This window comes from Dreissena polymorpha, chromosome 12, assembly GCF_020536995.1.
Source record: "Dreissena polymorpha isolate Duluth1 chromosome 12, UMN_Dpol_1.0, whole genome shotgun sequence".
Classification (NCBI taxonomy): Eukaryota; Metazoa; Mollusca; class Bivalvia; order Myida; family Dreissenidae; genus Dreissena; species Dreissena polymorpha.
The window spans coordinates 47,090,422-47,214,658 of record NC_068366.1 but is presented as its reverse complement, the minus strand read 5'-3'; the positions used below and the strand labels follow the sequence as shown (position 1 = coordinate 47,214,658).

At 37.0% G+C, this 124,237-nt stretch overlaps 6 protein-coding genes across 8 annotated transcripts; 2 read left to right on the top strand and 4 right to left on the bottom strand.

The window, feature by feature from the left end:
- Positions 1-34,868: 34,868 nt before the first annotated feature.
- On the bottom strand, positions 34,869-37,184 carry LOC127852568 (zinc finger MYM-type protein 1-like). The gene is made up of 2 exons (XM_052386522.1): positions 37,076-37,184; positions 34,869-36,869 (listed from the first exon to the last, which is right to left on the bottom strand). Exon 2 carries the CDS (start codon positions 36,837-36,839, stop codon positions 34,869-34,871), a length of 1,971 nt encoding a protein of 656 aa, XP_052242482.1. The 5' UTR covers positions 36,840-36,869; positions 37,076-37,184.
- A 1,261-nt stretch (positions 37,185-38,445) lies between these two features.
- On the top strand, positions 38,446-56,412 carry LOC127852567 (probable serine/threonine-protein kinase clkA). Its single transcript, XM_052386521.1, has 11 exons — positions 38,446-38,544; positions 40,705-40,758; positions 41,865-42,036; positions 42,421-42,596; positions 43,119-43,232; positions 44,655-44,783; positions 46,011-46,037; positions 48,908-49,913; positions 50,315-50,365; positions 51,019-51,103; positions 54,881-56,412. The coding sequence occupies exons 3-8, from the start codon at positions 41,873-41,875 to the stop codon at positions 49,801-49,803; spliced, it is 1,506 nt and encodes a 501-aa protein (XP_052242481.1). The 5' UTR covers positions 38,446-38,544; positions 40,705-40,758; positions 41,865-41,872; the 3' UTR covers positions 49,804-49,913; positions 50,315-50,365; positions 51,019-51,103; positions 54,881-56,412.
- Positions 56,413-62,217: 5,805 nt separating this feature from the next.
- Positions 62,218-74,196, bottom strand: LOC127852320 (uncharacterized). Its single transcript, XM_052386252.1, has 6 exons — positions 74,151-74,196; positions 71,751-72,784; positions 70,539-70,688; positions 69,399-69,634; positions 67,940-68,083; positions 62,218-67,168 (listed from the first exon to the last, which is right to left on the bottom strand). The coding sequence occupies exons 2-6, from the start codon at positions 72,754-72,756 to the stop codon at positions 65,768-65,770; spliced, it is 2,937 nt and encodes a 978-aa protein (XP_052242212.1). The 5' UTR covers positions 72,757-72,784; positions 74,151-74,196; the 3' UTR covers positions 62,218-65,767.
- Positions 74,197-74,203: 7 nt separating this feature from the next.
- LOC127852322 (V-type proton ATPase subunit E-like) lies at positions 74,204-105,562 on the top strand. The gene is made up of 8 exons (XM_052386254.1): positions 74,204-74,356; positions 80,362-80,427; positions 81,103-81,212; positions 97,177-97,243; positions 98,980-99,069; positions 102,349-102,417; positions 102,956-103,056; positions 103,389-105,562. Exons 1-8 carry the CDS (start codon positions 74,324-74,326, stop codon positions 103,537-103,539), a joined length of 687 nt encoding a protein of 228 aa, XP_052242214.1. The 5' UTR covers positions 74,204-74,323; the 3' UTR covers positions 103,540-105,562.
- LOC127852321 (uncharacterized) lies at positions 90,009-95,163 on the bottom strand. The gene is made up of 5 exons (XM_052386253.1): positions 94,942-95,163; positions 94,432-94,469; positions 94,089-94,178; positions 93,837-93,944; positions 90,009-93,441 (listed from the first exon to the last, which is right to left on the bottom strand). The coding sequence occupies exons 1-5, from the start codon at positions 94,973-94,975 to the stop codon at positions 92,956-92,958; spliced, it is 756 nt and encodes a 251-aa protein (XP_052242213.1). The 5' UTR covers positions 94,976-95,163; the 3' UTR covers positions 90,009-92,955.
- Positions 105,563-107,596: 2,034 nt separating the features above from the next.
- On the bottom strand, positions 107,597-111,713 carry LOC127852323 (adenosine 5'-monophosphoramidase HINT1-like). Of its 3 annotated transcripts, none has more exons than XM_052386256.1 (6): positions 111,604-111,713; positions 110,175-110,307; positions 109,640-109,768; positions 109,191-109,295; positions 108,858-108,930; positions 107,597-108,507 (listed from the first exon to the last, which is right to left on the bottom strand). In XM_052386256.1, exons 2-6 carry the CDS (start codon positions 110,286-110,288, stop codon positions 108,416-108,418), a joined length of 513 nt encoding a protein of 170 aa, XP_052242216.1. In that variant the 5' UTR covers positions 110,289-110,307; positions 111,604-111,713; the 3' UTR covers positions 107,597-108,415. The 3 variants fall into 3 exon arrangements, with proteins under 3 accessions (XP_052242216.1, XP_052242217.1, XP_052242218.1); XM_052386257.1 differs by lacking the exon at positions 111,604-111,713 and adding an exon at positions 111,503-111,594; XM_052386258.1 differs by lacking the exon at positions 111,604-111,713 and adding an exon at positions 111,503-111,586 and having other exon boundaries at positions 110,175-110,343.
- Positions 111,714-124,237: the final 12,524 nt, after the last annotated feature.

Genomic DNA, 124,237 nt, shown 5'->3' with positions numbered 1-124,237 from the left:
AAACGAAAAACTTTAAAATGTATTCATATGTATCTCAATCGTGGGGCGTTGGTTTATTTTCTATTATGGTAATAACGACTATTTCAGTTATATCATTTTCTAACACTAACAGATAACGAAAACTGTGTGGATTACTTAAACTTTTACCATCTGGATAAGTTGATATTGCAATATCATCCCGCAATTATGCCCTTTGTTCGCTGTTAAATGGTAAATCAAACCATTTTCGATTTGGCTATATGCAAAGAAAACATCGTAAATAACACATACAATTTTGTAATACATGTAGTTCCTATTTAATACTTAATTATTAAGTAATGGTTATTTTTTATTTAAACCCAGAAAGAATGTGCATAGTTTGGTATCCGACTCTTATGATTCGCATCGGTATTGAAATCAAAACATTGAATTAATGCAATAAAGCCTATAAAACGGCGAAAAATAACTTTTTCGAATCGGCCGCGATATTATGACTTTCTTTTCATAACCACATGATTACCCACTCTGCATTGTCGGACCGTATTTGGTACAAAAACGAATATGTACAAGTTTGTACCATATTCGGCCGAATATGGTACAACTGTCTAATTGTACCATATACGTATCTGCAGTTTTGGGGTAAAATGCCTGACCGAATATGGTACAAACTTGTACCATATTCGGATGAAAAATGTACCACATTCGTTCCGAATATGATACACACTCATCATCGTAATCATCATCATCATCATCATCGTTATCTCATCATCATCATCATCATCATCATCATCATCGTTATCTCATCATCATCATCATCATCATCATCATCATCATCATCATCATCACATCAATTATCAACACCCCAATGATCATCATCGTTGTTATCTTTACCAACACCACCATCATCATCACCATCAAAACCAACATCATCATATCCATTATCATGATCGTAATGGTGATCACAAAAGTTTTTTTTGTGATGATAATGACAGCGATGTTTTCGGTCGATAATGAGGATGTTGTGATGATGATGACGACGATGAGAATATCATCATCATCATCGGCCAATAAACATCGCCATCATCATCATCACAAATATTTTGTTATCATCATCATCATTATCATCATCGTCGGCCGATAAACATCGCCGTCATCATCATCTAAAAACTTATCATCATCATTATAACCATCATCATCGTCCGATAAACATCGCTGTCATCATCATCCCAAAACGTTTGTTATCATCATCATCATCATCATCATTATCATCATCATCATCATCATCATCACCACAATCATCAAACCCCAATCATCATAACCACTGTCATCATCATCACCACCACCATCATCATCACCATTTTTTTACCATCATCATCATCACAAATGTTTTGTCATCATCATCATCACATATTCATTTTACATTTTGTATTTTATAATTTGTTTCATTCAAGAGATTCAACAAACTTGTACTTTTTTCATTTATTGGTATACTGACAGGATTTTTCAAAGTAATATTGAAGAACATAGAACAGCATTTAAATTTTAATCCAACTGTAGCATTTTGACAAGACATAATATACATATATACATTCATTTTAGTAGCAGCCAAAATATCCCAAATGTGCTTCGTAAAAAGTTACCAGTAAATGAGCAAATGACAACAAATTTCCGGTAGAAGAACATAATCATCAATCACAAAAATAACATAACAGGTTTCCAAACACCGATATACATGTATATTTCACCTGTAATGTCTGTACATGACATCTATGATATCATACCAACCGATTCCACTAACACGCAAACGCAGCCATGCGTTTGCCCATTTTGGCCCCTTGATGATTTCTTTTATTGCCGAAATAAGACCGCTGTTTCTGCCCGCTCTTGTTAATAGGAAACGAACGCTAACAGGATTTCTGTTACTAGTATCTAGTCCAATATCCGGCCGAATGTAAATTCTAGGTGTTTGCAAACTCATTGACCTTATTAAATCTCTAAAGGGTTTGCCGACCTTCGCCAACACAAACTGGATTGACGGGTTTGATTGTATGCAGAACTTAAAAATTTCAACTTGAATGTGAAGTGGTAACATCAGAATTGGAAAAGTCGTTCGCTTCTGTGCCCTCCTATTGTTTATCATATCTTGAAGCTCTTTCAGGGCTGAACACACAGAGACGTCACCGTTGTCGCCAGAGTCACCGTTGTCGCCGGAGTCACCGTTGTCGCCAGACGCAGCGTTGTCGCCGGAGTCACCGTTGTCGCCGGAGTCACCGTTGTCGCTGGAGTCACCGTTGTCGCCGGAGTCACCGTTGTCGCAAGAGTCACCGTTGTCGCCAGACGCAGCGTTGTCGCCAGATGCAGTGTTGTCGCCAGACGCAGCGTTGTCGCCGGAGTCACCGTTGTCGCCAGACGCAGCGTTGTCGCCGGAGTCACCGTTGTCGCCGGAGTCACCGTTGTCGCTGGAGTCACCGTTGTCGCCGGAGTCACCGTTGTCGCAAGAGTCACCGTTGTCGCCAGACGCAGCGTTGTCGCCAGATGCAGTGTTGTCGCCAGACGCAGCGGTGTCGCCGGAGTCACCGTTGTCGCCAGAGTCACCGTTGTCGCCAGACGAAGCGTTGTCGCCTGACGCAGCGTTGTCGCCAGACGCAGCGCTGTCGCCAGAGTCACCGTTCTGTTCTAAGCGTGATATTATGTCCTTGTACACGCGTTGAGTGATACGGATACTAACGTAATGCATGCCAAATCCTTCTGGGAAATACCCCAATGCAATTGTTCCAACATCACCATCGAACTTTCCATCTGCTGACACAATTGATGAGTGTTCTAGTCCTCGGGTAGAAACTACCAGGCACTGCAAATTATATTCTCTCATAAGTGCAATGAGCGTGAGGTTGTCGCCGTATGTCCCATTCTTATACATATTCTTAACGTATTCATCAAATGTTTCATCATAGACAAAAGTTTCATAGAAATATCTGTTTTCTACAATGTGATGGACTGCTTCCTTACGTAAAGCATCTACGTCTTTGTATATACCAATTTTACCAAGTTGATGCGATATAGCAGCAAATTGACAATTTCCATCCGGATTTGGGTCCATGGCAATATTCACCCCATCCAACAACTGCAGATTTTCATGGTGTGTTAAAACATGATAGTACTTAGTTCTGTGATTTTGTTTCTCTGAGCGGTTCTGTTTTAATGAATGTTTTTTAATTTTTCGTTGTTTCTCTAACGCAACAGTTAGGCTAGTCATGTTTTCGACCCCAACCGATTTGCTTACGAATCCAAGTTCGGGTTTGTTCGGTACTTAAAATGACACGATATAAACACCATTTCGTTTTACTTTTTCTACCTTGCCTTCGATAACATATCTTTTGGTTGGCACCCTGGATTTTCGAAAGGGATAGCGAATTAATACTGTCTCTCCTACTTTGTACTTGCTTGGGGAAGTTGCGTTTTTCAACAGCGACCTGTAAGCCTTTTTATTTGCTCGCCGTATGGTTTTCTTTATTTCACGAGAACTATGACGTTCTTTGGTAAAAACATGACTTCTTCCGTAGTAGGCTTCAAAGGGCGTGAGACCCCCAAGAACTCGTTTGAAACTTGTGTTTATGGCATAGGCTAAATCTTGAAGCCCTTCGACCCAGTTAAATCCACGTTTACTTTTTGTTGCAAATAGAATCTTGGCCTTTATAACACTGTTTGACCTTTCACACTTGCCCTGTGATTGAGGATGATACGGCCTACTATTGATCATTTTGATGTTGTACTTGTTCAACAAAAGTTTCATACTAGGGCCTTTAAATTCCAGTCCGTTGTCACATTGGATGATGTCAGGGGCAAGGTTAACCATCAACACGTCCTCTAATGCCTTTGCAACTTCACGCGAACTCTTCGTTTTCAGGGGTTTTGGCATAACGTACCTAGAATAAACGTCCACGACTTGTAGAATATAACTGTATGTGGACCCCTTGTAGCTAACACTTTGATTTTTCATGTTAATTATGTCAATCTGCCATCTTTTGCCTGGTTCCTCTTCTGTAATTGTCTTTGGCTTGGCTTGTTTGTAAATCTCGGATACTTCTCATGGTAATACTTGCTATTGTACAGTATTTCAAGGATAGCTTGTTCCGAGAACCCCGTGTAATTTACTTTCAGTTTGTTGTAAATAACCCTTGCTCCACATCCTTTGTTTTCCATGAACATCTTCTCAACAAATCTAGGAAGATCTTCTTTCACAAGGACTTGCTTTCCGCCACACAATAAAGAACCCCGGTCACCAAGCTCGAAGTCCTTACGTTTTCTAATCATGGCCAAACAATTATTCTCTTCAGGTGTCCGTTTCTTCACAGGGACATCGAACGATCCGTTTAAACATCTGACAATAATGTCGTACTTCGACCTGGGCAAGCACCCTAATTGCTTCCTTTTTCTCCTAATTGCTTCCTTCATCTGAAATAATATAATAAGTTATTATACATTTATACTTCATTAGTTAATAGAGCTTGTATTGAACACCGCGTGTCGAAAACGAATGTCTCACGACATGAGCTGAGCTAAAATCACTCGTCTGATAGCTCCGCTAAAATTTACAATCCGAACTTCCGGGCAATATGCGCAATGAAAGTAGCAAGTACTTCATGTAAAGTTTCATTGAAATCCAACCGAATTCAAATTCAGGGGAAAAATAGCGGGCAAACTTATGGCGGTCAACGGACAAACGGTCTGTAGAAACCAATGCTACGTGGATGGAAGGGATATAAAGAAGGGGCCCTGGGGGCCTAGGTCGCTCACCAGAAGTCACGACTAGGCAGGGTTCGAAGGTCAAAGACCTATAAACTCCATAAAATTTAAAATGTTCAAATCTACAGATTACAGGAGCTCGATCTGATTTTGGTGGAAAATACACTTTCGAAAAAATGACTGTAGCTTAAATATTTTAGCAGTTTAGGAGTTACGCACCCGGAAGGAATGCCACGGACAATTGGATAGACGGACGGACAACTGCAAATGCACTCTGAGGGGGGGGGGGGGGGGGGGCATAAAACATAAAAATCAATGCATGTTAAAACATCAATGCATATTAAGACAACTGAAAATTAAAATTATGTACAGTACTTACTGTCAAGAATTCTTTTGAAGTTTGAAGAAAGTTTGGATTTCAATTCTTTCTAGTCGAAAATCACAACTTTTCTTGCCGACCGCCAAGTCAAATATGGTTACTGACTTCTGAGTAAGACTCGTGTGCAAAATTCCCGCCTTTTTAAAGCGGCACGTTATCAAAGAAAAATCGGAAACTTCAAAGCTTTGTCGGCTTCTCAGCAATATGACGTCGGAACGACAAATCAACTTTACAAAGTAATGTTTAGGAATACAGTCACACCTGTCTAAAGCAGCCAGTCAAACATCCTTATTTTTGGAGAGATATATTCATTTAAAAGAGCTCAAAATCTCTTAAATCGGATTTTGGTGAAAATACACTTTCGAAAAAAAAAGTTTTAAAAATTTGAAAATTGCTATTAATGATCTCCACGAAAGTATCTGGCCCGCCCGGGAATCGAACCCAGGCCGCCTGCGTGCCAATCTGACGCGCAACCGACTGAGCTAGCCGGCGAAACAGTTACACAACCAGCAAAATCCATGTGAAGTGTGGTTAGGTTAGCTGTTTCTGTTACTGCTAGTTACGACGACGACGACGACGACGACGACGACGACGACGACGATGATGATGATGATGATGATGATGATGATGATGATGATGATGATGATGATACTTTTGTCACTTCCAATATTAGGTTAATACAATGTATTTGAGTTTGAAAAAAAGTTTACACATCGGCAGACTATTTCATTTATTAAGAAATACATAATTTATGTACCATATACGTAGGCCATTTTCATTTTTATGAGTTTTTTTGGTATGTACCAAATACGTTTTGGCGAGCATAGAAAAACTTATTCCAACCGAATATGGTACAATGTTTGTACCATATTCGGTCGAAAATTGTACCATCTTCGGTCCGAGTATGGTACATTTGTACCATATTCGGCCGAATATGGTACAAATGTACCATATTCGTTTTTGTACCAAATACGGTCCGACACTGCATCATCGTTTACTTAAGCAATATACCCACTGTTAGGAATGCGGTGAACGGCGTTTTCCCATAGTAAACTAAGTGGAGTTTGCAGAACCATTCAAGTTGATATACAATGAATGAAATGGAGCCTGGTTTGAAGGAAGTGAATCATCATGCGGATGTACATTATACATGATTGTCGTGTAACACTATATACTGTTTCGGCCTTGTTGCGCGTTATTTTCACGGGTATTAAATGTTTTCAAAACGACGGAAAAGAAAGGTTTTATCGGATACTAAACGATTTTAAAACGACGCCGATTGTTTGATAATACAATAAAAACGCAAATGAAGCATGCGCTCTAAGTTGGGCGAGTGTATTAATGTGCACCTGTGCATCAAAATGACAAGCTAAATATATTGGTCAATGCAATTCACGTATGGAATATCTTTAATGCGTAAACATGAAGGGGTTTTCCACATAAACTTCTCCGTAATATATGCTTGTAGTAGCATACGTTTGTTAAAATACTGGTTTGATCATTCTACTATCGTGCTATTGCCTACCGTTATTGTGCATTAATTTAAAAAAAATCCGACACGTCTGCAGAATAATGTTGTACAAAATATAAGCACACAATACATATTTTAATTGATTACCTCAGTTTTAACTATATTTATTTGTAGATGCTATAATTGTCAAAGCGTTTATTGCCGCTGTCGTTGTTTGTATTGGCCAGTATTGTTTCAAATGTGTGCTTGATATTTAAGGTGCCTTTTCAATTATTGATTACATTATTTTTTCTCTTGTATACAAAACATTGTATTACGAAAATAATTCAAATAAACAAAAATTCAGCATCTACAGACAGTGCGTTTCCTAAACGGTTCGATTTTGGTTTATTTTATGACCGAATCATGGTGAAACTTTGTCAGAATGTTTATCTTGACATTTTCTAGACTGTGTTAATATCTTGAGCAAGTGCGTGCAAAAACTAGGCCACAATGTCAAAACTTATGGAAAAAAACAACAACATTGTTGTCAATCTAGAGGCTACACGAGGATTTTGTTATGGGTGAGGCAACTGTTATGGATATCAAATGAAGGAAAATTCGCGAGTAACTTCCCTTCGACTGCAATGTTATTGATGGTTGTTCAATTCTGTATAGTTCGTGTGTTTATGTTATTCGATGTTAAACTTTGGTTCCTAATCGAGAAGTATATGTATTTGCAGTGAGCACATTATTGGGAATAACTATTTGTAAAAATCCACTTTGGTCCCATTTTTGCATCATGTATTATTCGTTTGAAAACGGATACCCGTTGCCAGAGAGGCAACAATTAGGCCACGATTGATTGTAATACTTTCTGATATATACATAATGCACAGATGCTTGTCAATAACATTAATATATAATAATATCTTTGGAACAATCAAATACATTTAAGATAAATCATAAACAGTAAACAAGAGGGACGTCCATATTGTGAAAAAAAGAAAATAACAACAGAGTGGAACCCGTGACTTTCTGTCTTTGACTCCTATTCTGATGCATACATTCACAGCGCGAGGTTTCGGGCATGCTTTGGTTATCTTTATCGCCTACACTGAAGCAAATGTTTGCATTCACGTCCTCGTTTTTGTTCTTTTTTCTTACAGACAATGCCGAACGCCGGGTGAAATTTAATTTGGGAAAGTTTAACTGAGTAAATAAATTAATAGAAGAATATTTGTGAATAAATAAATTATAAATGAAACTTATGTTTAAATACTTTTCTGCACTGCACCTAAAAAGCATCAATTAATGTTAGAATTCGACGTCGATATTCTTGTATAATATGTCTTCAATATTATAAAACTAGACGTTGGGAATCATTAGAGACAGCTGGATAAATTTACTCGGGAAGATTTTGGTAAAGCATAATAAAATTATAACTGACTGACACGAGCGTATGAAAAAAATACACATGACAAAAACGTAAAATATGTATGTTTCATGTCTTAAAATACCACCCTTTGTCTTGTTCAGAAAAACTTCGTAGGTATGACTACAATAAAATACCGCAAATAAAAAGTAAAGTGTCGGGTCATATGGTATATAATTCCTATCTTACTAGAAGTTTATTGTGTTTTCCCAAAAATTTTGATACCTAAGCAAACCATCAAAGGCTCCATAGTGTTGCAATTTTCAGGGATAAAGTTCATAACATCATACCAAAGTACTCTACATTTTATTTGCAAACTCAGATAATAAATATATACACCAACTAAATGTATGAATAACTCTTTCAAACTTCTATATCATTTCATTTCTACGATCAATTCCACTCTCTCCTGATACTCTATGTTCCTCGCTGTTATTAACATCTGTCTACCCCCCCCCCCCTTCCCCCCCCCCCCTCCCGACCCCCGATCATATTTGGATGTTGATTTATGATATGAAACGATGAAAACATGGTATCCTGTTTTTCGATACTAAAATGAAATAGATGTTTTCATTAAATTACGTTGTATCTATCTGCATGGTTCGAAGTATGAGGAATCGGAATGCCAAAATAATGAACGCGTCGTTCGAATATTGACCTCGTCCTCACCGTGAAGTATTGTTCGCGGTTGTGCTGATATACATTGTGTATCTCATGGTATGAAATAGTATGATACTAAATAGTTAGGGTAACGAAAACCCGGGCCATATTCAAATCGCAAATTAGCTGGTTACCTGATACGCCTCTTTGACACCTGTAACGTGACCCGTGTCATGGAGAGCAACTTGGGGGTGATAGGCGCCAGCGTGTTACTGATGAGACACCAGTCAAGCGGGCAGGCAATTTTAGTAATAGCATTTGTTGGAAGGCTCTTGCGTGATAAATATTCTTAAAACGCTTGTCTTGCTTTATGTCATCGAGTCTGGGTGGCTATTTTATGTCTATTTTGAAGCGGTCAACATACTTCTATTGTATGTATTTCTTTTGACCTTGCAGTCAATGATAACCCATGAAAGTGCAAGCACTTATTTCCAATGGGGTCCTTAGGTTTTTGCTGAAGAGACAGCATGCAGAAGAGACAGTATGGAGATACAAGGAATCCGGGTGCGATACCCTAACTCTTTGCGAATAGATTCCTTGGTTCTTTTACGTGCTCAGTGTATAGCACCGATACACGCGAGAATTACCTGGTTTTCATACCAGTACATCTTTAGTTGGGTGGGAAACACTTGAAGCATTTCTGAAATTTCCAGTGCCCCGGCCAGGGATTGAACCGGAGACCTCTGGAAGGTAGACCATAGTGTTTCCACTCGACTACCGCACCACCTGTTTGCATTCAATGACAACTTTTTAAGATTGAGAATACACTGTATTTCTGGTGCTTTCTTACAAATGGATTAAATGCTTCGTATGCAAATAAAATTATCTTGGTGACACTCGAAGAATGTATTTTAAATTTATTTTAATTTATGTCAAAGCATACGTAAATATGCATTACAACCTAAGTACCCTTAACTTATCGACCACTTAGTAAAAGCAAAGCTTATGCACAGTTAATGTTAAACATATAGCTTACATAATTACATTCATTCTCTAATTTTCCATTCGTTCAATCATCATCAATATCTTCATCATTTTCTTCGTCGTCTTGATCAACATTCTTATAATTACCGTCAGTATCATAAGATACCTTATCGTAATCTCCTCGCCATGTTCGTCTTCATTGTCAGTATGAAGATCAAGGTCATCAACATTATCATCAGACACAAATAGAAGAATTTCAAACATTATCATTACTCGTTATAACATATTGTTAATGCAGGCATGGTTTCTTCATGTTTGATTTTCTTTAAGACACTGATCTAAACTGTTGACGATTTAAGTTTTAAACAAGCAACTTACTGTGAGTTATAATTCTTAGAACGGGTCTGCATTGCCATAATAAATGTGATTTAAATTACGGTCTTTTATTTTAAAATACTTGAAACGAGAATAATGTGGTCCATGGCAGAACAAACTGTATTAAATTTAAAAATACGAGTATACCTTTTTATATATATGTACAAATGCATACCTGAACGTTGGTACAAGTATATAGAGATATATAACTATAGAGGATGTAATTAAATTATTTGAGAACACATGTATGTTAATTATAGCGCAAGCAATTTATACAAATCTGCCTGAATAGACATCGCATTCCATCATTATCATTTTAGTACATGTATTTATATTATTGTACATGGATCTAAAAAAGTGTACATTCGCGCACATTTTAGAACACCTAGTTACATGATGTTGAAAAAAAAGTTGTTCTTGTTAATGTTTTCAAGAGCACTTTGTATTGTGTTTACGCAGCACATTTCATTGTAATGTTCATAAACATATTTATTGGTATTCTACGTGACTAAGTATGTACGATACATATTTATATGATGTGACCCTATTACAATACCGAGGTCTTTTGTTTAGAGTCACTTCGCGCAAGCGTAAAGCAGACGCTCTTATTACTAGTATTGCGTCTGCCCGTTAACTGTTCGATTGTGTGGTTATTACCGTTATCCGATCAAATGATCGTTGCTTTCCAGACATCATTCAATGGATGGTTATAAAATTCGTTTACTTTCTTAATATCGCCAATACACCGACCCCGTTTGAAGTACGTTCTGAAAAATGTGACTAAACGGGCTCGAACTGTGTGAGAACGGAGTGATCGTAGTAGCAACGTGTTACGAACTGTCTTCGAACTTTGTGGACGCCCTGGAACGGGGTTGAACAGGAGAGGTGTTTCAGAACTTTGAGCCTACTCAAAATTTTCTTCCGATCATCCCGTTCTACAATTAAACGTAGTAACAACGTAGTTGGAAACGGAATGGACGTACTAAGAACGGATAGGTCGTATTAAGGTCGAGTTAGGAACGTGCCAGAACGTAGTGCGATCGAACCGAAATTACCTGTACGATGCCACACAGATCGAGTCCGTTTCTGTCCTTCCAATCCGTTCTCAGACCGACCCCGTTCGCACTACGTCTCAAGTACGATCTTGTTTCGTGAAAATAAATAAAAACTAAAAGATAAGTTCTTACAACGTTTGCAACACGTTCTACGAGTTCTCAGTACGTTTGTAGTACGTTGTACTCGTTTTAAGGAGTTCACAGTAGGTTCCAAGTACGTTGTACTCGTTTAATGCAGTTGTTACAACGTTCAAAACGTAAATACGTCCAAACAATGTGCATATACATAGAGGTCGCTGTCTCAAAATTCATCATTTGTGATACTTAGTTGAAACATGGACAATCTTGGAGCTCTTAATTTTGTAAATGTTGGCTTCGTGCAATTTATGCTAGAAGCAGAGCAGCAATATACTGTTTTGTTGGGCCGAGAAAGAAGGCGGAGACGACACAGAACTTGTTGGGTGAGAAATTTGGGTGGAATTATTTCTTGGAGGCATTACAAATGTACGTCTGGTCGGCTCAAAGCGTGAAACATAAATGACAACTGGCAGGAACGTAGTCGGTTTTATAATCTCCGTGCAGAAAATGGCTGCAACTACGTCCTAAACGTACTAAGAACGTAGTAGGACGGAGTGAGAACTGCCTTTGAACGAGTTACCACTGCACAACAAATAAAGAAGAACTGCGTACGAACGTTATCGAACTGGCTGAGGACGGGCTCGGTCTGACTGGAAACGGTATACCAACGGGGAAAATGGGGAAATTGACCCGATTTGAACTGGATAAAGACGGAGTGGAAACGGGATAGGACGGGATAGGAACGAGCTGCACGTAGCGCGAACTGTGCATGAACGTTATTTAGTCATATTGCAGATTTTTTTTTTTCTGACCAAAACAAGTTCACATCCCGTTCTGCATTTTCTTCAAAACGTGGTCGAACTGTCTTAGAACGCGCTTGGTGTATGGGGCCCTTTAGCTTATTCTTGAACTCGTTCAGGAACGTTTGCTCCCTTAGTGTATCAGTTAAACTTAATGTACACGTTAAATATTTAAAAAAAAATGTTTGAATAAATTACATATTGCTTGAGATCATAAAGTAAGGTAAAATTTAAAAATCTAAAAAAAAATCTGTTCCCATGTCGTTTTTTTTCTAAATTTACAAATGCAAATGTATACGATCGTCAGGGGTTAGATAAACAGTTTGGCTGGATTTTCATTATTACGGCTTGATACCTAGTACTGTACCTAGTTTAAGTAATTGCAAACAAATTACAATACGCGAATGGTGGTATTATAAAGAATCGGGCACTTGAACATAATGTATTTGTGCTTTATTCATTAATGGATAATACATGTATGTAACAATCGCGTGTATCGCACGATGTATGTTGTTCTTCGCGTTAAACAATAAAACAGGGATGGTATACTAGTAATAAAAACAAGCGAACCATTTTACAAACACCACACAGGTGTATGATTTCGAACAAACCCCATTAAAATACCATAAACGATTGTAACAGAGTAATAAATATTTGGTATTCTTGTCATATTCGGGTTTCAATTTGCATATACATAGAATATCGGACATGAACAACTTGTGAATGAATTTTCTTGTAACGCCCCATATTCACATTTCCATTTAATGGCTGACAATGTCCAGGTTAAACTTAAGTCAATCTACACAATCCCAATGTTGTTGGTAGTTGTGAAATCACAAATCAAGAAAATTGCATCCATCTGAAAGCGATTCGTGTAAATGAAACATTGACAATAAATGTAAGCTATTGTAATTTTCTATGACGTTTGTGCTCTTAAGAACACCTGTTTTATTTAATCTGAATAGAAATATGCTTACGACGATACACTGAAATAAATGCAGACAAAGAAAAGAAGTTGGAACCAATACAACATGCCGCACGGTTGTTCGGGCGCTCGTGCCATGCACGTAATCTGAATGTTCCCACGTATCGGCGCCAGATGATAAGAAACATTCTCCTAGAGCATCAGTCTAGATAAAATACAATATCAAGCAATCAAGCATTTTGTGATAAACACGTATCCAATGATGTTAAACCTCGCGTTTCGTGGAATTCATTTTCTACAAAAAAGCGGTATTTTGTACACACTGGTACAGTCGAAAGCTTATCATTAGGTTGAACAGCATTTGGCCTCCCAATCAAAAACAAACATTTGTGACAGCAGATTAAAACTGTAAAAAGCTTTTAGATGTACTATACTTATTTCAAATGGCCGATTTCCATCATCTCAGCACATTACATAGCTACACACACATATGAATCCAAAGGGGGCGCCAATGAGGAAATTATCATAATATTAATAACCAAAATCAGTGTCACATATTTATGATCTACGTTTGTTTATATTTTGCCCATTTTAGGGACATAATCTGTTTTTCTCTCATTAAAAGGACTTGATAAACAAAGCAGCATTATCCATTATGTATGCATCATGTTAGACAAACACAAAAATAATGACTAAGACACATATTCAAAATATTGTTTCGGTGATTGATAATCGTTGATCAAACTCGATAAAAACATGCTTAACTTTTTTAATCAAAAGGCGGGACTTAACTTGCATTATGATCTTAAGCCTGAATGGCAAAGTGGTAGCGCTTTTCATTTTTTCGTCATTGTCCCTTGATCTAGTAATGCTGATCGTCAAAAATTGGTATTGAACTTTCCTCATGATTTACAAATTATTACATAGTGTTCCAATTAATGCAGCTTTGGTGTGTATTCCAAACATCATGTTATAACATTTGAACAATTATTTTCTGTGAATAAGTCCCTGTAAGGATAATCGCTATGTACGGTTAGATATCTCAATATTTAAGCAATCATATACATCTGTTAAATCGATCTGTACGCATGGCTTTGTAGATTGGAATACAGAATATTTACATAATGCCCTTTTGCATAAATGCGATGAGCAACGCTCAAGAATTGTATTGACAATCACAGCATTAACACACGTTGAAAGAGAAAGTAAAAAAACAACTGAATACTACGTGTGGAATATATTTTAAGGCGTTACAACTTCATTTGGTTGCACGTGTGAAATTTATCTTGCGTTCTCGTCGATAATACTTGTATGACAATCGATCGCGCATTTGTTAACCCATGAATGCCTAGTGGACTCTCCCATCCTTCTTAATTGGATCAATTTATTTCCAAAATTAGGGATGTGTAGTATATTTTTCTATATTTAGAATATTTCTTACAGAAATTCCTTTAAGCTATTGTGAAAATACTGAGCTCAGGCCGGGAATTGAACCCACGACCCCCAGAGTGGTAGTCAGACACTTTAACCACGTCGCTAAAGAGCTAGCCCAACAGCAAGGCTGTTGGAAGTGACCTTATTTCACTACACTCCTCCCCCTTTTAATGTTTCAAGGCCCAGACACGCCCGCTACTGCATGTCTTGCATCCGCATGGCCCTCCCAGAAACTATTAAACAGCTCAGACCCATTCCCGCATTAACAGTTCTTTTTTGCCTCGTCTCCGTTAATGTGAAAATACTGAGCTCAGGCCCGGGATTGAACCCACGACCTCCAGAGTGGTAGTCAGACACTTTAACCACGTCGCTAAAGAGCTAGCCCAACAGCAAGGCTGTTGGAAGTGACCTTACTTTTACTACACTCCTCCCCCTTTTAATGTTTCAAGGCCCAGACACGCCCGCTACAGCATGTCTTATGACACTTTTTGCTATATTAAAGTGTCGACCGCTTCACAAGCGGCTCCTTGAAGCCATTAGAAATGTTTCAAGGCCAGACATGCCTGCTACAGCATGTCATATGACACTTTTTGCTATATTATAGTGTCGACCGCTTCACAGGCGGCTCCTTGAAGCCATTAGAAAGCTCACACCCACGTTCTGAATCACAGTTCGTTTTTGCCTCGTCGCCATTATTGTAAAAATACGGAGCTTCAATGGGGGATCGAGGGCCTGAGCTTTTAATTCCGGGCCTTGCATAAAACTTCTGTGTATTGATTGCATCTTACACAGTTCGGATCACTGCAGAAGTTTAATACCTAAATAGTCCAAACGATGTATTTAAACCAAATTATGTTGAATAATATTGTTAACCAATGTTCACTTAATTAATTGCAACAATAGCCCACCATACCAACCAAACTGGTCAGAAGTATACGAACAGCCAAGTTCCACTCCCTCCGTCTTTACAACTGCAGCATAGTATCTGTTTGCAAACTGCAAAAAAAACACCCTGTGTGCCCCCGAAAACTGCAAATGCGAGAAGTCCCTGTGCGCAAACTGCGACGTACCCCTGTGCGCCTCCGCAAACTGCGAAAACGGCTAGTACATGTTCACCTGTGTGCTCATAAACTCGTGACGTCACAGCAACAATTTTCTTTTCAAGAGAAACACTTATTAAACAAATTAATACTGCCAAACTGGCTCAAATTTGTTTAAAAATACTCTGTGCTGGTCGATCTGCACCGACGAACGTACTCTAGACGATCTCCGTTGTGAAATACGATGTTTCAATAGCACGTGGTTGCCAAACTGGCAAATGCAAAAAGTTCTTAATTACCCGGAATCCCGCTGTTCTTTAAGTATTTGCCTCGTCGCCAATAATGTATCTTTACTATTATCCAGGTAAAACTTAACACAGCCCTTGTATGCACTGACCGGCAGGAACCTGTTCAAATGGGGTGAAGATCAGCAAAAGACATTTGAGATGTTACGGGGTGCCATGATCAAGGCGCCTGTATTAGGTCTTCCGAATCACCAAGACCCATATATCCTTGATACTGACGCGTCCAACACAGCCATTGGTGGCGTACTCAGTCAAGTTCAAGGCGGTGTGGAAAAAGTGATTGCCTACAGTAGTTTCTCACTGACATCTGAACAGAGAAGATATTGCACCACCAGAAAAGAGCTTCTTAGCATTGTACGGTTTACTAGGCAGTTCAGATATTACCTGTTAGGTAAAGTCTTTACTGTCCGAAGTGATCATTCAAGTCTTACATGGCTATTGCGCTTCAAAGAGCCACAAGGACAGTTGGCCCGTTGGATGGAAGAATTGGCACAGTACCACATGATCGTGCAACACCGACCTGGAAAAAATCATGGAAATGCTGACGCGTTATCACGTCTTCCAGACACATTGAGTCCATGTCCTTCGTATCTTGCAGGAATAATACCTGCCGACTTGCCTTGTGGTGGTTGTCACTACTGTGCCCGTGCACATGATCAGTGGGCTGCATTCACAGAAGACGTCGACGACGCCATTGGCCTAGTAGAGCAGGGCAGTTTCCAAACGAGGGTTGACCAAACAATGTCAGAACATGAACAATCAGTTCGCATCGAAGGAGCAGTTTGCTCAAGTACACCGTCGGATGGCACGGAAGTGGAGAACGTTCAGCCAGTTTATGACGTTTCCAATAGACAAGAGACAGCTGGTCAGCTAGGATCATATCCCTGGGATCCTGGGGGGCGAGACGATCACTCATTCATGCCAGGTGGTGGCAACAAGAATCCAGCAGAAGCCTGTAACCAGGGCAATGTAGTTTCGAACCATGACTTTCCCAAATGTCAGTTTGACAATTCTAGAACTATGGAAATAGGGCAAAGTAACGCGGCTTTCCAGATTTGTGCTTTCACACCCGAAGTGATTTTCTGTGCAAGTGTAAGTGTAAGATCACCTGAAGAGTCACAGGGCGATAATGCATGTTGTTGGGGTTTCACATTCAAAGAATTGGAGGAAAAACAAGCGGAAGACAACAAATTGGCCATGTTACTAGCCTTTCTGAGGGACAAAACCGAACCAGATGAGGGTAAACTGTTTCTTTCCAGTCCGGATGCAAAATACTACTGGATTAACAGAGATATGTTCAAATTGGTGCAGGGTGTTATTTTTCGCATGAAACCTAACTCGAAGGACTTGGAATTGGTGGTACCCACTGACTTACAGACCCAAGCTATTGAATGGCATCATGATTTACCTTCGGCTGGGCACCAGGGTGTGGCCAGGACCAAGGCGAAGATCCAGGAAAAGTTCTTCTGGCGACATATTTCCAAAGATGTAGAGCGATACGTGTTGACCTGCGATGTGTGCAATCGCAATAAGAAAAGTAAATGCTATGGGAAAGCTCCATTGACAGAGTACCAGGCAGGGGCTCCGATGGAGAGGGTTCACATAGATTTCTTAGGACCGTTGCCACGTACATCTAATGGGAATGAGCATTGTTTAATGATGGTGGATCAATTTACCAAATGGGTCGAGTGTGTGCCATTGCCATCCCAAAAAGCAGAGGTTGCAGCAAAAGCAGCTATAGACACCTTCTTTACTCGGTTCGGGTATCCTTTTCAGTTGTTTTCTGACCAAGGACGGAATTTTCAAAGTAAGGTCTTTGAAGCAGTTTGCAAGGCTTTACAAATTCACAAAGCAAGGACCACACCTTATAGACCATCTTCCAACGGACAAGTTGAGAGGTTCAATCGAACATTAATGGATGCGGTTCGGTGCTTCATTGGAAAAACACATAATAAATGGGATGAGAAAGTGCAGCAAATAGCTGGGGCTATAAGGGCCTCTGTAAACCGCAGCACTGGGTATACGCCCAACAAATTGATGTTAGGGCGCGAAGTTAACACTCCAGCTCAACTGATGTTCCCAATGGCGACAGATAAACATGAAGATGTGGACGAATTTGTCTGCGACCTTCTGGGGACCATAAGCTTAGCCCATGAAACAGCAAGGGCCAATCTCAGGACAGCATCAAAACGTATGAAGCGAGATTACGACGTAAGGGTGTTGCTGCGTCCCTACCAGGAGGGTGATGTGGTTTATCTCATGGACACCGCAGTACTGAAGGGAAAGTGCAGGAAACTCTGCTCACCATGGAAGGGTCCAGGTGTTATATCAAAGAAACTCTCTGCATACCTGTACCAGGTGAAATTGCGGAACTCTGTTTTTGTGGTGAATCACGACAGAATGATGCCATGCCGGGATAGGAAGTTGCCTGCATGGATTGTGCAACATCGCAGTCAAGATCAGGTTGATCCGGACAATCTTGAAGATGAGGAACTGCACTGCGTCTGTGAAAAACCGTGGCAGGGACGCTTCATGATCCAATGTGACTTTTGTGACAAATGGTACCATGGGTCTCGTGTTAACATTTCTTTTTTGCCTGTATGAACACTTACGGAGCAGTTTGCCCCATTGTTTTGTTTGTATGTTTCAGATTCAATGTCATCTTTCATTAAGGAAGTCGAGGCGCTGCTAAGCCAGGGGATCCTCTACAAAAGCCCTGACAAGTTTGCTCTGGGGATTGGACTGGCCATGGCTCAGGACAGGGAGGGTGCCCTTCGCCTCCTAGAGGGGATGGTCAGTTTGGCCAAGACCCAGAAAACGAAGACCAAGGGAAAGGAGGACTGGCTTAAGAATTTATCAAGATCGCTAGATACCTATCAGATAGTGGACAGGGAATGGATCCACGAAAATGTATTCCCACTTCCCCAGCGGCCAAAGAAAAGGGAACAGGAGTATAATCCCGGGGCAGGGCAGCGAGATATTCGTTTGGGTCAGGCTGGGTTTAGTTTAGATCAGGCTTGTTACCTGGGAGATGAACTGCTCAACGTAGAAAAGCTTCTCGGAAAACCTGGCACTCCCAGCCACAATGAAGACCTTGGTCCGGATCCTGATATCCTGTTGGGAACGCCGAGTCCCAGAAAGTGTCTGGACAAGTCATCGACGGCAGTTTGCCCGATGGAGGTCAGTTTCCCTGGCGAGGACAAGGTAGAAGCTACAGGAGGTCACACAGACTCGGGCGCTGCTGGTTTACCCTTGGGAGAGGTCGAGGGTGACCCGTCCGAGGATGCAAGTCGCACGTCCACAGGAAGAGATGAGCGGGTTCTCTATTCTCGTGAAAACCAAGTCAGGAGCTCCGAGAGTCACCGGGAGGACAGAAGCAGGCTTTCAGGGGAGAGGGTAGAAGACCGGAAGTGGAGTCAGGCGAAGAAAAGAGATACCAGGTCAGAACCTGCACGGAAAGTACGCCAGATGCCAGATACAAGTTCCGGGGGCAATCTCCGAGTGTCAGTCGAAATACCGAAGAAGATTAGGCTGACCAGGGACAGTTTGCCCCAGGTCCAGAAGAGGTTAGAATGCCAGCGCCGGGTCGAGAGGCTAAGGAGGAACCATACCTGCTGTGTCCCTGGTTGTGACAGCGTTGGAGTTGAATTCGAAAAGGTCCATGCGATGACCAGGCATGTGCCAACAGTTTTTGATGGACGGTTGGCTGATCCAAGTGACATAGTTCAGGGAATGCGGGTCCGAGCATTGTTGCAGGTTGCAACGTGGCTACTTGGCAGACCAGGGACGCTCCACGACCTGCTGGATCTGGTGAACGCCCAACACTTCCTAGAGTCCCGTGAGACGACTCACCCAAGATCATCCTCTTGGTCTACCTTGGAAGGGTTTTGTAGGTATTTACGGGAACCAGTTCCAGCGGAATTCACCCTTGCAACCGTCAACAGTGTCACAGGACTTCTTCACTGGAGAGTTCTGTACCTGTTGGCAGCCTTGCTGCAGCCCAGGGATCGCCTTTATTGGATGGAGCAGTTTGCTTATCCCCCAATCGTGGTTGAATCTCTCCCAGAAGCATTTCCACCCTGATCGACTCAGACGTGCCGCCAATATTCACGGCACCATAGAGGACGTCCTGGCTTTAGGAGTAGAGCAGCAGGTGGTAAGACTCAAGCTTAAACACGTGGTGGCAAGTTTCTGCGACCCAGAGACGTACCCATCGTCAAGAGATGTTGATACTTTTCCACCGGAAGTCATCGTGGCGGTTGGGATTCACCCTAAACATGCAGTAAACCCGAAGAGGATCCTCACAGACGCTTTGGAGAGGTTGAGCAGTTTGCTCACTAATCCGCGGGTTGTGGCGATTGGTGAAGTAGGGTTGGATCACTCGGTGGACCCGGCAGACTGGTGGTACCAGATGAAGCTGCTGCAGAAACTCCTGCCCATCATCCGAGAAAACAAGGTTCTGGTGCTCCACTGTCGGGGAATTACCGGCGACAATGGTATGGAGGCTCATCTGTTGTTGCTTCACCTTTTAAAGCCCCTTTCCAGACAACAGAGGATTCAGCTCCATGCCTTTAATGGGAACCAACTGGTGGTCGGGTGGTGGCTGGAAGTTTTCCCTAACACCCACTTCAGTTTTAACAGGAGTGTTGAAAACTTCACCCCGGAGCAAGTGGCCGCTGTACTCAGCATGCCTGAGGATCTTCTCCTTATTGAAACAGACGCCCCTTACTTTACGAGGCCCCATATGAGGTTTTCGGCGCCAGCGGAAGTTGGGGATGTGGCGGCGATGTTGGCGGGACTTCGAGGGGTGACGACGCAGCATATCCTGGAGATCACTACAAGAAACGCCGTCAACCTGTTTGGTGAGATCCCCACAGGGCAGGTTGCCCTGTAGATCAACCCTAGTAATTGATGGTCCTCAATGTATGCCAGTTTGGCGATCCAGGATGGGCACGAACAACAACACCCAGCAGATGGCTGACTATTACCTGCGGCGGAGGTACCGGGTTCCGGGAAGCGGCTCCAACAATAAAGACGGGGGGAGTGTTGTGGCTGACCTGCTGGACTGTTGTGTGTGACCTGGCGGAAGCGCGTTGGGAGCATGCGCAGTGAGACGAGGCGCCGAGCAAATAAAGACGATCTGTGAAATTACCTGTTATATTTAAATCATTAAAGTGTTGTTATATCCTTATCAGTCTGTGTTGTCAGTACGCGGAAAGTGAAATAAGAGTATTTACATCATTAGCGACGTGGTTAAAGTGTCTGACTACCACTCTGGAGGTCGTGGGTTCAATCCCCGGCCTGAGCTCAGTATTTTCACATTAATGGCGACGAGGTAAAAAGGTACTGTGAATGAGGGAGTCGGTCTGAGCTGTTTAATGGTTTCTGGTAGGGCCATGCGGTAGCAAGACATGCTGTAGCGGGCGTGTCTGGGCCTTGAAACATTATGCATCATGCATCGTCTCATCTGGGTCTACGCTGTTTGCCAAGGCCTTTTTTCTAGACGCTAGGCATAAATGGGTTAAATATCGAAATAAAGAAAGCATGTTCGGTTTACTAGTATGATTCACAGAGGAAAGTTACGTCCCGTTCTGTTAAATATACGAGAAAGAAAAGTTACAATAATTCGTCATTAACTAAACTGTATGACGGGCGGTGTGTAACCCACGCCAATCGCCCCCAACCCCACTCCACCCTCACATACAGACACGCACACACAGACACACACTATTCATTTAATGCCGAATATACAGAGTGTAAGCATCTCAAAGTCATTATAAATTAACAAGATTGCCATCTTACGCAAGGATGCCCTACAACACAAATATGTTTGTTTTAATACATAATTTAATTAAATGGGAAGCGTTACAAAAATATATTCTCATATAGTTTGCAGCTATTCTTGTTTTAACTTTACACGATTTCCTAAACATTGCCACTTAACGCGCTACGCAACTGCTCGCGCGTTGTTAATAATAGAAATAATGTAAATTGATGAGGGTCTGTTTTATTGTCATTATGTAAACGATAATGATCTAAAAGTAAACTCTCGAATAGGCTATTAAAGTAGGTTTGATACATCCGCAAAGCGATCTTCGTTAATGTATTGTCTCTAATTACACAGCGTCGACACTATATCCAACTTAACATTTGCAACTTACTACTCACAAATTTTTGTGTTTGTGTCTAACCTCAAGTTTTTCTGTTAATAATGATGATGGCTATGATGATTATAAAATACTGCAGCTGAATTTGCTGTTGAATGTGCTGATGCTGATGTTGATAGTGCTGCTGATGATATTGCTGATCATAATAATAATGGTAACGATGATAATAAAATGCTGCTGTAGAGCCCGCTGCTGATGATGCTGATTTATTGCGTTATTTAGTCCACTGCTACTTTTTCTAATATTGATTGTGATTATGAATAAGATAAATATGAATTTGAATATGAATTTGAATATGAATTTGAATATGAATTTGATTATTATTATGATGATGATGATGAGGAGGAGGAGGAGGAGGAAGAGGAGGAGGAAGAGGAGGAGGAGGAGGATGAGGAGGATGAGGATGATGAGGATGATGATGATGATGATGATGATGATGATGATGATGATGATGATGATGATGATGATGATGATGATGATGATGATGATGATGATGATGATGATGATGATGATGAGGATGATGATGAGGAGGAGGAGGAGGAGGATGATGAGGAGGCTGCGGTGCGCCTGCGGCTGCTTACGGATGCGACTAGCTGCTGATGCTGCTGCTGATGCTTGCTGATGATGATGCTGCTTCTGATGATGATGATTGATGATGATGATGATGATGATGATGATGATGATGATGATCTTATTAGGGTCCATGCAAAAGCGTCGGTACACTAATCGCTGTCTGGGGCAAGTAACTAGATTTAAGCGCAGTTTACTTGCAACACGCCCATTATCTTCCCCAACTACAACTCCACAACGTTCAGTGCATAACTGAAATTCTAGCGAAATTCGAAACGGACCATTTCGTGGAGAAACTTTAAAATGTTTATAAAAATCATGGACTCGTATTGTAGAAAGTAGAAAATGTCAAGAAATTTTGAGCGTGACTGACAAGTATGAAACATAGGATGTTTTAATGTATTTTGTGTCAAGACAGTTTTATTAGTGTTATTTAAGATTGTCTTGAACCGGTGAGGATATTTAGTGTGATTTTTTGTATTTCGTGAAGGATTGTTTTTTTTATTCGAATTTAATTGTAGAAAGAAATGGTGACACGCCTGCAAATAGCCTGTCTCTGCGCAGTGTATCTCGTTAAAGGTAAGCGAATGTTTTGTCTACATTCTTTATATAACAATAGCTTACTTACTGTACATAAAGTACATTATGCAATTATGCAAATCATTTCTAATAAATGGTTATTAATATGCAAATATTTTGTCTGTATGGATAAAACGTTTTTAAATGATGCTCGAGCGATATTTTAATACGAAAGAATTTTATTCAAATGAAATTCGAAAAAGAATCGCTAGAACTTACTTTTTGAATAATAAATGTATTCATGTTTTAAGTAGAATTCAGTGCCTCTGATTGTTTTCTTTAATGTACCTGTTCCCTACGGGCACAAATATGTAAAATATCTGAGTGTCGCGCGTGTGTGTTGTAATTATATAAAGACTCAAAGTAGTTGGAGTTTTCTCAACATTAATCCGCTATCTGACAAATATGGGCTTAATGCATAGGAGTAAGTGCATCCCATATAAGCTTGTGCAGTCCACATGTCATAATCAGGGACACTTTACGCATGCACTGAATTTTGTTTAGAATATACCTCCTTTACGGGAAAAAAATCCATAAAAGCGGACATTGACGACCCTGATGAGCCTATGATATATTCGGAAGTTAGTGATACGAGTCTATGTCATAATATCGAATTAGTGATATGAGCGTATATACTTGTCTAGAGTTAGTGATACGAGTCTATATCATACTATTGAATTAGTGATATTAGCGCATATAATTGTCAAGAGTAAGTGGTTGTCATACTTTTAGTTAATTATAGCAAAAATTGAAGTTAGTGGTATGAGTGAATTTAAACATCTGGAGTAATTGATACGATTAATACTCTGACGATAGTAATATGAGAGTACCGGTAAGTAATACTCAAAAAGTGATTCGAGTTTGTGTTTGTTTAGCATTCTTGGAAAAAGTGATTAAAGTGAAGTTGTACTTTTAAGTTAGAGCTATCGGACTGTGTCATTTTATGGAGTTAGTGATACGAGTCTTTATCATACTCTTGAGTTAGAGTTACGAGTATTTGTCATACACTTGAGCTATAGTTACGAATCTTTGTCATATAATTGAGTGATAGTTATGATTCTTTGTCATATTATTGAGTTATAGTTACGAGCCTTTGTCACAATATTGAGTTATAGTTACGGGTCTTTGTCATATTATTGAGTTATAGTTACGAGTCTTTTTCGTACTCTTGAGTTATAGTTACGAGTCTTTGTCATATTATTGAGTTATAGTAACGGGTCTTTGTCATATTATTGAGTTATAGTTACGAGTTTTTTTCGTTCTCTTGAGTTATAGTTACGAGTCTTTGTCATATTATTGAGTTATAGTTGCGGGTCTTTGTCATATTATTGAGTTATAGTTACGGGTCTTTATCGTACTCTTGAGTTATTGTTACGGGTCTTTGTCGTATTATTGAGTTATAGTTACGGGTCTTTGTCATGCTCTTGAGTTATAGTTACGAGTCTTTGTCATACTCTTGAGTTATTGTTACGGGTCTTTGTCATATTATTGAGTTATAGTTACGGGTCTTTGTCATATTTTTTAGTTATAGTTACGGGTCTTTGTCATATTATTGAGTTATAGTTACGAGTCTTTGTCATATTATTGAGTTATAGTTACGAGTCTTTGTCATATTATTGAGTTATAGTTACGGGTCTTTGTCATATTATTGAGTTATAGTTACGGGTCTTTGTCATATTCTTGAGTTATAGTTACGGGTCTTTGTCATATTATTGAGTTATAGATGCGGGTCTTTGTCATATTCTTGAGTTATAGTTACGGGTCTTTGTCATATTATTGAGTTATAGATGCGGGTCTTTGTCATATTATTGAGTTATAGTTACGGGTCTTTGTCATATTATTGAGTTAAAGTTACGAGTCTTTTACATAATATTGAGTTATAGTTACGGGTCTTTGTCATATTATTGAGTTAAAGTTACGGGTCTTTGTCATATTATTGAGTTAAAGTTACGGGTCTTTGTCATATTATTGAGTTATAGTTACGGGTCTTTGTCATATTATTGAGTTATAGTTACGGGTCTTTGTCATATTATTGAGTTATAGTTACGGGTCTTTGTCATATTATTGAGTTATAGTTACGGGTCTTTGTCATATTCTTGAGTTATAGATACGGGTCTTTGTCATATTATTGAGTTATAGTTACGGGTCTTTGTCATAATATTGAGTTATAGTTACGGGTCTTTGTCATATTATTGAGTTATAGTTACGGGTCTTTGTCATATTATTGAGTTATAGTTACGGGTCTTTGTAATATTATTGAGTTATAGTTACGGGTCTTTGTCATATTATTGAGTTATAGTTACGGGTCTTTGTCATATTTTTGAGTTATAGTTACGGGTCTTTGTCATATTATTGAGTTATACTTACGGGTCTTTGTCATATTATTGAGTTATAGTTACGGGTCTTTGTCATACTCTTGAGTTAAAGGCACGAGCCTTTGTCATATTCTTGAGTTATAGTTATGTGCCATTGTCATTCTATATTATTTCATTAATGTTGTAGAAGTGTTTTGTGAAAGGCGTTATTTCAGGCCCGTAGTTATCGCAGACTGTGTGAAACATTGCAGTTAGAGGTTTGAGTTGATGTGACCAGATATGATAGGACTGTTAATTTATTAAGATTGCATATAACAATCAAAAACCTGTAGCACTTGCTATTTTCTTCCGTGAGGTAAATAAGTCAGTATTTTTTATTATTTCGTGAACAAAACAACTCGACAGGGAAATATAAAAGTCTTTTTGACAAGGTTTCTTTCATCGCAGCTTCCATTAGGAAGAAAAAGAACTTAAAATATGAATTTTCTTATGTATTGTATCCAGTCTCAGCGAGTTTGTTTTATTCAAATAATAACTTCCTGTTGTTGTTTTTTTTTCGCCAATCATAAATGCATTGAATTGTGACACATAATGACAGAAGCATGTACCGGGTAATTACAGCTGATAATACGACGATCACAATTGACGAAACGCGAGTGTAAGAGTAGCTCCACCATGGCCTGGGTGGTAATATAATGATATCACGTGAGCCGCGCTCTGTGAAAACCGGGCTTAATGCATGTCCGTAAAGTGTAGGCCCATATGTGCAGTCTGTACAGGCTGATCAGGGACGACACTTCCCGCTTTCATGGAACTTTTCGTTTAAAGGAAGTCATAATATAATCTTAACGACAATCCAGTAAGCCGAAAAGTGTTCATGATTAGCCGGACTGAATTGGTTAACCTAAGACAACATTTAATGAATATGCATTCAGAAAAACTTAGATATTTGTATTGATAATAATCAATCATAATCGGAAAAAAATAAAAGAGAGCTTGTTGCGCCTTTCGTCATTTTTGGACAAATCGGTCATAACCGACAATGCGTTTAAATTACCGTAAAATCAAGAGCCTGTGTTATGCAGTGATAGCGTCCCGGGTCCGCCCCCTGTGAAGACACATCATGTTTTTCTATATTTTGTCTTTGTTCTTATATTCATTTGAAACTTGTCCAAATATAACAGTTTTCTTAGTAACATCATCTAATGAATTAAAAATGAATACAAAAATGTATTTACAACTCCATTTGAAATGATACAATTATTAAGGTAATCGTAACAAAATAATAAGTTCGAGTGTTTTGTTCGACTGGCTGAAATTCGTTAACACGAGCATCATCAACACAAAACATATTACAAATATTTAGATGACCGAGCAGTGAGCGCGGTAACCAGAGGTCTGAAATGTGAACACCGACTGGAACAAAGTTCTACCTTGTCTATTTTCGCTCTTTCGAAAAAGTACGTGATTTGATATACGCAATATATTCACCCTTTTGCGAACCTGCCATTAAGCGAACGGGTTCTTATAATTCTGTTCCTTTTTATTTGAAATGTTTTCAAGATGTTTAATCTTAGGCCACTCCAAACTGATTTGTTGGTCTACGGATTTTTTTGAAAAAAAGTTGAAGAGGCGGGCGAAAAAAATTACATTTTTTGAAAACAGGAAAATTTTTGAGCGCGCGAAGAGCGAAGAATAAAAAAAATCACATTTCGATAGAAAAATATTGCATTAACAAGAGATACACGTTTAAACAGCTATAGTTTACATTCAAATCAATTCTTATACAAAGAAAATAATCTTTGTACAAACAAGCAATAATATATCTATGAGACTTGAGTTACATACTTTTCAAATAAAAATGCACTAAAATTAGGTTCCAGCACTTAAACTTTAAAATGTAGAACACAAGTCTAAAGCTAGTGTTTTCATATTAGGAATAGCATTACTTGTAAGTTTTAATTAAACATTTTCTAATACAACTTGTAAAATAATGTTTATATTTTTATATTGAATAACTCTTCCATGAAGATTATGCGCTGTTATATGAATTTGCAGCCGTTAAAGCTTCCGATATGATTTCCTGTCGGAACGATGCTACAGCAAATTGACGTTCAACGATATGAGGTCGATGTATATCGACCTCATATTTATAGGAGTAAGTTGCATATGACCTTTGACCACGAAATATAACCATATCATTGAAGTGAGGGACACATGTCTACCTACTGCTGCTTATATTTGTTCGAAGTTTTCAATAGTGACAGCTGTGAAAAGGTATACCATGTTGCAAGCTGTGAAAAGGTATACTATGTTGCAATAGCGTTTGAAGAGCGTTAGACTGAAGTTGTGGTATGTGACAGCAGTGGTATTGCCCCTGAAACATGATGGACTCTTGTATAACGACACAATGTCTAAGGCTGCAATCTTGAATGAGCAGTTTACAAGTGTGTTCACAGAAAAGGACCCAAGTAACATCCCAAAGATAAGCGGTACTCCATACCCTCCAATGGCAACCTTCAACATCGGAAATGAGAGTGTACACAAACTCTTGCGGAACCTGAACCCACACAAGGCAACAGGACCTGATGCCATCCCTACAAGGTTCCTTCAAGAATTTGCAAGTGAACTCTCACCTATGTTGACCCTCATCTTTCAGGCTTCTCTGTCACAAGCCTGTGTGCCTGATGACGGGAAGCAAGCATTGGTGGCTCCAATATTCAAGAAGGGCGACAAAAGCACACCTGCCAACTACAGGCATATCTCCCTAACCTCCATCTGCTGCAAAATCATGGAGCACATCATGCACAGCCAGATAATGCAGCATATGGAAGACCTGAACATTCTGTCAGACGCACAGCATGGGCTCAGGAAGCGCCGGTCATGTGAGACGCAACTACTCCTGACCCTACAGGACCTCTCGTCAGCTCTTGACTACGGTGAGCAGATAGACGCCATCTTACTTGACTTCAGTAAGGCGTTCGACAATGTTCCGTATGAACACCTTGCTGTGAAACTGAAGCACTACGGCATCAGTGGAACCATTCTCACCTGGATCACAAGCTTCCTTTCAAACCGAAGTCAACAGGTACAGGTCGAGGGTGTACAGACAGACCCAGCACCAGTGACATCAGGTGTCCCTCAAGGCTCGGTGTTAGGACCTTTGCTCTTCCTGGTGTACATCAACGACATGCCCTCCAAAGTTCAATCCACAACAAGGCTATTCGCGGATGAAAGACTTCTGTACAGAAAGATTAAGTTTCCAGAGGATGCACAGATACTGCAGAATGACCTCAATGCCCTCCAGGAGTGGGAAACAACTTGGAAGCTGTCCTTCAACCCAGACAAATGTGAGGTACTGAGGATTACAAGAAAGCGAACCCCGACACATGCAGACTACAGCATCCACGGGCACCAGCTGGCCTTAGTCAAGACAGGAAAGTACTTAGGCGTGACACTTGCCAGTGATCTTTCCTGGAATCACACGTGGACAGCCGCACTAAGTCTGCCAATAACTCTCTCGCCTTCCTCCGCAGAAACCTCTCAAGCTGCCCAAAAGACATAAAGTTGCAGTGCTACAAGTCACTAGTCAGACCTGTCCTCGACTACGCATCAGCAGCTTGGGACCCTCACACACAGGCATGTATTCAAGAGTTAGAGGCTGTACAGCGAATAGCAGCGCGATTCATCACAAGCAACTACAGGACTACAAGCAGCACTAGCCAGATGATCGCTGACCTTGGGCTACCTACCCTAGAACTCCGCCGTCAGCACTCTGAACTTCTGATGATGTATCGGATCACATATGGTCTTCTCGACATTCCAGCCACCGATCCTCTCCGGCGATCCATCACATCTACAAGAGGACGTGGTCTCGAAGACATGGATGGTGCAGTGGTCCGTTACTGGATACCTTACTGCAGAACAGACACCTACGCCACTCCTTCTTCATCTCCGGAGCTCGATTGTGGAACCAGCTATCAAAGCACCTCACAGTTCTACAGACCCCAGAGTCATTCAGGGAAGGACTGGCCGGCCTCCAATTCAAACATTGAGCTTTCCTGACTGTACATATTATAAATATTAAATGTTTTTATTGTTTTAACTGCACTCTCACGATCACCTTGTATATAATAAATGTACGAGTATGCTCCAGAGTGAGATAAGTACATAACATGGAAGAAGAAGAAGAAGAGGGACAATCATCAAAATGATAATGACAGACAGTCGGACAAAGGCCATGCAAATAATCCATTGTCGATACCTTATTTTAAAGGGGCATATCGATGGCTAGTACGGTATTATATTTTTCTGAAATAAATGTATACATTACAAAAAACTGTTTTAATGTTTCTAAAATACACGGACCTAGCTCTAAGCTGTAAAGCATGTTCCGTCAACCATGTATTTTAATACTTCTAAAACATTGTCCCTGTGACTCTTTTAGAACCAGCCTTTAATGATTGTATGTTTATTTTTTGTTCCCTTAATATTGTGTTATAGGACAAATTTGCCTATATACATATAGGGAAATACCGTCCATATGCCCATTTAATGAACAAAATGCATACAAAATATAAGTCATGTTTCCCTATGTTGTTAAATTGAGCATGATTCAACGGTATCTGCTGATAGTTGCATGTTCGAACGTGAACAAGCACATTCAAATAAGTCACAGAACGAAGCAGATATGTTTATATTTATAAGGGTTCGCTGCAGCAACTTTTCACTACAATTTGTTAAAACGGTCACGCAGGAAGCCATTTTTCTGGTCGTCTCGATCGAATTTTCGAGCGACTACAGTTATCGATTAAAAAGGTTACGAAACACTATATTTGGCATTCATATTCAGCGTCAAAAACGTTTCTGCGAGATTGCTTTTTTTTCACAAATTAAAAAAAAAACACATGCGCTACGGTTACAGAAGGACACAAAAATGAGTTCGAGCGGTAAAAAAATATTATTTTTTTTCCATTTTGAAAAAATAGGTGCGGCAAATCCGACGACCAACACATCAATTTGGAGTGGCCTAATATCGCGGAATGTTTACTGTATCTCAAATCTTAACAAGATCTGCAGTTCGGTAATCAAGTTACATGTCCCAGTTTTTGCCCGCGTGTTTCTTTGACAAATTGCATTGCAATGAAATTTCGGCATTTCTATGAAATCATTCGACCTCGTGATGCTCGTAAATATGGAAAACGCCCGTTATATAAACATCTTACAAGTAAACAGGACCTGAAACATGTACATGTAGTTTGATTTGATTTCGATACCCTCTACGGGAGCGTTCTTAGGACCTTACCAAACATACAAAGAAATGGTTGTGTCCAGGAAACTGACAAAAAGCCAAAAGTCTTCGATTTATTCTAGCTCAAAATGTATAGGTTTAAGCTAGATATTATAATGACGTGTTAAAATTCGGCATTGATTATGTAGCTTTAATTTCAAAGGTTGGATTTTTAAACTTCCCGTTCTCTTTGAGCGAGTGCTGTTTTCTCAGTGATTTAAAAACTGTGCATATATATGTTTGCTGAATAATAGCGTTGATTATTATGTACATACATGTACATTTAAATACCCCTCCATTCAAAGCGCGAGACAGTTTCGTGCGTGCATCTAAATGCAAATAAATATTGTGTATGATCTTATTGGCCAGCCATGGCAAACCCGACATTATGTGTCATAGGGCTAGGTATCTGGGCATTGTGCACACTCTGGTGACAATAACGTAGTGACGTCAACATCTATGTATAGAATGGGTATCTGGAACGTTGTCGGAGTTAATCAGATTTTAATTATCGGTTACAATGCAATAACATTTTAACCTTGCTGTCAGAATCTAGCTCCGTTGTTTCTATGGCTTTGTTTGAGGTAAATAAAGGTGAAAATTGCTTTGAGGACTAGACAAAGATCGCTTTTATTAAAATAAATACCATATAGAGATTGTTCATAGTGAATATTAAATGTACTATAAAACAGCAAAAGCAGTAAGCATTTATCGATTGTATTTGAAATACTTCTTATTGACGTAAAACAAAGGATGTGGCATTACACGCTACATGGATTCTAGTAGACGTGCATGTTTTCCTCGTTAATTAGGTACTCATAGCATGGAGAATGCCTTGACAACGGCGTGTGCATAACTTATCCTTACTAAAGAAGCGTGTCCATGTAACTTTCTCATACGATTTATGAAATAATTATATAGCATTGTGCGCTTTTTCTGTAATTGTCTAATTTGAATATTAGTTTTTGTTCAGTCTGTTCGGCTTTCATACCACTAGACTCACATTGACACGATCATGGTTTCGTTTTTTAAGAAGCCCACGTGAGGTGCGCGTGGACCGGACTCACCACCGGCAAGCTCAGAGATAAACTATTAAAGCTATGAATACGTGCTTTGACGTTAAGAGACCAGTCGTGGTGATGCTTTTCTCGAGTTGGCACAATAGTCGATTGCGGTTTTCTGTGTTAACTTAAGCAATTTCCTCATTCAACAGTTGTTTGCAGCTTCTTTTCCAGTCAAGTGCAGTATAGATTTAAATTTTGACCTATTATTGATTATAAACACGATTTAAATCAAATTCTGATGCAAGTTTCGTCAGTGCTTGTATGCTGGATGAGTTGTTTCTCTAATTGCTGCAATAGTGTGTGTCTGATCGTGCACGCAACACTACTTCGTGACGTATACGTATTAGTTGGGCAATTTGTGCCTGGATATTTGAATACATGTATCTGCTTATACTTATATGTTCTATCTAAAATATATGTCATATAATGTTACAAGTGTCACTCTTCCATCTGTTTATCATGGATATAGTTACATGTAAATTCAAATATTATTCATGTAAGCGAATAAAGCAATTCTAATATAGAGAAACCAGTGTCGTTTCGTCAAGAAATGACATAAATCGATAGTTTTAATAAATATATATCATGTAATTTCGTTGTTTTCCGTTTCGAGATAATGCAACAATAGACTACCGATTAGTAAACGTTGTTAAGTGCTGAACCTTTTTTTAACTAGTTTAAAAGCATGACTTTACTAAAAATGCACAGAGCATAGTGTGACCAAAGTTAATTTCAGATGACCTATATACGCTGTTATAAATCCGTATGATTTTTTATAAAGTGCATTAACAAAACAAAATATCGTCAGTTTTTTACTAAGAAAATATAATATACACAAAGTCTAAAACTTCAGTTTCAAAGCGGGAAAGACACCTTCGAACAAGCAGTAAGTTATCACCAATCGATGTGATTATAAGCATGAAAAGTATATTGCTAATTAATAACATGTCGAGGTTTAAAACGTGATTGTTCAACAACAACAACAGAACTGAAAAATCATAATTACAACCGATTTAATTACAAGATAAATGAACATGTTATGATACAATACACTTAAGAGGCCACGGTAAACGTATCGAGACGATGTTTATTTACTGCACAAAATGCTTCGGGCCAACCATTACTGAGACATTTTAAACGCAGTTAACCCAATATAACCCAATATAACCAATTAAAGAACGATATAATATTTAAATGATTATACATTCATTCCCGAGGGATTAGTCAAAATTATCTACGTTTATTAAGCACCAGTACAGACATAGTCCATTTACAGATTTCAGATTTCATTCAAAACAATAACATATATCACCTCTTTTTGAATACGATTTAAAGCTCATACTTTGCGAGTTTCATTTGTACTTTGCACGTTGAATTAATGGCAATTATACAAATTTCATTGAGTTCATGAAATACACCCTCTTGAAAACGTTACGTATAATGAATGCCAATTACGACAGGCGGGTGGTTAGCGGAAAAAAACAACAGATTATATGCATGAGCATATGTTCAAACTACGTCAATTCAAATTAATTGCAGAAATAGTAAGCATGTTAAGACAGCATGTATGCACGTTGTAAAAAGGTCCCAATGCAAAAGGTCAATGTCACTTTTCAAGGCCAGTGGTCACAATAACGATAAACCAAATGAATGGAGTATATACCTTCTTCAAACATGGATGGATGTTTAACTTGGCACTTGACAGTATACCGGTAATCATAATGTCGCATACGAAAACCATGTAACGTCGTCCGGCATTGATATTCTTTCAATTAGCTTCACAGAAGACATTAGGATAAGATGAATATTAAAAAAACAATGTGAATGCTCACGTGGTCAGCCTGGTGGCAACAACAATTTTGTTGTTGTGTGTTTTCGGCGGGGTGGTACAAATCTGATGTTCCACATGAGCGACAATTGTCGCTTTATCTTTTAGATCAACAATTTTGCTTTTAATGAAACACACATGGAGCAACACTTTTGACTATTTTTTAGGGCAACGATGTTAACTTCTCTTTTTATGCTTTTGTCTTCTTTGGTTTATAGTTTAAGTTATTCTTGATTTCAAATATATGCGTCGAACTACAAAAAAATATGCTGATGAAAACAGGGTTCACATTTCGGGTTTTCTTATTTGTTTGACTAGTTTCATCTGATAATGAAATGTTTACTCTACCTGATATATTGTGCAGATTCGCAGTTTAATGAACTTCCATTCCAAACATGTGAGGAATTATTTCTAAGAAAGCATTTACAGTCCTTGTTTTGATTAAGAATAAAAGAACCAAAACCGCTCACATATAAACAGAAACATAAATAAAATAAACAAAGACGTGAATGCCTAGTGTCAAAATACGACATTGATTCGATATATTAAAATTCAGGAGTATGCCGGCGACCATTTGTGAACGATGTTCCTAATGATCAAGAGTTGCTTCTTATCAGTTTATGTGGTGTTGAGATGTATTGAGCCCACATACACAAATGAAAGTGAGTTTCAATGCAAGTATCTTGCATACATGAACAATAAATATAAAAACACTCATGAACGCCTAATGACATGATTTTAGATGCCGACGCACCCATAAACCCGACATTAAATGTCTGACTGGGTAAATTACTAGGGTCATAGTGTGATTTAATGTGGTTTTAAGTATTGGTTATATACAGCAATGAACTTCAAACATAGCCCAAATGAGCTCTGTTGTTTCTATGGGTACGTTTGAATTGTATTGGTAAGGACTGCACAGGGGCGTAGATAACCTCCCAACATTGGGGGGGCGGTCCAGTTTCTGTACTGGGAACATAAAGAGGTTCGTTTGAGAGGGTTGTCCTCTCTCGTGGTTCCGAAAAAAATTACAATTACAATTAAAATGGTGCGTTTTTGGGGAACTTTCATGTTGATATAAATGTTATTGTTTTCTTTCCAAAAACTCTAATTACAACATAAAATTAAGTAAATGTTTATGTATTTTAATGACGGAGTTTTACAAGTGATATGAAAAATAAAAACATTAACATTACATTCACAACGGATATATTTTATTACTGATGGACATATTTAACACCTGAAAATGGGAGAGTGTTATAAATAACCACATGAAAATACACAACAACCAATACAATATGACATGATTAGTAAAGAATGTATCCACATTTCGAGCACTATTAAAATACTGAACCAGGATGAATAAATATTATTAAATTAAGTTAAATAAACAAAAATTACGGATAATTCATTTTTAAGCCACAATTTATCATGCACTGTTCGCGTAATGTTAATGCCAAGTGTCACATTCTATGAAAACTTCCCGAAGATAGTTAACCGTGATTCATTCACACTGACGAACTCATTGGCAACATCTAACAAGTCCATTGCGTCGGTAGCACACCTGTGCACGTGGAGCGTCATGAGGTGGGTGAGTCTCTCCTGTGTCATAGACGTCCGGAGGTACGTCTTCAGGCGTCTCAGGCCGGAGAAGGACCTCTCGCTGGTGGCGTTGGTGGCGGGCATTACCAGGACGTGGCGGAGGACGCGCATCACCTCCGAGAAAAAGAGGCGAGACTCAGGAGACAAGTCGCGGAAGAACGTGACAATGTCCGTGATGGTCTTGACCTTCTTGTCCCGTACGGCGACCTGGTACGTCTCCAGCTGAGTGGTGAGCGCCTGCTCGTTGAAGTCGTCCCTGTAGAAGTCCATCACGCTCCGCAGATGAGTGGCGTAGTCACCACCACAGGCGCAGCACACCAGAAGGTCTTGGAGGGATCTGTAGGTTTTGTAGCCTGGCTGATCGAATCTGTCCTTGATACACGCGATCACCAAATCGAATGCTTCAAAGTAGACCTGGCGGTACCGATCACGTGCTGTGGCTGGATACTCGTGGGCCCCGGTTCCAACGTCATAGCGTTTCGGCATCTTGCGTCGCCTGGGAACCACTGGCTCTCCTACGTCGACGTCATCGAGCTGGCTGTTGACGTCAACCCAAAACTTGTCGAAGGCATCGTCGGAGCGCTTGCTGGTCAATGTTTCCACCGTCATTGAAGCAACTGCCTGACCCTCTGATGCGGACATGTCCTTCTGTTGTAGGGTGCGGCTCAAGTTGTCTGTATGTCGCAGGATGATGTAACCCAGATGGACACCAAAGAAGAGGTCGAAGCTCTCCATCTGGGACCGCACGCCTACTATCCTGGAACGGATCTCCGAGTCTTTGGTCTGCTCGTAGCAGGTGTCCCACAAGGTCTGTAACACAGTGTAGTTGTCTAAGACACTACACAGGCTTGCTGCACGCACTGTCCATCTCGTGGGGCACAGTACACGGAAACCAGGGGTATCGGGGCTCATCTCCTCCTTCAGGGTCTGTAAGGTACTGTCCCTCTTTGGTGAATACTTAATCAGTTTGGAGACTTCATGCACTGTATCCATGGTGTCGCGCAAGAGCTTGCACTGACGTACACAGTCCCCAACGGCCAGATTGAGTGCATGTCCGTAGCAGTGCGTGAACACAGCTCGCTCCTCCTTTGCTAAGATGTTGGTCGCCACACCACGCTTCGCTCCGGTCATGTTGCTGGCCCCGTCATAACACTGCCCTCTGCACTGGCTCAAGGATAGGTTCATTCTTTTCAGAGTGTCTTCTATGACCGACGTCAGTGTAGTGGCGTCAATGGAATTTACTTGGTGAAACCCAACAAAGTCCTCGTGCACATTTAAGTCCTCGTCCACGTGTCTGAAGACTACCACCACTTGTTCTCGGTTGGACTTGTCTGTTGTCTCGTCAGCCATGATTGTGTAGAACTCGTTTGTCTTGATGTCGCTGGCCACTTTACGGAGGATGCGCAGTGCCATGAGCTGGAGTATTTCATTCTGGATATCAGGGGCGACGAACTTGTCCCGCTTCCGTTCCAGCCACGCGAGAATAGAGCTGTCCGTCTCCCCGTGGTGTTGTAGCAGCTGCATGAAGTTCCCCTCATCGTCGTCGTGCCCACGTAGCGCGATGCCCTGGCGTGCGAGGAACCGTATGCTGCGTAGGATTTGCAGCAGCTGCTTCCGGTTGTCGGCCTTCTCCTTAGCGTGCCCCGCTGACAGCATCTCCCCCACGTCACGCGTCGTGGCGGGAAGCGTCACCAGTCGCTCGACCGCCTCCTTGTGGCACTCGCTTTTTTCGTGCTTCCGGAACTTCTCGGTACCCGCTTTCCATTTGGAGAAGCCATCACTGATGAAGCTGCCGTCCACCTTCGTGTTGCCGATCTTGCCCAACTTCTTGGCCGCCATGCAGAGGTGGCAGAACGCAAGGTCCCGGCTCTGAAAAGAATAACATTGTAATAAATTTTGTGTTAAATATTAATGATAATAATAAGAAACATTATTAAGCAACATTTTTTTTTACAATACGAGTATTTTTTGTATGTTGTGCCTTTTTTTCTAAATTTCGTTTGTATTTAGATCAACGTTAGGTTCAGAAAAGATAAGAACGATCGCAAATTAAAATTTAATACTAATATACATACCTCATCGTAGTGGAGCCATGTGAAGGAATCAAACCAACAAGATTGGAATGAACGCTGTTCTGGCTTTTTCTTCCCGAATGTACGCTTAGGAAACGCAAAATTTCGAGGCTGATTAGGAATACTCATTTTGAACATTAGACAATCACATATATGATATTGTTTCAATGATTTCTAATCAAATAATAACTGATGTACTTAGAGAACAAAAATATTTTCAAACTAATGAATGTTTTTCACGCGTATTTGATTGCAGAGACTGTTGACATGATACTAATGGTCATCACTGTCTAATTCCTGGAATGTTCTGCAGTCTGAGATAAACAGTGAAGACATTAGCACTGACAGTGTGTTTATGATTCAAGCAGTTTCGAAGAAGGGTTGTTTTGCCAGGCAAGTTAAATAAACGGCCGCCCCCCCCTGCCCCCCCCCCCCATTATCTACGCCCCTGCTGCACAGTCATCTCTGTTGTCACAATTATAGAAATAAGAATACAATATGCATTTGATGAGTTTCAAACAGTCGTCGTCTTTAACCCCTTTATGCCTAGCGTTTAGAATAAAAGGCTTTTGCAAACAGCGTAGACCCAGATGAGACGCCGCGTGATGCGGCGTCTCATCAGGGTCTGCGCTGTTTGCTTAAAGGAATTTATGTAAGAAATATTATAAATATACAAATAAATATACTAGACATCCCTAATTTTGGAAATAAATTGATCCAATTTAGAAAGATGGGAGAGTCCACTAGGCATAAATGGGTTAATATGGATTTATCTACGATATGTTATGCGTAGTTTACGTTGATTGGTTGAAATGGCTTTAAACTGTCATTGAATTAAAATCGTGTGTTTCCTTGCCTTGCTTTTAATCTATATTGTTGATGTTGTTTAGACCAGCAGAAGTAGTATTCATTGTTGTGTTATCCGTTATTTTCTTCAAGTAACACAGTACTTACAATTATTGATGATTTTTTTATTTATATAGGCAATCCTCGTAGTTTCACAAAGGATAACGACAACAACAGAACTCTCCAAATTATTAAATCGTTTCGCGTTGCAGCGCTTTTTAATTTTCAAGTTTTTAAATCGTCAAAAGATGCATATAATGGCTATTTTTTAGCATGGTAAATGTTCAGTATTACTGTTTCCTCACAAATATCATAACAAAAACGAAAATTTGCGAATCTGAAACAACTTTTTTAATTTTGTAAATTTACCGAAACGTGAAAATGCCCCTTTAAGTAATAAATTCCTTTCTATTCTATACAAACGCGAGTTCGCGAATACCCGAGATAAAGGCATTCCATCACAACTCCAGATTTCTTGAGAATCAATCATTTTATCTTCTCATTAAATTTTTCTGAAACACGAGCGGATTGAATGATCTGTGCATGCCAAACTTATCAGAAGTTACATATTACGCATCTGAATAAAGATCCTTATCAGTGCACGACTCAAACAGTGACATGAAAAGGTAATCGTTTTACTATACATTGACTATACATATACTCAACCCAAAAAGTCGAAATACATTACATGGAATAATCAGGCTTAAGCATGCTGTTGGTGTTTAAATTAGTAATTTACACATCATTGGTGAGCTAGATTGGTACTTTAACTTTTCTTGGACCTGATATTAACTGGCATTCCATTAGTAATAATATTAATGCATGTACGCTACTCATACGTTCAACCAAAGTGTGATTTATTAATTCACCCTCGGCGTAATAAGGGCGTATTATCAAAACATTCACTCATCGTGCAGTCCATCTGATACATACATTCTAACGCTCAAGGAGTATGCTTAAAATAAAACATAAAGGTCAATATAGACTTTCTCATTTGCCAGATTGATACATAAACATATTTAAATATACATGAAAATATAACATCCATTATAAGGTCAATTGTTTGTTCATACTCGGTATTGTCTGAAACGCGGAAGTGCGATCAATTGTTGAGTAAACATTAGTTATCTGGATTTTCAAAGACTATCTGACGAAAGTCTTTGACTTTGTCATTCAGATTGTTCAATCAAAAGAAATGTTTAAAATATTCTTAGATCAGTTCAGTCGTATGAATAGATATCGTTGCGGGAAATTAAAATGGAATTAAACATGCAAAACAATAAATTTAATAAAAACGAGCATTTTGTATCTACAAACCTCTTTTTTACCAGACACATCTGGCGTTGTACGAAATGTTTGTTGATTTTGAGGAGTAATGGGGCTTTAAAAAAATAACTGATATTAGTATTAAATAGTACGGCTAAAATTGAGATTTAAACGTGAATAGAAGCAGTGTTATTCACACAATGCTTCGGTTAATACGTCATCTGGCCTTTATAACACATGGGACCAATTTTATAATTATTAACTATTAACATGAGTATACATTTATATTTGAAACAAATAATGAATTTCCTACGTTCACCCAGCAGGGTTACACATTTACAGAGGTCACGTTTCAGTCGATACCCGTTCGCATACGACAATGTAATCTCCTATTTCAAGAGTCTTCCGTGTATAAGCTATCAACCCAGGTATGCCTAGTGGACTCTCCCATCCTTCTAAATTGGATCAATTTATTTCAAAAATTAGGGATTTCTAATATACTTATTTATATATTTAGAATATTTCTTACAGAAATTCCTTAAAGCAAACAGCGCAGACCCTAATGAGACGCCGCATCTTTGTTCATGCACATAAACACGCTGTTTGCCAAAGCCTTTTTCTAGACGCTATGCATAAATGGGATAAGCACATATGTGTTCAGTTTGAAAAGCTTTATTAAGGTTATAAAAAATAACTGTAACGGTTATATGATATTTAAGATTAAATCTTCATATTTGAAAACACTCTTCAGAAACAGGCAAATAAAGCAAGTGGCCTTCAGTTTTTTATTTGTGTTGCCTTATTTGTTTATTTTAAGGTCCATGCAAGATTGAAAAAGGGCAGATTATATAACTAACAACAGTCTTACAGCAATTAAAATCAAAGCGCTGAAGGCACTGAATTTGTTCGCTGTTGTATAATCTTAGACGCAACTCAGTTTTCAAAATAATGTCATAGCTTTTTATGTCGCAAGTTTATAATGACCACAACCCATTCAAATTTATAAAGAGTGTGTCTTAAAGCACAAGTCGAGATGTGTTGTGTTTTTTTTTCTCAAATCATTGATACAGCTAATCAGTGTGCACAGGCTTATCTTATTTGACATGCATTAAGCCCCGTTTTCCCTGAAAGCAGCCAATGTGTACAGTTTTCAATGATAAACACTAGACTTGCCAACGTTGTCTTACAAGCTGTTAAATACGCGCTATGTAGAGTACCAGTGAGAACAGGTAGATGCAGTGGTTAGAGCAGACGAATTTTACAGGAGTTATCCACACAGGCAGCCATGGGTTACGGGCCCTTCCGTAGCTAACGCATACTGATTTGCAAAATTGCGTCTACATTATTTGTGAGCTTCCCTCATAAATAAAAAGTATATGATCTGTAAACATAGCGTGCATTATTCTCAATCATCAAAGTTTTTAACAGTTTTGTTCCAAATACTGCAAGAAATACTCATTATTACGTTTGAGAGGGAAAAACGTGCTGGTCGGTGTATAACATTTGCAGTTTATTTTCAGATGCGCTAACTTCTAGCTGCACTGCCAGTTTTGACACCGTTAACGAGTCTCAAGGTAATCGGAGTGGTTCATTGTTCACACATTTTTGGTATTTTAGCTCACCTGAGCACAACGTGCTACTGGTGAGCTTGTGTAATCGCCTTTTGTCCGCCGTTCTTCGTATATCGTGCCTTGTCGACAATTGCATTGTGAACACTATTGAGACCGCATTAATTGCCAAATATCATGAAACTTGGTAAGAACATTTTAACAAAATATATCTCGGCCGAGTTTGAGGCTTGGTCGCGTGTGGTCAAAACCAGGTCACTACGTCATATTAAAATAGCTTGGTAATGATCTTAATTCCACATTCACAACCTAATCTCCATTATAAATAGTCAGAACATTTCGCCTAATGATGTCTTGGCCGAACTCTACGTCAGAGGGTCAGATTAAAGACAATTCTTGTAAACCATCTAGATGCCACATTTATCAAACAATCTTCACGAAACGTGGTAAAAAATGTGTCATAATGTTATCTAGACCGAGTTCGAAACTTGGTATTTTAGGGGGAAAAACTATGTCACATGGTCAAATAAACAAATCAAATCTTGTGAACACTAGAGGCCACATTTATTGTCTGATATTCATTAAATATTGTCTGAACATGTGTCCAAATATATCGGCCAAGTTTAAAATTGGGACGCGTTGGGTCAAAAATTATGTCACCAGGTTATTTAACCCATATATGCCTTGTGATTCTCACATCCTTCTTAATTTGATCAATTTATTTTCAAAATAAGGGATGTCTAATATATTTATTTCTATATTTAGAATATGTCTTACAGAAATTCCTTTTAAGAAAACAGCGCAGACCCTGGTGAGACGCCGCATCATGCAGCGTCTCTCATCTGGGTCTTTGCTGTTTGCCAATGCCTTTTGTCTAGACGCATATGCATAAATGGGTTAAGACGTGGAGGTTACAGTCAACAATATGGGAAGTAACCTGTGCAAGAAATTTGGCTTGCAAATAATACATTACACGGATGATTCAAACAGTGACATCCCTTGCTGAAACAAATTTCAATACAAACATTCTGTTGAAATTAGGCATATTGTCAGTAATAGCATAAGTTACCCAACAAATGTAACTATATGTGTACTGTTTCTTTTTCTAATAGTTGCCCGGATGTGTCACAATAGTGTCGTGACCGGCACACGTGTATATATTGATGCCGACGCCGCCGGCAGCACCACCTTGTCGTCGGGAGTTCCTTGCACGTGTACTGTTACCACGCAGATCGGCAAAATGATTGAGGTCCATTCGCAATATAGTGGATTTGATAGGTCAAGGTATGAACATGGCAACATGTTTTAGGAATTATGGAAGATAGAGAAACGGTTAACTTTAAAAAAAACATCAACAGAATTATATTAAACTAAACTTGACCAATTGTCCACCCCAATGTACTTTTCCAATGTAAACAGATGCCCCCCCCCCCGCCCAACTGTCAAACAGTCAAACACGGTATACTTTTATGAGGAATCGTCTTATTTAACAACATAGTTACGATTATGTATCAAATTTCATAACATCTATGTGCATTTTTACGAACATCAGTTATAGCATATGTACGTTTTAAACGACTGTTTCCTTAGTGAACCCTTCAAAACAAAAGAAAAATCATTAACTACAACTAATTCGCGTGTTAAAATGTGTGCATGTGTAACCCATAGATGTGGCACAGCCATGCAGTACACTGGGAAGGGACTGTCACCGGGCGAGAGTTTCTCCACCCCGTGTTACGACTACGCCTTTAGCGTCGCCACGCACACGGACCGGAATATTACCATAGACGTCCGGAAAGACTCTCCACCGTACCTGTCCACGTACTGCGTCCTTTTACAGTTACGTAAGTACACTTGGGGGAAGCATTGAGTGCCAGTTTTGAACGAGTTTTATTCTGCACAGTTAACCATTTTGAATCATAGAATGGTATCAACACCGTGTCCGCATTAAGAGTGTTCAACCCCTATTCCATGAACCGTCAATGGATTGTGCTCATTGTTCAAGTTATGTTCCAAAATCAGGAAAAGTCAGGAAAAGGAATCGAAACTATGTCCATAAGCATGTGGCTTTAAACAAACCTGAGCTCAAATTAAGTGTTCATCGTGTTATTTTGTTTATATATATATATATATATATATATTTTTATTCATATACATGTCGGGGAGTATTTGTAATATATATATGTGGCTTTACATCTCTTTCCGATGCTGTTGGGTTTACGTTTTCTTAGTATGTAAAAACAAATTTTATTGAGAACGATTTATACGGACTGTATAACAATTACAATAAATATTATGTTTGTATACTTTTATCCTTTAAGCCTTTTAAGTATGTTGTATAATAATGTAAGCTAATGCAATTTCAGGATATTGTGGACCTGGTGAATTCCAGTGCAACACTGGAGAATGTATTCCGGAATCGGCTAGATGCGATAGCAATCCGGACTGCATAGACCAATCGGATGAGTCCAGTAGTTGCGGTCGGTGAACACACATTCTTCTCAATGTCTTTTCTTGATTAATATGAAAACTGTCTTTTATGTATTTTCTGCAAATGAATTTTCGCGTTGGTTAAGTGCAATGAATAAGGTCTACTGTGCGGTGAAATTCTAACTAGCTGTGAGAAAAAAAACGAATCCAGGTGAACTGCACATGTCATAGTTTGTTGTCAGTTTCTCGGATCCACTCACTTGGTGTATTATTAAAGCGGAAAAAAACCAGAACAAAACGTAGTTGAAAAATTTGATAAGAATAATGTCTGCTTTCATTATGACGTACTCCAAATAAAAATGTATATATCAAACGATTTATGCCTCGCTTTTAGAAAAAAGGCCTTGGCAAACAGCGTAAACCCAGATGAGACGCCGCATGATGCGGCGTCTCATCTGGGTCTGCGCTGTTTGCTTAAAGAACTTTCTGTAAGAAATCTTCTAAATATAGAAATAAATATACTAGACATCCCTAATTTTGGAAATAAATTGATCCAATTTAGAAGGACGGGAGAGTCTACTAGGCATAAATGGGTTCAACTTTTGAAACTCTGATAATCATATTGATTCCGCGTTCACCTGACACGTTCATTATTGATAAGAATAATTTCTGCTTTCATTATGACGTACTCCAAATAAAAATGTATATATCAAACGATTTATGCCTCGCTTCTAGAAAAAAGGCCTTGGCAAACAGCGTAAACCCAGATGAGACGCCGCATGATGCGGCGTCTCATCTGGGTCTGCGCTGTTTGCTTAAAGAACTTTCTGTGAGAAATCTTCTAAATATAGAAATAAATATACTAGACATCCCTAATTTTGGAAATAAATTGATCCAATTTAGAAGGACGGGAGAGTCTACTAGGCATAAATGGGTTCAACTTTTGAAACTCTGATAATCATATTGATTCCGCGTTCACCTGACACGTTCATTCGATAAACGTATTTCTAGAAGCAAACGTTCCATGGAAAATGTTTCTATTTATGCTTGGTACATTACAGAAAAATGTTAATGTTTGTTGTATTCATAAAGGGATTTCGCAGCCCCCTCCTTCATTTGTATGTCTTTTTAAATATGAGCATCCCCTTTCATATGCTTCAACCTTTTAAATACCACCCACCCGTGTTTGTCACTTTTTCGTGTATGTCCTCGTTAATACAAGTGTTATATTGGCCTTGGACGATCTTATTGAGCAACATTCAAAAGAAACAATTCAACGAGTTTTCACGAAAAAGGTCCCCCTTAACCTGTTCAAACGCCCGCCCCTCCCCGCACGTCTCATTTTTAAAGTTTGGCTAATTCCCTATTGTGTTTTATATTTGAACTTCCGCCGTGAGCTTTTGTCAGTTTCTGAAAGAAACAAAAAGAAAATTAAAATAAACAAATTCAACATGCCATCATGGATATTTCAGGAAATATTGTGTGTCCCGAAGGGTTGATACCGTGCCCCGGGGGTGGGGGCTGTATGTCAAAGGGGCACTTGTGTAACGGGGCGAGAAACTGTGCCGACGGGTCAGACGAGGCTAACTGTCAAAGCACGGGTAAGCGGTACACTTAATTATTATTCCAGTGTTTGTAGATGCAACGAAGGAAAATTGTTAATAATTATAAAGTCACAATTTTTGTCAAATAGTCGGCTGATGTTCCTTTATGCATCGTTATTGCAAAAATATGTTAATGTTTATATGGGCATTGGTGTGATACAATAATCCGTTAAAGTCTGTTTTTGGCATAATTGATTAACAAATAGAGGATTTGTATACTAGTATGTATTGGCATCGGAGTGTGAGCAGTCAAAAAGAAAGATAAATCCCCGCCGCGATTCTTTTGACCATCAAATGGTGACCTTGATTTTGGTCCAACGGGATTGACTCAAAACTCCAGGACATCTTCTAAATGACATGCACTTAAAAGAAAAGTCTTCAAACTATGTATGAAGCAGACATAGAAATGGGGGCATTTTTTATATTCGAGTGTGTCATAGACCTTGAGACGGCATGATTGTATGATGTCTCAATGACCTTAAAATACTAACCGACTTTTAAAAAATCTTTCAAAAGTAACAAGAGATAAGAGGCGGGCGCAAAAATGAAGGCTCAAACAGTTTACCTTAAAGTGTTACATTGACCTTCAGCCAACGTGACTCACAAGTGAGGTCTGTACATCCTCTGAAAGAAGTGTACAGTATGCAAACAATTTTTATGGCGATCACTTTATCTAATTCATAAGTGTGTCGACCTGGTAATGTACCTCAATATGTAAGCGAACGCATTTCTACAGATTCATATCAGTCGCATTAAAAATTTCAAAATGCACATCTATAATGTTTAAAATCATCTTAACTTATTATTATAAGTAACATACCCTGCAAAACAAATATTGACCCTTCCCGGGATTTGAACCGGGACCTCTGAAAGCAAGAGTTGATGATATGTTAGTAATCAATGTATTTCTTAAATTATCGAGGGAAAGGGTTACAAACGCTTTATTATTTTACCGTTTTCGAATGATTATCAGTCAGTAATGAACCAATTATTTTATTATCAGTCAGTAATGAACCAATAATTTTAACAATTTTTATTAGTCAGACGTGTTATTTTGCTTGTTTCAATATTATATGTATAAACATGAATCTTTAGCAATTATTTTTAATATCGTACTTTTACAAAACTGCGAATAAATCCCTTCAATGGAGGATATTCGGCTTCACATATTACATAAACACTGCCAGAATCTTTTTCAGAATATGTGTCTTAACTATATTCCAGGTGGTGTCAACCTGGCAACGGCCGCAAGTAAGTATCCAGGCTGATCGTCAACCCTTACACATTGATGTAAACATGATAGTTAGGCTCGATTTGTCATTGTCGGCTCTGGTACTACTGAAATATGGAAAATATACTAAAACGTACTCTGCAGTATAACCGGTTACTTTGTAGTATATTTCCCACACCATGGGTAAATTGTAGAGTACCCGGGATATTTTTAATCAGTACCTGAACTACCCTTTGAGCGTTAATTAGACCTTGACATCCTTATATTATTTTTATAAATTTACATATTTTTCCGCACGTTAGAAAGAGGTACATATATTCTGCACTTAAGTAATTGGAAAACGAGCTGAAATTCTATGGAAGGGAATGCCCGCCAGTCCATTCATATTGCTTAATGACAATTTTTATTGCATATGATAACTATTTGTTGACAAATTTCAATTGCATGTTGGTATATGACAAATGCTTTTTATTGTGCTATTTGTTGACAACATACTGCAACTTCAGTTCGCCTTTGTGCTTCTTTGCACCACTTTGTTGTACGCTAAAAACATAATTGCGCTGTTGTTTCTTTATTATTGTTAGTCAAATATTCTCTTTCGTTTAAATGAAAATTCAATATTTAGTGCTATCTTTATTGAAGTTGATAAATATCGCTTTATCGTGAGTACATTACAACTTTACAATAGTTACATTATCATTCCACTATTAATTACACTAGCTGATCAACAAGACGCAAGCGATAAGCACTCAGTAAAACGCCAGTTTGGTAGCAAAAGCAAATCGATGCACATACATTTATATATTGTCAGTCCTTTCGTCCGTTTGTCTTTGCTTGTCATTCACAAAGCACGCTGATTATAAACACAGTTGAGTGACTTGAACTCGCCAATTGATATTTTGTTGTCTTTTCGCAGTTAAATAATTTCTAAGATTAATTAGGAAATGAAAATGAAGTGTTGACTGCATCATAACGGCATGCGCACTAATGTGTGTGACGATGAATCATGCGAAGGACGTTAGTCTATCGTACGTGAATTACTTTTCGTAACACACAATTCCTTGACTAACACACACATATGGAAAGATAAACGCAAATATAACCTACACAAGTCAGCAGAGAACACTTATTGCTACCAACAATGATATGAACATTGTGTATGCTTCTCAAACAAATTGCATTGCAACATTTATAGTCCGCGGAAGTTTGTACACGTGATTCTTTCTTCGGCGACCCGGGTTCAATGTCCACTTACTGTACTGAGCATGTGAGATTGGTTGGTGGTCGCCATACCGAAAAGGTGGTTTTTTCTAGGTCCTCTCCCCCCTCCCCCACAACACACACACACAGCACATGAATACATAAAAACAGGAAATATTCTAGTAAAAATTAATAAATAAAATTACAGTTATAAATCATATTCGTCACAACCTTCGTGAGTCTAGTTAGTTAAGTAGGTCGTGCTTGAACAAAATCCGTATCCTCACATAATGCAGTCTCATGCGCTGAAGTACCTCATAAATTAGGAAATACACACAAGTCCGTTCGCTTTATGATTTGGTTCTTTTCTCAACAACAACTCCGCAGATGCAATAAATTTTCACGATGAACGCATGTAACACACATATACAACAACTAACACGGCGCAATGTCGCCGTGGTTTAATGGATAGGGTGTCCGCCTACCGGGAGGCCATGGGTTCGATCCCCACTGAGAGAGCGTTCTGAAGTTCTCCCCCAAAGACACCAATTACTGGTTATAGGCCCAGGAAACGGACCCGAGAGCGTTTCAATAAGCCGTAGACCTTCGATGCAATCGAGCTAGAATAATTACGTTAAACCTAACACCGCGTACTCACATATAAACGTACACATACAAACGCACACAAACATGTGCATATGCGAGTATCACGTGGTCGTATTCAACGTGTCCCTATGTTTTACAAGTTGCAACTTAATAAATCATATTATTTATTCTAAACAAATACATCTCTTTACAGAGGGTTATATCTCAGCAAATATATTGATATTGGACGCAAATATCATAGTTTCGACAACATTAATCTACATCTAGGAAATTATTGAACACTTACAACAGCAACCTCGTCACAGAGATTTGACGGGAACCAGAGTGGCTGGATCAAATCCATGCCTTCATAACCAAACACGTGATGATGGTCGAACCACGTGGTACAATAATTTAACCGTTGTTATTTTTGCTTTTTTTAATTAAGGTAATTATTTTTTTATTATAAACCTCAACTTATACACTTTTTTCAAAATTTAAAAGATTGAAATAATACTACTTTCCATATTTTAATACTTAAGCCAATCAAACAAAATCCTACAAAATCTGGTAGGATTTTTTTGTGATGGCAGAGATTGTATGTGAGAGCAAGGAACAACAACTCTGCGGGGAGATTGTTACCACATCTGTCTCCCTGTATAATGATATGCGCTAGAAAGCAAAATTCTTATTGGTTCCATGTAATGTAATAAAGCAGTTTATGCATAAAACGATTAATAAAGAAACAAAAAGATAGCCACATGATACAATAACAGAAATGATGCAGTTGTCTTCTACTCGAAAGGATATGTTTATCCATTATGCTTCTCGTTCCATTGAAGTTGAAGTTGAAGCATATTGGATAAACATACAAACAGTAAACGTTATAAACCAACTATGCAAGCAATATTGATCTAACTGATGGAAAAAAGCATATAGACGAAAGAAAAAAGCAGTTATTTTGTAACAAATGCAACAGACCAAAATGCAATTATAATTAAGCATATGCATGTACTGGCGGATATTCTCTACCATAAAATTCATGACAAAATAATTTAAAAAAATGCTTGTTTAAATAAGCTTTGCCGTAAACACAGGTGATGAGACGAGGCCTCTTATTACGGTCGCGTGTACCGAGAGCCCGTTCCTTCCGCCACCTACAACAACAACTACCACAACAACTACTACTCCGACAACTACTTCTACTACTACATCGCCGGAAACAACCACCACTATGCCGACAACAACACATTCTACAAAAACAACTTCACCGACAACAACAGCCACTACGACATTAACAACTATTACACCAACAACAAACACCACGCAAACAATAACTACATCTACAACAACTACTACTACTCCGACAACAACAACGACTACGCCCACAACTCCAGCAACTTTGCCAACCATAACTACGTCAACTGGGACAACAACAACTACGCCTACAACTACAACAAGTATGCCAACAACAACTACACCGACAACAACAACTACGCCTTCAACTACATCAAGTATGCAAACAACAACTACACCGACGACAACAACTACGCCTACAATTACAACACATTTGCAAGCAACAACAACTATGCCAACAACTACTACTTCTTCAACAACAGCAACTACTACTACGCTTTCAACTACAACAACTATGCAAACAACAACAACTACGCCAACAACAACTGTGCAAACAACAACTACAGCTTCTACGCCGACAACTACACAAGAAACTCCACCAACAACAACGACAACGTCTGCTACTACTACAACAACTTTACATATGCCAACAACAACTCAAACAACAACAACTTTACCGATAGTTACAACAACTTTACCTACAACAACAACGTCACCGACCACGACAACTTCGATACCAATAATTTCAGCAACAGCGACTCCGGAAATAACAACAGCATCAACAACTCACACACAAAGCACAGCCACAACAACAATAACAACTTCCACACCACCAACAACAACAGCAGAAACAGCAACTTCTAAAACAACGCTTGCAACAGCAACAGCAGAAACACCATACATGTATACAGACGCAACGACAACACCTATTTATAAATTGCCGACAGAGGGGACGTCCACCACTTCCAAAGCAGGTATGTATGTTGGAGTATGTGACATGTAAACTTGTAAAAATAATAGAACATGTAAGGTAGTTTTCAATGATACAACACGTTTCATGATGTGACATTTAAGTACTTATTTCTTTATTATAAAAAAATATATTTCTAATATAGATTGATCGAAAGATTTGTTGAAATGATTGTATTTGGTTTCGGTAGATTATTGCTCGATATTTGATATCGAAACAAAGCATTTTACAATCTGATAACGCGTGGATATAATACTGTTTATTAGATGTAATATTATTAAACTGATATTCTTGTTAGTTAGTCATATGTATTAAAAATTCTATCTGTTACAATTTTTCTTGATAATTTTTTTTTCTTGTGTGTCTCATATCATAGTGAAACAATGATACATGTGTTGCTTGCAGCATTAGCTCAATCCAAGTCGGGTTCTACAGACAAGCTTTCCACGCAGGAAAGTAATACATTATGTTTTCTTTTTTTTTGAATATTGATTTAATGAAAATGTCGAAATGAATGTATGTTTAGTAAATTTTAGTAACTCACAGAAAAGCCCATGGAGTGGCTTGACTTTCCTTAATTTAGGCCTGTAACTACTAACTAGTATATACTGTGCATGTGCAATGTATTACTACTATAAATGATTATTCCTTCAGTATATATATATATATATATATATATATATATATATATATATATATATATATATATATATATATATATATATATATATATATATATATATATATATATATATATATATATATATATATATATATATATATATATATATATATATATATATATATGAGCCTTGCTCTTAGAAAACGGGGCTTGATACATGTGAGTTAAGTGCAATCCCAGATGAGCATGTGCAGTCCGCACAGGCTAATCTGGGACGAAAATTTATGTTATTGTATGTTTCGCTCAAAGGAAGTCTCTTATTAAGGAAGATCTAGTTGAGGCGGAAAGTGTTGTCCGTGCGTGCGTGCGGACTGCACATTTTATATTCTGGGAAGAAACTTTACACACATGCATTTAATCCCGTTTTCGCAGATCGAGGCTTTAAAATATTATACATTGACAATGAAGTTTTCCCGGTCTGTTGCAGTTGTTATCATTGCCTGTGTGTGCGGAGGTGTATGCATGGTGCTAATCGCTGCGGTAATCATTTACCTAGTGCGATCTTCAAAATGGTACGTCACTTACTTCATGTCTTTTTTTTCGAAAAAAAATGTTCCATAAGCTGTTGCTTCTCCGTAAAAAACAACGACAACAGGTCTGTGGATTTATGGATGTTGTTTTGTTATCCGATAGACGATAAATTTGACCGATTGGCCCGTCGTGGCATTCAATTATACTTGCGTGTACTATCATCATCATTATCATCACCATCATCATCATCATCATCATCATCATCATCATCATCATCATCATCATCATCATCATCATCATCATCATCATCATCATCATCATTAAAACAATACAGTTAAAAGTGTAAGTAAAAATAATAACAAAAATGTTAATCTTTTAATTAAGCTAACCATGTCTTGTTTCTTCTATTGTCTGTACAGGTATCAATCGTAAGTATGGTATAGATCACCGCAGATAATGATAACAAACATATATGTGTGAACATGTGCGCTAATATAGATATCTGTGTGCACAGTTTGCTGTCGGCTCTATTGATGTCATGCTGTCCATTATTTATCTCGTAAATTTCCAGCTTTTTGCGAGTCTATGAACTATTTAAGGAAGGGGGCATGCCAAGGAGGCGCTCAGCGGTGTGCGATATGTGTTAGCAATAGGAGACACATTATATGAGTCGTGTTCTGAGAAAACTGAGCATAATGCATGTGCGTAAAGTGTCGTCCCAGATTAGCCTGTGCAGTCCGCACAGGCTATTCAGGGACGACACTTTCCATTTTTATGACATTTTTCGTTTAAATGAATTCTCTTTTTAGCAAAAAAAAATTAAGGCGGAAAGTGTCGTCCATGATTAGCCTGTGCGGACTGCACAGGCTAATCTGGGACGACACTTTACGCACATGCATTATGCCCAGTTTTCATAGAACACGACTCATATATATAATGTTATACAAGATCGTTTTTCATTTTTTGATAAATTAATGGACAGCAGATCACCGGAAATATCTAATCTTGTATCTACTGCTTCGACTGCTTTCTATGTGGTAACGGCTCAAATCTCCATTCTAGTGTATGTAGTTTATGTTAAAACATCATAGCTTTGCGATTAAAACAATAACTTAGTTGGCCGTGAAAGATTACGACAAAGGCAACTTGTTTGCTCTAACATTTTAATACATAGTTATTTTCCAAAGCCAAATTACTTTTTTATATTTAATAACGTGATATTAATGCTAATAATATTGCTACTGTATTTGTTGTGTGCATACAGACAATCGTTGTTTATATATATCGTAGTATTATGCGGACCTTTTATTGTTGGTTTAGTGTTTGAATGTTGCTTTTCTCCTGATTAAAGGGATCTTTTCACGCTTTGGTAAATTGACAAAATTGAAAAAAGTTGTTTCAGATTCGTAAGTTTTCGTTTTAGTTATGATATTTGTGAGGAAACAGTAATACTGAACATTAACCATGCTCTAATATAGCCATTATATGCATCTTTTGACGATTTTAAAACCTAAAAATTATAAAGCGTTGCAACGCGAAACGATTGAAGAATTTGGAGAGTTCTGTTTTTGTCGTTAAATTTTGTGAAACTACGAAGATTGCTTTTATAAGGTATAAAATACGTCAAGAATGTGTACTCGGCGGAATAGCTCAGTCGACTAAAGCGTTTTTAGCATAGGTGCTTGCACCTATGCTTAAGGTATATACCACATTTTGAAAATCCACATCGGTCGGTTACCCTTTATGAAGCCTTACCTGATCAAAAAACAGACGAAATATCTATTTAATTTAGCATATGGTAATTCTTACAATTTTTTTGGGGGAAACGTTTTTCTAACGTTTTCTTCCAAGAATATTGCTGACATCGTTTTTAGTGAATTTTTCTAAGACCGTTTTATGTCAAAAAATCTTCTTATAACCTAAAACAAATTTCGTTCGTAAAACAATTCTGTTCTTGTTGATAGTGACCTCACACCTAATTTATATGGGATCCCAATTTCTATTTCCTTCGTTTACTGTTCTGTGAGAGGTCAAATGTTTACATAATTGAATTAATAAGGCCCTGGTTAAAGTATATGTAACATTTCATCGGTTAATTATAAATAGAAATTAAAACATATTCTCAGCAGGAAGTGGGGCATAAAGCACTTTTATTCTTTGAAAATGTGTAAAAAATGGCGGAGTACGATGAATGTTTTCTGATTTATGACATGGATTCTGACGTGCCTTTCTATGGATTTGATGAAGTAGAGTTTAACAGTAAGAGATGTGCTAAGTGAAGTTAAAATGATTTACTTTGAGCCAGAAATTTACGTTACGAGTAGAGTTAACGGTTTAAATGTGGCATCGGATTTAATGGATTCGCGTGAATTCTGGACGAGTGCTGTGTCTGTAAAATATTAAATGGAAAGCTGTAAATGTATCAAGTCGGAAAAGAAAACGGATGGTTGCATAATGGTATGCGTGAAATAATGTAATTCTACGTATTTATTTTCATAGTTATGTCATTTTGTAACCATTCACATTCGTCACTATTTGGAATTCCCGTTTCTAAAAATAGAGCATTTTGTTAACAAGGGGGGCGACTCGTGATGTCAGCAATCGTTAAGGCTACAATATACTAAATAATCGAGTCATGAAGGGCTGTACTTTCTAAACAAATCATCATATTTTCCTCGAAGGCATGTTGTACACTTTGTTCTGGTTTTATCGTTTGGAGATATTGATAGGGGAAGCATAGGTGTTCACTACTTAATCCCTGAAATAGGATAAAGTTGGAGATTAAAGTAAAAAATGGCACTGCAAAAGGTTACAATCCACTAGAAAACGGCCGAAAAAGGCGCAAAAACAGTCGATTTTGATTTGAGTCGAATTTGTTTTTGGTTTGAACATGACAAATCTTTTTTATTGCTTAAATCGATTCAGCTAAGAATGCCCGTCAAGAAAAGGTATGGTAAGGGGGTCTCTATGTGCAAAATGTTGCATTTATTTTCGCTCAAAGTTGTCGCTTTTACATCGAAACATATAAGGAAACTATTTAGTATATTTTGACCTAAACATTTACTTCAGCAGCATCTTCCCTGTATCTTGCAACTATGCTTTCAGCGCCATCGGCGCTCTCGTTACTTCAGGACTCTGGCAGGACTCCAGGGGTCACTGGTTCGAAACCTGCTCCGGGCAATGTTCTTTTCCTTTTTTTTTTTTTTTTCTTGATTTTTTACTGGAGCTTTTACGATCCAATGTTTACATTTATCAATATAAAGCATTTAATGAATAAGTTAAAAAATGCCAAAATCTGTGAAAAGGCCCCTTTAAACCTTAATAGCAACTTAAATAGTACATTGGTGCATATTCTTTATATAAGACAACATACAAATAATGATTGTTTATACCTAACTTAAGCCGATGAAATTCCAGTTCAAAACTTGCTGTTTTCGTTTTATCATAATTGAATGGCAACTGAACAGTCCAACAAATAATGCACTATATACGACTATAAAATACCAAACAATACAACATTGATGCACAATATAATACTATAAGATAATAAACATTATAACATTTAATGCACTTTATACCGATATAAGATACTGCACATTTCAACAATTACACTATTAAGTGTTGTTAATTACACTGTAAATTAAGTGTACTGTAAACTTTTATAAGAATGCCTTTCTTAATTTTCCGCCTTGCTCAATCCCCGATATGCGTTTTTTCGCTTGTCCAACTCTTTTCTATTAAATCATCAGAATAAAAATTTATTCACGTATATCTAGTTTCAGAACGTTAAGATCAGTATTATTTTGTATTTATTTTAGGCGCTTGGCCTACAACATGTCCGGTGACTCGTCAGAGTTTGGCACCAGTAGCCATGGCAACGTACCCAGCAAGTCGGGTCCAGGCGAAGTGATGGCATACGCAATCATACGCAAGGAACCAGTATTGCCGAACGAGCCGCCCACCCACTACTGGGTCCCGGCCGAGAAACTGGAGAAGTCGATTACCTTTGACGAGGAGGAGCCGGACGACAATTCACCGGAGGACGAGGCGGATCCGGCAGTTTTTATAAATGGCGAAAAAACTCTCATTTTATGAATAAAGGCGTAACAGGAAGTATTTGTGTGTGTGGTTTATAGTCAACAGCGACTAACAAATATACAGCGCTGTATATTGTGCATTATGAACAGATGGTTATGACAGACATACCCGATTTCGTGTGTTAATGAGGTTTCAGGGGCCAGTCTTTGGAAAATTGTTTAATAGATGTCATAAAGTTTGTAATGTCTCCGGCACATTGATCCCGGATGCATATATTGATTACCCTGTCCTCCCGAACGTCTTTCCGTGAGTGTCAGTAGCAAGATTTAACCGTTTTGTCTAGCATATACACCGATAGCTTCAGTGCTTTGATTCTTATACATGTGTTGCTTATGAACATCACTGTCCATCCATATCACCTCGACCTTTTACCTGAAATATTCACACAAAGGTGCCTAGACGATTTAAATGGCATATTTCTTTTTTTGCTCAATTTTACCGTTCCGTCTAATAGCAACAACGCATGACACAACTCTTTGATACTGACACTACCGTTGCTTCTGATCACCCGCAATACATACTTATCACCCAACTTTTACCTTGACGTTGACTTTAATGTACTTAATAATAATTCATACCCTCTAATCGTTTTATGTTTAGTATAGTAAAACGTTTTGTCTACAATCACCTGTTGCTACATCAATTGACAATTACACAGTTTTGGGCTATGGCCGTTCAATATCTGTCTTGGCCAATATAAACCCAAAAAATAACTTTGGCATTTATGTTGTCTTAGAAATGGGCTATCCAACCCAAGCCGGTTACACGCGTGCTTGTAAACACATATTATGGTTTAACTTATAAAGCGGCTAAAATAACATTGCTGATATTTTCATAAATTAATTACATAACCTGCATAATTTCAAAATATTATCATAATATATGCATATAGTAAATAGCAAATACAGTGCAAGCTAGCTGTACTATAAATTTACATGTAAACAATAAAAAAATATTTGTGAGCAGTTTCATTCAGTTTCGCTATTTCAATAGTTACTTAATAACTTCAGTTACTAAATCAATAGGCAAGCTTTTGTGATAATAACTCTTTCCCGGTCATAGTTTTGTCGAGCAAGAAAGGTGTTTCTAATAAAGGTTGTACGACGTTCGCGATTGTTGAAGTATTATGAACTAGTTAATACTATGTATTCGCTTTGAGGCTATACGAACAGATTGACTTCTTTGTAAATATTTGATAAAATTCTGTATTCATGTACACCACATATTTTTTAGAATAAACTATTAAAACTTTGCTTCTCGTAATATTTGTAAGCAGCATGTGCAGAAATTCTGTCTTTGGGACACTTATCTTTCAATAACTGGATTATAATCAGCATGAACAGAAATTCCAGAGGTGTCAATTTAGAAAAAAAAACAACGTTTAAGTCCAAGTCTCATAACTTCGTTCAAACTCACACTTGATCTATAAGTCATGAAGAAAGACTCACAAACCAAAATAAGGTCAGTATCTGCAAGCCATTTGGAGAAAAAAAATCAGAAAAATTGTTATTTTAAAGAAAAAAAGTCCATTGCCCGTAACTTTGACAAAAATCAGTGGACCGAAAGAAACTCGAACATGATCTGTAAGTCATGAAGACCCTTGACCGGTTTTGTCGTCGGGGGGAAATGAGGTACGATGATACAGAAATCCTCCTCCAGTCAGGTCTGTTGTGTGCTGCTGAGAGTAATTCATCCATGGGAATGGGATTTCCACTCTTTTACATTGTCCATCAAGTTCTTCTTCGGACGGCCTCGACGTCGACCTCCGTCTGGCTTGCCCTGGAGAACAGTCTTGCTCAGAGAGTCGTGCCTAATTACGTGTCAAAACCAAGCCAGCTTTGGGCGTTTGGCGGTCGCAAGTAGGGGCTCTTGTTGACAAACAAGCATTGCAGACATGTTCCGGACGTACTCGAGCTCTGTAAAGAAGAAGTAAAGAAAATGCGGAGCAGTCTTTGGAGACTTTTATGTTAAAATGCCTGTATCCTGGATTCTGTGTCCGCGTGAAGCGTCCAGGTCTCACAGCCATAGAGTAGGATGAAAACTATGAGGGACTTGTAGAGCCCGTACTTGGTGGGGAAGCTGATTGAACTGCTTGTCAACTACCTGCTCAGTCTGCGTTTGCCATGACAATTTTATGCGGACCTTAGCGGTACTGGTACCATCCTTGGACAGGGTTGCGCCCAAGGACCTGAAGCTGGCTACTTCTAGCTTCTTGACGTTAATGGTGATGTCTGCACTGGTGTTGGTTGTGCTATTCACCATGATCTTCGACTTCTCCGTGCTGACCTCCATCCGTATGTTCTTGCTGAGTCCGTTGGTGAGATCTTGAAGTTCACTGCTGGTGCCACCCATGAGGTCAATGTCATCAGCGAATCTCAAGTTGGAGATGGGTCTTCCACCGATGGAGATAGAGATGTAGTGGTCATGGAGAGTCTCCTGCATTATCTTTTCATGATGGGAGAAAGCAGAAATCCCTGATGGACTTACACATCAAAAATCAGTTCAATATCTGCAAATGTTTAAGAATAAAGTCCGGAATATTGTTATTCTAGAGAAAATGTACCAGTCCAAGGCCCATAACTTAGCCAAAAATCAATGGATCAGACAAAAACTGAAAATTGATCTGTGGTCATGCTGGTAGACTCACACACAAAAAACAGGTAGTTGCTAGAAGCGTTTACAAAAAAAAAGCGTAGACTGAAGGCCGTATGGACAAACAGACAGACAGTCAGACGACGTAACAAAACTAGTTGGTCATTAAATGTCAGTAGTTTTTGACATATAGAGAAATGTTAGAGAATAAACAAAATAATTATATTGTATCTTATTTACTTAACCTTATACACATTGATTTAAATTGAAACATACTTTGCTAAATATCTTCACAATAATAAATTGTTGACGGAGACATACACGCCATGCTATAACCAAACACTTCATATCATATGAGTTTGATGCAAGCAAACACTTCATATCATAGGAGTTTGAGACAAGCAAACACTTCATATCAAAGGAGTTTGATGCAAGCAAATACTTCATATCATAGGAGTTTGATACAAGCAAACACTTCCCATCATTGGAGTTTGATACAAGCAAACACTTCATATCAAAGGAGTTTGATGCAAACACACACTTCATATCATAGGAGTTTGATACAAGCAAACACTTCCTATCATAGGAGTTTGATACAAGCAAACACTTCATATCATAGGAGTTTGATGCAAACACACACTTCATATCATAGGAGTTTGATACAAGCAAACACTTCCTATCATAGGAGTTTGATACAAGCAAACACTTCATATCATAGGAGTTTGATGCAAGCAAACACTTCTCACATAGGAGTTTGATGCAAGCAAACACTTCATATCATAGGAGTTTGATACAAGAAAACACCTCATATCATAGGAGTTTGATGCAAGCAAACACTTCATATCATAGGAATTTAATGCAAGCAAACACTTAATATCATAGGAGTTTGATACAAGCAAACACTGCATATCATAGGAGTTTGATACAAGCAAACACTTCATATCATAGGAGTTTGATGCAAGCAACACTTCATATCAAAGGAGTTTGATGCAGGCAAACACTTCATATCATAGGAGTTTGATGCAAGCAAACACTTCATATCATAGGAGTTTGATACAAGCAAACACTTCATATCATAGGAGATTGATACAAGCAAACACTTCATATCATAGGAGTTTGATGCAGGCAAACACTTCATATCATAGGAGTTTGATACAAGCAAACACTTCATATCAAAGGAGTTTGATGCAGGCAAACACTTCATATCATAGGAGTTTGATGTAAGCAAACACTTCATATCATAGGAGTTTGATGCAAGCAAATACTTCATATCAAAGGAGTTTGATGCAGGCAAACACTTCATATCATAGGAGTTTGATACAGGCAAACACTAAATATCATAGTAGTTTGGTGCAGGCAATCACTTCATATCATAGGAGTTTGATACAAGAAAACACTTCATATCATAGTAGTTTGATACAAGCAAACACTTCATATCATACGATTTTGATGCAAGCAATCACTTCATATCATAGGAGTTTGATGCAAGCAAACACTTCATATCATAGGATTTTGTTGCAAGCAAACACTTCATATCATAGGATTTTGATGCAAGCAAACACTTCATATCACAGGAGTTTGCTGCAAGCAAACACTTCATATCATAAGAATTTGATGTGACCAAACACTTAATATCATAGTAGTTTGATGTGACCAAACACTTCATATCAAAGCAGTTTGATGCAAGCAAACACTTCATATCATAGGAGTTTGATGCAAGCAACACTTCATATCATAGGAGTTTGATGTGACCAAAAACTTCATATCATAGGGGTATGATGTGAACAAACACTTCGTATCAAAGGAGTTTGATGCAAGCAAACACTTCATATCATAGGAGTTTGATGCAAGCAAACAATTCATATCATAGGAGTTTGATGCAAGCAAACACTTCATATCATAGGAGTTTGATGCAAGCAAACACTTCCTATCATAGGAGTTTGATACAAGCAAACACTTCATATCAAAGGAGTTTGATGCAGGCAAACACTTCATATCATAGGAGTTTGATGCAAGCAAACACTTCATATCATAGGAGTTTGATACAAGCAAACACTTCATATCATAGGAGATTGATACAAGCAAACACTTCATATCATAGGAGTTTGATGCAGGCAAACACTTCATATCATAGGAGTTTGATACAAGCAAACACTTCATATCAAAGGAGTTTGATGCAGGCAAACACTTCATATCATAGGAGTTTGATGTAAGCAAACACTTCATATCATAGGAGTTTGATGCAAGCAAATACTTCATATCAAAGGAGTTTGATGCAGGCAAACACTTCATATCATAGGAGTTTGATACAGGCAAACACTAAATATCATAGTAGTTTGGTGCAGGCAATCACTTCATATCATAGGAGTTTGATACAAGAAAACACTTCATATCATAGTAGTTTGATACAAGCAAACACTTCATATCATACGATTTTGATGCAAGCAATCACTTCATATCATAGGAGTTTGATGCAAGCAAACACTTCATATCATAGGATTTTGTTGCAAGCAAACACTTCATATCATAGGATTTTGATGCAAGCAAACACTTCATATCACAGGAGTTTGCTGCAAGCAAACACTTCATATCAAAGGAGTTTGATGCAGGCAAACACTTCATATCATAGGAGTTTGATGCAAGCAAACACTTCATATCATAAGAGTTTGATACAAGCAAACACTTCATATCATAGGAGTTTGATGTAAGCAAACACTTCATATCATAAGAGTTTGATGCAAACACACACTTCATATCATAGGAGTTTGATGCAGGCAAACACTTCATATCATAGGATTTTGATACAAGCAAACACTTTCTATCAAAGGAGTTTGATGCAGGCAAACACTTCATATCATAGGAGTTTGATGCAAGCAAACACTTCATATCATAGAAGTTTGATGCAAGCAAACACTTCATATCATAGGAGTTTGATACAAGCAAACACTTCATATCATAGGAGTTTGATGCAGGCAAACACTTCATATCATTGGAGTTTGATACAAGCAAACACTGCATATCAAAGGAGTTTGATGCAGGCAAACACTTCATATCATAGGAGTTTGATGCAAGCAAACACTTCATATCATAGGAGTTTGATACAAGCAAACACTTCATATCATAGGAGTTTGATGCAAGCAAACACTTCATATCAAAGGAGTTTGATGCAGGCAAACACTTCATATCATAGGACTTTGGCACAGGCAAACACTTAATATCATAGTAGTTTGATGCAGGCAAACACTTCATATCATAGGAGTTTGATACAAGCAAACACTTCATATCATAGTAGTTTGATACAAGCAAACACTTCATATCATAGGATTTTGTTGCAAGCAAACACTTCATATCATAGGAGTTTGATGCAAGCAAACACTTCTTATCATAGGAGTTTGATGCAAGCAAACACTTCATATCAAAGGATTTTGATGCAAGCTAACACTTCATATCATAGGAGTTTGATGCAAGCAAACACTTCATATCAAAGGAGTTTGATGCAAGCAAACACTTCATATCACAGGAGTTTGATGCAAGCAAACACTTCATATAATAGGATTTTGATGCAAGCAAACACTTCATTTCATAGGATTTTGATACAAGCAAACACTTCATATCATAGGATTTTGATGCAAGCAAACACTTCATATCATAGGATTTTGATGCAAGCAAACACTTCATTTCATAGGATTTTGATACAAGCAAACACTTCATATCATATGATTTTGATGCAAGCAAACAAATCATATCATAGGATTTTGATTTAAGGGAAGCTCAGAGAGCAAGACATTTATAGAATACACGTTCTTGATAAACTTGAGATCGATAATATAATTATTTCAGTTTTGAATCTTAAGAGCTTTAGAAGATTGTAAACTATGTCACTCTAACCGGGTGTCCTGTGTTGAGAAACTTTTAGATGATTTTGGGTTTTCAAAGGTATTTTTAAATCCAGAAAATATATGTATTTTTTTTCCTTTTATATTTTAGGCGCGAGTAAAAATCAACTTTATTCAATAATGGCAAGGTTTATTACTGCATAGCTCAGTTTTAACAGATTATGCTCAATATAAAACTAACTTGCCTATGAAAACTATCTTAATGTATTGCCTGTTAACCTGGGGAAATTTGTTACATGCTTCAGAATTTGTGCACTCTTATTAAGAATTCATACAGGCCTTTATGGCTCTAGTAATATACCAAGAAACGAAAGATACTATTTGTACTGTGGTAGTCGCAATCTTGAAGATGTGTACCATTTTATATGCATTTGTGCATGTTACACTACTATAAGGAGGAGATTTCTCTATAGAAGATTTTACGTTAGACTTTCTGTATATAAATTCAATTATTTAATGGGATCTGTTAAAGCATACACATGTATGTTCTTAAAAATGTTGCAAACTTTATTACATATGCACTAGATATAAGACAATCTGTTACGGTTGCAACAATAAAAACAATACAATTTTACATTCACTGATTTATTAGAAAAATTTTTGGACCAGATTCATCACATTTTTATCTGAGATCATGAAGAAATCTTAAAATACCTGTAAGTTACACTTGACTATTTGGAGATTATGTTCCTTGGGAGTATTTTTAACAGTTAATGGGAGTCCATTTCTTAGAATCTTAATGTAAAGCATAGTAACTATACTAACTACGAAATTAACATTATCCCCACTTAATTGCCAAACAAATTCAAAAAAGACATAATTTTTCAGAAAATTTTACACAAACGGGTAACTTTTTAGTTTTAAATGTAAAACAGATATTTGATGAAAATATCAAACTTTGAAAAGAACACATTTAAATCAACTTAAAGGTCTCTAAATTAAGACCAGTATTGTAAATCAAAACCAGGGCAAGAAGTCAATATTAAATATTCTTAAAATAGTCAATCTTAACAATACATAAGAGCATTCAACATCAAAACTATTAAAATTTAAACATGTTAAACAATTAAACATCATAACTGAAAGCTTTAAAGGCATATACTTTGATAGTAAATATAGCACGAGCTCCGCTGCTGGAGAGAGATACCCCCTAAACAGGGCCTTGACACAGGATTTTTTGCCACAAAACTTACCATAACAGTAAATCTTATCAAATTAGTGTGACAGCCACTTAAATAGGCCTTAAGTTGACACAGAATTATGCACTTCTGTTAACTCAGCGTTATGGTAAATGGGTTGAGAATATTATATATTTTTATAACTAGTGATGTCACGATGTGACAGTGACCTTGACCTAGTGACCCCAATTTCATAACTGCTCAAGGCCAATACACATGGGAAGTATCAAGAAAATCGAGGAATCAGTTGATGAGTCATAATTAGAAACAATTTCACACTTAGTGTGACAGTGACCTTGACATTTGACCTAGTGACCCCAATTTCAATAGGGGCCATCTACTTCCCAGCCCAAATGCACATGGGATGTATTAAGCCAATCAGTCCCTCATTTCACAAGTTATTGATCGGAAACAATTTTCACTCTTAGTTTGAAAGTGACCTTGACCTTTGATCTTGTGACCCCAATTTTTAAAGGGGTCATTAACTGGCAAAGGCTAATGCACATGGGAAGTATCAAGCCAATTGGTGAATCTGTTTACAAGTTATTGATTGGAAACAAACTGGTCAACCGACAGACAGACCGACATCCAGCAAAACAATATACCCCCTCCTCTTCGAAGGTGGGCATAACAATGCTAGATTTGCCATTCAGATTTATCTCAACAATATAATAAAGTATATACACCTATGTTACATACACCTTCCAATGGTTATTTCTATTGAAATTAATTTCAAATATACCATATAATCAGCAATACTAATATTGCATCACTAACAGTGAACATACAAGTTAGCATAGTTTACTCTATTCAACACTAGCTACATCTTATTGATTGCAACAATTTGGTTAAATGTTGAGTTTCCATTCAATATGATATGCTGTAGTTTTTTTATTTTGATTTGAATATTGAGCATTTTAATAGACATGGCACATAAATACCCTATACAAACAACAACACAACACTATGATAGGCAACGGTAAATGGCTGAAAATAGTTTACAATTGGGTTGTACCCTCTTATGGATTGACAGTGTCGAGAAATCACACTTTCTGTAATAGCAACAAAGAAAATAGAAAACACTGAACTGTTAAAAACGATCAATGAAAGGTCTACAAACAGAATAAAGAGCACTGATCGATAGCCTATAGTAAGACAAGAAGAGAAGTAGTTCTCAACACATAGAATACCAACAGATATACTTAAAATAAAGAAAAGATTGAGAAACATATAGAGCTGACCAAATTAGGAAACCTTTAACGATTCAGACATCAAACACGTAGAACTGACCAATATGATGTACCACTAGCTGTCAATCATTCAAACACTGAACATATACTCTGAACAATATTATGTAGTCTTTAACAATTTAGACACTGAACATAAAACTCTGAACAATATAATGGAGTCTTTAACAATTTAGACAATAAACATAAAACTCTGAACAATATATTGGAGTCTTTAACAATTTAGACAATGAACATAAAACTCTGAACAATATATTGGAGTCTTTAACAATTTAGACAATAAACATAAAACTCTGAACAAAATGATGACATCTCTAACAATTTAGACAATGAACATATAACACTTAATTATGTGATGTAGCGTTTAACAATTCAAACATTGCGCATAAAGGACTGAAAAATAGGATAGAGACTTCACTGAACATATAGCCCTGAACAATTGTATGTAGTCTTTAACAATAAAGACTATCAACATTAAGTAAAGGTCAATATGACGTTGTCTTAATCAAGTCATATATTGAACAAATAGCACTGAACAATAAGATGTTGTCTTTATCAATTCAGGCACTTACACATAGCACAGACAATATAATGTAAAGTGTATTAATTGAGACATCCAACATATGTATGATATAGCACTGAATAATATAGTTTAAACCTATTTATTTAAGCTTGATAGCATGGAAAGCCTAAGGCTTATTAATAGCCTCGTGATTCCTAATCACTGAATAGTATGATGGAGTCTTTCACAATTCAGACAGTGAACAAAAAGAAACGGACAATATAATATAGATCTTCAACAATTCAGACAATCAACAAAATGCACAGGACAATATGATGTCGTATTTAACAATTAAGACATTAAACTTATTGAACTGAACAATTAATAAGTTATTTATATGTACACATCAATTAGAAAAATATATAAAAACAATAAATTAATACTTTAAAATAACCAGTAATTTTCAAGTAAGTAACATGATAAAAAAGATTTTCATCGCAATTCATATTTTTCAAAGGTTATTAACTATACAATTACAAGGAACATTCTTCCCATATATTTGTAACTGTGTTTGGTATCTTTCCTTTGAAGTAAAGAAAACTACAATTCACAAATGCATTCAAATAACTAAATTGTGTGTGCACAATGTCAATGTCACAGCACAATGTCAAAGGCAAAATAAACATTTTTTCAAACAAATTAATGCTCAACCAATCTGTAATATTGTAATCACAGAATGACATGAAGTAATGCAAGAAACGTGTTCAACAAAACATTTCAACATGTAAAATTAACAACAACAATAAAACTTTACAACACATTAACTGTACTGAATAAAAGTAATATATATAGAGTGTTCAGCAGCTTTATTGACAGCAGATGCAAACAAAATGTTGCATGAATAATTGTAGCATAAGGATAACTGCTGAAAATAGACATGTGTAATCAACATATAAATAACAATTTTGACTAAAATCAGTATGAAATTACTGGTAGACATTCTGGACTAGTTTCTAATATGGCCAACTACCTTTTTGGCTAATATGTAAATACTAAATATAAACCTCAAACATTGATTTCATTATCTGATTACGAAACTAAGTGTAACAAACAGTTCATGACAGAAGCTTACAAGCCTATAGAATTCCTGAAGAGAGCTGTTCATCTATTTGAAACCACAAACCAGAGCTGTTCATCTATTTGAAACCACAAACTTGAGACCGATGCCCAGAGCTAGTACAGCACTGGCCAGGGCCATGGCTTTGAGTCCAAAGCCAGTGGAGTGATCCCCAACACCGTTACAGTCTTCACCTATCCTGTCTTCTGCTGTATGGACAGACTCTCTTGAGGTGTCACTCACATATCTTTCTTCCACTTGATTGTTCACCTCGGGATGCTGTTGTAGGGATGTTGAGCTATTGTTTGTATTTTGATCAACATTTGAACTTTCATAATTGCCCGTGTGGACATTAACATCATCTTCTGTGTTAACATTTTGATCACTTTCAATGTTCATTTGTTCATCCGTTCTAGTGTTCAAAGTTCCGATTTCCACGTTCACATTCTGATAATTGTCCAAAGTTGTTTCAGCATGCCTTTGATCATTAAGAGGATCAACCACAATGTTGTCAACCAGTTGATATGTTTCATCCCCATCAGCTCCTCTAGGAATAGTCCCTGCCACTGGTGTAGCCTGCTTCACATACTGACTCGACCTGTCATACTCATCAACCGCGCCCATATCATCTGCTACCACACCACCTTCTTCATTGTCAAGACCATGGTCTACAGGTTCTCTTGAGGCATTTGATGATTTGAAAACATATTCCGATACTAGTTTTCCTGCTGCCTCAAGACCAGGACAATTATCATACAATGTTTCCACTACATCACAATCAGTAATGCTATTGTCATTAGGTGTATTAAAATCACCCTCTCCAGGACTCATGTTACCAAAGCTTTTGGTATTTTCAGCAGCATCGATGTTCACATCTATATCAGCTTTTATTGCTTCACGAACCTTAGTGTGCACATTAGAATTTGTAAAATCATCATCCTCAAGGTCATTGCAACAGATCAAATCGCTATCAGCTTCATCTTGATCATCAGTGTTCTTTGAGGGGTCATCATCGCATTGTGACTGTATATAAATCACACTAGACCTACGGGATAGGTCAGACTCAAGCTCCATCTCACCTGTATTATCCAATGAAATCGAACTTGTCTCTGAAAACTCAAACCCTACACTAGAAGCATACCTTGGTTTCTTAGGGCCCAATGCAAGCGCATTGCCTGTTTCTATTGCAATAGTGTTATCTGTGAGAGAAGCATCAGAGCTCTTAGTAGACATAGTAAACACATTGCAGGTTTCTTCATCAGATTCCTGACTGTTGCCTTGGATAAGTGTTCTTTGACCTTCTGACCCGCAACTTTCTCGCTTGGTTTCTAGGCAATCAGTTTCTAGGTCAAGGTCATTGCAACCCCTGCTTGATGCCTGAGAGAGGTCACTATTGATGCGGTCAGTCGAGGGACTGATGTCGCTAGAACTCTGATTGTCTGATGACTGGCTGGGGTCAAAGTTCATGATAGTACTCTGAAATGTCAACACAGTTTATTACTGGACACATACATATATAAGTAATCTGCATCAGAAAATTAATGTTCAACTGTATCATTAAAAAATCAAAGTACTTAAATAATTGTACTTAAGGCAATTATGTCAATACAGGCAATGGCATTCAAACTTGATTTATTATCAACGTAATGTGAATAGAAAAGCTATATCACTAATACCTGAACTATGACAGCTTCATCTTACAAATATTTTACTATACTTCCATTCATGTTTTTTGATGGTTCTGTATGTGGATACGTGTTCATAAGTAAACACAGCTCATGTTCCTTTTATCTTCAAAAAGACTAGTACATCTAGTAGAATTATTGCGGACTCTCTGACAAGCAAACCCTCTATGCTACCTATGGTACACTGAGAATGGGCTTCTTTTCTTAGAAACAAACATTCCCTGCTCTACCTAGGAAACAGACTTGTGTTCCTTAACCCTTTACCACTTAGATACGTATTTTGACGCATTTGTAGTCCCTTAGAAAGTTAAAAAAATTTTAAAGACTTTTCTTACTCGATTCAAGTTTTAAAGGCTTCATTTCCAACCCTTTGATACTGATGAGCAGTAGACAGCATAAAACCTAAACAGACTGCGAGTTACTCGCAGGCTGTTCTGGTTTTATGCTTTGCACATTTTCATTTTCACTTTGCCTCTGAGTAGGAAAGGGTAAAGGCATGGCTATTAATGCAATTGATAAAATGACATGGTTTCAATGAGATCAGCTGCTGTATGTGCCTCACCCATCCTCCCTGCTTGATGATGAACTTTGCTGCCATGTCTGCCACCACCTGGGTACAGGAGTCTATGATTGTCCTCACATGGGGAACACCTGTCTGAAGTGCAGTCCACACCAGCTTCTGACCAAACCTCATCAGCAGAGCTACCTGAACACAATTATCATTGAAGATATGAACACAAAATGGCCAAGACGAAGCACACAATTCAGTCAATATCCTAAAGTATTTTTTATATTGGAACGCAACAAAATGTTTATTAGCACTTCTCACAGAAAAAAAATCATCAAAAAACACAGTTTATTAAAATACATACTTTTTAAAACAATTCAAAAATGAATGTAACAATGGTTATAATTGTACAAAAATTATTTTCTTATCAATTCAGGAATACAATTGTACTGCACATTAACTGATGAAAGTGAGTATGCTTATGGAAATGTAGCAATTACTTTATAAATAATAATGTTTTAGCAAAAACAATTGTAGGCACATTGCTTAAACTTACCTGACCAATTAGTACAATTCTATGCTAACTTTGTTGATAACTTATGTAAACTTCAATGAAATAGGCCACGAAAAATTTACTATGACAATCATAAAGTTTATAATTTTTGTTATCTCAACAAAATTGTCATGTCCTCGACAGTTAGTTTATCAAAAGTGGGTATGTTGTGAATGTTAAATTATTTTGTATACTAAACTATGCATCGGGAACACATCTAAATAAAAATAACTCAAGCGTGAAACATCTGACGACAGATTAAAAAAGATTGTGTTATTCTATTGATTATTTCATCCATTGATCATGATTGTCTCTGTAGGTAATAACATCTTATAGGAACAATGATTTAATGATTTCGTATGCATGTTCTATTTTAGTGTCCATACTAAATTTACAATCACCTAATTTTCTAATATGTTCTGACAATTCCTAAAAGTTAACATAATGACAACAGCAGAATAAACTCTCTGGCACACAAGATTCATGCTTATTACTAAAAATGTCATTTGAGTACAGAGATTGTCAGATACTGAAAAATCATTATCATTTGTGGTACATTAATTTTCCTTGATTTCCTAGGTTGAAAGGTTCACGAATTGAACACAAACACATCAGAAAATGAACAAGGGGAACTTCTCTTTACTTTCTAAAATCAGACATTCATGAATTTACCTATCCTCTAAAATTCATAAAAACCTGCGTACATAAATACAATTATAAATGATTTTACAGTAGTTCATAAGTATGAGATACATTCTGGTAAGCCTCTTAGACTTGATAAGCATGCCAATGGAAATTGATAATACGATTACAGACCGCAAATATAGGCCTGAAATTCTGTTCAATATATTTAACAATAGTAACAAACAAGTCAAACCCAATATGATATAATCGACCAGAAAAAATCAATGTTGTTCAATGTTATTACTATAACAAACTATAAATGAACACTGCCCCCACCTGTCTCCAGTCATTGAGGTCATTGTGCGAGAGTAAAGCCTGAGCCAGTTCCTGAAAGCGAGGATACGACAGGTTTTCTATGTCAGTCGGCGAGAGGCTGTTAAACATGTCCGCCAGCTGGGGCCCATGCATGTCATTCATCTCGTCTCCGATACGGGCCAGCACCAACGCAGCTTGGGAGATCGGGGTACGGGGAGTAGCACACGCCCCTCCACCATCACATCTGCTGGGTATGCCTGCAAACCATAATTATAAAGATATGTGAACATGATGGGGATCTAAGCTTCTATTTCTAGCAAGTCTTCATAATTTGTGTGTTGATTGGTCACTAACATATGTATACATCCATTCTTGTCCTACCAGGGGTTCAAGTAGATTAAGTTGTATGTTACAAGCATAACCATGAACACTAATGGTAAACCATTAGCAGTGTTGTAGTGGATATGGTGTCCGCCTAGCCATCAGGAGGTCACGGGTTCGATCCCCATTGTGGGAGCGTTCTTTAGATTTCCCCTAAAGACACCAAGTACTGGTTCTAGTCCCAGGAAATGGACTCGAGAGCTTTCCAAATAAGCCTTAGGCTTTCTATGTAATCCAGCTAAAATAAATAGGTTTAAACTAAAGGTAAACCAGCTTATGCATGGAAAGTGTGAGCAGGTTCATTTGAGTTAGTTTATATGACAGAAAAATCCAAATAAACAAAACAACTAGCTACACAGCTATATTTGAACTGTTTTTGCTCAGGTTATAACATTTATATCGAGAAGCCTGTTACATATCTGACATTAGACATCAAGAGCTTGCTTGGCCTAATACCTCTTATTGTTGAATGCCTATGGTCAATAGAAGCTTTTATATTCTTGACAGTCAATAAGTGGGCTTTCAATAACTTTTGACTACTGAAATTATTTAACCTCCTGGCATCTGATATTTCAAATTTTATTCAGAGCATTTTAAAGTTTTGACATTCTTACACGAAATACACATGTATATTTATCAACATTCAGAGGAAATATTACTCTGAACATAATCGTGATATACATTGTTAAAATGCAACAAATCTGCAACAAATGGGAATTGCAATATTTGTATAGCAATAGCATAGAATGAATATGGAGGATTTTAGAGATATCTGATTACCTGGTTCAAATTCTGATTCCATTTCATCAAGTTCACTGTTGATTTCTGACTGGAAGGTGAGAAGAACATCATCTAGTTGAACTGTCCCCATGGGGATATGGAGGTGTAACCCCGACCTGTCAGCACTTTTGCTGGGAACTGCTTGACAAGCTGGAAAGGAAAATGCCTAAAACGTTATCAGTGCCCCAGATAAGCTGCGTATCTACGCCTTTCACCCTATTAAATTGTTATAAAACGCAAAGAAATACAAAATCATGCGTATTGAAAACGCAACAAATTTGACGTTTACGCAAATTCGTCAAACTTGATGCGTACGATACAATAGCTTTGATCGAAAATGCTTTGCTAATTTTCTGTATTTTCTCTTTGAAATTATTATAGTAACGCGGAGACACTTTCATTCAGCAAAAGCCTGGTTGATGGAGCAGGAAAACAGTCAAAGTTATTCAAATGCTCTGCGGATTAGATTTCATAGTTAAAAAAATAACCAAATTATTAACGACAACATACATGTGTTTTTAATCTGGCTTTATCCGTCGTTCATTGTGCATGTATTTGTAAAGCGTCTGTACTTTAATTTTCAATAACGATGCGAAATCATTTTTATTGAATCAATACAAGTGTGCAGCTTCAACAGAAGTAAAGCAGCAATAATTTTAAAGTATGATTTTTATAACTCATTTCACCCTATTTCAAGAATGAAATCACCTTATTTTTCAAAATCAATGGGTGAAAACCCTATTTACCGAATAATTATCTGGGGCACTGTGTTATGGTCTGAAAAGGGTACATTACCCATTAGACATGACCTGCATTAGTTCATAGATAGTCATACTGTCTACAAAACTGTACAAACTAATTTACTTATTTCCAGAACTGAACCATTCTAGTTTGTTCTGGAGAAGATAAAGATTTCTATGTTTTCAACTTTTGCTATTTCCATTTTCAGTTCCTATCCAGATTTCAATTCACATTTTTTGGCCTTTGCTTTGTCTGGTATAAGAAACAAGCTAGCAGACTATTTATTAACTTCCAATAAACCCTTGTTAAACTGATCTGTCAATGACTTCAAATATATACCAGTAACAGGTTCAATACCCACACTGCATTCTCATGATATCTGAAGAGATACCAAAAACAAGTTTTAACTCAAGAATGTCTATAATACATCAATGCAATCAAGCTTACATAATCAAGTAGGTTAACACAAACCTGTGAGATCTCTTGCTGAACGTGAATTGGGTTCCTCTTTGTGGTCTGATTCCGAGCCACTGTGAATATTGTCAGCCTCGTCTTCACCGCATTCATCCTCGCTGTTGCACTCCTGCAGCGAGTCTGGTTCCCTAAAATCTAGTTCCCTGAATAACATACCTGGAACCTCATCAACAACAGTTGGCAGATATGGCACGTTTCTCCTGAGATCAAGGAAGCCATCTCGGAAGTGCGCGCTCCTAGAACTGAATACACTGGAGGTGCTTGAACCTTCGTATTCGTCATCAGCATCACCCTCGTAGCTGTATTCACCAATGCTGCTGTTCTCACTTATTTGCCTCTGTGGCGAGAGCGGAGTTTTTCTTGGACTTAGGGAATGGGAAGACTGTGATACTTCATAAATGGCACTGCTTGATTGAGCGCTCTGCTGTCCAATTATCTCAGATGCAAAAATAGACTCAGTTTCTACAGGAAGATAAGTGTTGGCATTTTCTACATTGAGTTGTTCTTTTAAATACTTCTGGTACTTGTAGCTGACATTGTCCTCAGACACTGGTGAATCAAGGTCTTTCTGGAATGATTTTAGATGGCCTAATCGCTTGGAATGTGGCTTGTTATGTGACAGGCCTTGGTTCAAGGATTGACTTTTTGTTAATTTTGGAAGAGGATGTGACTTTGAAAAGACGTGGCTATGTTTTAAGTTGTCTGCCTCAAAATCTGGCGAGGAAACTATGTGGTCCCTGTACAAAGATGGTGGAAGGATTCCCATAAAGTTCAACATCACCAACCTGGTCTCTGATACAAAATCCATGGACCTTGACAAACTTGAGTGTTGGCTGGCGTACTCAACATGATGTGGAATGTTTTCAGATATATTTTGTCTCTGAGGAATGTTGGTATGAGATCTTTGCTCTACCTTTGGCCCAAAATAATCACCATTATCATGGTCTTGGGATGATTTTTTCTTCATTGTCATTTCATTCTTGTCACCCTCCATTGAAGTCATTGTCAAAGCTTATGTAAGAGTTTCATACCTGAAAAAGAAAGTCAACATAAAAGCAGATAGGTTAAAAACCTAAATTCTAATAAAGATAACTACAGGGCTAATGCTAACTTTTGAAACTGCCACCAACTGTGAATGTTTTATATATTAACATAGCGATAAAATATTACAATTTGTGAGAACAAGTGGCAACATTGCATCATGGTTTGGTAAACAAATGGCGACCAGACCAGAAACAAGTGCTATGTGAGTGCATTTTAATACTGTGTTATATTTACTGACAGTGAAAAATCTGCTTGAAATAACAGTGATATTTATTTATCATTGGGTCTTAAAGTCAATTAATTTAAACTGATGGACAATTAATTAATTGTTGGTTTTGATATTATGACAGATCTTTGTTTAATCATGTGTGATTTAATATTAATGCTCTTTAATCAGTTTATTGCTGTAATACCAAATACGATGAATCATGAAAAATATGAATGACTGATGGTGGTGTTGTTTCAGTTGTGACAACAGTTAAAATGCATAGGTTTTTGTTAGAACTAATCAAATACGATTGTCCATTTAATGATTTATCCAATATATAACTTTGCGCTTAGACACAAGTGATTATTATTATTGCAAATATAATGGTCCATTGACTTCTCACATTCATCTGCCAGGTTTAATGGTTTTTATGATTATCAGCTTGTAGAACACATGTTTGATGTGTCACCAGATTACTGTACAGGCACTTGGCATTAACTGCTTCCCCCTTCCCCAAGCTACTGCCACATCCAAAAACCATCAAAATTGTCCATTTGTGATACACAATAACAAAACCACAAAAAGTAAGTCCAAATTTATTTTACTTTGACCCTAATAATGCTGATCTCGCTCACCGGCCAATTTCCAAAGTGATTAGCAAAACTTTGTTGTAAAGGACCAAATTGAGGCCTGCTTGCGCAAGTCAAATGTAAATCTGTCATCAAACAGCAAACTTGCAAAAACATTTACTAGAATCAATCTGGCTACCTAGTCCAAATAATTAGACGTAAGCTACCCCGCTTAAATGTAAATCGACCTCATATTTATAGGAGTATCTGGCTACCATGAATACATCTCATACCATTCAGAACTAAACAAAATTAACACTTAGTAAAAGCTATTGCCGAGTGCCTGTGGATAAGTGCAAATAGTTTTATTTCTGATACAAATGCAAGTGTCCGAAAAATAAGTGTCATTCATAATTTCATTATTGTGGCTGAAAAAATGGAGACACAAAGTTATTTTGGCTTAAAAGAGGGTTTCCAAAACACTTATTGTCCGAAAACTAAGAGTAATTACGGTTATCTAGCAATAACCACCAATAACTTATTGAATAACTACGCCAAAACAAAAAACATTCTTACTTTCGAACTAAAAGGAAGTTCACAACCGGAAGTTGATAGTTTACACTGGTAACCGGAAATTTATATTACGTCATCAACGGTGTAGATCACGAGAAGAAGACTACTTCCGGTAGAAATTGTCATCTTATTTTGTACGCTTATTTCGACAATTTATTTTTTTCTCCACCAAAAAAATGGCACTCAGCGATCAAGATGTACAGAAACAGGTAAACATTTTATATTGTTTCTTCAATTTTGTAAGCAAAAAACTAATTCACAAAATAATGTTTACATAATAACATTTCATTGTTCAACTTCAGCTGTCAAAATTAGTTGCAATAATCCAACTCCCAGCTAATGCAATTAGCCCTTGGGGTCGCTGGGAGTTGTATTGCGAAGGACATTTTTCATGTAAGCTCGCCACCTGGAATCCACGAGGCACTTTCTTCCACCATATGAGCACTTAAACTGTTTTCTTGCATTAGCGCAATGTCGGGTAATTCCGACAGTCGTCTAATTTCGACACTTTTCACAATATTTATCAGACCTGTCTTAAATCATCATCATCCCGTATGATTTCATTTTAAAATGTGACGTAGTGTGTGTTGTGACGTCACCAGATAAAATCTCTCTATCCAACGTCTCGCTAATTGCATGTAAGTGAGTCATTTAAAATACGTACATTGTATTACTTAGAGAATTTTTATAGCGTTATGAGCTTCGCTAAGGGAGGTTACATAATTGTCAATTACATCCCTTCAGGATTTCGCTGTATTTTTGGTATTTGTACAAGTTCTAGTATAAAATTTGTTTCACTTGACCTTGTATTTGTGTTTGAATAGTGCCAAGCGTTTGTTAAACTATGAATTGTGGGGTGTCGAAATTATCCTCGAAATTTTATACGATGGTGGGTAATTCCGACACTCCAAATGTTTTCAAGCATTCCCAGCGCATATGGAAAGATAGATTTGTTAAATAGAATTACTCTTTAAATGGTTGAAGCAGCTAATTGAATATTATATATAGCTCTCACTATATCTTGTCAAGCAGATTATATAAAATTAGAGCTATTTAAAAGTTGTGAAGGTTATTGATTAATGAAAATGTTGTTTTTTTACTTAATTATGTCGTTAATTGGATCACATGTGATCACTGCAGATGCTGCGCAACCACCATAAACACCTGTCTGCGAGGGTCATTCACGCGTTTTAAATGTACATGTACAAAAAAATCATATACATGTGTACTACATGTAGATATTATATGTATGTGCACACGTATGCACTTAAATTTGGACAGTACATAACGTCGGAAACGTAAATACAGCGTTTCGATGATCAATACTATTTACTCTTAATGGCAATGCCAAATATTTCGCGAGATATTTCAACTTTATTTGAAAGTTACAACGAAACTTTTAATGGAAATCAAATTATCTCAATGTTGTACCCGCTACGAAATTTTTATTTACAAATAAATACACCCACGCCAATTTTCGCGCGCTTATTATCAGGACAAAGAAATTCATTTATTTTATCTAGAAGTTGCTTACCGAAAATAGCTGTACCCGGCGCATGCAAACCATGTAAGGTGATTTTCGCATGTTGGAATACAACTGTATTGTTTGGGCGCTTACATGTATTTCATCAAACCTTTAAATAGAATTATATGCCAAAATTTATTTGATACTTTCGAAAATTGCGAACGTTTTTGTTTATGACATTCTTGAGCACTCTTATCGTCTATATTACCCTCACATAATTTGTTTTAAAAACGGAAATCGGGCGTATATGGGATTATCGAGTTATGGATAAAGATGGGAGAAGTTGCATGTATTCGATAGATACAGTTGACACATATGTATCCAAGGCGTTTTATTGTCGCCAATATATTTTAAATACTTTTGACCAGCCTTTTGACCAGCATGTACATAAAAATAGAATTAATTTATTCATTATCAATTTTAAATGAAAGGGATCAATTCAATACGTTTATGTTCAATTATATTTAGCGAACACGATGGACACCGCGGTAGATATTATGGGTCCGCGGTGATTCGCGGTGTTCGTCGATGGCAAACGGCCCCCGCGACATTTGATCTGAACACCCACCGAGGGGTTCATATTGGTAAGCTAACGGTGAGATGAACATTGCGGCGAGTGGTGTTTGTTTTAGTACACGGTGTCAGTACTGTATATTGAGTCAAGTGGGAGCACAATACAAACTCTAAATGCAATTTATTTATAATTCTCTGATTTGCAAATTAACACTAGTTTAGTATAATCCTATTTATTTAAGCTCCACTGCATGGAAAGCCTACGACTTACTGAAACACTCTCTCCTGATCGCTAGGCGGACACCACATCCACTAAACCACCACAACCTTATTAACAATCGATTGGTCATTGTCGGCTCGGGTACTACTTACATGTACCCCGGGTACGCTTAAGTATACTTACATGTACCCCGGGTACGGTAAATATACTAAAACCTACCCGGTAATTTTTACGCTAAATCGGTCATCGTCGGCTATTTTTTTTAGCTTAATTATGTTAATATATATGTCAATTTTCTGTTAAATTGCCTCTATATTATCGGAACCCATACTCAAAAAGAATGTTAATGCAGTTTATAAAAACAAATAATAGAAGTTTGTTTCGTAATAACGGTAATCGGTAGCGCGTTTTACGACATCTGATTTAGGGCGGGAATAAAACTCGGGTACAGTCTAATTTCGACCGGGTACGTTTTAGTATATTTACCGTACCTGGGGTACATGTTAGTATACTTCAATGTACCCGGGGTAAATGTTAGCAGTACCCGAGCCGACAATGACCAATCGAGCCTAATTAACACTAGACATTAAAGAGATCGTGAAATTCTATTGAGAGATACAATGTAAATACCTGATTAAAACAGTTGTTCAAAATTAATACAAAGACAAGTGTCGAAATTAGCCGCTAACTGTCGAAATTAGCCGCTTACTGTCGAAATTACACTCCGCCGCATTTAGTTTAATCGCTTGAAGTTTTGAGTTATGCCGGCAACGATAATAACGTTCGTTAGCAAATATCAACAAGTCAAAACGGTGTTTTTCATTAAGTTTGGGCACTTGGAGGGTAATTACGACACATCAGGACTAAATCAAATTTTACTCTTAAGGTGTCGTAATTACTCGACTTTGCTCTATTAAACACAAAAAGATCATAAATATATTCCTGATGTGCCAATTTAAACAACTTACAGTGAAGTTACTGAAATGGTGTGCTTGTAGAAGAAAGATATGTATGCAAGTTTCAAACACTTCAACGGTTCATGACAATGCAGAGTATTCCAAATTTGAAAATATGCATCGACTATCTCAGGAATCCTCCGCAACATACAGGGATGGAAACTAACGTTTTACAATCGGTTGCCCACACGGGCAACCATCTTTAGTATTTTGGTGTCCCAGCTAAAGACTAACGAGCCCAGTACAATGTACATGTAGGGTCGTGTGTATATAAGAATTTCTTTAAATAAAATAAAAGATAAGTAAACAACAACATTGCTTAATTGACAAACTTTCAGTGTATTATGTCATATTATAAGTCTGAGTTAAATCATTTCATTGGCTTTGATAAATTAATTTTATTAAACATATTATTAACTCACAGTCGCTATTTCATTAAATGTTTGAATGCACTTAGTCCAAATAATTAGACATAATCTGTCGATGTAAATTGACCTCATATTTATAGGGGTAAAATGCACTGAATTGTTTAAAGCTTAAGAAGCAAGTTGCCCAGCCGGACTACTAACTTTTGAATTTGAGTTGCAAAGGCCAAAATGTACTGTTCCCGGGCTCACGGGTAACCACTAATTTCCATCCCTGACATTGGTCTCGTTTCTTATTGACCAATTGTGATACACTGTTTATCTCGGGGAACCTCTGTTAGCTAGATCAAACAGTCATTTCAAAACTTCCACTTTTGGTTTGATATGTTTTTTATCAATTTTTAGCTCTACTGGCCATAGGCTTATCGGATGGCATGGTGTCTGTCTGTCTGTCTGTGTGTGTGTGTGTGTGTGCGTTAGACTTCCTCTTGTTTATCTGATAAAGTCCACATTTTTCTTCCGATTCTTTTCAAACTTGTTCAGTGTGTGGATATTAATGAGGACTGGAACCCTATTAAAAAATGGGTTACATCAGAGTAAAAAGTCCAGAATTATCTCCCCTTGAATTTGAGAAAATTGTGAAATAAGGCTTGTTTACGCAATAAAGTCCACAGTTTTCATCCAATCATTTCCCGACTTGCACAGTGTCTTTATCTGAATGATGAGTCAAACCCTATTGAAAATGAGCAATATGGGAGTTATAAGTCCAGAATTATCTCCCCTTGAATTTGAGAAAAAATTGAAAAGCTTTAACATTTTGCCATAACTTTTGCAATATTGAAGATAGCAACTTCATATTTGGCATGCATGTGTATCTCAAGGAGCTGCACATTTTGAGTGGTGAAAGGTCAAGGTCATCCTTTAAGGTCAAAGGTCAAAAACAAAAAGAAATCAAAGCGGCGCAGAAGGGGACATAGTGTTTCCGACAAACACATTTCTTGTTTGTTTACATATAAAGTTCTATCCTTTTGAAACTTCAACGGATGTTTTATATCATCAAGGGCCAGAACCCCATTGAGAGTCAAGACAATTTGTCCAACTTATTGTTGAAAAGAAGCCATTTGAAGTTTAAATTTTACGTTTCTTCTTGTTTATGCGATGAATTTCCCATTTTGGGTCTGTTTGTTTAAAACTTACTCAGATTGTTCATACTATCAAGGGCTTGAGCCCTATTGATTCCAGCCAGTAGAGCGATTTAGGCCCTCATGGGCCTCTTGTTTGTTTTGAGCATTTCTCCACAAAACTTCAAAAGGAACCCGAATTGATGTTGATGGTAACTGTTTTTTCACAATCTGTTAAAGAGGGGGTAATCACATGATATCATAGTCAAGATGGCTTTTTTTTCGCCTTTATTACTTGTGTTTAATTTTTAAATGATGCTCACTTTCCAGCCATATCAGTAAAAATGTAATATGCATATATTTCATATTAAAATTAGCTTTATATCACGACCTTACTCCCTGCAAATATTCTTAGTGGAGCTTTAATTAGGTAATCCTGCTAAAAAATTTCGCCGCGAGTAAAGTCAAGATAGAGAGCGAATATCAACATGAAATAAACGCTAGTAACTTTCTTGCTGATATGGCTGGAAAGTGAGCGGCATTTAAATAATTAATACAAGTAATAAAGGGTATAAGACGGCAAAAAATACCTGCCTTGACATGAACGTCGCCATCTTGACTATAATATGATTACCCCCTCTGTATTAGGTTGATTGAACCCGATTTGATAGACATACAAGAGACTTCATTTTTTACATGGTTTTTGGCTGTACAATGATCACTTTGAGCTGTGGGTATGTTCTCATTAAAGCTGAAAGCATTCAAGAAAAAACTAGTCAAAATACAAAATCAGATCAACTTTTAATTAATGATTGTATATACTGAAATAATTTAATGGGCAATCAAAATATGTGGATGGAATCCCTGATATACAAGACAAGTGGATGGAATGCCGATAAGATTTGTTAGCATTGTATTAAATGGTATGGGACCTAGCATGGTAAAGAAGATAACACTATCCTTGTCACTTCACTGATTTCAGCAAATGCAATTATTGTGCTATACATGTAATCCATTCACAACAAATAGTGAACATTTTTATGCCCCCAGTAAGGTCGCATATAGCAGTTGAACTGTCCGTCAGTCAGTATGTCAGTCAGTATGTCAATCAGTATGTCAGTCTGTCCGTCTGTCCGAAAAAAACTTTAACATTGGCCATAACTTTTTCAATATACATTAACTTCTTCATTTCTACACGGATTTACTTCCAATTGGTACTGAACATCTCTCATAACAATAAGGTCAATCTCAACTATGCATTGCCCCATTACCAACCCTGGGGTGCTCCCTGGGTCAAACATGCAGTACGGGATTATGCGTCGGCCTCTGCCGCACCATTTCTAGTTTAAATTGTCAATTTTCAAATTTCTGTTAATTTCAAGTCCTGTAATCAGTAAAATAAAAATAAATTATGACATATTTACTTACTATTTTTACATTTTTTGCTTCAAATCAGTTAAATGTTTCATATGATTATAATGTGTACATTATTGATGTAAACTGTTTCATTCCAGATCAAGCACATGATGGCTTTTATTGAGCAGGAGGCCAATGAAAAAGCAGAGGAAATTGATGCTAAGGTAACAGCCATTAGATCTTAAAATATGTTGGCCATCTTGAACCAATAACATTGTTACTTTAATCATGGTTAGCTCATTCCATGTTCAAAGATGATTGTTTAACACATTAACACAAAGGCCTTAAAGTCAGTTGTTCACAGTGTGGCAAAAATAAAATTTTCCAAAAGAAATCATAGATCCAGAAAACATGTTGATTTTATTCAAACAAGAATGCTTGCATCATTGCTTTGCAAATTAATAAATTGTTTGTTTTTTGATTATCATCAATGGAAACTGGATAAATAATAGTATTTGTAACTCTTTTGATTGAAAATTCAGCAAAAACGATTATTTCCCAGGAGTGAGATTTGTTTTGTGATTTCGGCGATTTTGAAGCTCTAAGGGTAATAATTGGTATCAATATAAATTAGAGGGGAAATTTTATGCTTAGGGAGAGTGGTATCGCCTTTGCTTTTGCTTCTAGAAGTATTGGGTTGGAATCCCAAGGCATTTTGTTTTATCATTGACCTTGTTATTGTAATTACTTAAAATTATTTTAAATACTACAGTTTAGTTATTAAATGATATTGTTAAAAAATGTTAACAATTCTATTTAAAGCTTAATTGTGTACATAGATCACACCCCTGTCCAAGTATGAAACCTCATGTTGATGCTTACTTTACCTCCGTTACCAGGCTGAAGAAGAGTTCAACATTGAGAAGGGGCGTCTTGTGCAGCAGCAGAGAGTCAAGATCATGGAGTACTATGAGCGCAAGGAGAAACAGGTCGAGTTGCAGAAGAAAATGTGAGTTTGACTTAACATTACCCTTAAAAAAAAAGTCTGCCAAATGTACTCATATTCAAATTGGTCTAAATATAAGATTTTATAAGTAAGTGAAATTCTAAAAAGGATTGCTGCTTTTCCTTTAAAAAATATTTTACAATAGAACAAGTTTTATTTTTTCCTGATATATTTCGCCTAAATAGGCTTTTTCAAAGTTTGTTTTTACAAATTGGCTACATTTTCTTCCTACTTTCAACAAAACAATTGTATATTCCACAATATTTTAATGTCATAAATACTGACCTGTTATCGTATGCTTATACTTTCCAAGGGGAAATAACTCATCCGGAATTTTAACTGGGAATCCGCCACCTCAATACCGTAAAACAGGCCAGGTTAAACATAGTGCAATGCAACCTAGCCAAAAATCGGTAACCAACCCTCAATATTCTTTCCGGATCAACCAGGTGTATACGTGTCTTTTACGGCTCTGAATTAAAATATTGTTTTTCACTTGGTTGATTGGGGTTTTGAATAGATAAATTGTGTTATTTATCTTTTTATTTTTCATTCGGATTAATTTGTGTGGATTTAATGGATTTTGTTTCATTTGGAAAAGGTAAGCCATGCTTGTTTTTATCGAACAATGGTTTATTTCTACCATGCTGGGTGTTTTCAGGCGCGAACGACCACGTGCAAAACGTGCTCTTCTAATACATTGCTAGAACGTGCAAAGCATGTTCTTCTAATGTGTTACGAGATCGTGCAAAGCGTGTTCTTCTATTGACAGATTGTTTATCATTTGCCATTGTGTGCAATAATGATTTTAACGTTCCGTATGACAATCTAATTGATCGTCATTTTATTTTTCATCTGTTTTGAATTAAACTTATGTTTAATTTATGATCTACGGCAGTATTATTATAATTTTAATTATGGTCAAATAATGATTTTATGTGCCGTATGATAATCTGGTCTGTGACCAGTTTATGGTTGAATATGCTTTGCTCTTGTTTTTCATATATTCGACTACATGATGGTCGCAGAAACAAGAGTGGATAAATACCCGGTGACTTCGCAGATCATGGATGATAGTTGCAGTATCAGTCACCGGGTATCGGGCACGATCGCGACCGTACTATGCTAAGTCTCTTAGACAGTCGGTCAACATCAGACCATATGGCGACACCCGTCAGCCGGTCTTTGCCCGATGGCATTGGTCAAGGACATCGACCAATGCCGGACCATTTGGCATCCGCCATACGGTCATTATCCGGTGACAACACTGGTCATGATATGACCGGTACGTCACCGGGGACGTTGATCACGGACCATTGATCGACGTCTGACCGGCCGGTCCGGTCACCGGTCATGTCACCGGTCCGTCCGGTCATTGATCACCGGTCCGGTCCGGTCACTGGTCCGGTCACCGGTCATGTCACCGGTCCGGTCACCGGTCCGGTCATTGATCACCGGTCCGGTTACCGGTCATGTCACCGGTCCGGTCACCAGTCATGTCACCGGTCTGGTCCTTGATCACCGGTCCGGTCACCGGTCATGTCACCGGTCCGGTCACCGGTCATGTCACCGGTCCGGTCACCGGTCATGTCACCGGTCCGGTCATGTCACCGGTCCGGTCATGTCAACGGTCCGGTCCGGTCACCGCTCCGGTCATTGATCACCGCTCCGGTCACCGGTCAACAGTCATCAGTTAGGCCTGCCACCGATAACACCAGTCACCGGTCAAGAAGAAGAACTCGGTCTTCTTCATTGAATTATTTTCCTATTCTTCGTTGAATACATCGTCTTCATCAAGGATTAGACATCGGACACGCTCTTCTTCGTCGAGCAGTTCTCATCGTCGCGGCTCTCGTAAGCGATCACGTCGTCACTCACGGAAACGTTATTCTAGAAGATCTCGGTCTCATCGCAGCCGATCCACATCTCGGCCGATCCAGATCTCGACATCGCAGGAAACGAGGACGTCGTCAACCTTCACGTAGACATCAGCGGACTGCATTGAGCACCACTGGATAGTTATCGAACATACCTCTCCTTCATTGAGCAGTTCTCGGCGTTGATACGCTCGTAAGCGATCATGTCAATGCTCACGGAGACAATATTGTAGAAGACAATTTTTCCAGCGTAGCCGAACAATATTTCGGCATCGAAGTTATATGGATGTCGCCACTTCTCACGTAGGCGTTAATGAACCTACTGGTCATATCGACGTTCTCCATTTTATTCCTTTAGGAATATCATGTCTCCATTCCACGTGTGATGGTTCTTCTTATGGCATCCACACATGTTGCAGTCACCGAGCCGTAGTTGTATACGAACACTAGTTCGTTTAACATTCAGGCTTCGGGATAAGCTGTTCTTTTCTCCACTACGACTACAAGGACACTTATGCCTATTAATACTGATAATCTACCGTTGTTTTCCGGTTAACATTATCAGATGACTTCGTGGATGGTCATTCTTCTGCACCAGATATTTCCATTCTGACGCAGTTATATTATACCGGTCCCGATCAACGGACATCGGTCACCATTCATCGGTCATATCACCGATCACTGATCACCGGTCAGAATAAGTGATGTCTCATCGCCATCGGATTGGATTTTTTGGCATGATCTTCTTTTCCGAGCAGTGCTTGAAATTGATAACAGACCATATGGATTCCACCATTTTTCGGTCTTTAACTGGTAACGTCACCGGTCATATTATGACTGGTCCGTTCACCGGGCTACAGTTACCGGTCATTGACCGGTCCGGTTCGGTCACCACTTACCAATTACCGGTATTCCGCTGTGTTTTCATCGGTCAATTTTTAGTATCACGGGTATCGTCTACATTACATAGTTGTATACCCCTGGCTATGATTGTATTGAATAATATATTTTATGGATTCAACAATCTACATGACTTTTTGTGTTTTTCAATATTGATGTTCTGCTGGCGACGGTTACCAAATCATGCTATATCTGTTATTTGTACTTCTATCTCAACCGGCTACATGCAGACTACTGGTCTTGCAGATAGATCGGCTGAAGTGGGCTCGGAGACTAGCATTGAGGTCGAACATTACTATTTGACCTCTATTAATTTATGTTCGAGACCCGAAGGATGAATTGTTTTAACCGCCTTTACCTGTCGGCTACAGACTTTGCAGTCAGTGTCACGGAACAGTTGGGACACATTAATGACGCTAGCAGGATTAGCAAGACGACATTTGTATCGACTTGTGCTTTTCCATTGCTCCTACGGCAGTGCATATTTTCAAGCTACTGGAATCAACAAGAGTTATGATACATAGGATTGCCTATCAGATTGACCGCATAGCGGCTACAGTCTTGTAGATGGCTTAGGACCTATTGAACTCAGATCTTAGATCCTAGGATCTGGAGGGACCTCATCTTAAAGTTATTCTTCTATTACACTTCTGGCCATAACAGGCCGTCTTCCTATAACTGGTCGTATTCCTTTCGGAATTCGTCCCGGTTAGAAGTCTTGAAGTAAATGGATTAATCAAGTCAGAATTTAAGACTTCCATGCATTCTACCGGCAAGCGTGGACCCGCTTAAGGTTACCCCTAGGGTTTTCACCTTTTTCTGCCATCACACCTCCGATTCCGGAGGTACCACTATCAATCATATTTCCGTACTTCGCAAATCGATGACTTCGCGACCTGTATTATCCAGGATTTTAAAGGCGCCTGTTATTGGTTCAAGAAGAGGCTATATTCTGTAGATAGGTCATAAACTTATAAGTGTTAAACACTGTCCTATTCTACCAATTTTCAAGTGTGTTTGGAGTGGGAAAGTTCGGCTTGCCGTGGTTTCTTTGCCCACCCATCCTTGACAAATGGTTCCGGTCACCGGTCGGTATTTACCGGTCCGGTCACCGGTCCTTCTGCTGAGACGTCTTTTCTTACGTCCGTTTCAGCTTTATTTTTAAGATAATTGTATTAATCTCGGGATTATTTAATGACACAGATTTCCATCTTTTTGTCATTATTTACCACTATTCAGTGGTGTCTAGACTAGAAGATTATCTTGGCAAGAATATAGTTTATTCTACCACAACCTTCCTTACATCTTATACAGATGTGAGCAGATAAGGTTATGGACGATCACATAGAACAACGTATCTTGATTTTCTCAATTATGTGGTATCCTAACGAATATCACCTGCACATCTACATCTTGAAAAGCGAAAATTCTTTTTAGCTGTTTTTCATTTACAACACATTTTCACGATTCCTTTGTGATGGTTTCAACTATCACACATCGGTCGTGGTTTACTTACAGACACCAAAGACCTATAGATAACACAGATTGGAAACTCTCCTCTTCGCGATAGCGATATGCGATAATATCTAACGGCGGACGCGGGTCACGCGACATTGATTTTGGAGATGCCGGTGTACCTGTAGATTCTTCCCTGTTCCAGCTACTGTCGGCCATTTTGTTAAAAAGCAATCAATTATTCTTCGTAATTAGTCGTTAATATTTGTTGTCGTAGGGTATTATGAGCATGATCTGGTAGTTTATATTATATTGATATTGTTATTAACAATCTTAATGTGTTAATTAGTGTTTTTAGCGCTCGGTTGTCAGTTTGCAGAGCAATGAATGTCTGAAGCGCAACGTTACGAACTTAGCGTAGTGAGCAAAGTCGGTCGCCGAAAAAAGACATATTGAATATTTTTTGTGTGAATAAATATAAGTATTTATTTTCTGTGTTGATAATTCTTTAGGTTTTGGTAGTTATTATTCTAATTAATTATTAATTTATCGGAATTTGAAAGAGAACACTGGATTCGTTCATTTTCAATAATTTTTGAAAAATTGAAAGGCCCGAAGCATTTTTTTTTAAACATCTTCATTAAGCATCACATATTGATAACGTAAGAATTTTATGCTAGGTGAGATGTTAATCTATGTATGATTTATAAAAAGTAGACGAAAATGAGGTATTTTAAAGGATTTTGCCTTTGTACAATTTGTAATATTTTATACTGTTATTCCATTCAATCATATTTCACACCTGTCGCCAAAGTGGTTTGTTTCTTTTTGACAGACTTTTATATTTCTCATCCCATATCGATGGTTGAAGTAAGATTTTTATGCGAGGCAAGATGTTAATCTAAGTATAGATTTAAACAAACCATAAGAAAATAATCAATTTAAAGTATTTGGTCATATACAATGTTGGTACATTTTTAAGCTCTGTTCTTCTGTTGTACAAGATTGCTGTCAAACGTGTTTTTGTTCTTTTTGATAAACTTTTTCATTTTTCATCTCAAATAGATTAAGTCATATTTTTATGCTTGGTGATATGTTTATCTAGGTATGTATAAACTAAACTGGAGGAAAATGTTCATTTTAAAGGATTTTGGCCTTGTACAAAGATGGTACAATTTTAAGCTCTTTTACCCTATTATACACACATGTCGTCAAAGGTGTTTTGGTTCATTGTGAAAAACTTCGTCATTATTCACCTCAAATCGAAGAAATAATATTTTTATTCTGGGTAATATGTTTATCTTGGTATGAATAAAAAACAAGATGAAAGTACAATGTATGGGTTTAAATTCTCATTTAATATCTTTTATTAGTATTACCAGTTTTCCTGTCAATGTTACACATGCAAGTTAATATACAAACATATTTTAACAGATAGCTGTGAGATTACTATTAAAACACAAACAAAAGCTGTGAGATGACTATAATTCGCCGGCCGCGGCCACTGATCACACAATTAAAATCAATCAACAACGCAAACTGATAATAAAAGTTAGGATTCCTTCTTTTAATTAATTCTCAAGAATAAAGAAAAAACACACAAAGCATCTTCTTCAGTTCGCTAATTGATCCGACGATTAACACGCGCGTGAAATGTTGTTTTTTTTCTTTTCGCGAAATCCTAGCCCACGATACTAAAAGCTTAATTTAATTACCAAAAGGAAAAAATGGATTACAAACAAAACTTTAAAAACCTATAACTCATGAATAAGAGCTAAATAAAAAGAGAATTAAACAATTGAAAAAATCTACACAATCAATATTGAAATAAGTCTAACTGAAACCGTTTTTGGATCGAACGATCATAGCATTTATTATACTGTAATGTTGTTTTAATCAGAGACCTAGATCTATGTGTCCACATATATCTATCCGTTTTGAAATAATAATATTTTATAAGGTTTTAACTGTTTGAAATACCAAATTATACAAGAATATTTTATCAGCAAAAGCCTTTCAAATAAACTATTCAACAGCATTCTCGCCGCGATTTGAAAGTTCTTAGCGCTATTTCTTCAACGATCGCGGCATTATAAATTCTTATTGTAGGTAAATAAAATCGAGATTACAAAAAAACATAATTACTCATGTTTCTATGAAACTTTATTTTATAAAAATCGGATCATTATTGACTAAGTTACAGCCGCCTTTCATAGCGCCGTAACATTTTCGCATAACTTTGCTCGATAATCGTAGCCGTTATCTATAGGTCTTTGCAGACACGGAGGTGATCATATTATCACTCCTTGTAACTGGAAATCAGGAACTTATTCGTTCTTTGCAAGAACAACAAATTTTCTCTATCGTCTTTCTCATACCAGTTCGTCTCAACGCCCTGTTGGATGTTTTGTCCTGCAGTTCTTTCTTTCGAATTATTTTTCCGTTGGGTTCAATTATGTAATTGCGCATGCGCGGCAGTGAAGTTGCAGACGAGTTGCATGGTGTACATAGTATATCAAAGAATGTTGTTTATCATCAAACGCTAGTTATTAGCGTTATGCGATCGTATATCGCAGTGTATACCGGTATGCTGAACAAAGTCAACAATGCAGTTCACAGAAATCGATCCAGCAGGGTGTGCGATTGTTATACATTCGTCCATTGACCAGTCTAGAGACATTCTCTGATCGGGAGAATTTCATCATATTTGTAGAAATTCTCCATGTCGGGAGAAAACATATAAGAATTGCGGATCATCTCAACACTGTCATGAAATATTCCCCCGATTGAGAGATTTTCTCCTTCTATGGAGTTTTTCTCCCTATCGAGGGCACAGACAGTGTTGTCACCCAATCGGGAGATTTATTTACTTTTTTTATTACATCATGGCACGTCATGTATTTTCTCCTTATTGGGTGATTTTTAAAATAAACAAAAAGGCGGGATTTTCTAAGTACCAAATAACAATGCTGGTGACTACAATTTTATTTTATATGAAGTTCTGTATAGTCTTAAGTTTACAGAAAAATATTGTCTGAGTGCAGTTCATCATGCAGTAAAGCAGCGATTCGCCCTATGTCAACCCCTTCGTTGAATTCCAAAAGGTAAACACATTCTATTTTTGGACCTCCTCCTCTTTGAGGACCATCGTGTCGTAAGGTTCCCATGCTGAAAACAGTTGACCGTGCCAAAATTCTTTCTGTGATGGCATTACTAATGACGCTACTCAGACCTAATGGAATCCGTCCAACATTCTGTCCATTCGTGGTGTCATACACAAGGACTGCATATTGATCATATGCATTTGTAGTCTCTCTCATGCAAGTAAGACGATTGCAGATCGCAGGCTGGTAGCGAAAGTGGTGGTACCTGAAATATAATATTTTAACAATTTAAATGCAAGTATATTATATTTGTTAGTAATATAGTTGTGTATGTCATAGTATTTGTTTTGGCATATGTAGGCTACCAATTTGAACATGATAGATTTATGTAATCTGGTCATCCTGTTTCAAATACCCATTCACTGTTGAAAAGAAGATCAATGGTATTTTTCCATCACTGTCCCATTCCCTGGCTCTTCTGAACTGTTTCATTCTCTCAAGCCATTGCAAATGAACATCTTCATTAACCTCAATTTTTCTCTTACAGGACAACCAGGAGTGGTTGGATGATGGCAGAAGCTTTTTAAATGACAGGAACTGCTGATGGACAAAGTACAGTATAAATTTCTGGGACACTATTCTAGAAATAGCTTAAGTAATTTCTTATATATTTTCACTTACGTTCAAAACTTCAAAAGTGTAAATCTTGATGCCAAACTGGCTTATTATGAACGATAACACTTCAGAAAACTTCCCAATTTAAGAATACAAATGCAATTTAACTTAATTAAGATGCTTCTGGATTACCACATCTGTGTTACACAACAACATATGTTTCAATTGTCTTAAATTCTTTGTTCGGTCATTTTTATGTATATTAATTTATACATTACATGGAATCATGTAAATAAATTGAACTAAAGCTGCAAAATAAAAAGCTTGACACTAATCAGGTCTAATAATTTAATTGTATAAAATTATTTAAACATTTAAAAATAATGTGATCTCTATTAAATGTGTGTATATTGATATTTTGAATCACAGAGACCAGTTCTGATGGGCATGTGCAGAAGAGGTTGTTTTGAAGCAGTGTGGGGCATCCAGTCATGTTGATAACAGAGCACCGCTGTTCAATCTGGAAAAAGGAAAGAAAGTTAAAAGAAAAATTGTAGAGACTATGATAGATCAAAATATTATTACCAAAAAGACCAAGTATGTTTGTAAAGAATGCATTCAAAAGGTTGAGGCTATACCATCATGCAGCCAAGTTCATGGTGTTAAAATTAAACAAACAGCTGATAGTAATTCAGAAAAAGTGGTCTTTGACAATATAGATAGCGTTTTAGATCTGATAAAAACAGATATTGCTCGGCTATACAGAGATAACGAAAAATGTAGCATTTCCAATTTGCTGTCGTATAATGCAGAAATGTGGTTAGACGATAGGAAAATTATGTGGTTTTAATAGTTGTTCAGAGCAAGCTGATAGTCTTCAAATTGCCAAGGTCATTGAAATCATATATAGCTGTAGGAACAAAAATATTGTTCTACCTCTGTCATTTCAAGAAAATCTACTCACGTTTGCTATATCTAGGAACAAACAACTTGTTAACTACAATTCAAAAGTGTCTCCAGCTGGATGTGACAAAACCATAGCACGATGGATTCTTCAACAGGCATCATCACCCATCTCCTTTCCAGAAGGGCTTGTACGATGTGTTTTTGATAATGAACAGGTTGTTGGAAAATCATACAAAATCAAAGCAGACAGTAAAATTCCAATAAGTGTTGTTACAAGTCACATGTACATTGTTCTTGATGAAAACAGTACACTGCAAAGTAATGAAAATCTTGCACCAAACAAGTGGTTGTTTGAAAAACCAAGTGGTGTTCAAAAAGAGTCTTTTTTGACAAATGACCTTGAGTTATACAAGGACAAATTCAGACAGGCAAGGAATGACTTAATAAGTCATAGGCTTACACAAAATGAAGGTAACTTGGATGAAGTAAGTAGTTTTATACTTGAGAAAGAGCAAAGTGTATCCGAAAAGATATGTATTGAATGCGGAGGAGAAAATGAAAAAAATAGTAGAAAGTGCACTAATTGTGGGGGGTTGCTAGCATCAGGGACTGTAAATTTCGAAAAATACAAACACTCTTTTAACCCATATTACCATTTCAGACACGAAGAGATAAATGAAAATGCATTTGCGGTAAAAACTGGTGAGCCAGATCTTCTCAATCCCTCAAGTTTTGAAAACATTTCACAAATCTTATACAACTTGGGTGCTAGGTCTGGCATTATGGGGAATGGAGACAGAAAATGGCTGTTTTTAGAATGTGATGGGGGGATTTATTCTATTGTTGAAAAACTATTGTTCAATGTATTTTCTTGCTCCAGATGCAATGAAGCATTTTATGGCATGGTAGCTTTTGCAGACCATACATGCAGCATTTTATATAACTCTCTTCCAAATTCTCGTGAGTTTGGCTGGGTCATTCCAATGCCAGGTCTTTTACACATAGAAATAAATGCATGTAAAGCATTTTTTGAACTGAATTGGGAAGTGTTTCTAGAAAATGTATGTTTTGAATTAGGTTTTAAAACACCAAAAGCACTTGAATGTGCAAAAAAATGTACTGACCATCATAAAACATTCAAAATTCTTGAAATATTGTACATTGCTCTAGTTGATGAGCTGCTATTTCCGTTCATGTTACACTGTAGGGAAAGAAACATTGATCACACGGTAGAAAACTACTGGTTGTGGAGCAGTGAACATGTAAGAAATCCTTGTTACATATATTGTCAACAGATTGCTTTCACATTTTTGCATTCTATTATGGTTTTTAGAGTAGGATGTAGAAAAGCCAACACAAATCTCATACTAGCTGGGCGACAGAGAATGTCTCTGTTATTTTATTGCAGACACCATCCTCGCTATCAGCGCATTATGGCAATGAATGCGTATATTGAGAACATGATGCCTTTATCATTGAAAGAGATAATGTTCAATTCATTCACTTTGAGTCGAAAAAACAATGTAGGTCATTACCAAGGTGGTGATGCTTGTCTGGAAGAAATTAATAAAGAAGCCAAATGTTGGGTTTCTCCTGTTGGTGTCCCTACGGAGGATGAATGGGTTAAGGTTTTTAGGAACCTAGATGCCTTGAGTACAATAAAAAATAATTTACTTTGTCCAAATTCAGAAACAACCTTTAAAAGCAACGATGAAACCACCATTGACATGGCCGAGGTTATCCCTGTTCGTGCCTTGTTCAGAGAATATCTGGCACAACCAACAGTTGAGGTCCCACACATTAGCATGTGTGGAAACAAGCTATTATCCACACACCTCAGTAACATAACAGCAGAAGCAGAGGAAATGAGATCACAGTATCACAACTGTTTCTTGTCTGGGGAACAGACCAAACTGCCAGTGGTTTACGTTACAGAAGAGGAAGCCAAAAACTCCATGCAGGTGGAAAACCTCTCTAAGGAAAATATTCGTAAAAAAATATTTATGTTGCTCGAAAAAATGCCTGACAATAAAAAAAAGTTAATGGAAGAGGTGTTCAACAAAACAGTGAAACTGAAAACTAAAACGGATTACATAGTATTTTATTATACAGTTCTGGAAGACACTGCTGCTCTCGACTAGTTTTAGACTTGAAGAAGTGACACTTTCACTTTGATGTAATGTTTACTTTGAAGCATTATATTAGTTTCGGTGTTTTACATGTTGACAAGAAACATTAGTTAAGTGCAGAGGACTAATTGTGTTGTGCAACAGATGAGTAACAAAGGGTATTCGCCTTTATGATTGTAGTTTTACATTTGTATAAACCTGCATAATGTTAAAATACACAGACACAGAAAAATGTTATATGTAATCTTTTTATTGCAATTCCTTTTTGATATAACATTAGGATAATAACAAAGAAAGTAATAAAAATACAGTGATTTCTTAGCTTAAGCAATTAATTCTCTGTCAATCATGTTAAAACAAAAATAAATTTTGCAACATTTCTATAAAAATCTTACATCATAAATCATTTAAAGAAAAATTGTCATGTTCATAAATATGGAGTTCATTGTCTGTTACATTTGTTTTAATTTTGGGTAAGAATAATAATTTAACTAACAAAATAACTGATTTAAATAAATAAATCCTCAATAGACAACAAGTACTGGTTCTACCCCGGAAACAGACTTAAGAGTGTCTCAATAAGCCTTAGGCTAAAAATGCAATTGTGCTAAAATAAATAGGTTAAAACTAACTAAATAAATAAATTTAAAACTTAATTAATAAATTGATAAATAATTGATTAATTAACAAAGAAACACAAATTACAACAAGAATCTGGCTGATTTAACTACAGCACAGATGAGCTGGGTTTTTTATTCCATCAAGGATGTTTGTTATGGAACTTAATTTCTGGGATGCTTTTTCTTGATGGAATAAAAACCCCAGCACATCTGGCATGACCCCAAAACCCACACCCCTCCTCCTCACATCCCAGCCATTGTCCCTGTAACTTGTGAGCCTTTTTAAAGGCTCTATCCTTTGGAGAGTTAAAAATTATACTACAAACAGAGCACTTGTTGGTGACTTTGCTCTGACCATTGGACACAATTGAACTTGAGCGTTTTTTTCCAGGCAAATTGTTTATTTGCAATAGCTGACTATCCGGCCTCGTCATGAGTGCAGGCCTTGCCCTCTTTGGGGACCCAACACTTTTGGACTTCGAGGGTGTTTCCTCGGCAGTCTGGCCTGCTTGCAACCCAACGGTGCGAGATGTGCGCATGGGATGAGTTCCTGAAATGATTCTCCCTGATTCAGAGATCACTTCCCAGCGCACACTCGCACCACACTTTGTGTGCAGAAGCATGGCCTATAAAGTAATAAACATCTGTTGTAAACCAGTTAAAGTAGCTGGAATGAATAACATTTTGATTAACATCCCCACTGTGGGAGTGTTCTTTAACTCTCCCCCAAAGACACCAAGTACTGGTTGTTGGCCCAGGAAACTGACTCGAGAGCGTTTTAAATAAGCCTGAGGCTTTCAATGCAATCGAGCTAAAATAAATAGGTTTAAACTAAAACTAAGAACATTTGAGATATTAGTTTATGAGTTTATTTTGGATGTTTACTAATCTATTTAAAAGTATAATTAAATTGAAGACAATTACTACCATTATAATGAGTAATTACAACATTAAATATTCCTGTTGAGAATCCCAGACATTTCACATTATTCCTGTAAGATATTTCTTTTTTTTTGCTAACCTGTTTCTTGAAAGTCTTCATCCTTTTTGAAAAAGATTTTTGTCTGGCAAGCTTGTCCGATATCCTGTCTTCGGATATAGCCCCTTGGTGATGCCTTGGACTGGTCACCTGTTTTAAATGATATTTTTTCATGTTTTTTTTTGTTAAAATCAAGAAATATTAAAATATAGCACTTCAATGTTGGGGTACTTCTTGGTCACATATTTTAACATTATTAAGAGATAATTTTTTGGATAATTTATTAGTTATTACCTGTTCTTCAATTATCACAGCCTGTGGTGAGATTTCTCCAGTAATAACCTCTGACCCAATGTCTATGAGGTCCAGGGATTTTGGATCAAGCTGCCAATTAAAAAAAACTTAATGAACTAAATTAATTTATATAATTATGCATTAATTGTGAAGTAACTGTTCACTTGTGATCAATTTACTTAATATTATAAATGTATTAATTTTTTGAATACTTAATTTAACATAACAATGTTAATCACTAAACAATTTATAAAAAAATATTTGCTTAATTGGATTTTAATTGGCTGTGATGTAGATTCCTAGACATATTAACTATCAGAGTTACATAACAAGACAAAATTACTTCAGTAGCATATTGGTGATCTGCAACACCAACATCATCTGAAAATATAAAAAATATCATGGTTCTGGTGGTTTTCTGCTTTTACTGGTGGCATTGGAGTTGGTGACTGTCTTGCCTTTGATCACTGATAACAATGCTAGTGGTAATGATGATGATAATGATGTTATGATGATGATGATAATGATGATTATAATGATGTTGGCGATGATGAAGGTGAGAGAAAGCATCAATTCTTAAAAATTTCAAAAGCTCAAGAAAATCTTTGTTTGACAACGTTAATTCTCCCGATAGGGAGAATTTACCGATTACCCCAAAGTGGTTCGTAAAATATTTACACCGTCCCTACCTCAGAACATGGCGGCGGTTTCAAACCGAGCGAAGACGCTCCTTTTTTATCATTATACACACATGAGTAGGATGTACGAAGGGTGTTCATATTTTATTTTGTACGGAACCATATTGAAGTAAAACTGGAACATAATTTGAACAAAAAAGCCGCGATGGATTTACCATGAACCGCGTGAAAGATGTTCTCGGATGTCATGGCTGCCGATGGCAAAAAGTTTGGTACCGCGAAAAGGTCGAATTACGTGCGCAGGTACCGTATATTATATGTACCATCAAAATGGACTATTTTACACTCCTTTTCGGGATAATTTCTCCCGATCGAGTGACAAAAAAATGGGACTTAAATGAGCCCAAATCGCCTTGTCCGGAGAAAGTCTCCCGATCGGGCGAAATTCTCCGTACTTGGGAATGTCTCTAGACTGTTGACATAAACTGGAATATCTTGCCTTCTTGGTGAGTTTTTGCAATAACTGAGTTTTTGCCATAATTTCATGAAATATACTTAATGAACCATGGGATTATGGTTCTACGACCTTTTAAGTCTCCTGTACAATTATTTTCAGGAAACTTCTTCACAGGTCAAATATCATATCTCACTGAGACATATTTTTACTGATCCAAACATGTGCCACTTCATGTCTGGCCATTAATAACTTTTAGTTATCTCTACAGAAGAACGTTTTTCTGTTAGAGTTTCAATCCTTGTTACTTGTGCAAGGATAATTAATTCCATCAGAACTGTATAAAGGTTATATGGAAATTCTTTTTTTACTGGGTAATTGAGAGCATAGTTATTACCTTAATCACTCTGCTAGATACATAGAGGTTTTTCTCATCTTTTTCTTGATGATAAGAAATTTGTTCTTTTCTTCATCAAAGGATAGAGATTATGCTTTCGTATACCTTGTTTTGTGTAAGTCATCGCAACTCTGTGCTGCCTTACCTATTTTGGAACTGATCCAAACTATGGAACGTCAACACTATGTTTTTCGTTCCTTTACCTTCTTAAGCGGTTTTGACTTGTGTAACATGTTGGGATGCTTAATGAGCTCCCTATGAACCTTTTTCATCAGGCTTATTAACAGTTCCAATATAATTTTAAGACGGTTTTCCTTCTTATTATGGCTTTTACCATACGGAGAAGTGAAATTCATGCTTTTTCTGTTGAATACGACCAATTCCAGTTGGATCTATTGTCATTTTCACTTTGTTGTGTCAGCCAGGATTCCTTGCTTAATATCAAGTCCTCTATATGGCTTCTACCTTCAAGTTTCCAAGTTTTCTTAAACTGGTAGTCATGAAGATGAGGATAAACTTCTTTGGGCAATCAGGGCTTTGAAGTTCTATCTCAGCAGTGTTAGTCAGAAGTCCATTCGAGGTTCTCAAAGACACTCTTCATTTCCCCAAAAAAGGGGGGGGGAGATGTGTCTGCGGCTTCTATTTCTCGGGGTTAGACCTCGACTAAGGAAAGTTAATCTTATCCTATCTAAGGATTCATTCCTTTTTAGGATCTGACCGCATGAATTAAGAGCTCTGTCTGTTTTGTGGGCATATATTAATCACACCCCACTTTTTGACGTGCTCTAAGCTGTTTACTGGAGGAATCCGACCACCTTGTCATCTTTTTATCTTCGTTTTCTGAAGTGCCAACAATACAATTTGTATACGTTTGGGCTTGTTGTGGTTTCACTAACGGTAGTGTCTTCTTTACGACATAGACATATTACTCTGTCCGAGAAGTCATAATTAATACCGTTTTAACGAAGATTACTTGATATCATTAGCTGATAACCCTGTTTATGGGTTCTACTGTGTTGGGAAAATATATACGAACCTTCCCACCGCAGCTGCAAAATCAGCATGCGATAACAGGTCAGTATTTATGACATTAAAACAAAAAATTTTAAATAAAATTCATTTTAATTATTAAATACTTACCTGTTATCGGTAAGTCCCACCTCCCACCCCGCTATTCGATTAATATTTTTGTATATATATTGAAAGAATATTGAGGGTTGGTTACCGATTTTTGGCTAGGTTGCATTGCACTATGTTTAACCTGGCCTGTATTACGGTATTGAGGTGGCGGATTCCCAGTTAAAATTCCGGATGAGTTATTTCCCCTTGGAAAGTATAAGCATACGATAACAGGTAAGTATTTAATAATTAAAATGAATTTTATTTAAAAAAAATTGTTTTACAACATCTTAAATAGCTGATTTATTGTTAATTTGTTCTTGCTTGTGGGGAATGTATTAAACTTGAGTTTGTTTCCTGTGTAGAACTAGTACTTTCTGTCTAAAGAAAACATTTACATGTAGCACATCTTATCACTACGATAGCATAGTCTGCTTGAAGTCCAAAGCACATTGTTCTAATATTTTCTCTGTTTTCCAGCCAAAACTCCAACCTGCTCAATCAAGCAAGACTACGGGTTCTCAAGGCTAGAGAAGACCATCTCAAGGTAAGTAACTTGATTATCTATACATACACTGCTGTGTGTTCAGGTTTTAGATTTCCTTTATTCAAGCAGATAAAGCATGGGATATAATATTTATGAAATCATAATTTTTAGCTCACCTGTCACAAAGTGACATGGTGAGCTTATGTGACCGTGTGATGTCCGGCGTCTGTATGTGCGTGCGTGCATGCGTGTGTGCGTCCCTCAACAATTTGCTTGTGTAGACAGTAGAGGTCACAGTTTTCATTCAATCTTTATGAAATTTGGTCAGAATTTTTATCTTGATAAAAACTGGGTTGGGATTGTATTTGGGTCATCTGGTGTCAAAAACTAGGTCACTAGGTCAAAAACTAGGTAACTAGGTCAAATAATAGAAAAACCTTGTATAGACAGTAGAGGTCGCAGTTTTCATCCAATCTTTATGAAATTTGGTCAGAATGTTTATCTTGATGAAATCTGGGTTGGGAGAGTATTTGGGTCATCTTGGGTCAAAAACTAGGTCACTAGGTCAAATAATAGAAAAACCTTGTGTAGACAATAGAAGTCACAGTTTTCATTCAATCTTCATGAATTTTGGTCCGAATGTTTGTCTTGAAGAAATCTGGGTTGGGATTGTATTTGGGTCATCTGAGGTCGAAAACTAGGTCACTAGGTCAAATAATAGAAAATCCTTGTGTAGGCAATAGAGGTCACAGTTTTCATCCAATGTTTATAAAATTTTATCAGAATGTTTATCTTGGTGAAATCTGGGTTGGGATTGTATTTGGGTCACCTGGGGTCAAAAACTAGGTCAATAGGTCAAATAATAGAAAAACCTTGTGTAGACAATAGAGGTCACAGTTTTCATCCAATGTTTATCTTGATGAAATCTGGGTTGGGATTGTATTTGGTTAGTCAGGTGAGCGATTCAGGACCATCATGGCCCTCTTGTTTATTAAAGGCAGGTGTTAATATTTTTTTAAAGGTAAGAGGTGGGAATTGCCGTGCATGCTTCAGATTTCTTAGGTTTCCGAAGGTGTATATGAACATGTTATTGTCCCCTACCGGTTTCACCGGTGGGGACTTATGGTTTGCGCTCCGTCTGTCAGTCTGTCTGTCCGTCACAGTTTTCTTGATCCTGCGATAACTTAAAGTTCTTCATATTTTTTCATGAACCTTGAAACATGGATAGATGGCAATATGGAGATTATGCACGTCATTTCATGTTGTTCCTACGTCAAGAATTCTGGTTGCTATGGCAACAAATAGACTAGAAATACTGCTGAAAATGGTGGTTTTCTGGATCCTGCGATACTTTTAAAAGTTCTTCATATTTTTTCATGAAACTTGAAACATGGATAGATGTCAATATGGACATTATCACATCATTTCATTTTGTTCGTACGTCAAAAATTCTGGTTGCTTTGGCAACAAATATAAAAAAATCTGACAATAGTGGAATTTCTGACAGTGGTGGAGCCGGTAGGGGACATTAATTGCTTGGCAATAGTCTTGTTTGTTACATATTCCAAAAACAAGGAGCCAGGTTCTGGGAAAACTGTGATTAATGAATTAACGTAAAGTGTCATCACATATTGGCTGTGCAGTGGGCACAAGCTCATCAGTTATGACACTTTCCACCTACACTAGATTTTTGTTTAAAAGAGACTTTGTTATATAAACAAAATTGCATGAAAGCCTTAAGTGTTTTCCAAGATGAGCCTGTGCATTATTAGGCTCAAATATTCTATGCATTTCAGGCTCTGATTGAGGAAGCCAAAAAGCAGCTGAGCAAGGTCACTGTAGACAGGGCAAAGTACAAGAAAATATTGGAAGGACTTATAGCTCAGGTATCATTTGAAATATTCCAATCCAATCTCTATTCAGCCATTGTTGAAGAAACACTTCAAATAGTATTTGTTTATTGATGAATTGTGTGTATGCTATGAGTGCCTGTATTATTATAATGTTTCAAGATGGACATGAACAGCAATGAAGTGGAGATATTTTGCACATGGAATTCTGTGACTTTAGCTTTTATTTTGTTTTCTTTTATGACATTATAGAGAATAAACTCACTTATGCCTTAATGAATTCCTTAGTCTCCTAATGAAACATCTTGCCATTATTATCAGCAGATGTAAATGTTAGTTAATATTTCAATAATCAAAGTGGTTTCTTATAGACAGAAACACACAGTTCTGGGAAAAACAACAGGAACTGTCTGGCTAGTTCATTTGGTAGAGATCTGGACTTTACTCCCTATCCACATAAAAATGTACCGCTTGTTAATGAAATAATGTTTTATTGAGGATTTTTTTGCTTTAAACTGGTGACTAAGCTTGCCCAGGTTGGATTGTAAGCGGTGTATCGTAACTGACAAATATAATGTGACACAAATTATGCTTGAACAAGTCCTTAAACTCAATCTTTGAGCCATGCTCTTGAAAAACTGGGCTTAATGCATTTGCGTCAAGTGTTATCCCAATCTAATATTAGCCTGTGCAGTCCACTCAGGCTTATCAGAGACGACACTTTCTGCTTTCATTGTATTTTTAGCTCACCTGAGCGATAGCTCGGGGTGAGCTATTGTGATCACTCACCGTCCGGCATCCGTCCGTCCGTCCGTCTGTCTGTCTGTCTGTCTGTTTGTCTGTAAACAATTTGTAAACATCTTCTTCTACTAAACCATTGAGCCAATTTCAACTAAATTTCATGTGGAGCATCCCTAGGTCATGGGACAAAAGAATTGTTAAAAAAAAATTGATCACATAACCAAGATGGCCGCCATGACCATATATGGTAAAAACCTTAAAAAATCTTCTTGTCAGAAACCGCTCATCAGATTTTCAAAAAATTTCACAGGGATGACCTTTGAAGGCTCCCCTAAAAAAGTTGTTCAAAGAAATTTGATTCGTCAAAAAACATGGCCGCAGGAGCTCGTTGAACTTTGCATGTTTATTCGTTTTTGCCTATTTTGTGAAAACTTTCAAAAATCTTCCACATTTTTTGTCCGATCCTTTCCAAATTTGCACAGTGTCTTTATATCAATGAGGACACGAACCCTACAAAAAATGAGCATTATTGGTCCATGAAGTTCAGAATTACCTCCCCTTGAATTGAGAAAATGGTGTTTATGCAATAAAGTCCAAATTTTTCATCCAATTCTTTCCAAACTTGTAAGGATTTAGCATGGTTCAAACAAGGGAAACAACTACGGTTTATGCATGTTCTTTTTATTACAGATTTGCCTCCCTTTAATTCATTCAAAATCTCATTTTACAACAGAGATGCCAAATCTGACCTGTTAATGAGCCCCATATTTACTGCCAGTGCTAGGTTACTACTACTACTACTTCTGCTACTACTACTACTACTACTACTACTACTACTACTACTACTACTACTTCTACTACTACTACCACTACTACTACTACTACTACTACTACTACTACTACTACTACTACTACTACTACTACTACTACTACTACTAGACTACTACTACTAGTACTACTACTACTACCACCACCACCACCACCACCACCACCACCACCATTACTACTTCTACTACTACTGCCACTACTACTACTACTTTTACCACTACTACTACTACTACTACTACTACTACTACTACTACTACTACTACTACTACTACCACTACTACTACTACTACTACTTCTACTACTACTACTACTACTACTACTACTTCTACTACTACTACTTCTACTACTACTACTACTTCTACTACTACTACCACTACTACTACTACTACTACTACTACTACTACTACTACTACTACTACTACTACTACTTCTACTACTACTACTAGTACTACTACTACTACCACCACCACCACCACCACCATTACTACTTCTACTACTACTGCCACTACTACTACTACTTTTACCACTACTACTACTACTACTACTACTACCACTACTACTACTACTACTTCTACTACTACTACTACTACTACTACTACTTCTACTAATACTACTACTACTACTTCTACTACTTCTACTACTACTACTACAACTACTATTACTACTACTACTACTACTACTACTACTACTACTACTACTACTACACCACCACCACCACCACCACCACCACCATTCACAGTGACAAAAAACGTATTCACACAATGGCTGCTACTACAACTTATAGCCCATATAGGGGGGCATGCATGTTTTACAAACAGCCCTTGTTTCTATGGGATTTTAACCACAACTGTTCATGTTTATCTCCGACACATATTTTTAGGTCACCTGTCATGAAGTGACACGGTGAGCTTATGTGATCGTGTGATGTCCGGCGTCCGTTGTGCGTGTGTCCGTGCGTCCGTCCGTCAACAATTTGTTTGTGTAGACAGTAGAGGTCACAGTTTGCATCCAATCTTGATGAAATTTGGTCAAAATGTTTGTCTTGATGAAATCCGGTTTGGGATTGTATTTGGGTCATCTGGGGTCAAAAACAAGGTCACTAGGTCAAATAATAGAACAACCTTCTGTAGACAATAGAGGTCACAGTTTTCATCCAATCTTTATGAAATTTGGTCAGAATGTTTATCTTGATGAAATCTGGGTTGGGATTTTATTTGGGTCATCTGGGGTCAAAAACTAGATCACTAGGTCAAATAATAGAAAAACCTTGTGTAGACATTAGAGATCACAGTTTTCATCCAACCTTTATGAAATTTGGTCAGAATTCTTGATGAAATCTGGGTGGGATTGTATTTGGGTCATCTGGGGTAAAAATCTAGGTCAAATAAATAGAAAAACCTTGTGTTGACAATAGAGGTCACAGTTTTCATCCAATATTTATGAACTGTGGTCAGAATGTTTATCTTGATGAAATCTGGATTGGGATTGTATTTGGGTCATCTAGAGTCAGGAACTAGGTCACTAGGTCAAATCATAGAAAAACATTGTGTAGACAATAGAGGTCATAGTTTTCATCTGATCTTAATGAGTCAGGTGAGCGATTCAGGGCCATTATGGGCCTCTTGTTTGTTTAAGGGTAGTCTCTTTGTTGCAAAATTACCAGCTTTTCCCCGATTAAGGAAGACCCTTAACGCACTTGTTTTAATCCTGGTTCTCCTAAAACTCAAACCAATTTTTCGTTTTAAGGGCCTATTCCAGCTCTTGGAGACAGATGTGTTATTGAGATGCAGGCAGACAGACCAGGATATTGTCAGGGTAGGTCACCATGCAAGGTCACTAATCTCTGCTTTATCTGGAACAATACCTTGTACTGATTGATAAATTATATACAAAGAGCATGATCTTGCTCTTTAAATTAATTTTTCACAAATGTTCAATGTCCAACAAATACAAACCCTAATGCACTGGGGCTACCAAAAATTAAACGCGTAGGCTTGCCGAACTATTGTTGTAAATCATTATTATTTATATCGTGATATAATGACAGATATTTCTCTAATGAATGATCCTTAGACGTGACAATCTATTTAAAACAAATCAATCAATTATCCAATTAATGATTTGTATCAGTCATTTATGGAAATCTCTCTTTCAAATGACAATTAAGGTGTTTCATGGTCATCCAATTAAAACGATTAATACATGTAGTTGGTATGCTATTAAAAAAGTTATCAACACTCTTCATTTTCATCAGATGGTGCGTGGTCAATTGCAGCATGTTTGTAAAAGTCGAAGTCATTTCAAATGGTGTATTTTGTGCAAGTGTTATTTCCAAGTGTGTTTGTCGCTATAGGAGGTTATCCCGGCAGCTATTGATGCCTATAGGAAGGCCACAGAGGGAAAGAGGGAGGTAAAGCTGCTAGTGGACACAGAGAACTACCTGCCTAATGAAGTGTATGTGCACATTCCAAGTTTAAAAAATACTTTGTAGCAAAACATGAAAAAAATAGCTTCAACAATTATTGTTTCCATAGACTAAAATAAAATAAAGTGCCTATTCAAATATTGCCATTTCCACCTGTGCTGATAAAACGGATTCACTATAAGTAGTAATTAGAGTTAACCGTGTTACATTACCAAAATTAAGGTTTAACTGTCTATTAACTTTCTTGTGAACTTTTACATATCTGTATAATAATTCTTGATAATGCAGGAAAATAATAAGTTAAAATCTCAGTGCCAGCATAGGCATCAATGACTACTCCTGACACATGTGTGTTCTGCAGGTCTGGTGGTGTGGTGCTGGTGTCCCAGAGCGGCAAGTTTGTGGTGGAGAACACGCTGGAGAGCCGTCTCAACTTGATGAGCCAGCAGATGATCCCCGACCTCAGAACCACGCTCTTCGGACGCAACCCTAACAGGAAGTTCACGGATTAATGCTGCCAATCATTAGGGAATTCTTTTGTCTACTTTCCATGTCTGGTTGCTCAAAACTTTATGACCTGTTAAAATAAGGGAAGTTAATTTTTGGTTCAAGCTATTTAAGTGACTTTTTATACCCTTAAATATAAGTGTAAATTTTTGACAAATGTGTATTCTCAAATTATGCATATGTTTCATAATTACATTACTTTTGAATAAATTATATTTGGGACTGAAGTTAACACACTGTTACCTTAATTGGCTGTTCAAGTTTTGAGCATCCGGGCTTATTCATTTGTTATGGCATGTGTAGTGAAGAAAATATAGGAATATAAAAACTTCCATTTTCACAATTCCATGTTATTTGTATTAAATTATAGATGAAGAGTATGGCTGTACACTAGATATTTGATTACTGTATATATTATAGCTATTGGGACGTGCATTGTATTTTGTTACTTTTATAACAAATCAATGAAGTGGTGATTGTATTTTCGTATATGGCAAGATAATCTGATAATGTTTTAATAATGCTTAAAGAATTCAACGATTTCAAGCTTCTTTAAGCCTTCGTCCTAATCAACTGTTAGAGGCATTATAATGAGTTTGTACAAGAATGAAATACCAGTTGATGAACATGAGCTGTATGCAGTGGAAATGCTTGACGAGAATAAAAAGGAATATTGTTATCAACTTTTGTTTTTGTCTATTCTATTATTAATATTAATTGTGATCATTGTTAATGAAACTCTAAAGCTATAAGTAACAGGTTTACATTAACTAGGCTGACCATTTTTTAAATGTTAAAATTAGTATGATGTGAAAAACATTCCTGAGTGCAGGCAGTACTACTGCAGTACTACTGGCATAAGTGTATGTGATAGTAGGTTTACTACATGTGAACATGAATTGATACACAAACACACACATTGTATGTAAGCTGCTTATAACAGGGTACTTGCATAAATAGTTTAACTGTATGTGTGAGCATCCTTTTGGTGTAAATGTCAGGTGAGATTGAAAAGTGTAACTAGTCCTTACCTAGTAGAGGCTTCTCAATACTTTGTATTTTCTTGAACAAAGTTGTTCTTGTGTTATTATGTACCAATTTGTGAGGGGATCATGAATTTGCATGGATTTTGAATTTGAGTGTTATTCATCATGATTGCACCACTACATTGAATAGAAAATAAAAATATGAATTGTCCATCTCTTGGGTATTTGTAAGTCAATTAAAAAACGGATACCACCCCCACCGCTTGATCTGAGGTTGTAGTCTTATAAATTTTAAGATTAAATATTATTGGCTTATATGATATGGTTATATGCTTCCTTTTTCTTACAGGGTTACAGGTTTTCACTATTTTAATATTTCTTTCATTGTAACTGCATGGTGCGGTATGTTGATGCACGGAGTGTATATTGATAGGAGATGAATCAAGTATTTGACCCTTACTGTAGTAAATTCAATCTTATGCAAAAACTATTCATCCGATTTTATTGGTTTATACGTTATCTTGTTGCTTATTAATTTCTCTTTCAAAAAATATAACTTTTATTATATTCCCGTTGTTATTAATGGATTTATAGCGAGTTAAACACAAGAAATACACATTTTAATCTAGAGTCCGTGTTTGATGTAATACATGCTTTCCTCGTCAGTTTGCTGTGATTAGAGATTGGCTCACATTATAGGAATACACACCAATAGTGAGTCTGCTTTCCTCATCAGTTTGCTGTGATTAGAGATTGGCTCACATGGTAGGAATTCACACCCATAGAGAGTCTGCCTCAAAGTTTGGTCCAAATAGTGGGCATGTTTTCAAATGTTATGTATACAATTATGTATGTTTGCTTGATGGCATTTTACATATAATTGTTAATTTACATTATATGAGCAGAAGAAATGTTGTAGTCACAAATCATTACTGTGTGTTAAGTGGTGCAGAAGGTAAATTTAAATGTGTTTTAATTTTCTATGTTTGTGTCAACATATTAGTAGGAATTTACTTTAAATGATAAACAAGATACAAAAGTTGCCTTTTGTTGTTATTTCTTTCAAACGTGCGTTGAACAACAGTTCATCGGATGCAAAGTTTTAATGATTGTTACTGTACTATTTTAAACACCATAGGTATAACTCTATTCTTCATATTGATGAAGTTACTGGCCTGTGTGCATTGTTCGCATGTGAACCACAATTTCAATTTTAATAAACAAAACATAATGTAACAAAAAATTTAAAAAATGATATCGAGTAGAGAAAACAAGAAGAATAACTTTAACATGTATGAACTTAAGTTTTCTACACAACCTTACTGTTTTGAGTACCAGGCCTAGATGAAAAAGAGAATATCTGGCTAAGGTCACTTACGTCATTAATTCATATACCTCATTTAAAGTCTGTGTTGTACAAAATAGTGTTCAATGTTTGATTAACATGCAATATTCAATGTCTTAATAGTGGCTTATTTTTGTGATCGCCTATTTCCCTGGCACTTTCGGTAGTCCAGTCTGCCATGTGTTGTCAGTCGTCATCATTTGCCTTGTGAACACATGATGCCACATGTATTGCCCAATCTTCTTGAAACTTGGTCAGAAAATATGTTTCAATTACATATATGTTACTGTCAATTATGGGTCACCTAGATTAAACAACTACCTAACTGCATACCTACCTAAAAAAAGAGGTCACTTGTGTGAGTACAAACCTGTCTGCCAATGTTTAAATAACATGGCAAAAATGTCAGTCATCATAAGACAATGTATTGCGTGTAACACCTGTCTGACTATATCTGAGGTCCAGGTCATGCTTAGAGGCCCATCAAATTACGGATAAAAAAGCTTGAAGATTCCTGTCTCAGCTGATCTGATATCAATGGATTTTCAGGTAAAATAACTCAAATATGAACCATAAGATCACAAAATGTGGCATGTGAAACCCGTCTTCCAACCTAGTGGTCAAGGTCACACTTAGACATCAGACTTCAACTTTGGTAATAAAACAACTGATACTTTTGTCATTTATCATGCAATTTTAAAAATTACCACAAATGACCACCCTAAGATGATGGTGTGTAACATCCTTCTGCTTACTTAAAAAGTCACGGACACATTAAGAGTGTAACATCCTTCTGCTTACTTAAAAAGTCAAGGTCACATTAAGAGATGATGTCAAATTTGGCATTTGAACAGCTCAAAAATGCATGTCACCTATAATGTTGTCATATATTGACAAGTAATTCAATAACTGGGCACAACTGTAAGCCCTATAAGAGTCTATATATTTGGAGTTTAGCATCATGTAAAGGTCCTGTACAAAGTTTGATTAAATTATGCACATGAGATCAAAACCTGCCGCCCTACAGTGGATCAGATGGTATGTTGAGACTCTAAAAGAAAAATGACTGTAAAATACTTCACTGAATTCACAAAGGTAAGAGGTTTGGTATTTGGTTTGTAAAATGATATGCATATAGTAATCATCTACCTAACATTTCAACATTGTCCTGCCCTGCTGATAATTTGGTTTCCATATAGTAATACATGATTGTGTACTATGTTTGTTCAGCTTAGGCCATTGGAGTCAAAATTGGTCTCACCCTTGGGGAAACTTGTTTCTCTTATATGTATATAATGAAAAAACAAGAGATGTGTTTGTGAAACACAATGCCCCCTACTGCGCTTTAAAGCCATATCTTTGACCTTGAAGGATGACCTTGACCTTTCACCACTCAAAATGTGCAGCTCCATGAGATACACATGCATGCCAAATATCAAGTTGCTATCTTCAATAGTGCAAAAGTTATGACCAAGGTTAAAGCTTTGGGACACACATATACAATGACAGACAGTCCAAAAACAATAAACCCCTGATCATTCGATCCAGAGGGCATAAAAACAATCTCACAAACCATAAAGCTGAGCCTAGATAATGGGCATTAAGTAACATGCATCCTGTACCATTTGGGTTCAAATTATGTCACTGTGACCAAAACTGAATATTTTAAACCACAGAGCCCACAGTTTTGGTACAAGAATTGTTATATCATAAAGAAGTCTACCCCTTGAGTTAACAAAATATTATACATTCTATATAATTAATGAGCAATTTCTCAAATACATGCATTAATTCATTAATTACCAATATAAATTCACAAATACCGGCAAGCCCACAACAACACAGATTTGTTGTGCAATAAATTCTTTTCAAGCATACAGAATGCTAAACAAGCACGAGAGGCACATGTTGTTTAAAAGCAAATCTTCACAGATTTTTTTTTTATATAAAACAATTAAAATGTATATTTAACCAAACATGACACACACAACAAATATATGTTAACTCCAAGAATGGTACTATACAACCACACAAGATGTCAAAGTTTATGGCTCTTCAATTTGTGTTTGATTTTGACAATTACAACAATCTGAGTCACAACCTGTTCAATGTACAAACAGGTTTTCTGACAACTGCTACTTTGGCAGAACATGTATTTTCTTGGTAATGAAACAAATTAAGTTTCTTAAAATTAAATATAAGTATTGTTTAACATAAATGCAATCAAAAGAATAAATTTGGCAGAATAAACCAACCAGTCGGTCCTCTGACAGGGCAAAACAGTGCTAATTCTTACTGAGGTTTATACTTGCACTCTTCTAAATACATGTATATCTATCGGGGTTCTGCCAATATTAAAAAGTTGATGATGGTTTAATGAATACCTTATAGCTGATACCTAAAGCAACACACATTAAAGCTGTGATGTATGTACACATTTTTCACATTTTATAGTCTGGAAGAACAACCTTTTTTTATTGCCTTGCAAATAAGTCTGATGACATTCAGTAATGACCACACTAATACGGTGCTGGTGAGTTGTCTGGATGGTTACCCCGGGGGCCAGGTCATCTGTCTTCCACCCATCACGTGAAGGTGCAAATGGTATACTGACTGTGAACCGTCTGGACCGTTGTTTATCACTGAATAATAAATTGCCAATCTTTATCCATAATCCATAAAAGTATAAGATCTATCATCTATATCTGTTGTCCCAACTTTATATCAATGTTGTTCTTTATTTTCGCTATAACATTAATAACATTATTATATTTGTGAAGAAAATCTGTTTTTCTGGACAACAGGTAAAAAAATAATCTGGCAAAGCATTACAATTACATTGAACCATAATCACAATAAAATGTGACGGCCAAAATTGTCCAAGTGTCTATCAAAACTTATTTTGAAATGATAAAAAATATATTCAAATGCATCTATTTCTACTTAACACCTGCATAACTAATATAACAAACAAGTTAGATAGTGCACTTGCCTATTCTGTACCCGTTCTCCAGTTTACGATCTTCTGCCACCTTCTTAGCAACCAGGAGTAGATGACCAAGCAACTGAAATAAACCCGTAATATTTTTCAGTTTATATGCTATCTATACTCTTTTATAACTATAAATTTAACTTCTAGATCCAGTTTTTTTCACATCTATCTTGGCTGCATTATCTTTTATGTATCTGTTCTTTTTGTACAATCTCTTGAACTAGTTTCATCGAAATACTGAAACTTAGTCGGCTCACTGTTTGATTTAATACAACCTCCAAGTCTATTATTGAATCCATCCGGTTAATTTGATTCTCATATAAATGCAGTTACATTCTGGTCTTCTAGCTGAGCAGCCCCTATTCCTGAGAGTGGTTTTCTAGGAATCACTAGGAAATGAACTGGTGCCTGTGGATTCACATCACTGAACGCAATACACTGAAGTAAAAAAATAAGTATTAGAAAATCACTTACATTTATGTAACTTTGTTCACATATTACATTTACCTATTGTTTAATTTTAATGACTGTTGACAATAGTAATGAAAATTAACCTACAATTATTTATATTATCAAATATTGTGGATGTTATAAAATTAAAAGTGGCTCCAAGAATTAGGCTGACTCAAACTAATGAACCATGGAAATATAAACTGGTTTTAATATTTTGTTCAAATTAATATTATTAAATACAGTTTGTATTAGAGTGGTCTGATTGTTTTGTTCAATATCAAGCACAAATAAAGCACCTTATTATCTTCATACAGTATATCAGCTGGTACCTTATCATCTTCATACAGTATATCAGCTGGTATCTGTTTCTCAATAATCTTAGTGAAGATGGTTGGTTTGCCATCAGGCCTGGCTTTCTGTGCTTTTGACACCTCATCCTGGTTACTGCTGCTATATCTCTGGAAAATAACCGCAGCCATAATTTGGATGATAACAACTGACTTCTGCATTATCATCCATATTCAATCATAAGTTTATTCTGATTAATATTAGCTTGTTTAATAATTAAGCTAACTTTCGAAAAACTGTGCACTTTAGTTGGATCAAAATTTGCTTAAATACTTGTCACTACTAGGAGATGAATGAATAGTGTCAGGCAGGAGAAACACAAAACAACTGTTTGGTTAAAAAATGCAGCAATAGTGATTGCAAGAAAGCAGGTCTTAACTATCTCAGCCATGAAGACTAAGGTATCTGAAGTTTGATTTACATTCTACAAATATCTTCACTGACTTGATATATTTATACCATCAGATGCAAGCAATTTGCAAAAGTCTTTATCTTCACTATGAGATTCATTAATACCTGAGCTGTTAACAATCTTGATGTGAGCCCAATTGCTGCAAGGTATTTCACAGTGGTTGGAAGGTCAAATCGACCCACTTGCCTGACCAATCTTCCAAGAATTATGCCAGCCATTTCAACGACCCAAGAGGTACTGGTTGATAGGAATATGCAAACTGATCAAAATGAACTGGAACCCGAAAGGACAATTTTCTAAATGCTTTCTTTTATTATCTTTAGTTTTCTTCTATTTATTTCCTAAATTTTAATTTTTACAAATCCATAACATGGCGGTTTGCAGGATCCACTCAGGATTGCAATCATGAAATATCCTGATCGTGATATAACTTGTCAGGTGATTCATGTATTTATACAAGCAGAAGCGTAGCTTGGCGATCTAAAAATTTGTTATTTACTATTAGTTGTTTCATTAATTGTTATTATATACCCATATGTCAAATTTTATTCTATCAAATAAGACATTATTAAATGTAAGTATATGCAAATGCATATAATTAAATTTATAGAATTTTGCTATTCATGTGACTTTCAGAAATTCTAGCTTTTAAATAAAAAGTTCTCATGTATTTTGTCATTTTTGTGTAAATCATTTGCCTTTATTAAAAGTATGCGAAAATTATGCTTCAAGCACAATGTTGAGTCATCCATGTGGAAAAGGTGGACTTTAAAAGCGAATTGCTGAATAAAAACTTAGTCTTTTATTTTTGCTGAAAAAATATGAAGTGCACTTTAAAAAAAACATGGCAAACTTTTTACGTAAGTAAATTAAAAACAAAGTGTTAATGAAACCGTTAATCTCACTGGCATCTTGTGAAGCACCTATTCACAATCAACCAATTATTAGTACCTAGTGTGTGATTTGATTGGTTTTCAGCAAAGCAAACAACACTTGCATCAGAGCTTGCAAGCCCTTGTAAAAATCTCAAGCGTTGAATAACCATGATCAGAAAAGCTAGCATCATGGCCATATTGATTTGGAAGGTAGGGCAGAGCGGTGCCCAGGCGCTATAACCACCTGGGAAAAAGCCAGACAACGTACTCCTTTTTGTGTATATAATAATTATATACATATACATACTATAATTTATGCCAGAAACAAACACAATTTAACACAATTGGCTAGCATGCATACTGTGACATACACCCCATTAATCTAAAGGTAAGTGATTGAATAGAGATTCATTTATCCGAAAAAGGAACTTATCCGAAGTTTGTTTACTGGCATAAACATTCCAACAAAACAGAATCACCCATTTTAGATGTATGAGCTATTAAACTTCATGTAGAATTTTTGAAAATAAACTAATTCTGAAGATCTATAAGCTTACTTAAAATGTCATGTTCAAAAAGAGACATGAAGTGATATGTCATAATTATTGTTGTTGTGGTTGTTGTTGAGTTTAGTTGTTGTTGTCAATAGGTAACATACCAGTAAACCCAGTTCCTATTTAGATTCTGTTATACATTGCCATTTTGCCAAGCATTTTTTTTGCCCTACAAAGTGGAAAGAAAGAATCATACACTGAACCGTAGGTGTTGAAGTTCGCTTATTCAAATAATTTTAACTGATTTTTGGATTTTGCTTCCATCTCTGAAAGTCTTAGTTCGACGAGTTTTTACAATTTTATTCTGGACCTTTTTTTAAATAAAATAGTCCCAACAATTGTGTATGCTGAACTTTATTACTTAGCTGATTTTAATCAAACTTACGGTTGAGTGACGCTTATGTGATTAAAAAGGAAGGATTTTTTTGGATACGAAACATTCGGTATAATTAGGGCTTTTTGTCCACAACAGAATATATACCGGTAGGTAAGTATTATCAGGCCTTTTCCGCCCTATGACACGGGTCCGAATTTCGGCCCCATTCCCAATGCAAATCCGGTTGTTTTTTTCCCAATTGAAAAAAAATCCCAATTTCCCCCAAATTTTTTTTTAAACCTTTATTTATATAAGTTAACCTGATCCAGTGTAGAAAATAGAACAATATTGCATATTTAAATTATTTGTTGCATTGAATTAGTTTTAAAAACAGTAAAATATGTTAAATTGATTATTTAAGACTTTCCTTATTTGCCCCAAAATCCGGCGTTTCGTGCGATTTTTTTCCCCTCAAAAAAGGCCAGGCCTTTTCCCCCAAATCAGATTTAAAAACCTGCACTTATCACACATGTTCATAATATTTTGTAAAATTTTAATAATATGTTATCAAAAAAGTCGTTATTTACCAGTTAACGGCTTCTTTGAAATATAAGAAACACTATTTACATGCGATTTTTTTCCCCCAATTGAGCCAGTTTTGCGATTAATTTTTTTCCCAAAATGGTGTTTTTCACGACGCGAAATTCCCAAATTCCAGTGTGGCGTTTTCCCAAAATGGAGCGGAAAAGGCCTGATTATACGAAAAAAGTATGATTCCTCTTTAACTGGTGGTTGATTTCGCTTAATTTTTCAAAGCTGAACAACATCAATGATGATCATAAACGAATTAATTGAAGGTGCAACAAAGGCCTTTTGTCATATTTTTGGATATGTTAAGTATTGAGTATAGTAAATAAAGATGATTTTGTCGTAGATCCAAGTTCTCTTAAACAGACTGGTGCATTTGGCTGTTGTTGTTGCGGGGCATATATGCATACATATTTAAACCTAGATCTATATGAAAATTTAAATAAATTTATATGGAATGCCTCCTGGTCACCCATAACATTGTCATATGCTGGTGGGCGTAAGCAGACGACCGATAAATCGCGCACGGCACGGATGGAGTTATCCTAATCTGGGCACAACTCAACTCGGAGTAAACAGACGGATGACGCGCTGTCCTCTCTAACGAACCCCAGTCTATTGGTAGCTCATCCGAAACAATGCGATGCTTTGTACCAGAGTTGAGACCAATTAATACAGACTGACATGTCATCATATTTTGACTTTCGATTCTTTCCGCATTGTAATTTCGCAAACAAATCGGCACATCGGATTCATTACTTCGCCCCATTGCATGATTAATGTATTCAGTATATACGACTGCTGTGTTTTCCGCTGACCGTTGAGTATTTCTGACTATCGACGAATCATCGGTTTGATTAGTCCCAATATTCCCAGAAAACATAGATCGGCAGAATGTTCTCCTCGTTCGTAGCACTACCAAACGCAAAACATATGCATTTTATGTAAAACTATTATAATAAGTATAGCGTAACACACATATGATCATCAGGCAGTGTAATAAATAATTGATAAAACTTTCTTGCGAGGATTCAAAAGTTGTGCTCTCGCTTTGGACATCTTCTACATTAAAGAAAATTATAAATAGATTGATTGTTTCGTTAATGATAAATATTGCACAAGTATTTATTATCATTTAAGTTTTAGCCATTAAGTTAGACAATGTTTTTAATATAACGATTTTTCCGTAAATTAAAAACATATCCGCAAACGTATAACTTATTTAGAAAAATACATGTAAAAAAAAACACAAATGTAGCAATCTCTATTAAAACTTTATTTATCTTGCACAATAGCAATCCCTTTAAAGGAAACGAAAAGAGGCCGTATCATTAAGTGTCGTCGATTATTTACTTAGATGACTGCTCCACATAATGAAAAGCACTCTCGTTCAAATAATGAGTGTTGTACAACCTCATTCACTCACGTATGGTTTTCTTTTGAACATTTATTAAATGCTTTAAATTTTCGTTATCAGAGCCATGTATCTGAACTATGTGTGTGCTGCATTTGTATGGGCAATGTTATCGGACGGATCACAGGTGATATTAAAATCGACTTCTGTATGTTATTGCAATTGTCGTCAATTGCAAGGACATAAGGCCACTTACTAAACAAAACTGTTTTATAAACTAAAAATAATAATATAATTACAAATTGCAAGTTGCTCATTTATGCATGGTTGTTATGAAGACGTATAAAACAGTCGACTTATAAACAGCTCAAGTATTTATATGACAATGAATACGTATCATTTCTCCATTATTAACAGTTATACATGTAACATAATTGATCACTACTAATTGTATCAGTACGTATATTAACATAGTTTTTGCACGAAACACAATTTATATGCACATACATTATGTGCATTAGCCGTATACGGTGGACTTCTAATTCTTATATCAGTTATGTATACACTAATGTTTATAACAAAGAAACCCGTTTACTACCTGCTGGGAACAAACGTGTGAATAACGAAGGGAAACATATTTACATATACAATAGAAAATTCTTTCATTTTTGAACATACAATTAATAATGACTTTAATAAAAGAAGACGTATAGTAATCATATTTAAATAAATTAGATCGCTGGAAGTGTGGTTCAGCAATGGTCAGAAAAACCAAGACCCTATATGTTAACTTAATAATAATTCATTTAAAATTACTGACACCACAAACCATCTACCAATAGTAGTTGTTCCTATATTCACCGCAAATCTCCAGTCTAGAATGAATGTTAGGAATGACTAAAGAGTCCGATGTAAATCCACGCGTTGTCAATGCTACTGTACACTACTTGTTTTCAGATTCACACATGCCATTGTGGTTTCGTGTTCGAACATCATATTGTCATCTGGTGGTTCAGAAATGCAACTGGAATGTCTTAGGGTCGCGCATGACATTGTCATACGAGGGCGGAGGAAAGCGACCAATTACAGACGAACGATAACTCGCGAACGGCGCGGATGGAGTAATCCTTCTCTGGGCACAACTCAACTCGGAGTAAGCAGGAGGAGGGCGCGCTGTCCTCTCTACCGAACTCCAGTCTATTCGCGGCCCTTCCGTAGCAGGATTGGCGCTTCCATGCGAGTTCTGGCCGCCGAGAGGCGTAAGATATGTCATGTCCAGAGGCTCAATCCGTGACGCGCTGCGAATGTCTGATTCGTGATTTTTTACCCTGTCTACGATTAATGTCTTCAGTATTTAAATGCGTTGTTAATTCAGTGAAGTGCTGAGTACCTCTGGCGACTGTTAATATCGCGGTTTCGTTAGTTCCAGCGTTTCCGGAACTCGCAGTTAACGCTGCCCATCGCCGATCGGCAGTTCCTTCTGCTTTTTTGCAACAGCAACAACAGCAACAGGATAGGATTACAATTATGAGTAATGGTAAAACGACCACCAATACTAGAAATAAACCAAATCCTTCATACATTATTTTTATACGGAATATTAAATGATTTTCTGCGATCGTATTGTCTTAATAAATTCAGATGGATTTGTTTTTTAAAAAAATGTTCAAGTGTGTCACATGTTATTGCCGAGATGTAATTGTCATCAGCCCAGTCAGTAACCTAGGTAAATAATACGTGGCGTCGTGTAGCTATCAGCGTAACTTTAAATAAAGTAGCGTTAATCTGTCGATAATGTGTATGTATTACAGTAAAAACTTGAAAAATCCTCATCTAGTGTGTGTTTGAAGTTGCGAAGACCTGAAAATGAAAAACAGGTTTGCTTCACGAATATTTAAAAAAAAAACTGACGTTAATAATATTATGTAAGGAAGGAAAAGTATAATGGAAACAACTCATGACGTTTAAACACCGGATTCTAAAATATTTAATTTAAAATTATAATTTTAAAATTGTGCCGTCGTTTTCTAGTTGAGTAAGGTGGCATAAATGGTACTAAGAGTCTAAGGCAATAATATAATTTAGCGCTGTCTATTACGTGCGCAAGCGATTGTTATAACGTACGAAGCGATAGCTAGACTTGTCACTTGTTAAAATGTCAGCCAATTTGTTTCTTGCGCTCTGAGCACATAGGTGCGGTCACATTACGTGCACACACTCGGTTATAACGTGCGCAGGCGAAAGTAGTTCGTACGCACAAATATAGATACGGCATGTGCACGCAATAGCTAGTGTGTGCGCTCGCAGTAAGTGACCTATGAAACTTGTGGAGATGTCATTCATTTTGCTAATTGTGCATAAGCACATTGGACAAGTTTTGGTAGTGGCTAATCATTGGGCAGCTATCACGCGCACACATAATAGCTTTCGCGTGTGCATGTTAAAAATATCGCTTGCGCAGGTCATAGTCATCGCATGTGACGTCAAAGGTATCGCCCACGCACATCATAGCTAACATGTGTGTAGGTAACAGCTATCGCGTGTGCACGTAATATTGACTTCTTAATACAAGAATTTTATATCCCCTTAATGCCACCGTAAGGTGCGAGTTTATCTAATGCATGAAATGAGTATTGTGACGTTTTAATATATAACTTAAGCTGAAATAAACATGAACATTTCAATGTTATGCATACCTCATTTCTCAATTTGTGAATGCAATCTTTACTCCAATGTTGTACACATACACAATTAGGTATTTGTATTTAAATACAAAATACTCAATGTTTAAGAATCTTAAGAGTACGGTGCGTGTGGTAAAACTTATCATCCACAGTAAATCAACAGGTTATGTCGACATTGGTATAAACGAAAAAAACGTTATCAAGAATTCACTTCTTGAATTGTTTACAGTAGATAAACTAAAAGTATTTGAATATTTACTCGTGCTTTCCTTTTCAAGAAAAACACTTCAAAATGATATTAAACTGTCTTTGTTCAATTTGTGTCCACACATATTGACGACTTCTTGGATCTATACAAGTAACTAATTTTAGATAAAACGTAGAGAAACATTGAAACTCTTTGTTGTTGTTTTCACCAACTGTCCTTGATCTCAGAAAAACACACCACATGGTATAAACTAGAAATGGCGCGGCAGAAGCCGACGCGTATCCCCACGCCGCATGTTTGACCCAGGGGCGCCCCAGGGTTGGTAATGGGGCTATGCATAGTTGAGATTGACCGTATTGTCATAAGAGAAGTTCCGTATTAATTAGAAGTGAATCGGTGTAGAAATGAAGAAATTATAGTAAATGACAATTTTGGGTGGGTGTGGCCTATTATGGGCGGGGCGCCCCAGGGTTGGTAATGGGGCCATGCATAGTTCAGATTGAACGTATTGTCATAAGAGAGGCTCAGTGTCTATTTGAAGTAAATCGGTGCAGAAATGAAGAAGTTAATGTAAAAAAACATAAAAAAAGGAGTGAAAATCTCTGACCCGGCCCCGCCCCAACCCCCATAACTTTTGACCCAGTGGTCAGATCAAAATTCTGTCACTGTCACCGTCGCACATATGCTCATAGCTACCAAGTATGTAAGTTTCATTCAAGGTTCTAGTGCTAATAGTGTAGGAGGAGCAGGTGGCCAGGACGGACGGACGGACGGAAAGACGCACATCACCACAATATCCCCACTTTTTCTTGGAAAAACGTGGGGATAATGAGATCATGGAAGCCAACAAGGCTGCTTCTTCGATCATCGTATGTTGTGAAAATGTGTTTTTGCCCCCGACCTTGACCTTCATGGCAGCAGTTAATCTTCACGCGCGACACACCTTCTTGTTAAAGGGGCCTTTTCACGTTTTGGTAAATTGATAAAATTAAAAAAGTTGTTTCAGATTTGCAAATTTTCGTTTTAGTAATGATATTTGTGAGGAAACAGTAATACTGAACATTTACCATGCTCTAAAATAGCCATTATATGCATCTTTTGACGACTTGAAAACATTAACATTATAAAGCGTTGCAACGCGAAACGATTTAATAATTTGGAGAGTTCTGTTGTTGTCGTTATATATACACTACGACGATTGCTTATATAAAGTATAAAATATATACATCATTCATTGCATGGGCACGGATGGCCGAGTGGTCTAAGTGGTAGACTTTTACTCAAGGCCATCAGCTTGTGTCGATGTGCAGTACTGATCGTTCAGAATTCAATATATAATATATCCTGCTGTTAAAGCCACACACCTTGAATTGAAGTACATGTTAATCAATACATATAAATGCAATTTGAAAATGTGCAAAATTGTCATTAAATCTATAGCATAGTTAGCAAGTAATTTATTTTATTTTTTTGAATTTTAAAACCGAAAGTAGGATTTCTATACGTATACGTACATTTCGACAACCGCGATTATTTTTAAGTTTAAGCGCAAAAAAGACGGATTTCTACCTTGTAACCACCAGATATATTCTAATTTAGATAGATAGAATTAAATGTATAGACTAGTTAGCAAGTAATTTATTATTTTTCAAACGGTACCGCATTTAAAACCGAAAGAAGGATTTGTAGACGTATACGTCCATTTCGACAAACGCGATTATTTTTTAAGTTTTGAAGCGCAAAAAAGACGGATTTCTATCTTGTTACCACCAGATATATTCTATTTGGCATAGATAAAATATGTTTCTTATTTATACTTAAATTTACTATTCCATGTATTGCATTTCAAGAAATTACTCAAATGCCCTGCATAGTTGATACACACTTTACCGTTTCTATTCATTTAAATTGTTGTGTCACTGTGTTTAACAGACATTACTCCATCGATTCTATAAAATATTTGAGTTCCATGATGTCATGTGACTAACGAAATAGGTTGAACTATAGCAAGCTGAAAGGTTGTACCGATGTGACATGTGCTTTTCTTTATTTACGTCGTTATCCTGAAAAAGTATTACTAGTAGTAACTCGTTCCACTTCTCAAATTATCCTGGGAAAAATATACATTGTACCTAACTCGTGTGAACGATTTGATAGTTATTCGTTAGTTATTCGTTGGAAGGACTTCCATGACTTCGCTTAATTAGGTCGACGAAACGAATTGGTAACTCGTACAGAGCGACTCTGGCAGATAAGAACGAAAGAAGTAAAATATTGTAAAGACAAAATCAATCAACCAGAGTACGTACAGTTTGAAAATCAATAAAAGAGAGAATGTATCCGATTGTTATAGTTAGAAATTATTCTTATCACGTGTGTATCAGCCATTTTGAAACATGTAGAAAACCTGAAGTCACGACTTATTAAGTCGTGGTGACGAGTTACTTACACGTTGAAACGAGTGACTAATTCATGACTTTGACATAAATTAAAACGAGCACACATCACATATGTGCCACTTAAAACGTTTGATATGCCGGTTATACATTATTCCCCCTTTTTACATATTAAACACAAGGGACAAAATTGTCACAAAACAAGGTTTTCAATATGAAAAAAAGTCTGATAAAGGGAGACAAATGCAACTCAAAATGTGCATTGCTACTGATTGTTCATCACAATTACCCCCCTTGTTTCAAAATCAATCTGTTTTTCGACCCCGTGACCTAGTTTCTGACCCGGCATGACCCATATTCGAACTTGACCAAGATATTGTCTAGATACAACTTCTGATCAAGTTTCGTAAAGATCGGATGAAAACTATTTGAATTAGAGAGCGGACAACAGGCTCAATGTTTAAAACGCGCTAAGTGACCCCGTGACCTAGTTTTTAACCCGGCATGACCCATATTCGAACTTGACCTAGATATTGTCTAGATACAACTTCTGACCAAGTTTCGTCAAGATCGGATGAAAACTATTTGAATTAGAGAGCGGACAAGCTTGTTCCGCACGCCCGCCAGCCAGCCCGCCAGCCCGCCCGCATTCGCCAATCTAATAACCAGTTTTTTCCTTCGGAAAACCTGGTTAATAAAATATTGTAATGATCCATGTCATAAAATTATGTTGACTGTGTTTTTTTTTTCAAGGTGTTCCATACACTTCAAATATTCCTGGCTACTGACGATTTGGATGTATGGGTCTCGTAATTTCCAGAATTCCCTGTTGCCTATCGATTAGCAGTCGTTAAACACTCAAATGATGAATAACAACAACACGTGCACACCAATAGCCGCTAGAATAGGTTATGATGCTGACGTTGTTCTTATAATCATGTCAGTCTCTTCTAATCCACACACGCCTGTTTGGAAACCGGAGTATCTAAAAGATCATGGGAAACATCACTAGTCAAAAGGGAAAGTGTCCAGTCCTTTACCTTTATTTACAAAACCATTGGTATTAAAATGGATTATTTACAACAACATCTCCCAAGATTATTTCATTCGACATTGCCATTTTGTATTTATATCGATATGATAAATATGAATGCGAAATGTCTTCGTACTTATGGAGGTTTGTCTGTGATATTATAAGATGTACATACTTACATACAAATTAAAGTATTACAAATTATTTTGGAAACGAGAATCTTGATCAGAACATGATCGGAGCAATATACTTAAATGATGCATGAAACGGAGTTATACTTGTTTATATACCTTGTTGACGGTATATCAAATGGGCGAATGCAGTATATAATGTTTTCTATTAAACATCATTTTAAAGATAAGTAACGCTAATGAATCCCCATAAAACAGGTTGAAAAGATTTGTATACGGGACAAAATTATCCCTCACTGTACACTGTGATTTATATTATATTAAACCATTGACTTTCAAGTGTGACATACATATATTAAATAAGCTTTTGTGCGCGATGCACCATTTCGACATTCAAACCAATGTAATCTGAAAATTCTTGAATGCTGGAAGATAGGTTACATCCTTACACATTACAAACAAGCGTAATACAAACGTTGGTGGGGAAATAATTATATTATATATGTGAAAGTTCATACGTGAGATATTAGGCATACACAAAATACACATTGCACGAAATAACCTTAACATACCGAACTTCTTATATTAAAGGTTCACAGATTTTGGCTTGTATTAAAGTTTGTCATCAAATACTTGATATTGATAATTGTAAACAATGGATCTAAAAAGCTCCAGTAAAAAATCAAAATTACAATTATAAAAAGAAAAAAGGAACCCTCAACAGGACTAGAACTACTGACCCCTGGAGTCTTGGAGTAAAAGTCAAACCATTTAGACCTCTCGGCCATCCGTGCTCATACAATGAAGGGTGTATTTTATACATTATATGAGCAATCCTCGTAGTTTTACAAAATATAACGACAACAACAGAACTCTCCAAATTATTCAATCGTTTCGCGTTGCAACGCTTTTTATTTTTCATGTTTTAAATCGTCAAATGATGCATATAATGGCTTTTTAGAGCATGATAAATGATCTGTATTACTGTTTCCTCACAAATATCATAACTCAAACGAAAATTTGCGATTCTGAAACAACTTTTTTTAATTGTGTCAATAAACCGAAACGTGAAAAGGCCCCTTTAAAACATTCATTATTATATCGAATCTCACTAAAAACTAGCTTTGATTGTTCATTAAATAAAAAAGGTTCTCATTATAATCCATGGTTTCGTGTCGTGACTTATTTTTTATTTCCCTAGCTATTCATCGATTGTAATTAAATTGGCTGGCGTATGAGTGGAAACATATTTAAGAAAACTGTATTAATTTACCAAATTAAATTCTTTATTTTAGAACACTACACGTGCGCTTCTGTTTCAACCTTCTCAAAGATACGACATTGCCTATAAACCTCTGCTGATAGTCTAGTTTATTATAATTCAAACAAAACATTGCTAAACTGCCAAGCAATTGAAAGTTTAGGAATCAGTTACTTCTAATAAAACTTGCAATAGTATTTTCAATAACTAGTGTTCAATTGTACATAGGTTTTAACTGTATGGACTGTACTGAAGATAGGTTCAGTTCACGGAAAGAAATCAGAAATCTGAAATATTAATTGGAGTTATGCCAATACTCTGGTGAAGAGGTATGAAGGGCTCCAAACACTTGTACGGTAATATAGGGGTAAATGGTATGGACTCAAATTTACGGAAACATATTTTTGCCACAACAGTTCATTTTTAGCTCAATATTTTGTTGCACGTCTGGTCCTGTAAGGTTGGATGCCGTGGACAGTTTTTTTCCTGATCTTGGGCTTGCAAATATAAACATTAATATAGAGACAACTATTTGGAGCATTGCAGGCAGCTGAAGACTTTACATCTGAATGTGACGCTTCAAGTGTCGAACGCATCGAATCTTAAGTCCAAATGTGTTGTCCGATAGCCGGATTAGTTTAAAACAGCGAATACAAGCATTAACACGTTGAATGCAGTTTGCATCTTCACTTGAAGTTGTTTTTGTCCCAGAATAAAATATTGCACCATAAAATTTATGTGTGATTGAACGTACTCATATTATTCAAGAAATATCTGCGATTTCAGATTTTTCTCTACAAATAAAATGTTGTTGTTGTTTTTTCAAACTGACTTCCCAAACATTTGAATCTATTAATCAAGTTTACGTTTTCATATTATAAATTAAGTTATTGTGTTACCAGTAAATTTAACCGAGATCGATACCAATTTCCGACGCAAATCAGACGCAAGTATCTATATCCCGCAACATGGAGGATTGTTTTGCGAAGTCGTCATCGATAAGATGAATATGTCAATTCCGGAATAGCGAAAGCGACAAAAACTGGAAAGGAATTTGATACGGTTTGTTCAAATACACCAAACAGGAAAGATGCTAGCGCAGATTCAGCGCAAGTGCAAGCAAGTGATCTTAAAGAGAATTGTTCCTTGACAAAAGTATCGCAGATATATATCCTGCTTCTGTACCAAACCTACTCCGTGATCAATATGTGTATTTGATTTTTCGATATTAAATTTAATATCTATTACTGCAACGCGCACTGTAGTATGTCAGACACAAAGAACGACCGGCGAGTGAGTGAGTGAGTGAGTGAGTGAGTGAGTGAGTGAGTGAGTGAGTGAGTGAGTGAGTGAGTGAGTGAGTGAGTGAGTGAGTGAATGAGTGAGTGAGTGAGTGGGTGAGTGAGTGAGTGAGTGAGTGACCGAGTGAGAGACTGAACGAGTGAGAGACTGAACGAGTGAGAGACTGAACGAGTGAGAGACTGAACGAGTGCGATAGTAAGTATTGTTGTTCCTATCCTGATATTCGTTTTGACCAAAATAATTTTAAATAGTTTCGAAAATGGCCGTTAAACATGTTAAAGTATTAAGCTTTAAACAAGTCGTAGTTCCAGCAGTGGAATCGTGACCTCACTTTAATGGGTCTTTAATGAATTGCATTCCATCCCGCAATGAATGTATCAATGTCACTTCGCGGTCAGTGAAAGAATGCCCGACAAACCACTAAAACAGATCTCTTTGAAGAGCGCGCGTAAAATTATTTCAGATATGTACGGCTGATTTGTGTGTGGCCGGTTGACAGAGCCGGTTTAGCACTGTGGAGGCCCATGAGCAGTGAAACGTTTGGGGCCTACCACCCTCATAGTCCATTGTCGGCTTGGTGTCTACAAGAACGCCAGTGTCCAGTCGTTTTAAATAGCCTACCAGTGCCGAGTCTGGCAAGGCATATCATATGACGATGTCCTTTTATAGGTTTAAACGGACATTTTAATACCTTAATACCAATACGGAAACTATACATATTATATTTGAGATTCAAGAAAAAAATCACTGTAGTTTTATATTCACGGTCTCATGGGGCCCCATAAGTTGCAGAGCCCATAGGCAGACAGTTGCCTACTCTGTCTAATGGGAAATCCGGGACTGCCGGTCGAATTACATATGTTTTCATTTCCATTCTCTTTAGATATATGATCAATCATATCTAATACATGTAATGCAAAATAAGCCACGAAATCAGGCGCAGCACACGTAAAATATTTGCGTGTGGCGCAGCTATTAACTTCGCAGAGTAAGACTTTCGCTATCTTTGATCTCAATGATATATAACTCTTTATCTTTCACCAACACCAGCCACAATCAACGGCGTATATTTTTTAGCAAAATAAAATAGTTCTTGTTTGTTCTTCCTGAAACCATTATTCTTTTTAATTGGCATACTTGTAGCCTACAATTGCCCAAATATATCTATCAATACATTATTGGTAGAATGTTTATCCGTAGCATCTGCCCTCTTAATGAAAACATCTAAATATTTAAAGTGAAAAGATTGAAAAACATACATGTTTAATATGTCTATAGTTAAATGTGTATTCTTGGACATAACAACAAAAACTGCATTTAATCTCGGTAATGTTATATGCCAAAATACCGACGAGACTAAGCCCCATATGTAGTACTCAGTATCATATGTACACCGTTTCTCATAATATCGGACCTTATGATTGGTTGCTAATATGTTATGTTTGTTTGTCTTTTAAATAAATAA

What these genes read in the sequence shown, in the direction of transcription:
- LOC127852321 (XM_052386253.1), bottom strand. Translation starts at nt 94,975, where the DNA reads ATGACATCCGAGAACATCTTTCACGCGGTTCATG. An exon ending in ATCACCAATATGCTACTGAA is followed by an intron (nt 94,179 to 94,431) that starts GTAATTTTGTCT and finishes TTTAATTGGCAG; the next exon opens with CTTGATCCAAAATCCCTGGA. An exon ending in TGAAGACTTTCAAGAAACAG is followed by an intron (nt 93,442 to 93,836) that starts GTTAGCAAAAAA and finishes ATTACTTTATAG; the next exon opens with GCCATGCTTCTGCACACAAA.
- LOC127852320 (XM_052386252.1), bottom strand. Translation starts at nt 72,756, where the DNA reads ATGACTTCAATGGAGGGTGACAAGAATGAAATGACAATGAAGAAAAAA. An exon ending in GGAATCAGAATTTGAACCAG is followed by an intron (nt 69,635 to 70,538) that starts GTAATCAGATAT and finishes TATGGTTTGCAG; the next exon opens with GCATACCCAGCAGATGTGAT. An exon ending in TCATCAAGCAGGGAGGATGG is followed by an intron (nt 67,169 to 67,939) that starts GTGAGGCACATA and finishes TTGACATTTCAG; the next exon opens with AGTACTATCATGAACTTTGA.
- LOC127852322 (XM_052386254.1), top strand. Translation starts at nt 74,324, where the DNA reads ATGGCACTCAGCGATCAAGATGTACAGAAACAG. An exon ending in ATCAAGATGTACAGAAACAG is followed by an intron (nt 74,357 to 80,361) that starts GTAAACATTTTA and finishes GTTTCATTCCAG; the next exon opens with ATCAAGCACATGATGGCTTT. An exon ending in CTAGAGAAGACCATCTCAAG is followed by an intron (nt 97,244 to 98,979) that starts GTAAGTAACTTG and finishes TATGCATTTCAG; the next exon opens with GCTCTGATTGAGGAAGCCAA.
- LOC127852567 (XM_052386521.1), top strand. Translation starts at nt 41,873, where the DNA reads ATGTGTCACAATAGTGTCGTGACCGGCACACGTGTATATATTGATGCC. An exon ending in GGATGAGTCCAGTAGTTGCG is followed by an intron (nt 43,233 to 44,654) that starts GTCGGTGAACAC and finishes TGGATATTTCAG; the next exon opens with GAAATATTGTGTGTCCCGAA. An exon ending in CAACCTGGCAACGGCCGCAA is followed by an intron (nt 46,038 to 48,907) that starts GTAAGTATCCAG and finishes ACAGGTGATGAG; the next exon opens with ACGAGGCCTCTTATTACGGT.
- LOC127852568 (XM_052386522.1), bottom strand. Translation starts at nt 36,839, where the DNA reads ATGGCGGCCAAGAAGTTGGGCAAGATCGGCAACACGAAGGTGGACGGC.
- LOC127852323 (XM_052386256.1), bottom strand. Translation starts at nt 110,288, where the DNA reads ATGGCTGGCATAATTCTTGGAAGATTGGTCAGGCAAGTGGGTCGATTT. An exon ending in CAAGATTGTTAACAGCTCAG is followed by an intron (nt 109,769 to 110,174) that starts GTATTAATGAAT and finishes GTTATTTTCCAG; the next exon opens with AGATATAGCAGCAGTAACCA. An exon ending in GGAGAACGGGTACAGAATAG is followed by an intron (nt 108,508 to 108,857) that starts GCAAGTGCACTA and finishes TTTATTATTCAG; the next exon opens with TGATAAACAACGGTCCAGAC.